Here is a 126,602-nt window from a genome sequence, read left to right on the forward strand (position 1 = left end):
GGAAAGAGGAAAACGTCATCCTGCTCCAACCCTCATTTATACACAGAAAACCTCTTATGTGAAATAAGCAAAAGCTGTTCTAATTTTGGCAAAAAATATTTGTGCCAAATTTCTGTATGAACAGAAATCCAACAATTCAGCACATTTCAAATTCCAAAAAAGAAAAAAAAGTATTAACTGTCACCTAATCTTGTAGTTGATGGATCCTCTTTTGAAAACCTTTAAAAATACTAGACATTCTGCAGACAGTCAACCTGTCATTGTTCAAACAGCTTCTTCTGTGGTTTGTAGCATCCAGATTGAGTCTCTGTGAGACACATCTGAGCCTGAACACCTCTGGCTAAACTCGAACTCATGTTCAGACTTCAATCCGCTGCTGACATTTTTCATTTTACTGGTGACAAAAATGTGATTTTGACCGCAGGGCCAAAATGCTCCACAGTCCAAATATGAAATGCTATCAATACACACTTTGTGCCGTTCTTCCAGAGCACGTCCCAGTAGTATTAAACACACATGCTCTCACACACACATTTATTCATTGCTGCATCTGCTACGGTGGCCTGAGGAGAGGCTGCTTACATTACCTACACTGGTGTTAGAGCGGGGACGGATGGAAGTCAAACTGAAGCTGGAGATAGAAGTGCTGGTGTATCTCTTGCCCTTTGCCTCCGATGTCCTAAATAACTGTGTTGAGGGTCACAAATTAATGTTCAAAACCATTTAAATACGTTGTGCAGTACAAAGAATTAATCACGGGCTGATGGCAGCATTAAAATAACCTTTATTTATTTAAGTTGGTTAAATGTGGTTAAAATGGGAGGGGGGGGGTTACTATCGCTGAGTGGATCTACAATGGCTATTGAGTCTAAAGAAGCTGTCACACAAGAGGCCTGAGAACTGAAGCATAAAGAATTCATTAAAAACAGGTGTTTCGACATTAGCTGGCAGGATGCTGCAATGCAGACTAACAGGAAGAACTAGTAAATAGTCTGCTCTGGACAATGTCGCACTTTTGGCACTCAAAGCACATTACACTGCTTCTTATTCACCCATTCGCACTCACAATCACACACACACACACACACGGAGTGTCTTGCTTTGACAGTGTCAGTCTTTGACAAGTGTCTACACTTTGACGTGTGACCGGAGGAGCCGGGGATTGAACTGTGAGATTTGGTGGACAACTGCTCTACCTTCCCGCGCCACAGTCGCCCCACATTTTGTCTCTGGTATTTTGTCTTTAGGTTTGACACAAGGATGAATGTGTAAATGTGTAGAATATTTCCGAGCAACTGCTTGTTAGATTGATAGAGAAGAACCATGTCAATTGCTTTCACAATTAATAGTTCAGTGTGTGTGTTCTAGCCGACATGAGTTTATCAACTGTTGTCAATTTTTCTCACGTATTAAATGAAAAGCCTGTAGTTTGAACACCAGATTAAAATACAAAGTCAAGAGAAATTCTGGTGTGTTTTCTGCATCAATTGAAGCACAATGAGCTTAAGCCAATAACACACAAATCTATTCTATATATTTACTGAACACACCAATGCAGTGGGTTTCACAGGATTGGATTCACATAAGAACTCGTCAAACCACCTTTGGCTCGGCTCTGCATAACATTCGGGAGGAATTTTGGACAAAACTTTGTTACAGAACTGCTTTGTGCCATATTCTTAGGCCTCTATTGGCCTGAGGTCTCAAAAGACACACTCTGTAGTGATTGGGGTCTTTGTCCTTCCTCTGAGCCTCAGCTGGCAGACAGTCACCCTGGCTTTATCCTCTAGAATACTGGGAGTTTTCCCACCTTTTCCCCTCGGTGGTGAAACTGTCCAGGTCCAGAGGCAGCAAAGCCCCAAATCATGATGCTCCCTCCTTTTGCGTCCTTTTGCATATGGTTGACTCATCAATGGAGGTGTTTCGAGCCTTTACCCTTCTTTTTTACCTCATTGAACATGCTGTGTTGCACCTTCGGAGTCAACTTGACTGGGCCCCCACTGCAACGGAGATTAACTACAGAACAAAGTCATCTCCACACACTTTCTTTGAGGACTTGGAATCTCTGAACAGTTTGACATTACTCTGTAACCCATTCCAACTTTATGCAAATCTGCAACTCTTACAATTAGTCATTTGGCAGACGTTTTTATCCAGCGTGACCTTTTGATCGCAGGTCTCCTGAGATCTGTTGTCTTGCGATACACGGTTCATATCAGCGTACACTTCCTGCGAACAGCTAATTCAAAATGTTGGAATGTTTTTATGAGTCAAAGTAGCTTTAACCCACACCCACACTAATCTTGTTTTTTCACTGGTTGCTCACCAGGTTTTTTACCTCCTGACTCCAATTAGCTTTTGTCGATGTCATTACCTGAGGGGTGCACGTCCTCGCCTGCTTAACCTTCAGATTAAAGTTGCTCTCAGCTTTTAAAAACCAGTGTGCCGAAGACGTGTTCAAGCTATTTCCTGCCTCATCTGTGAAGCTTTTACTGAGGTAAAATGCTCTTTGAAGAACCGGGATTTGACAAGCAACTTTCCATTTCCATGCATTTTCATGAAGCTTGAGATAAAAGTCACCTGGAAGAGAGGTTTCAGCTCTGATCAAACCTCTAATATGAGGAAGTATGTGTCGTTCATGCAGATTCAGGGGCCAGGAGTACATTTATATTTATTTTACTACACTATATTCTTTATTTCTTACAGCTACATATGCTGATTTGGCAGAAAACGTTTTTAAGAAAGGATTTTAAAAACGACAAATATATGTATAAATATATTAAATGTGGAGTCTAGTTTCGATATCTTCAGTGCGTCAAAGCCCCAGATCATCATCAACCAGTGCAGAGATAATGTAAACCTTTGTAGACTTTCAAAATGCTCAATTTGATTGGGACTTATTTTGCGTCAGTTTAAATGATCGATTACAGCATGAAAATCCCTGAGCTGTCGCTTACTGCCAGCCTTTGTATCAACTACTCATTAAATCTATTCAAAGGGAAACAGAGCAACTGTCGGTTCAATTTATCGAAACATAAAGAAACCTGCCACTGGGGCGACAGTGTTTCTACCAGGGGCGTCGCACAATGACAGATTTACATTAGGTTTTATATACCTTCATTAGTAAATAGAGGAGCTTTCCACTCATTAAAGAATTAGTGTTTTGGCAGCTGTACTTTTCATTCACTGTCGTGCTGCACTCACTAAGGCACAAAATGCAGAATTGTTTTTGCTTTTAATCCAGTTTTTTTTTTTTTGGTCCCGTGTTACATTTTTACCTTCAAGGTTTGTTTGTAAAAAATTTCCAAGTCAGAATCTTCAAACTGCCTCTGTAGCGGGAAAGTTTTATTCACAAAACATGTCATACAAGATAAAAAAATAAAAAATATCAGTGTGTTGCTTCAACAGCTCTGTCTGAAATCAGCAAACCAACACGTAACAAATTAAAAAGAATCAGTCATCACATAGGAGGAACCAAAATGATTAATGAGACACGTTTTGATGACATGGACTCAGAGGGAATGGTGCTAAAAAAAAAAAAAAATCTTTTTAAGTCAAAGTGCTGGGTGATAAATATGTGAGAAAGAGCAAAGAATATTCCAGCCTAGAGGAGGTGATGTTACTCTGTCAGGTGTTAGAACAGAGCATGATACAGGACATAGGCCTGAATAAAGAGCATAAGGAACATTTCTTACCTTTCCTTCATTTCTGAAACATACAAGCTGTTGAGATGAAATATAAAAAAATTCCGAAATATTTCTCAGTACACTAGCAGCCATGATGATGGTTTGGAGAACAGGATATTAATTCAGCATCAAGTTTTTTTTTTTTATGTACTCTATAAAAACAATTCCCTGAGGAGAAAGAGAGTCTGTCTGTTTGCAACTCATGTGACCGGTCTGAACTTATCAAATTCATTTCTAAATTTCTCTAACTATGAGACATTCGGTAACTGCCGTTAATTCTTCTAAATCTCTCAATTGTGCCACTACAGAACAAATCTGTTCGTTCTGGATGTTCCCTGAAATCATCTGTCATCAATCTGAAATACTATAAATACACTGTATAATGTCTTATATTTTGCAGGGACACTTCTATTACTTATTTATTTCATTTGTGTCTTGTAATAGGTCTCAAAAACATAACATTGATCAGCTTCCAAAGAAAAAAACTGCAGAAAAACAACTGAATGCTGACACTGTGGGTCTGCACCTGCAAAATCCTGTTTGTATTTGCAAAGGAAATAAAATCGGTTTGAGATGACAGTGCGTTCAAAATGAACTGTCAAATGAGTTTCAGTTTCAGCAAAAACAAAGTCATCGCAACTATTCACACATATATCCATGTTTTTTCGGCATTTAATATTGACTAGGCCCTGTTCTTTGTACGGCAATTTACAGGTTGTCTCTGTAACAGATCGACAATCCCAAACCTACTTACAGTAGGAGCAGGTCTGTTGTCAGGTTTAGTCGGTGTAAACACAATAATGATTCTACTCGATCCAACAGTATGTGGGTCCAAATAATTTAATAACCTGGTCTGATGACACGCACCATAAAAACCAATCAATCATCAATGTGTACGCGCACACACTTTCTCAGTGTGTGTTAGAGTGGTCAGATAACATCATTCATAAAATAATGTTTCATTTGAAATTAATTTAACTTCAATAGTCTCTTTCATCATTAGCACTAACCCAGTAGGAAATGTGCTGGACGTGGTTTATAGCGGTGCTAAATGTGGTCTAGTCAACAACTATGTGAATAGTTATTTCTGATGATAAAATCCAGCTTTTCTAATCCACTTCTCAAGTGGGTTTGAAAAACCATCATAACTGGATAACGTGATCCAGAATCATAACACCCATTACTCAAACGATCTGTTAGGCCACGTATGAAGAACAGGGCCCAGCTCCTTCAAATCATAATAAACACGGTGATAGTGATCAGCACCTGTACTGTCTCCATTACACTGTCTCTGTGTGTTTATGGTGCACGGTCTTGCAAAGCGATAGCAAACATAGTTTTCCGATCTGATTACAACCCTCCTCGGGCTATTTTATTTAATTCGTGCAATACATTTATCATTTTCAGCTTGATTTGTTTATTCATTATTGTCTACTACCATTATCTGCTGTTTGTATTTTTATATTAGATACTGGGTTGTGTTCAGGTACAAAATGGACAGCAGGGCAATTTCCCATTTTGATTCAATGTAACAAAAAAAAAAAAACTGTGTCTGAGGAGCAAACCCAGCCCCCTGCGATGACACCCATTCATTCATTTAAAATCAGAAATGACAAAGAAATAGCCTAAAGAAAGACGACCAGAAGACAAACAGTTTAAACTGTGTACTTGTCCTCCCCTTGTCTCTGAGCTTTGTGGTAATGGGTGTAGCTGCCATACAGCTCGTTGAACACCTCCCTGACTCCCATCGGCAGCGTGGCCATCAGAAATTTGATATCCCGCTCCATGCAAAGGTCCAGAATCCGAAAGATCCCCTCAGTTAGATGCAGCTTAATGTCTGGCCGCAGAGTAACCTGCAGAGGCAAATAAGATCAGATGAATTTGGGGTCAAACAAGGAACTGATTTACTGCCCGCATACACCCGCTGCCAGTCATCTCTGCTCACACATTCACCACACAGACTTTTACATTCCCTTCTTTCTTAATGGGAGTTTTAAACTATGTGGCAATTTGCTACCGTCTGAGGAGCAGAAGGCAAAACTTTGAAACAAAAAAATTATATGGCAGAATAGATGACTATTGATTTAAGGCTTACATTCAACTTCACTTTACTCACTGTAAAAACAAAATCTTATATTAATATGTGAAAATTGTGCATTATTGAAGTTTAACTGCTCAAAAAACAGATGGCTTCTGTTTTACCATAATGAGAAAGCAACTTTCGCTTTAGTGTCAAACAAAAATTTAGAGTTATCTTTTCCTCATCTTGTTTTTTAAACTGTTGCTCTGATATGAATGCTGAGGTTCAAGCATCAAACTAATTATAGACCCAGATATGATCAGGACTACGTGCACTCACACCGGTGCAGAAAACAGGGAGGTTCATAGACTTCCTTTCAGTCCATGTGACAGAAGGAGAGCAATGTATTATATTTAAGCAGTACAGTGCAACTCTACACACACACACACACACACACACACACACACAGTCAAACAACACCTTTTGATGAACCCTGCCTAACAAGCCAGGACAATTTTCACAATAGTGTTTGGTTTTACAACCCTGTTACATTACAACCCAGTTTACAGGTGTCACACCATCACATGACTGCGCTGTGCTGGAAACCGTACCTGTTAAATGATAAGATGAAACCATGAGATCATAATTACAGCTTTGCATTATGAAGGAAACTACCAATTATGGGTTTGTTTAAAGACATCACATGTCACATGGAGCAGCGGTGACAGTGGTACTAACACTGTCCTAATACCAGGATCTTTATTCAGGAGCTCAGTGGCTTTCCATCTTATTCAGTTTTTCTCTGGAGTACATAGCCAGTTTTGTAGTAGAGGTGCAACTAGCACTTTGTGGCCACTGGAAGGTGATGAATCACTTTAACCTTTAAAGCCTCAACTACAAACACTTACTTTATTTTAATACGTTTTGCTTTGAACAAACTGCATATATGCTACATGTATTCATTACTACACATGGTATAACTGCACCTTCAACGTTGTTAGAGAGAATGTGAAGTTACATTAGACAAAAGCAACTGTTGGGGGACGCAGGTGCAATCTTGTGATTAATGTGGTCTGTTTACCTGTGCCTGCTGCAGTGGTTATGTGCTTAGCTTTTGTTTGGCTAAATCATTCAAATTTGATGGAGATGGGAAATTATCAATAGGAAGAAAAGGGACCCTACTTGGAGAAAACAAACCACTATAGCAATCAGAAGTATTTGAAATAAATAAATAAATAAATACATGAACAGTTTGTTTTAGTTGCTCTAAGCAAGATCTGCTAATTCAAGTACAGGGTTTAACCATTTTAATTAGGCTTTAAATTGAATAGAAAGTCCGACTTGTTGAACCTCACCTACATCTGCTCGTTGCTTTTCGCCAAATTTCTTGCCTCACTACATCGCACCTTGTAGAAACAGATACATGTGGTATTGCTGAAATCTCTCCTGTTTACAGAAAACCTCAGTTCACTGTAGTCTAACACGTGCTTTTAGCTGCCTGGACATTGTAAAATCATCATATCAGATGTTCTCTTCATCAAACTCATAGCCATTTCATTTAAATCCTATAATGTTCTTTGTCTAAAAAGACAAACTTACAGGCAGTTAGACAGACAATGTCTTTAGGTGGATCACATGTTTACAGTCTATCCTGATTTAAAGCAGGACTGTATTTATTTAAATAGTGTGGTTTAGGAGTTATAGCTGCTTCAGTGTTTACAGGTGGTTTTGCTTTAACGTGGGGTGATGAGAAAGTTCTTAAATATTAAGACGTGTCTAATGTCACACATTGAATGGGCAGAAAAAAGAGGCTTTTCCAACTGCAGCTCTACTCGGGCATTGTAATAACCTGGCTGCTGCATGAAAAGCTAATTTCAGTCTATTTGAAACTGTTCCCACACACAGGCTGCTAAATTACCTAGGACTAAAAAGGAGGCCCATCTCTTTCAAAAGCCCCACAAGAGCACAATATTAGTCCAAGTTTCGTGTTATTAGACGATTCGGACAAAGAATCCAAAAGGCCTTTTCTGCACTCCCTCTGTCTGCCTGTCCATTCTCCTGTCTCTCTGTCTGTCTGTGCTTATGTCTGGGTGTATGAGTACATTTACGTCTTCCTCTCACTGTGCAGCTCTGTTGGAAAGTGCTGAGTCAGATTGGCAGCATCACGTTAAATACAGCTTGGTAGCAAAGTGGAGCAGTGTTCACAAGCCAGACGTGACTCACTGCTCTGTGGGAACATCCAGCGTGGAATTACAGTAATCCTGGGGTTTGTTCACATTTACAGTCCGGCCAATGAAAATACTTCCCCTTCTCTGCGTCTGAGCATCAGCGCCTCGGTCGCTCTGCTCGGATGAATCTCACCAGCTCAACATGCACCACCAGACAAACTGGGCTGGATCAAAGGATCAGCCGAGCTCCTGCCGCCTCATTCATACATGTACAGGCGTGTGTTCATCTCTTTCTTTTATTCACCTCCACTGTCCTCACAGCTTCAAAACACAATCTGAATCCGCATTACAAATTACAGTGTGTTAAGAATGTTACACGTACTTACAGAAGACCACAGGGGAAGACAGATGGGTTTAGATGAGGAACTGTGTTAACTTTGTATGATACTTTGTGACTGTGTGTGTTGCCGACTGGCATTTTTACCAGACTGTCACCCAACTGTAAAACCACCAGAATGAATAAATTTCTAATGCTAATATTGGCAAAATGAGGCCAGAGCGAAGGTTCAAAGCGTGTGTGAGTGTGTACCTTCTGCAGCTCTGTGACGTACTGCGCCACCATCAAGGTTGACTGTGTAGTGAAGCTGTCAGCTGTGGCAGCAATGTGAGAGTACATCCTCTCTATCAGCCTGGAGCACTGGAGATACGCATCACTCTCCATACCTTAGAAACAGCAGTAAAAAACAGACACTGATCAGACATTAACCTGTTTGTAAGTGGCAAATGAAGTTCCTCCTCATAAACTTGCATCAAAATCAGTCCACCCCTCTTTTCCTGGCCCGGTTTCCTGTCTCTCGACACTGTCCATTATCAAACAAAAGCACAAACGCCCAAAAATCCATTATACACTTGCCGCCCACTTTATTAGGCACATCTGTATAATCTAATGGAATCTAACACAGCAGCTCTGCCATGAATTCTACTTTGACAAGGTTACAATTTCTCGTTTTTTACGTCAGAAAGGTGACAATTCTACTCTCCGTTTATTGTTGGTAAATGCTAAATTTCCACTTATAGCGCTTTGCTCATGCTTTTCTTTCAAAACACTTGGTAACTTTTGATTTTGGAAAAATAACAGATAATAGATGGTAATTTATCAATAAGCTTGATTAGAGCACAGAACAGAACTAATCTAAAGCTAAATATAGGTGTATAACAACATATACCTGTTTCTACTACACAGGGACCAAGTAGAGGTTTCAGTTTGCAATGGATCCAGACTGAAAAATGAGTCAAGACTGAAAACACTCTGTGTCTTAACATTTCAGAGACGCTGCTACCATTGAGTAAATATCCGAAACTGGCAGCAGTGTTGAAATACGACTGAGCATTACACCCACTCAGTCAGTTCCAGTCATTTCCAGCAGCAGTTGCAAGTAGACATCTCTTTAAAAATGAATGCAGCAATAAACTAAATCTCAGGTTAACTTGACTGAGTTTAGATGATGCCATTAGTTACTAAACTGCTCTAATTCATTGTTACACTGCAAAGAACTTCAAGGGCACCAAATCCCAATGCAGACCTGGACTTAAAAGTACAGTATGAAGAATTTACTTACAGGAGAATAAGGTTTATTAAGTTAACTTTCCTACTCCAGTCCATCAACTACCTGCTTGTCCAATGATGTAAAACTTAGCATTACTCACAAAGAGACATTTTGAATATTTTCTCCCAAACCAATACCCTTTGCTCCACTTTAACCAACAAGTCTTCTTGTGTGAGCCTGAGAGTGTTACCTGTGTCACTGTGTGCTCTCTGTCGACCCTCCTGCATGACGGATGCCACCAGACGATAGAAGACGTTTAGGAATGACGGAGCTGCGTTCAGCGTCACCTGGACAGACAAAATGAACGTCATGTAATATTTGGTACTAATCAAAACAGCATCTCTATATTCAGCTATTTAATGCGTAGATTTGGCACATGTACTTGTCAGGATATGCAACTGATTTCACAGTATATTTCTGCCTATTCACAGCTCTGACACAGAAGATTTTTTTTGTATGTTGATCAACTATATTCTATCAAAAGAGAACAATAGTTTTATTTCAATTCTGGTGGCGATTTTATCATTTGTGTAGGTTAAATTACAGGGACATATGTGGAAAATGAGGCACACGACATACTTTACTTCTTATATTCAACATTTTTCAACTGTGTCTTAAAGCGTCCTATAAACAAATCCTCCTGTTAATACAGGTCTTAAAAGATCCTGGTATCATGGTCCTTTTTTGACTAATTTTGTATTTTAAAAATATCCACCATATTTTATGCAGTCAGAGTTGTTCAGATTTCCCTAAATCCATGTTTACACAAAGCCCAGATTGCCATCTGTCTTCCATCAGTTCCTTTGGATGCTGTGAACATAAAATTAGCACTTTTCACGAGTCCTCCGCTCAGATTGTCAGTGGGGCCTTCACGTTCAAACCCCGCCAAAGGGAACGCGGCCTAATGAATTGAAGATTGAACTAACTAAATACATGAGATGGAGAACAGTATATTTTAGAATGATAGTTTTATGTCTTATGTTTTTTTTTTAAACCTATTAGGACCTAAGGTGCATGCAAATTATATTTCAGTGGTTAGAATTTAAATTAAGTTGATGTTTTAAATTAAAACATCACATAATTGGAGCTTCTGGAAGCACAAACTTAAAAGTTCGCTGAATAAGTGGTGTAAAACTTGGATTCCCACACTGTGCACACTGCTCCCTCCACTCGAGGCCAACAGTCGACAGAAAGAGAATACAAATGAGAGGAGGATGATGTCACCACCTCTGGTAATGGTTTCCATTGGCTTGAACTCACTCCATGCCAAACTCTTGGCATCCTCGGTCCTATCACACCTCCTCTCCCCTGTTCACTCCTTTCCTACATGGTCCTGAGACTCACGTATCACACATCGTTGTCCTCCATCTCCTGCTTCTTCCCCCTGCTCTTTTGTCACTTACGTCTTATTACTTTCTCTTCTCCTATAAATTTAAGTCTTTGTTCCATTATCCACACCCGTCTCAGCTTTACCTCCCTCCTCCTCCTCTCTGTGCTGGTCTCCTTTCTCCTGTCTTTTGTCCTCACTAACATCTGATATCACTTAGCTGGTTCCTGCCCTGTTTAATTCAGTGCAGCTGTGCCGTTTCTGTCACTGCCTCTGAACCAAAAACTGTCAACATTCTCCTGAGTGTGAAACTGAAAAATTATCACGTTAAGACAAAACACAAGGCCATGTGTAGGCTGGGAGGTGGATTGCCATTCAGTAGTTTACAATTTCTAGTAATTTGTCTTGCTGGTATAGGAAAAAAAAATAAATTCTGCACTTTGGGCAAACGTTCAGTTACAGCTAACAAATTGAAGGTTTTGTGGTTTTCGTGCCGCTGCTGCACGACTGCTGAGTTGCAATATCCTTCGGTTTAAAGTAACATCTTGTACGTTTAAGACACACACTGCTTTTTCTTTACATCATGCCACCAAACATGCTGCCTAGACATACAACAAGCAATGACCTTTAAACCAGGGCGAATGTTTGCTTTCACAGGAGGAGGGAAATCATGGAGTTAGAAATTCTTTGACAACGTAAATAAAAAAAGGTAAATAAAAGCAATTTCACTTTTGTCTCCTTTAGAAATGCATATCATCTAGAAACAAATAAATGATTAATCTAACGCTCATGGCTTTGATAATAATGTCATGTATGACAACACTGATTTACTGAGCAGTGAAAATTTCTTTTAAAAGACCTAATTCTTTTGCTAATAATTTTAGACAAAAACTAGCACATCCAGGGTCATCAAAGAATATTTATAATATTTCAACGGCTACTACTACTGCTCTTCCTTGTACTGCACTGCCATCAGTTGATGGTGTCTCAGCTCTGAGTAGCATCCCTGTTCAGCCAAACAATCCAAAAAAAATGCTCACTACTGCTTGTAAAGTCTTAAAGTGCACTGAAAATTAAACTGTATCTCACGTCATAAAGAAACATGCACTTGAGTCCAGTTAAAGGACTCTTTCACAGATATTAAACTTGCATCTTTTGGCTCTAGTTTGAGTAGAACATGTAACTGAATGGCATTAAACTTCCCTCTGTTTGCCCTATGTTCAAATCTCTCTCTGCTTCTAGCTGGAAAATGCCTCCACATGACATCACTTGGAATAATAACAGTTCAGTTATGTCATCTTGTTGCTCACACTATGGTCAACCTGCTTTTCCAGAGCTCCTCCAGATGATATCATCTCAACTCCTAATGATGAAAAGTTTTTCAGCTAGAGGCAGACACATATTCAAAAATAGGAAATTCAAAGGGAAGTTTAAAAGCATTAAAGTAGATTTACATTCAAAACTAAAGCCCATATGAAACAGATGTTAAAACTATGTAGTGGTTGTTGCTATCGTAGATATGTGATCTGGGGGTATTGATGATCCTCAGTAGCTCAGTGCCACCTCATAGCAGAAGCACCACAGATTCAAACCCGACTTTGTATCAGTATTTTCCCCCGTGTTTTCCCCTTGCTGTATTCCAACAACTGCAACATTGTAAAATAGCTTTAATTTTGTGTTTCCTGTCATAAAAGACATAAAATGTTCATTAGACGGCTCTGTGAAATCAACACGACTGCCTCAGATTGTTTGGCTGCCTACGTTCCTTATCTTGTGTGCTGCTTGCACTGCAGATAAAGAAGCTTAATCACAACTATGTTCTAATTTAATTGTTAGTCCAGTTCTAGATAAGACACAAGTTAATACAGTTTACACAATAAAAGTCTAATATTTTGTGCATGTGTGGCCTGCAAGAACATATCTGCATGTAATGTCATAATATATGCCGTCTAATACACTTGGGGGTTTTCACCTATTTCACTTACACCATTTTGCTATAATTGATGCGTTTATAATTTTTAACGTTTAAAAATATCACTTTATGTTACACACTTTTTAAAATATTTTTTTATTCGTCCTCATTAATTTACACATTTCCGCCTCGAGTCATTCTCCCTCTTGCTTCTTCCTACCTGAGGATGACACTGGATGATGGCAAACAGACCCTCATGAACAGCCAAAAATGCTGATTGGTAGACGAGTGGGGTCAAGTGGTCGAGGGGCACAGAGTGCAGTGCTCCGAGGGCCAAGATCACATGATGAGGGTTGGTGAGGAGGCCCTCCCCCTGGCGCAGCAGCGATGTCAGTGACATCACTGTCGGGATGGTAAAAGGACGGGTCAGAGAGGAGTCCTGACTAGATGATCTTACCAAGAACTGTAACACAAAGAGATGACACACACACACACACACACACACACACAGTCAGAGAGACAAATGCATTCAGACACAACGAGAGCAAATGTTCTCTATAAGTGTGATAACAACTCCGATTTACAGAAGTAATTTATGCCAAAAAATGCCACTGACAATGCCAACAGGACTTTATTCACCGTAGACATGAGGGTTTTATTATTAATTTTTACGCCTAATCGTAAAGCAATATTTCAAAAGCTTTTCAAGAACTGCATACTTGTAAAACCATCAAGGCCTTGCTTTTATAAATAATTCACAGCCATTACAGTTTGATCATTTAGGACTTAAGGAAAGATTAGACAGGTGACATATAGATACAGTGGGTGTGGGTAACAGGAAAGAACAGCATGTTTGCCATATTAAAATAAATGTGTGTGTGTCTGTGCACTATGGTTAAACACACTGCTGAGTTGCCTGTCTGCTCCACCCAGCGGGCCTGATGGAGAACACATTGACCAGAGACACCTCACTGGACATTTCAATGAACAGGCATTCCAGTGGAAATCAGCAGACTGCATGTCATCTGGCTGCCGAATCACGCAGGACATCTGTTACATGTACTGCAACGGACTCCCAGAGCATCACTACTGATGGCTTAAAACCCGCTGAGAAATAATCCCAGTATGGTACTGGGCCATTTTCCTTCACACCGCAGTGCAATGTTTAACTAAGCAAATATTTCAGTTACGGGATTAACACGATGTAATGATAGACATTTTAAAAAGAGTCATTCCTTTTCTTTGACTGAGACCTCAGAGGGGTGTGTTCTACAGACCCATGTCAATAATAATAATAACATTAATAATAATAATAATACCAGCACTGACTGCTGAGTTTGTTGTGTTGACACCCCTCCAATATCATTGCATATATGAAGCAAAAAAACTCCTTGTAATCCTTAATAATTTCCTGAGTTGGTTGCATGTGACTTTGTGCTTGAGTTTGTGAATGAGTTATGATAAGGTTTTTCCTCACCACCATAGCAGATATAATCTGTGGTGCACTGAACCACAGAGCTTTAGAGCAGGGATCAGGTAACCGACAAGAGGACAACAGTCTTATGATGGTTACAGTAGACAGCACCTCCTGGAGAACGGACAAAGAATAAGTTTGCCATTTATTTAATGTCATCCACAAAAATTTAAAATACATTTACAGCCTTTCCACAGCTTGTGAAGTCTCAAACACAAAAAAGGATTAATCTGGGCCTCACCCTGAAGTTTCCAGCCCTCAGCTTGCACACATCTAGTCCTTCTTTGACCATTAGGAGCAGCAGGTTAAACCGGCCTGTAGTACTTTTCTCCACAAGGTGGCATAGCAGCTCCTGCAATGGTGACTCCAGCTCACTGACGTCATTTGAGGACAGCCAGGAAGCTGAAGGTAAAATAGGAGTGTTACATTCAGCATAACAAGGAGTAATTTAAACATATAATGACAATAACTTCAATAAGCATTAAGTGTGAACACAACATAATATGTAATAATATATCTTATTAATATTTAATCACTATACATTCACATGAAGTTGCCCTTAGGTGCTATGTGATGAGAGTAAGGTTTTAATTCTTACAATCCAAAGTATCAAAAAAAGTTTTTAAACAAATTACAAAATCTATTAACAAATAGCGTGGCATAAACAAAGAGTATTACACTTATTCATGTATGTGCAAGAAGCACGAATTGCACAAATAAAGGTTTGTTCTCAGTAAATGCTCCTGTACCTGTCAGTAGTCTGTTCACACTCTGCAGTATCTGAACGTACAGCTCATCCAGCTCATTTCCTACTTTCTCGTCCTTGTCTCCTCTTGTCTTCTCCGCCGCTTCGTAGAAAGCCGACAGGAAATTGAGAGAGGACACCAGGAAGTCCATGGGCCTGGGCGCAGAGCTCATTTCTCTAAGAATCTGCTTGCAGTAGACCTGATACAGAACCATGTGGCTCAGGACAAGCTTGTTCTCATTCTCCACAGATAGTGAAGACAGTTCACAGTGCAGCATGACTGTAACAACTTCCACCATAAAAGCTTGTCCGAGGATGCTGGCTGGCTGGACAACCAGCTCATTGACAGTCTGCGGCCTTAAGACAAGCTCAACAGTTGGTCCCAGTGATTCAGTAGTTCTTCGGAGCATTTGGGTCAAGGTTTGATCTATTTGTTTACTCTTTCCCAGATTAGAGGTCATTGCCTGGGAGAACGAAGTCAGGGATGCCAGCAGAAGATGAATAGACCGAATGGAGGCCCCTGAATCTGGTTTCCCTGTAACAGCTGCTGAACTGGCTGCAATAATTTGCCTGCTTGTTATTTCCTTACTGGTGAGAAAGGAGGCAAACTGGTCCAGGTTGAGTCGCACGCTGCTGTTTCTGTTTATAATCAACTGCACCAACGACCCGATGAAGCCACGAACTGCTTTGATCAAATCCAACCAATCAGGGCTGCACATGGTTCGAAATCTTCCACTGTTGTTATGCCAGAGGAGAGAAGACGTGACAGCCTGCAGCAGAGTACCACCATGGATGAGTTTCAACACACTTTGGAAGTTTTTACTCTCCAGCAGACAAGTCAGAATCCCGAGCAGCTTGTTCTGGAAAACAGCACCGGCTCCAGAGTAAGAACGATCTTCAGCCTCCGGGTTTGACTGACTGGAGGTGGAGGTGAGCATGAATAGAAGAAGCAGAAAAATGGAGGACAGTTGTTCAGAGGTCATTGCATCTGGGTTTAAGTCTGTTAGGATTTGGAGTAAATTCACAAGTTCATTGGTCTGAGCACTACTCAACAACACAAACACTTTTCCAGTCTTAGAGGATTCCAATATATCCTCAACTATGGCCTCTTTATCCCCTAGTGTGGACAGGGGCAGATTGTCATCAAGGTCTTTCTCTTGAGACTTCAAAAGCACAGGGAAACTCTTGGTTGCGTGTGCTTCCACAAGAACCCCATTAATCCTTCGGGTGAGTGAACAAACTGTGGCAGAGAAAAGCGAAGTCAGCTCATCAAAGATTCGGCTTTGGAGAAGCTGGGTAGATATAAGGGAGACTGTCAGACAGAGGGGCCTGTCCTTTTCTTTCTCTGTCTGCCTTGTGAGGAGTGAACTGACGAGAAGGTCTGAGATGCAGCGCGTGTCTTCCTTGCTCAGGTAGGGAGCAATCAAAGGCAAATTGATTGTGACAAGATGCCAGTGGGCAACACGGTAGGAGTTGGCATTCACGCTGCATATCTGCCCATCCCACACCTGCTCTCCATACAGACTTCCCTCAAGCGCTGATTGAGCTACAATAGACTGTGCTGCCTTGTTTAGCCACGCTGCAGTGCTGGATTCACTGAGTAAGGTGCCATCTAGCAAAACCTTCTTCATCTGTTGTAAAGTCAGGCATTTGAGCAGCAAAGAGCTCATGGGGCTGCAGGAGGGCGACGGATGGAGATTTACTGGTAAAATGTCAGCGGATACAAGACTGTGAATGTAGGACAGGGCTTGAGCATTCAGAAGAGCCTGGTCTTTATACTGACTTTCAGGTGGAATCTGGGATGTATCCAGAGATGTGTATTTACTGCAATGAATAGCAAAACATGTATCCACTTCCACGCAGGTGTACCTGAGGAGAAGAGCAGCGTCCTGGGTTTTTTGTTGCCAGAGTACTCTTATTTTAGACTTCTCTGGTTCTCTGAGGGACAAATTCCTTCTGCCCTTCTTTGGGGTCTTTTGAAATGAGCTTATGTTTGTTTTAATGGACTCCTTCGCTATTGACAACACCTGTAGTAAATCCTTCACTAACTGCTGCATCTCCTCCATCAGACTTTGAGTCCGTCTCACTAAAGGAAGAGGAGAAGCATTGTCTAGGGTCTTCAGACTAAATAAAACAGCATGAAGGAGCTGGCTAAGGGAGAAGAGCTTCAGAGACGAATCTTGGTCCACTTTAACACCTCCCTTCTCATCTTCTCCTCCTCCAGCAATTGCCACTAGGTCTGGGAGTATATATTTCCTGACACTCTCCAACACTAATGAGCAGATCTCTAGGCCCTGAAATGGTGGTGTGTCGAGAAGACAAGTTCTAAGGCAGGTGGAGACCCCCTCAGACAGTAGAGGAGGTCGGAGTTCCTCCAGAGCTGGCTGACAGATCACAGACAGGAGCTCAGAGAGTAGGCGCGGGAGTTGCCGGAGCTTAGTATAGGTCTGGAACAGACTGCACACCATGAGCTGTTGGGATAAAACATTTTCTCTGAGTCAACACATATCTCCTTTAAACATTTATTTGCAATAAACAACAATTTATTTCTGTATTTGATCCCCAATTTTAACTTTACTATTCATTTTTCCAGTGACAAAATCAGGACCTGTCTGGCTTTCTGCACTCGTGCTTCCATGCATTCAGAATTAACCCAGGCTGAAGATAATAGCTGGTCCAGGTCCGGTTCCAGAATCAGATGGTTGAGACTCAATAGCACCTTCAAACAGCGGTACCACGCTGGAATACTGAAAGGCAAGATACAACTCCATTTTTACATCGTATGATTAGATGACACTTTAAGCACAGGTGTGGAATGTTACCTTGGCTGAGCCTCGTTGAACAGCATTTGTGCCAGAGCTCTGTAAAAGCTCAGCTGGACCTCTCCGTGTCGTATCCTGTCTGCTGCTACGTTATATATATCAGCTGCGAGAGCCTGACTTAGCAGGGCCTCCAGAGACAACAGGGCCAGGCTCCAGCTCTGTGGGAAACAGTGCTGCCCAGGTGACACAGAGACCGACTGGTCTGCTTTGGCAGGTGAAACTGAGTGTTCATTGATATTGAGATCTAAGGCAGGGACCAATCTGATGAGAAAATAGAAACACAGAATCCTCTGCTCTTCCTCCCTTTCCCCGGTTCCTTTTCCATAACTTTCCAGAAAAAATTTGAACAGCAACGACAACGTGTTGGACTTTACAGGGTATTTTAAGGGCACCTCGCAATAGCCCTCAGCACTCAGTTTAGAAAGTATGGCACTGACTGGCTTCAACTGGCCCTTTGTCCCTCCAGAATTACGCTTCCCAGAATCCTCTTTGGATGGAAGGAGCTCCTCCTTGTAGGAGGTCAAGTGCTCAGGTGGGAAGAAAGCTAACTGAAGGATGGAGTCTATCTTAACACGAATGTCTTTGCACAGTTGCTGACGCAGATGTGTTTGAGATGGTCCAAATTCCCCAGAGGTCAGCAGGTGTCTAAGTAGCACCAACGGCTGAATCAGCTGGTTGGTAACCACAGTAATGACTCTATTTGGGTTGGCTTGTTGTCGCTGAACTGACAAATAACATGACAAGACCTGAAGCAACACCTCAAACAAATTAGATGACTTATGTTTTTCCACTGGTTTTGAAGAGGATTGATAAGGATCCAACACTGGATGATCTGGGGAAGTGTCTAAGTTAAACACAGGTTCAGGTTGAAGACACTCAGTCATCATCTCATCTTGACATCTGACAGACTCAGTCATTACTGGCCCTGTGAGTGATGGCCGCTGTAGCACAGAGCTTGACAGAGAACAGATCTTGGCCAGCAGATCCACCATGAGCTCATACTTGGTGGTGAATACAGATGAAAGCACAGGGGAAAACAGAACCCCCTGACACACACTCAAGATGGTGGACAAACACACGGATGACTTAGAGTCAACTTGTGCATTTTCCTGGAGACGGTCAAGCAGCAGCTAGAGGCAAACAGAGAAAAAGGGTGTCGATCAATATAAAAACACTCTCTAGATTATGCAGAAATTATAGGGCTGTGCCATATCCATGTCATATTATACATGATATACCAATAAAGTTCCTTTCAATAGAAAGAATTATTCATATTCTGATAATGATGTGTTTCCAAATGTACAGCAGTGTGTCCCCCACTGCTCCACCAAACAGAGCAAACATGGTGAAAGAACAAGCTTGCAGTTAGTAAGAGTGTAAGAAGGAGTTCTGAAAAAACTGCTTCCTCTGTTGTTTAAAAAATGGTTTGGCAACATATCAGATGCTAAACACACACCGTAATTTGCGAGCTGTGTCAGAAACTCGTAATTAACCACGGGTTAAGTGCCGGTCCAAGCCCGGTAGAAATTGGGGAGGGTTGTGTCAGGAAGGGCACCCGGTGTAAAAACTGTGCCAAATCAACATGCGGACCATGATCCGCTGTGGCAACCCTGAACTCACGGGATAAGCCGAAAGGACAAAAAAATAAAAAAAAGGTAATCAAATTGTTTTGACGCTAAAAAGCAAAAACACCAAAATATGAGTGTGACACGCTCGTGGCATATGTTGGACCAACAGCAAGTAGGATATTTAGACTCCCTTTACCCTATGACAAAGGACACAAACACTGACACTACCAGAGATAGGGATATTTCATTATTGTTATATTTTCTCTACCTACTTTTGCCCAAAAAGTCTTTTACATTCACAAACTTTGCTTTCCGGTCACAAATTTGAAATGTTCGGAAGCTTGAGCATAATATCTTAGATTAGGGCTGGGTTGGGGAAGACAAAGTAAATTGATATGTTCCGATCGACTGAACACAGCTGATCCAGGTAATCAGCAGTGGGTAGGGATAGTTGAAAAAGAAGGAGGGCAGGGGGACCCTAAGGACCAGGGTTAGGCGACCACTGCTGTACTAAGTCTACATCGCCCACCCCTGGTGGACAAACAGAGGAAGAACATGCCAAATCATGGTTGTCACATTAGAGTATACCACTTTTTTGCAGTCTAATCCTCGTGTTTTTTATGCACCTGTGCCATGCTTAGCCTCAGGCTGATGCTCTTTCCCTGCCTAAGAAGTGAGTGGAGCCTCCGGCTGTGAAGCAGGTCATCAAGGTAACACCACAGTCCTTCCAAAACATCATGAGAAAACTCCACCTTCTGATTATACCAGCCCGTCAAAGCATGGGTACACCAGTCTAACAGCACCTAAAGTGGGTAAGATGCCAAGGATAGAGGTATAAATAGATGGTACACTTCAATACTGTTTTAACATGATGCTCATTAACTATTTTTTTCAATTATACCTTGCCTGACATTTGGTGAAATTTTCATTAAGTGAAATTATTAGCAGAATGCATTAAACAAGTGAAAAGCCTCTTGTAACACAACTTTAGATGTTACCTGTTCCTTATTGGGCAGCAGGCACTGGGAGGAGATCCAGGCAAAACGTGCCAGCTTCAGCTTGTCCTCCCATGGGGTCTGAGGACTCTTCAGTTTTAGATGAATACCGGAGTAGATGGCAGCCATTGCTGCAGCTGGGACTACAGCTGCACAGTCCTGAGGAGACAAGAAGAGAACAAATATGGTCCATAATAACATGAAACCTAAACATTATCTAAAGAGTGAAAACACATGTATTTTTGTATGCTCAGTTTGGAAAATGCAATTTATGCTGCTGTTGAACTTTACAGCTTTATACAGAGAAGGGGTTTCTGCATTAGCCTAACCTACAACGGCTGTGTGTTTGACATGAGTTAATTTAGAGCTTTTTCCATTATACCTCAACTGTGTAGCCCTCATGTATCAGCATGCATTTATGCCAAACTTTTGGTTTCTTTAAAATTTACTAAATTATCCTGGGTGATTTTTTTTAAAGCCCAGAAGACAGTTTCATTGCACAAATCATTGTCTCTCTTGGCTCTCTCTAGAAACCCCAAAGTAACGTAAAAAAATGATAATAGTAATAATTAGTTTCCCAGGATGCGTTCAAAACAAAGATGGATGCCTGCTGATTAACGTTACCTGGATAAAACGATGATCAAATGTCGCAAATGCTGCCTTAGCGTTAAATATTCGTCAGCTCGGTGTCACTCACCACTGACAATGTAGCAAAGCATATTTTGAGACGTTTAAATGCCTATAAATGTGATTAATTGAAAAATTCCGAGACTGATTTCGAAATTAAATAAAATTTAGCGGACTCTATTGTTTTCATTCAGATGGTCTGGAGATTCTTTATTCTGAAAAAAAAAAAAAAAAACAATTACCGGGCTTGGGGTAAAAGATTTAAACGTAACGTTACTCTTGCTTCTTTGACCCAAATCTATGCTAATGCACGAGGGATACTGAATATAATTGCACAAACTTACTGCTAAGCCTCATTCATGGTATGAGAACATTCACAATTTTATGCGTTTGTAATGTTCAGAGTTGTTCATGCTCATGTGTAAATATCTGTCTTATCTGTCTATCTTAATAGACAGTTAAACTTTAAAGCTAACGAGAACTAACCTCATAGCATGTTGTGCTACCGTCAATAGAAGCTAATACATGCGATGTCACTTGTCTGCATGCAAGAAAATGGTCAATAAATCGACCGTTTACTTGTTTAATAAAAAAACAACCAACCTGTGCAAAATTAGCTCAAACTCACGACTTTTCAAACTACACGTGTCTCCTGTTTTCAGAATTTTGAGTGAACTTTCAACTTTCACCCTGTTGGTCAAGACCAAAGCAATCAAGAGTCAAGTTAAACAAACGGATACCGAGTGAATGAATAAATGACGTACTCTTTAGCTGACTTAGCGTAAAATGTTTGCTTCTCCCACCGACAATGTGGCAAATCCTATTTTAAGAAGTTTGTTTGAGCTGCGTATAAATCTGATTAATTAGGAAATATATATCAAAATAACAAAAACGTCATATTTCGAGACAAAAATTAAGCTGATACACAATCCTCGTACATTTGTTTATATTCATTCATTTAAAACAACATTAGTCTTTGATTTTTAATTTCCAGGTTTACTGTTGCATTTTGCGTTTAAGCAACGAAAGTCGTACATAAACTGGTAGGGTCTTAACGATCTGGGTTTGCTTGGTTATGCCTGGGAAAGTTTCGGTGAAACGTTCTATGACCAAGCGTTTGACATCTGTGTGTCGAGCCGCGGAGCAAACAGTCGTTCAGTGTTAACCAGGGTCACCTTTCCCCTTTTTACAAGTTTAGCCTCTTCACACAACCATCTATTTTATTTCTTAGGGCAGTTTTGGTGTTATTCGGTCTTCGGCAGCTTGTGTGTCCACTTCCACTCGCCTACCTGCGATTTTCCGCGGCAGATGTCTGTGACAGGCGGGCTGGGTGTTGGTAGCTGCTCGGTTAGATAAACTGGGTGACACGGCGTCTGTGGGGCGCAGATAAAACCGACAATAACGGTCTGAATTCGACAATGAAGCAACAGCAGGCTCCACAATTGCACCGCTGTGAAGACGGTGTGTTGACATAATGGCAGCGGGACTGAATGTGACTCCCCGCTGAGTGGAAGGCGTTTTCACTTTTTGTGGATTTTAGCTCGTGTCGGGTCAATAGGCACAAAGTTGGGACAATGCGGCTTTTAATTAGCTCGTCAATGTGCACGCGTTTATTCAAGGGGAATCTAACACAGCACAGGATGCTGTGGCTACGCCACCGTCTGCCCCTCTCAGCTGCCCTCCGGAGGAAACCCGGGCTCAACTCATCAGTCTATCCGGCACCCAGGCCCTTTGTGTCGGTCTTCCCCTGCAGCCCACTTAAGGTTTTCCCTGTTTCACACACGTCCACCTCCACAGGCAGCTCACGGACACTCACACACACACCTGTTGCCTTTGCCAGCTCTTCAGCTGCCTCTACATCTACACCAGCCGGATCAGTGAAGACCCAGACTGGCACGGAGGGAAGCCAAACGCCGACCACAGTCCCCCTGGATGATGTTAAAAGGATTTTGCGACTTGCTCACCCGGAAAGATGGAGACTGGCAGGTAAATAGAGGGTTTGTGTGTCTGTGAGCTTCCCTTTGCATGTACCTGTCTTCTGGATCAACATGTTTCTTTGATCCATACCAAAAGACCCATTGAACATTCACTGACATTCCTATTTTTGGCTTTACTCTTTATTTACTGACAGTTGCTTACTGAAAGAATAAAAACCTGTCAAACTGTTAAAATACTTTCCATTTCACTGGTAATAAAATGGTTGTCACTTTGTTATGTTATGATGTTTCCCAGTTTTCCAATTTAAATTAACAGTAGTCTCTGGATATACACACAACTATGTATTATAGTGATTTCCGCTGGCCTTTCTCTGAGGTTCTTTGGTATTTGTGATTTGCACCGTAACCTTTCTTTGTGTTCTGAGACTGGTTCTGCCAGATTGGAAAGTCCTACATTTAGTCATATTGGGTTAATTACCTGGAAATGGCTACTTACGGATCTTTTTAACATTTATGTTAGTACTTTTCAACTAATTACATTAGGGGCTGCTGGGTCACCTTCCTAATTTAGTTTTTATAAAGTTAAGACTTACTTTTGTAAATGATAGATCTGGGTTTTGCTTTTTACCATTTATTCAGGTGATTTCTTTGTTTTGTGATCTTTGTCTTGTTTATCTGTTTTTTTACGCCCCAGCTGCTGTAGGCTTCCTAACTGTCTCCAGTGCAGTAACCATGTCAGCTCCATTCCTCCTGGGCAAAGTGATTGACACCATTTACACCACTGGAGCAGACTTGGAAACGATGACTGCCTCCCTGACATCGTTATGTATCTTGCTGACGGGGGTGTTTCTGTGTGGTGGGGCAGCTAACGCTGCCAGAGTCTACCTCATGCAGACCTCAGGTGGAATGGAGATTAATGCTGTACACATGATGTGATACTTGTCAGTGAATGTTTCTAAGCACCAGTCTTTCACCCCGTTGTTCCCCACTAATGTCTCCTGTCCTCTCTGTTCAGGCCAGCAGATTGTCCGTAATCTCCGTGCCTCCATCTTTGCCTCCATTCTCAGACAGGAATTGGCATTTTTTGATAAGAACAAGACCGGTGAGCTCATCAACCGCCTCTCGGCCGACACAGCTGTTGTCGGCCGCTCAATCACAGACAACTTGTCGGACGGCCTGAGAGCTATTGCACAGGCAGTTGCAGGTGTCAGTATGATGGTGAGTGTGTCCCTCAAAGCAGACCAATTTTGATGGTCACAACAGGTTTTAATGTGGAATCTTTGCAGTTAAACTGGCCTCTATCAGTCGTTTCCCCTTTTAACATTATTAGATTAAAATAACAAGAGATAAGAGCTAATACATTAATTTCCATTGGATTTTGCCTTTTGCAAAGCAGAAAAACCTACAATACAAATCATGTTCATAGAAAATTAGTTTTCCTTACAAGGAAGTAATTTATGGCTTAAGGAAAAAAATGGAAATAAATACTGTAACTACTAATTAAAGCTGTTTGGCACAAGTTTCTTCTCTTCTTGTCTCTCTACATTGTTTTCATTCTTTTCTACCTTTTCATTTCCATGAACTGATTTGTTTTTTGCTTTTCTCTCTTTCCCTCTCTCTGGTCTTCTAGTTCTATGTCTCCCCCAGTCTGGCGAGTTTTGTGTTGCTGATTGTTCCTCCTGTTGCTGTTCTTGCCGTAGTCTATGGCAGATACCTACGCTCCATCTCCAAACGCACACAGGATGCACTTGCACAAGCCACACAGGTACCGTGCACAGGAACGCACAGATCCGACAGCTGAAAAGTAGTAAAATGGCTTGAAAATAGTGTGTTAGATTTGCTTTTGTATATTTTTGTTTATGGTCACATGTTGGTGCAGGGATTTTTAAGACATTGTTTGACTGCTGGAGCTGATTGCAAACACGTCAGTAAATCTAGTGTTTCAATTATGTATGACTTTAATTAAGCTCTGAAAACAGCTGTTCACAGTGTAGTAAAACAGTGTTTTATATTGTCTTCTTCTCGCTGTGTGTATTTAATATAAAGTCTCTTTCACCCATGGGGAATAAAGAGTACATTTATCATCTAGTTTAGATTAGATAAAGTACTAATAAAACTGTGTGTTTAGTTGGCAGAAGAGCGTATCAGCAACCTGCGGACAGTCAGGGCTTTTGGGAAAGAGCTGTCAGAGGTCAGCACATACACACACAAGACAGACCAGGTTCTCAGCCTGGCCAGGAAGGAAGCTGTGCTACGGGCCGGTTTCTTTGGCGTGGTAAGTTATGTGTGTGTGTTCTGTCAGTGCCGCAAAACAAATCCACAGTTGGCAAAGGAGCTATTGCACCCAGGCTTCTGCTTTTTTGCCTCTGCAGTTTGGGTTTGTCACAATACTGCAGTACCTGACATCTGTGGTGTTTCACCATTTTAGTCTTCCATACATGGTCAGAGAATAAAGAACTCCGCTGGTGCACTTTGTACAGAACTGCATTGAGGTCAAAATATATGTATGACACAGTTCAGCATGCCTTACACTTTTTCATACATTTTTCTTCCTTGAATTCTTGATCGTTTGGACATTCGTGTCTATTTTTCATTTGTATGTGAAAATATCAGAAATGCTTTTCAATATACAATGTATCAAGAAAACCAGCTGCAGCCTTCAAAGTGACCCTAAAATGTAATCATGACCACTATGACACAGGGTAAAGAAAAAACATTCACTGTGTGATAAGGCAACATTTACCGTGGGGCTAATAAATTGCATTAGATTGGGTTGAAAAATGTGAAAAAAATTAAAATACTATCCTCAGTCCAGCCAAAAGCTTTACCGATTTGTATCATTGTGTAAATGTGTGTAATCCATCCTGCATTTACTCCCCCAGGCTGTTTCTGTGTTTCAAACAATATTCAAGGAGAGATTTTAAGTCTGGGAGAAATGTTCAACAATAAGCTTATCCAGCAAGTGTTCAGACTGTATTCAGTGCTGTGTTGGGGAGTAGCAGTGATGCCAGATGTTGTGTTAATCAAATAACCGCGTGTGTGTGTGTGTTTTTATAGACTGGGCTCAGTGGAAACATTATGATTCTGGCAGTGCTTTACAAAGGAGGCCTTCTGATGGCCAGCCAGCACATGACAGTGGGAGAGCTCTCATCATTCCTCATGTACACCTTCTGGGTGGGCATCAGTGTTGCAGGTACCTCACACATCCAGTAAATCCATGTACCATTTGTTACTTCATGAAGCTCCTGTTTACAATCTGTACTGTATATCTTTGTGCAATGTCCGTGTGATTTCTTACAGCGTGGTGTTTTATTTTGTGTGTGTTGTGTAGGGATGAGTACTTTCTACTCTGAGCTAATGAAAGGTTTTGGGGCGGGAGCAAGACTGTGGGAGCTGCTGGACAGAAAACCAGAGTTTGGTTTAAATGGTCAGTGCAGCCATACACTTGCATTACTACATCAGTGACTACACTTTATGTCCTGTAAACTCACATGTGGATGATTGGAATTATGCATGTGTCTGAAATACAATCATATTTTTAATGTTTGTGTAAATGTATGTATGTATATATATGTCATGGAAGAGAAGGGACACCATGGTGACTCGGAGGAGTCTGCAGCTATAAAGCCCTATACGTAACAAAATGGGATACACTGTGTGTACAAGTACAAAAACTTAGTACTCAAACTTAAAAATAAAAATGTTCTCCTCTACTAGTACGACTTCGGATCTTTTCACTCAAGTAAAATGTCTAAAAGTAAAAGTCATCCTCTAAGAAAACAATTTATTTTCAACAATACTGCAGCAACAGCTAATGTGTGACGCTGCGCTGTTGATGCCTTCAGGGACGGTAAAGAGTGTGGGTCGTAAGCGTTCACAGCAAAATATGCAAATACTCTGGTTAGGACTTACTTTCTCGTTATTGTTGCACAGCTGTTCCTTTATTATGTTTACATAATGTAAACGTATAGCAGGCTTGCTAGTGATGTTAGCATATCATATTTGGTAGATTTAATACGGCTGAACGATTTAAGTGTTTATTCGATCACAATTTAGCAACACTAACTGTAATGTCGCAAACCCTGATGTCGAAAAAGCAAGAGACCAAACTATTGTCTGAGTGAAATAGAGAAGTCACATCAATTGTTTGGATATACAAATACAGTATGCACCCTTCACACGACACAGTATTGCTCATCTAATACACCAGCAAGTAAATAGTGGCCTACAACTATTAGAATATCTTTGTTGACTTGTTCAACTTTTTCATTTGACTTAATTTATTTCATGTATTAATCCAGTTAATTAAGCAAACCAACATCTTTTGGTTGTTCCCTTTGCTCTTCTCCCCCCACAGAAGGCCTAGTGCTTCATCCAGATCAGCTGAAGGGTCGGCTAGAGTTCTGTGATGTTTCTTTTGCCTACCCAACCCGAAACGAGGCTCCTATTTTTCAGAACCTCAGTCTTCTGGTCCCCGCTGGTACAGTCATGGCTGTGGTGGGACCCAGTGGATCTGGAAAATCTACCCTGGTCTCACTGCTGCTGAGGCTGTATGACACTGATGCTGGTGAGTTAATGTGTCTTCTCCCTCACACTGATACATTAACCACTCAGTCACTAAGTACTTAAAAATCAGTTAATGACAAAGTAAAAGATTATATAAAATTGTCTTTTGAACTTCGAAGAATTTCCTCTGTTCTCCAGGTATCATCACCATAGATGGTCATGACATCAGAGACCTTAACCCGTATTGGCTCAGGAGCCAGATTGGAACTGTGAGCCAGGTATTCGCTAAACTTGTTTGTTTTTCTTCAGCACACTAAAAACTAGGCACACACGCATCACGTGATTTTTTATTTTCATTTATCGAGTTAGTCCAAAAATACGTTTAGATAAGTGAGTAAAGTTCACCTCTTTCTTTCTCCTTCTGCTCTTCCCATCTCTCTCCCAGGAGCCCGTGCTGTTTTCCTGCTCTATTAGGGATAACATAGCCTACGGTGCAGTGGATCCAGACACTGTGACCACAGAGGACATCTACAGGGCTGCCCAAGTGGCCAACGCATATAATTTCATCCAGGCTTTTCCTAAGGGCTTTGATACTGTTGTTGGGGAGAAGGGAGTGTTGCTGTCAGGTGAGGAATAAGGGCCAAACCACCTCATAATATCTGCTCCACTTTCCGTAAAGTGTTTATCTGAATTGTTTTAATCAAAACCAATATGTTTTTAGAACGTTAGCTTTCTTTTTTTTTTTTTTTTCTTAAATTGCTAAATTAAATCCTGTTGCAGCTTTCCTGTCTCTACCCTGGCGTACGGTGCAGATACAGTACACACACATACATTAGCTGCGTTGTGTAGTGTGTACATAACCTGTTGGATTGTTTCTCAGGTGGTCAGAAGCAGAGGATAGCCATAGCTCGAGCTCTGCTGAAGGTAAGTACAACAGCACGGTTACTTAATTGGTGATGCACGTAATGTTTGGCACCCAAACAGCTTCAAAATTACAAGGGGAACCTGGGTCTATACTCAATGCTCCTAGATTTGCTTTTTGTGTGAAACATTTAATTCATTTTAAAAAATATTTATAAAAATCAAGTTGTTTTTTTCCCTTCACAGAATCCTAAGATCCTGCTTTTAGATGAAGCTACCAGGTGAGAAAAACACCACTAATTATAGGACTGTAGTAGAATGATTTAAGAAAAGTGTTTTTCTTTCTGTGCTATCTTGATCTTTTTCTTTTTTTTTCTTTTTTTTTTTTTTACTCTGCACACCATTCAATTAAACATTTTTATAGGACTGTGCTTGTTCATGTTTAAAATTTTTGTTGCTTTCTATATGTGCTGTAAATAAGACCTAATGTAAAAGCAAAGGGATTTACAGTGCATCCAGAGAGTATTCTGAGCACTTAACCTTTTCCACATTTTGTTATGTTACAGCCTCATTTCAAATTCATTATTTCCCTCACAATTCTACAAACAACACCCCATAATGACAACATGGACAAAGTTTGTTTGAAATCTTTGTAAATTTATTAAAAAATAAAAAAATGAACAAAATTACTTGTACATAAGTATTCACCGCCTTTGCTCAATACTTTGTTGAAGCACATTTAGCACCAATTACAGCCTCAAGTCTTTTTGGGTGTGATGCTACAAGCTTGGCACAACTATTTTTGGGGAGTTTCCAGTCGTCTTTGCAGTACCTGTCAAACTCAATCATTGTATTAAATATAACAAATGGGGTAAAAAGTCACACGTACATGTACCCAAAAGATTTCAACCAAGCTTCTTTCATGTAGTCATTATGGGGTAATGTTTGTAGATTTTGGAGGAAAATTAATGCATTTGATCCATTTTGAAATAAGGGTGTAACACAACAGTGGACAAAGTTAAGTGCTGTAAATACTCCGGATGCACTGTAGAACAAGTGAGATTTACAGGGCCTTGCAAAGCTATTCATACCCCCTTGAAATGTTTCACATTTTGTCATGTTACAACCTCAGATGTAAATGTATTTCATTGGGTTTTGTGTGATAGACCAACACAAAAAGATCAAAGGCTTTCGGCGTGTGAAACGTGTCCGCACGTTGATTTGGAATGAGTTTTTGTTTTTTTGTTTTTTTTATGCTGGATGCCCTTGTTGCCGCAACCCTCCCATTTTATCCAGGCTCGGGACCTGTGTTATGCTGCGTTTTGCAGCTCTTAACCTAAACCTAAACCTAAGTGTGACTTTGCCCTGACCCTAAAGACCCAGGGGGAGGGTGCTACATGAAGCAAAACATAAGTCGATAGAAACATATATGCACGCTACTCTCAGCAGGCATACAAAACTTGGCATAACACCAGCACCAAAGTGGCCCTTAGTGGCTGAGCAGGGGCATGTCTGCTGGGGTGACATTTGATCCCACTGCCTTTTACATCCCAAACCAATGCTCTACCCATTGAGCCACCAGGCGACCGTGTGGTAGACCAACACAAAGTGGTACATAATTGTAGTTGTAGGAAATGATAAAAGGTTTTCAAATTTGAATTTCTTATAAATAAATATCTGAAGTGTGGCAGGCATTTGTTTTTTAGCCCCGTGAGTCAGTACTTTGTAGAACCACCTTTCGCTGCAATTACAGCGGCAAGTCTTTTGGGGTTTGTCTCTACCTACTTTGCACTGATTGAGTGTGAACTTTTTGCTCATTCTTCTTTGCAAAATATCTCATGTTCAGTCCGATTGCATGGAGAGCATCTTTGAACAGCAATTTTCCAACTGTTCCCATTTGCATTTAGGTCTGGACTTTGACTGTACCACTCTAACACCTGAATATGCTTTAAACCGTTCCACTGTAGCTGTGGCCGTATGTTAAAGGCTGTTGTCCTGCTGGAAGGTGAACCTCCACCCCAGTCTATTTTGCACACTCTTATCAGGTTTTCTTCTAAGGTTGCCATGTATTTGGCTCCGTCCATCTTCCCATCAATTCTGACGAGCTGTGCCAAAGAAAATCATCCCCACAACATGATGCGGCCATGGCCATGTTTCTCAGGATGGTGTTTTCAGGGTGATGTGCAGTGTTAGGTTTCAGCCACACATTGCAGCGTTTTGCATTTGGGCTAAACAGTTAAATGTCGGTTTCATCTGACCAGAGCACCTTCCATATGTTTGCTGCATCCCCCGACTTGTTGCAAACTTCTTTCTGAATTTTATGTTGTAAAAAATAAATTTGTGGTTGTAACATGACAAAATGTGGAAAAGTTCAAAGGATATGAATACTTTTGCAATAATAATAATTTGATTAATACTGTTTGGTTTTTCATGTCTGCTCACACCATTAGAACTTGTTTTGCCAATGCTTTGTTAGATAAGGCTACATGTTTCTATTGTGCTGCTTTGAAACATCTTCTTTTTTTTATTGTTATCAACTGTCTTTCCTCAGTGCTCTAGATGCTGAGAATGAGTTCTTGGTCCAAGAGGCCTTGGAGCGGCTGATGGAAGGTATCTCTGTCTGTCTTTGCTTCTCCTATTGCCTCCACTTGCAGTTTCATACAGTGTGACACTTTGTTACAAATCATGACCTGCTCGCTTTACCCCATCAACAGGGAGGACTGTCGTGATCATTGCTCACCGTCTGTCCACCATCCAAAATGCAAACGCCGTGGCTGTTCTGGACCAGCGCTGCATAGCAGAGTGCGGGCCGCACACAGAGCTGCTAGGCAACAGACGAGGACTGTTCAGAAAACTGATGGAGAAACAGGCGTTTCTGCAGGAAGAACAGAAACAAGCGCTACGCTAAGAGGACAGCGAACATAGATGAGTGGACAAGAAAGGGAGAAAGCTGGAGGTGAGGTGGCTGGAGAAAAACTAGTTTTGCTACGGAATGGGTTGAATCTCCCCCTGTATTAGGAGAAAGAAGAGGGAAAGAGGAACAAAGATGACTTTACCTGGAGTGTGTAGAGGTAGATAGAAGGAGCAAACAGATTTTGCAGAGAAGAACATTACAGAGTGACAGAAGTTCAAAAACCCACGAGAAAGGTTTAATTTTATTACTGAAGCAGCTACAAAACATAACATGAAGAGCTGCTGTAAAGACAATTTGAAACAGGTATTAATACACATCAAATACTTCAAAATATCTAATCCTCCAGTAAAAAATGAAGGCAGAATGACAGGACTGACACTACTCAATCGGGGGGGCTCACTTTTTCTACTAATCTCTGTGACAGTATAGTCATAAAAGTTAAGACTTTATGATGTTAATAACTAAACCAGCCATGTATGATTTTTACAGCACTGCTTAATGTGTTTTTATGTCTATGTATTATTTTCTACAGGTTTTTTACATTTAAGCCAAATGAAACAGCTGTTCATTGAGTTTCCAATGCTGTAAAACAGGACTGCTCTGATATCTTGATTAAAGTGATAGTCCTGTAGGTGAAAGCCATGGTGCTACAAAAGGGAAAAAAGATAAATTATCTTCTCACTCTTTAGTTTTTTCTGTTTTTTTGTTTTGTTTTGTTTTGTTTTGTTTTTTTTGGCGGGGGGTACTTTTCTTTTTAAACAAAGAGAAAAGTAGACATCATTTAAAGGCAGTTGATTCAGGTCTCAACTCGACCTTTTTGCTCTGAAGCTTGTAGAGAAACATAAACTCACATTAGACATGAAACGTGGGTGAATTATTGACTCTACTGTTTTTTTTTTTTTTTACCACCATTCTGCCAATATCATGTTCTCCCTGAATGCTCTGTTCACTGGCAGGTTTTATGGGATGTCCACTTGGCCAATTCTGTAAACCGCTCTAAAACCCCACACACATAGGCCACAGCCTTCTTGAACCAGCTAAAATACTGGACTGGAGAGCCTGAGTAATAAGCAGTGATTCTCCACAGTAAATCATTTGCTTCTAAATACTCACGTCACTGCTCAGGGTTTCACAGGACTTATTGTTTTCTGTTGTTATAACAGACATTCAAATGCCTTCACTCTGACTTCATAATAACCCTTTAATGATTTTAGGAATTTTACGACATCTGCACATTATCTGTAACCATTTGACTAAAACAATGACTGCAGACATGGGCAAACTGTTCTGAAGGTTTGGGGTTTGGTGATATTTTCCCTGTGAATAGAAACTTGAATCATTGTGTTTGTAACTTTTCACTCATGAGTTGAAAGCAGAGATGTTTGGAGACTTAAGACAGAATTGTGGCTCATGGAGAGAGACGGAATAAATGAGCACAAACTAACAATTTTACTAGCCTCTTAAAAATATAATATTGTCTGTATAACATCAACACCAGTGTCTTTATTGATTGATTGCAGAGTATAGATAGTACCAGTTAGCACTGAACACTCTAGCCTGACCATGCAGCTGAACGTGGTTAATGTTTATTTGATTAATGTCTGATTTTAGTAAATCATAAACATCTGTGTTTTTAAGTTGATAAAAGTAATAATAAGTAATATAATCTATAAAACATGATAGATTTGTATTTATTTTTGTGTTTGTTTATTATAGGTCTATGTAAAGGTAAATAAAGTGGAAGTGAAATTGAAATATGAATAAATAGTATGATGAATTGCTCTAAGCACATACACTGTACATTTGTATTAAATTAATCTTTTCAAATCACGTTAAAAGCTTGAATTTTCTGGGGGTTGTAATAAATGTTAACATCAAAAAATGCAAAGACCCTAACCATAAACCAATGAATAAAACTGGCAGCTTCATTAGTATTTCTAATATATGTTCACGCTAACACTTTTTACTGCTTAATTCAACCACTAACATCAACAGTGTATTTCTGTGCAGTGCCTCGTGACGTCAGCAGGTGGCGCTGTTGCTTCATACTTAAAACTCGAAGCTCATTAGTGAGACTCACCAGTGCAGGTTGAAAGTGTCTGACCTGATTTCAGTCCATGACACCAACATAAAACTTGACGGTAAATGAGACGTGTATCCAGCTGTTCATAGGTTTTATTGACAGTGGACCCCGAAAGCAAGGAATCAATGCAGGCAATTGATTTGACTTTCCTCATGATAGCTCTGTATACTTGAGGGACAGACTGTGTCTACATTAATCTCTTAGGAGACCTTACATTATGTCCAAGAGGAGAAGACCACAGAATAAAATTATTAATCTGAGTTTAAGTATTTGTTATATTAAATATGAGCCTTGTAGCTGAGATTCTTTTCAATTTATTCCTCTGTGACCATATGGTCTTTAACTAATGTCATTTTATTCTATATTTGGGTGGCTGAGTGAAAATTCTGTAAAGCAGACCAAAGGGGTGTAGGACATGTCCAACCACAGAAATGCTCCCAGCACTTCCACACTTGGTCCATCCCTAGAGGAAGATCTGCAGCTCAGAGTATGTTCTTCAGCCTTTTTTTCTGCCTTGGATCTCGCTTTAGACTCTAGGCTCTTTCTCCTCTGGAATTTTAGGGGAAACATATCAGACAAAGAAAAAAAAAAAAAAACACCTAGAAATCCCAATTTAGTGTCTGGGCAGTAGAAGAACCATGTTTGAGTTTAAGTCCCTAAGGGTTCCTGCCATCCATCAAGCATTACACAAGCAAGAGGCCACTATTTGACTTTGAGTTGCATTTAGCTTTTGTTTTACCAGTTGAATTCCAACATTTGTATTTTACACGTTTCAGACAACCCAACATGAAGCAGGCATCCTTATTAAAAACGCACCTGCTAAGCAAGGACCTAGTTTGTGCACCACGTTGGTGACAAAATGGTCAAATAGGAAAATGAGTCTGTCCCCAAACGTCCTCAAAGGGAACAAATCACAAAATGTGCACCTCTCAGTAAAGCACATGTTCACAGATGTACAGTTTTGCCTTAAAAACTCCTCAGTTGACATATAGCAGAGTGAAAAAGTTGAACCTACCCCTTTTAGCATCTTTACCTGTTCTGTCCTGTTTTTGGTTTCTGGATTTTTAACAAATTTCCCAGTATCCTCAGACTTTCTTCACTGTAACACCTGCAACAGAAACAAGCTTGCTGCCTGCTCTCTCTGCATTGAATGGCAACAATTGTGCTATTCTTACACTTTCCCCGAACTCTCACCCTCTGTGCTGCTCTCATGAAAATCCAGGCTGAAAGTTTTGCCTGAAAAATGACTGAATACGTAGCAAATTATTAACCACTGAGCGTAATCAACCCTCCATTTGTCTCCATCCTCTTCTCTCTCTCTCTCTCTTACGTTTACTGACTAATATGATCACAGCACATTTCTAATCTCTGCCATTCTACCTACAACGTCTACATTGCAGAACTCCTGCTCTGTCTCTCCTTCAGCTGGCTTCGTGAAACTGCTTTCTGCCACCTGCTACACCTCCCTATTTCTCCTCCCCCTTCCCCAAGTAGATGCTCTGAATTCTCCGACCCCCTTGGCCCCTCCGACCTCTCCTCTCATTCCCCCTCCCTCTTTCAGTTCCCAACAACTGCCAGCCCATTTACATTTTAGGCTTTCACAGGCCTACGGATCCAAAATGGTTCACTACAAGTGCATAAAAGTAGCTCAACCTTGCTTTGCCGCCCCTCCATTCCCTGCCCCCCTTTTCTACAATCATGCACACACTTACTACTTTCAGAGCCCACCCAATGAGGCCTTACCCATGGCCCCATTGCTCATGTCCTCTAAGTTTTTGATGATTTCCTTATCTCTCCTTGTCCTGTTTTTGTTTTTTGGACATATACGATTCCTCATGACAAGTCAATGAAACTAAACACTAACAGGATGGGAGTAAAAAAATTGAGTTATTTTTTTTCTTTTTGAATATGTTCCATCCAACCACCTGAAGTTTGTCGGTGCTGCTATGAGAATCCAGGCCTCACGAAGTTACAAATGAATTGTTTTAATGAACATGGTTTTATTATTTTATGGATTTGTCTTTGCAGTAAACATCTCTCTGTAAACACAAGCATATCCTATCAACGATGTTTTCAGCCCTGAGTGAACATTTCTGATCACATGCTTCATGAAGTGGGTTCACACCGATTTGTGACTCAGCTTGGCTTTGCAGCTTAATTTCCGTTCAACACACGCTGATTCCCCAGGTTCTTCCAGGTGTCATCAGAGACTTTCCCTCTTATTCTCTGATCCTCTGCCTTTTCTAAATGTATTACAAACCCCTTTGCACCTCCTCTTCCACCCGCCTGTCGTGCACACTAACATACAGTACATGTACGTGCCCCTCTCTCTGCATCTGACTCACTTGTGCACATACAGCAGCTCCCCTCCTCCATAAGAGTTATAATTAATCCAACTGCTCCAGTGACGGAGCAGAGTGGCCCCTGCAGATACGGTTTCAGCTGTTGGCTGTTTCTGTGGATCTCTCCTTATTTAATCAATAAGGCTCAGGAAGATCTGTGTAAATGTTGGACCATGTGGCCTGCAGAATGTGGCCTCCCTCTTTAATTTAACTAAGCAAAAATGTGTGACCATCATTCTGAAAAGTGACTCGCTGTCTGTGATAATTTATTATTGAAGATTAAAATGAATAATTTGTGCAGTCATTGATACATTTGTAAAATAAAGTGTTTATCATCATATGTTGAACATTCATTTAAGGCTGAAGATGACAACAAATACTTTTTGAATGCACAGATGCAATATTGCCTCCAGGTTACCTTTCGTGATCCACATTAGGCAGAACTTTATGCAAACTAGTCAATCACTCAGCTTAAAGCATTTAATTTATTCGATTACAAATGTTCTACTTATGGCTTTAATATAGGAAATGAGTTTGTATTATCTTTCATTGTTCACCACTGCTCCTGTTTGAGCTGTCAGTCATTCGTTCAGTTCCTGGCTTTACTCTGTGGCCTAAATCTGTTCAGTTGAGAGCAGCATTTTCCCATTTTAAGGCTGGATGAGGCCTACTAGCAGCAAATCTATAACCCTGCTTGGTAGCAACTGGTGTCTCCCTTAGAAGCCCCCCAGTGGCCGGCGCGCTCCTTATACGGCCGTCGAGGTGGGACCGCGGGGCTCGATGGGAGGTCAAAGCGACAGCTCCATATATGGCGCGCGCTCTCTCCTCATCGGGGGCGCGCACAGCAACTTCTGATCCCCTCCGCCCCCCTTTCCTGAAATTTGATGGATGGACCTCCTTTCTTCACTCCGTGAGGCGCGCTTCTTTGCTGGACCCCCTACCCACCCACCCCCTCCTCGTCCTCGGCCGGTCAGCATCCTAATATGGCAGAGGGCCGGGATGGGGGCCAGTGCTGAGGTTTGTGAATGGTGGACGTTTTGTATATAAGGTGGACCGGCAGAAGGGAGGACCGTAGCTGGTTCAGCAGCAGCACTGGTTGGGTCGTTCTCTCCGAGCCGCAGACACACTCCTAAGGTAAGAACCTCGAAGGACCTGCCACTAAAGAAACTCACCCAGGTTGGGGCACCAGACTAGGCCAGACGAAATTACGCAGAGAGGCCAGGGGCAGGACACTAGAACCGCATAGTCTACTTACTACTACTGAAGGAAGCATGAGAACTCCACCAGAGAATAGGCCAGACCGCAGGAGAGGCCTGGAGGAGACGGGGAAATTGTTGGTAGCTGAGGCCTGAGAGAAGCAAGTAGATTGACGGGTGTCATAGCAACCAGAGCTGGACAGGACGAGCTCTTATCTTTACTATCGAGTCAGGATCGATTGATACACTGATAAAGTGAACCAACCGATTCAGCATCTTCACAGATGAAGCATTAAATCCTGAGAAGATGCTGAAACACCTTTACACCGACTAAAACATGATAGTTTACCTGAGAAAGGTGCTGATGAGGCAAACAGAACGCTTGTAGATTTCGTTTCTAAAATTCCACAGGGACCAAAATAGAATGATGTAAACAACATTTTTGTTGTCATTTGCATTTTACTCCCATATTGTCCACTTCCAGCGTATTTTTTATGCGTTTACACTCTTTAATCTTTCGTGCCATGGATACATTTAGCACATAATATTCATTCTCTAGTAGACTTATTATACTTATTATCATCACACTTAGTGTGAGTTTGCAACGAACAGATTGGCTAAATTAAGTGTTAGTTTGGATGTAATTTTTGTCACATTCAGTGTGTTTAATTTACTGAACTGAACTCCCTTTTCCCTCCTCTTCTCTCACAGAAGCCAACATGTGTGACGACGATGAGACTACCGCCCTTGTGTGCGACAACGGCTCCGGCCTGGTGAAGGCTGGCTTCGCCGGAGACGATGCCCCCAGGGCCGTGTTCCCCTCCATCGTCGGCCGCCCCCGTCACCAGGTAAAAAGCGAAGAATAACTAATAGGTTGTGAGGGAAACAATAACTTTCACCATTACACTTTTAGCCAATGAACTTTGCAAATGATAGAAATACAATTTGAATCATTATAACTCAATAAACATTTTGGACACTATTCTGGCAGATAATTAAAATTATAAGATGTTACTATTTTAGCGCGAGCATTCCCTTCTGGTACAACTACCTATGTGGAATTATGTGTCATCAGTCATGTAATTTTGGCTCCTTTTGCCCCCAGCAATGTGGCATTTGCCTCTCGGAGACTAAATTAGTCACTGATGACACGCAGTGGATCTCTTTCCGCGTCTGTGGCGCACGCTGCAATTTGGCACATTTACGCAATGGTCACTATGCCTGTCCAAAGACTTTAATCTGGCCAAAAGAAGGGCATACTTCTAAATGCATTGTTTGACGTGTCCGACTAACATTTTTAGTGTTTTGCCCCCTCTGTCCTCTTCAGGGCGTCATGGTCGGTATGGGTCAGAAGGATTCCTACGTCGGCGACGAGGCTCAGAGCAAGAGGGGTATCCTGACTCTGAAATACCCCATTGAGCACGGCATCATCACCAACTGGGACGACATGGAGAAGATCTGGCACCACACCTTCTACAACGAGCTGAGAGTTGCCCCCGAGGAGCACCCCACCCTGCTCACTGAGGCCCCCCTGAACCCCAAAGCCAACAGAGAGAAGATGACCCAGATCATGTTTGAGACCTTCAACGTGCCCGCCATGTATGTGGCCATCCAGGCTGTGCTGTCCCTGTACGCTTCCGGCCGTACCACCGGTAAGATGGACAAGAACAAACAGCCGCTAATCATGACACAGACGCAGCTTCCGAAGCAGACATAACACATAACCTCAGTCTCCTTTATATCATAACAGCGATATGAATAACAGATAAAAAGACACATAGTGAAACACATAGATCTAACTGAGCCGTTTTCACGATGAAGTTACTTTACGCACAATTTTTACGCACGGTCAGCCAGCTTTTCTGGGGCTCTTTATTTATAGTCCTTGTCATATACAGTTCATCAGGGTGTATCTGTAAATTCTTCCTCAAACATTCACAACCTTTTACGCACAATTCTGCCCACGATGACTGCGTGAGTTGACTGTCAACTGTCGAATTTTACTAAACTCACTCCTTGCATCTCTCCAGGTATTGTGCTGGATGCTGGTGATGGTGTGACCCACAACGTCCCAGTCTATGAGGGTTACGCTCTGCCCCACGCCATCATGCGTCTGGACCTGGCTGGTCGCGATCTGACCGACTACCTGATGAAGATCCTGACTGAGCGTGGCTACTCCTTCGTGACCACCGGTGAGGAATTCAACACACTCCAACGGCGAAAGACCTGAAGAAAGAACGCACATGCCTAACACTTTTTAAGCAGACATTACAAAAGTATAATCGAAATTAGGCATCTTTGTTCACTAGTGTTTGACACTCTTAATAATAACTGATCAATTTGTCCCCCCACAGCCGAGCGTGAGATCGTGCGCGACATTAAGGAGAAGCTGTGCTATGTGGCTCTGGATTTCGAGAACGAGATGGCCACCGCTGCCTCCTCCTCCTCCCTGGAGAAGAGCTACGAGCTTCCCGACGGTCAGGTCATCACCATCGGTAACGAGAGGTTCCGTTGCCCCGAGACCCTCTTCCAGCCTTCCTTCATCGGTACTTTTATTTGTCTTAAAATTACAAGTCTCAGAAATATGGAGCCTTCTTCCAACACCTACCAGTCGTTTAACACTTGCCCCTTTCACCTGACCAGGTATGGAGTCTGCTGGCATCCACGAGACTGCCTACAACAGCATCATGAAGTGCGACATTGACATCCGTAAGGATCTGTACGCCAACAATGTGCTCTCCGGTGGTACCACCATGTACCCTGGTATTGCTGACCGTATGCAGAAGGAGATCACTGCCCTGGCCCCCAGCACCATGAAGATCAAGGTATTCAAAATTTACTCAAACATGAGGAAAAAAAACAAGCCTATACACACATTCAAATGTTTTACGCACAAAGACCTGCTTTAAAGTCACATAATCAATTATGGTATTAGGGTTAGACACCAGTTTTCACCTCCACCTCCCCTTCTTCCTCCAGATCATTGCTCCTCCCGAGAGGAAGTACTCCGTCTGGATCGGTGGCTCCATCCTGGCTTCCCTGTCCACCTTCCAGCAGATGTGGATCTCCAAGCAGGAGTACGACGAGGCCGGCCCCAGCATTGTCCACAGGAAGTGTTTCTAAATCCTCCATTTCCTTCTACAGCGTCTCCATCATCTCCGACACTTTCACCACCAGCTATCTGGGGCTCGAGCGAGGACGGGGATCAACCTCTGCGGCACAGCAACAATTTGCTATCACTAGACTACCAGTCTGCGCTGTTGACATTAATGTGCATTTTTTGTATATCTTTTTAAAATGTGCATATTTTATAGCTGATTGTTGTCTGTGTTTTGCACGGAGAAAGGCTGTGGAAAAGCAACCACTGAACCATGCATCCACCAAAAAAACTTTAATAAAAAATAACATGTTGCCCAACGCATGTGAATTTAAGTGTATATACATATTGATAATTTATTAAAGTCCATTATTTGGTATTTTTGACCCTGGTGTTTTTTTTTTATGAAACGAGGGATGGTGCTTTAATAAGGATTTCAATGAAAAGTGGATGGTTTCGGGGAATTAAAAAGATGCTATTCAAGCACAGATTGCGCTTCACCGTCATCAGTCAGATCATCAGTCAAGATGTTATCGGAAAAATCAATTAAAATGAAAAAAAAATGAACTGGAATTACAAAACCAAGAGAGGTTTAATAGACTCATTAATCCCATTACGCGATTGGGTGCGAGCGGAAGTTCGCGGTCGGGGTGTTGGCGAGGCTCCCTGCATCATGGTTGGATGGGTGAGGGAGAGGGTGTCTCTTTCTGTACCGTCAGCTGCTGCTAGCTGGGTGGAATGGGAAGCCAAATGAGAGAGGCACTAGCCCACTACTGAAGGGCGACGCCTCCGAGCTCAGACAGTGCTGTTTGACTTGCCAGGAATGCACCTAGGCAGCAGCAGCAGGAGCAGCTCCGCATTAGACCGAGGTATCATTAGCTCGGGACACCCGACACCCGGCTCTGATTCCTGGTAAGCTGACTGCCCTGCACGACCATACGCACAACCCCAGTGCCCAGACCATCTATAGACAAAACCAGACCCCGCCTACAGTGGGGCATCTCCCCAGCCATACCTTATATGCATAGAAGCGCACCAGGTTGTCTGGGTGTGGATTAGGATCTGGACTAAAGCACAAAGGAGCGTGCAGGGCGCGTCCTCTACACCTCATAAGTAAAACTCCACGTGGGGCTACAAAAGGCAAATTCACTGTAATACAATACTACAACAATAGCTGTAAGTCGCCAATTAAAGCACCGTCACCGCCTGATTAATAATCAAGTTACTCATTTATCTGATCTGTTCAATCTGTGCACAGCGTTCACATAGAATCAAAAAATGTTTTTTGGTTTTTTTTTTTGTTTTTTTTATCCTTTGAAAACGATCTGATGAGCCCAATAGTCCATGGCCACAATGCTTCCATCTCGGCCCGGGCCACCTGTTGCGGGTGTGTTTGGCTTTTTAAAAATGTCCTCAGGCGGGCGGAGCTAAACTCAGAGACGCAGCTTGTGCGATTACAGCAGCCTTGCCAACGCCATCTGTTCTACTCTGCTTCCGTGAAATGCGAACCCAGTGTAAGTATATATACTGTACACAAAATTAGACTCTTGCTGCTGCGAATTTCTCCTGTGAAGTCCCGCACAGCCGTAGACGAGAGAGGGATTGTATGGTCAGTGAGGTTGTTGTATGTTTACTGGGCTGCAGCCTTTCTTCAAACGCTGACAGGCAGGCGATTATCGGTGATTACCTTATGAATAACCGATATCTATAAATAACAAGGACCTTCTTTTGTCATGCGGGGGTAATGTTAAGTAGCCTATTTGCAAATCTAATAACCAATATCTACACTCTGATGCAATGTAGCAAATGGCTTGCAGGATTCCGTTTGGCAATTTGATATATGCCTGTTAGTGTTAGGCTATAATATCACCGTTTTTTTTACAAGAAAACTGCAGCAATGGTTTGTTCCTGCGCACGTCATAATAAGAAAGGTGTTTTTAAAACGGTGACCTTTAATTTGGAGTTCACAGTCGCTTTAGCCAATCAGACGAGGGGTTGGCAGTTACGTCATGACGTTTAGGGCGTGTCGGCAGCTAGCGTTTTAACGGTCGCGTTCATTTCCCAATGAGAACAGTTTTTGCAGGAAAACAAACGACGGAGTTTTGAGATTAATTTTCTCTAACTAAAGTTATAGTCTCTTTTTTTTGATCCACAACCCCAAAAGGTTTGAAGGAACCCCGGGTTACAGGAAGAGGAGGTGGGCGTGTTCCGTACCCCGGATGCGTCCGGCTACTCTGCCATTGGCTTATCCGGTTCCACGATATGGTTTAAATCTCTGGCGGTGGCGTTAGTTTTTTAGCTCAAACCGCAAACAGCTGCGATGGAGGAAACGTCATAGCGTTTGTTTAAGGGAGCTGTTTTAGTCTGATAACATGTAGTAGACATTAAACGTCATAGGCAAACTATGGGTGTGTAACTTCAGCTTTACAGTTCTTTGTCGGACTGCAGTTTACAGACTTTCCAAAGGGACACGATGGTGACCAAGAGGATCCGCTCGGAGTACATGAAGAAATTCAAAGACCCCAAATGGGAGACGTACAGCAAGTGCTACGAGGAGATGCTGAAGTATAGGCTGACACGGAGGCTGCTGGAGTATACGCATAATCCCTGGTTCTGGAGCGGCTCGGACAGTGATTCCGACTCAGGAGGAAGAAGTCCCCCTCCTCCTCCCACTAAGAACCAGGTAGGATCTGAGACCAGCAGAGACAGGACTCAGGCTAAGCTGGAGTGTGAGAGGGTAGGGGAGGACAGACCGAAGGAGCAGCAGACCAGACCCGCGGGGTCCGTACCCAGGATTCCGCTTGAGGAGGAGGAAGAGGAGGAAGAGGTGGTGCCTGCAGCGCATGGTCAACGTGAGTCATAAATAGGATTGAAAAATGTGTGCAATATACTAGGTTATGTGCATGTTAGTGGTAGCCGAAATACCCTCATGTAAAATTACTTTCATTAAAAGTACTTCCCTACAAGAAGTACTACTTTAACACTATGTACATTCTTTATTAATTTAGGTGTATGTAAACATGTGTCTACTAAATGTATTTTAAAGAATGTAGAATTCTAATGCAGATCTGACATGTGCCTACTCAGTAATTTCTGATAAAATGTACAAGCCATATTAAGTTTTATTGCTGTACAGATTCAGCATGAGAATGGCTTTGAATCTTTGTTTGACAATTTCATTTGAATAGTAAAATTGTGTAAAAACATTTAATTTGATCTAAATGCACCCTGTATATTTAGACACATTTTAGGCAAACCTTGAGTGTCACACACACCAGTGAAGCAAAGGATTCCAAAGCAGTCAACCTGTGACTGTGATATGATCGTATTCCCTCCTCAGGCTCACAGCTGGATGGTGCCAGTGAGACAAGAGTACCAGCGAAGGATGAAGAGGAGCACAGAGGCAGTAAAGAAAGAGGTAATTCAAAAAAGGAAAGAAACTGTCCATAGTTTTTGTGTGTTCCTCATTGCTTTAAAGAAAATTTTGGAATAGGCCAAGATCCTTATCTTTTGTTAGTTTTATTTAATAAAAGCATGTTTGAGTGCAGAATAATGGTCAAAACAAGTTTGTGTGTTAAAATTTACTTTCATCAGAAACATTACCCTTTGAAGCGAGAGCTGCCTGGCAAATCTGTGGCATTCTACAAAACCTTTTTTTGGAAAAAATAAATAAATCAAGTGTGGATGCTCTTAAATTCATCATGCAGGTGTTAAAACCTCTTAAAAGTCAAGTAAACCAATAATAGGAGTTTGTATTTGGGTCTTCCGTTTATAGGGAGAGTAGCCTGTCATTTTCAGTGTAAATTAAAAATGGCCGAACAAAAACCGCTTTTCTTTAAACAAAATCTTGGCCTACTTGTCTTCAGAAAGGAAGGTTATTCTGTATAATCTATAGCCAAGAAATTAAAGATTTCATCCAACGATTGTGACAAGCTGGACCGAAGAGCTCGGCATCACTTCCCAACAAGCCCAGTAGACCTTTGGGAAGTGCTGCAGAAGAAGGCCTGGGAGGAAATCACACCTACCTATCTATAAAAATTGATAGGTAGAATCCCACAGATTTATCTGGCAGTTATTGTTGCAAGTTCAATATGCAAATTCAATTCTGTGCTCAACTTTGCCACAAGCGAATTGTTGTTAATTTTATTATTTAATTAAATAAAACCAATAAAAGAGTAAAAATACCAAAGTATGTCTGTGTTTCCAAACATTATTTACAAATGGCATATAACTGTAAAGTTTCTGATAATGGCTTTACTGACTGAAGGTGTAAGTATTATGGTATATACACATCCCAACATATCTATAGTGCATTCATGTGATTGACTGACTCAGTTATGTTGGACGTTAACTGAAGGAGACAGTCAAATTGAATTTGCATTCAGTAAATCAGTTATTCTCGGTTCTTGACTGTGTTTTTTAAAAAAAAAAGGGTCTTCTTGACACAGCTACTTTAAATATGCCGAATATAAATTGACATCTAAAAATGAATGAGTTTAGTGTTTTTACCAGTAAAAGGCTGAATTAGTTCTTTAAGCTACAACAGACTCGCAGTTTCGGCATTTTTCTGCTTGTGATTAGTTGCTCTGCTCTTCCTTTTTGTAGAGGCCAACACTGGAGGACCCCAACCGCAGCAGAGTAAACCCACCAAATCTTCACAACAACCTCGGCACTCCCAGAAGGTTAGGGTTGCACCATCACGGCAGTCCAGGAAGGACATTAAGGAACGTAGACATCCTTTTGCACTGTACGCTGCTGGAGAGAAGGACGCAGATATTGCAGCCAGAAAGACCCACAACGTAGGCGCTGCAGCTTCCACTACTGAGGTAATCGTTCTGTGGGTTCTATAATATGACAACTGAACCCCAGCATCAACAGGAGCTGACAGGTGTTTGTTTTCCTGGTAGATCCATGAGTCTGCCTTGCGTGCTAAGACCAGGCGGGAGGTGGAGCGTCAGATCCAGACCCAGAGAACCGAGCGCCGGAGAGCAAAGTCTGCTGATCTGGGCAAGGCCAGAAAGTTGGTTCAACCGGAGTTCAACCCCTGGCTTACTGAGTATATGCGCTGCTTCTCGGATCGCTCCCGATAGGTCACACACACACACACACTCACTCAGCATAATTCCACACAAGAATAAAAAAAAGCCAAATATTGACTATTACCACAGAGGTTTAAATACACAAAGGTAAAACGGTGGCATTGATGGAGTCATTTAAAAGGCTCCTAAATGTGTATTACCCTCACATTCAGGGTTTCAACTGATATTCAAAATGTGGCTTTTCCCCCTAAGTGTTTACAATCTCATTGTTTTTATAAAAATCAATTTTACAGGGCAATGGATAAGAGGTCAAATTTATTTTAAAGTAAACGTATATTTAATGTGTTGTATACATCTGCCGTGTACAGATTTAGACAAGAATGAGTCAAAAATGGATTCTTCAGCCATAATTTAATACTTTAAAAACATTATACTCTGTCCATATTTTTATACATGGACTCATTCAGGGGTTATGGCAGTAGTTCTGCCTTAAAATGTGAAGAATGTACAGTGTGAAGAGACTGCGGATCTGGAAGTAGAGCAGTTTTGGGGTCAGCTGTTCAATTCCCAGCTCCTTCTCATGTCCATATGTAAGTGTTCTTGGGCAACACACTAAACCTAAAGTTTAGTTGCTCCCAGTGGAGAGAAGCAACAGTAAAAGTAAAGTGCTTTGTCCAATAAGGTAAAAAAATCACAATGTAAATGCAGAACATTTTACAATGCTTATTGTATAAACATAGACACATTCCAAGTGTTTGTGCTAAACTGCACAGTTTAATTAAATAAAGGTCTTTATTTAATTTACGCAGCTTTTGATGGAAAAAATGTTCCACTGCTTTTGATTTTCACTTGACATGAAATGATGCTTGTTTGAGACATTGGACCACAACCACTTGCGGGAAGTGATGTTACATTTTCTCTTGACCTCATTAATGCTTTTATGTGTTTTTACTACAGTTGTGTTGAGGTGTGTGTACAGTAATCAACCAACCAGGTGCTAACAGTCTGATAATAGATGGGGGTGAAAGCTAATAGGATGTTTTTGTGGCACTTTGACACTGCAGTGTTTCTTTTATACATTGTTGGCTGTAATTCTTTTTGACCAGAAACGTATATTAAAAATGAGTCATTTACAGCCTTGAACTCATAATGAGCAGTTTTAAAAGTGAATTTCTTAATCGTACGTAGAACTTTAATAGAGGTGGACAGAAATCAAAGTCTAAAGAACCTCTAATAATAACAGCTGTTAATATAATAGAAGTACATGGGTACAAAGTTGATATACCCTTTGTAAATATTTGTAATGATTATCTTTCTAATTTTAATTTTCATGTAATTCATATTTTGAATCTTTGTTTATAAGTTGATGTGTTGAGATCAATTTCAATTGTTTTTGCATTTTATGTAATAGGTCTCATGGTTTTATGAATGTTTGAATCATCTGAAATCAGATCCCATGTACAGCAAACAGCTCTTTGCCATAGACTTGTTAAAAAAAGATTTCTGTGTATAACTTTAATTTCAGTATTACATTGCATGCTGTGCTGTAATGATTAAGTTTTGTTTAGTGTTTAAGTTATAATACATACATAGTTCAGACAATTGATGTGAAACCTATATTCAAAGTGTGACAAAACAAGGTTTATGTTTAAGGTCCTGTATAGTAGAGATCAAGTCTCACGTTATGCTGCTTCAGACCAGGATATTTTCATTTTAAAATGTTCATCCTGCTCCAGAAAATGTAATCAGTTAAATGAACAAAATTGTTTTCACTGCAGTCAAAACGGGAATGGAGACATTTTAAATGAGTTTCATAAAAATCTTAAGTCTCCTATTTAAAAACTAATAAGGTCTTTGATTTACTGATGACAACTACACAATAATTTGCATAATTTCATGTATTTTTGTGTTTACAAGATAGGTTTAACATGTTTAAGTAAAATGATGAGAGCTGTTACGGTTAAATTGTGTTGTGCAAGGGTTTTAATAAATCACTTTCCTTATGATGCTATTAAAATACACACATTCTAAAAACTTTTGACTCAGATCTCAGTTAATGCAATAGTTTGTTTAAACTCAGCTCTTGCTCCAACAATGCTATTTTGTTTTTATTGGCTCACTGATCAAAATCACGTCTTTCCTCTATAAAGCAATGAGCTGGTGATTGATGGTCTAGAAAAGAAGACTGCTAGAATTGTGGAACTTTTTTTATTTTAAAAACATATGCTTTTATCATACAATAAATTAAAAATCGATGACAATAACGAGAAAAACCGACATAAATAAATATGAACAAAGGATTTGATAAACACAATATATCAAATTGAAGTCCATCAGATAAAATGCTTGAGGATATATGTGAAGCCTTCAGTTTGATTTGTCGTTAATTTAAAGTTTCTGATCGGCAAAAAGAGTTTTACTGCCACTACTACCACTAAATCAAAATCTTTCTGACATCTGTTGACAAAAAAGAAAAGAAAATTAAACTTTTCTGGAAACAAAACTCAAGCTCAGATCAGATGGTGACAGTTCATAACTTTGCTAAAATTGGAAATGCATTCAGTTAGTATTAGCCCACAGCTGGCAGCAATCAGTCAGGTATTCATGTAAACAGGCAACATTTTGGGTATAAATGTAAGAAATCAGTCATCAGAAACTAAGCGTTAAAATGATGAATGTGCCATTGCGGATTCCAATCGACTTCAAACCGGAAAGTCTGAACAATTACAAAAAAGCGTTTTCTACATAAATGTTAGTTTGGTCATTTTATCAACATCAACTTGTCCCATTTCAAGTTGCCAGTGTATCGTAGCTTAAGATGACAATACAGTGTACCATGAAACAGATGCCGGATATGATATCTATTTTAATATACATATAATATCTCTTTATAATGAAATACTCTGATATTCTGTTCAAGAAAACATGCGTCAGTCTCTATGTACAGAAACACTGTACAGTGTGTAAGCTGCTGTGGAGTAGGACTTTAGACTAGCTACAGCTGTGCAAAGACACGGGCAAGCAAAGAATAGTTGTGTAGGAGAGAGGATGATTCGAGAAAAACGGTGCAGAAGGTTTAGGGTAATTTGTCTGCTGCATGCTCTTCTACAGTGCGCTACGTTCCACGATGCCCTGCACAACCCTATAGGCATAAGCCATTATCGTATTAAAATAAATAAAAATGCTGCAAATCTGAATATCAAGCGGGAATCATTTTAATTCTCCGGGTTAGAAGGGTGAGCATTGCTCCTAGTGTTATTCTGTGAGCCTGATTTCACAGAGGTGTTGACAATTTTAAGATGAAAAAAATATATATATATATTTTAAATGTAACCTGTTTCTTTACGTAGCTAAGAAAGAAACAAATGATACAGGTGTGAACAAACATTAGTTTAGGGAAATAGGTGTGAGGTAAGAGTAAAGGTAAATAGGAGTAATTCACATCCTGATTGTAGGGTTGGGAGGAGTTTGGTACAGTAGTGGGGGCAGGCTAATGGGTGTGTGTGTGTGTGTGTGTGTGTGTGTGTGTGTTGGAGGCTTTTGATTACCTTGAAAATAGACAGTGTTCTGGGGGGGGAGGGGGGCATATCTAGGAAGTATTTTCTGCTCTCTGCAAGTACAACCATGACAACAAAGGGTCTTAAGGTTCTGTATGTAATTTGAACATTAAAGGTCAGGGAGGAGTCACCACCATAGCAACCTGGACCGGAAACCTTTTCTGTCCCCTGTGGTTGTTCTTCTTCAGGTCTTCTCAAACCGGTCTGAAACACACTATTGAATACATACAAAGAGATATAATTTAGAGTATGTTCACGTTACAGGCCTTCACCCTCCATTTGGATTTTCTTTTTGTTTTTTTCCGAACCAAATGTTTTTTTCCGTGGTTCACATGTGTGAACACTGCTGTAGTTCTAAATTGACATGCATGCACAGTTTTAACAACAAAAATTTCTTAAAAAGTTCATCTGACTGTTCTGCATGAAATCCCATACAAATCCGGTCTAGGACAATGTGTCTGACATGAAACATTTGTTTGAATTGGTTAGTTCATACGTTGGGAAAAACATTTCTTTGAGCTGCATATTACAGGCAAACTTAATGCAAAGGACTTTTTTTAAAAGTTAAAACAACTGCTGCTTTTCTGCAAAGGTTTATATAATGAACATAAAAATAGAAACATTAAACATTTACTGTAGCATTTGCAAAAGTCTGTACTCAGTAGTCTCTCCCTCTGCTAGCAGTTTGGCATAAGGGTGGAAATATTCTGCTTCGGTTTGTGTGGCACAGATAGAAAGGCGAATGGATTTCAGCAAATAACGGCAAATTCTTAATGAAACATCACAATAATCCAAAGCAAACCTCGAATCCCCCTATTTTAAGACTTTAAGAAACAAGCTGAAAAGCCTTCCCAATGCCTCGAGTTCAGTCTGTGGGGAAGATAATAAACATGCTGCATGTGATCCACAGTCTAAAATTATCTTGTGAACTGTTCGGCACAGTAGAGTAGCTGAACATTACTCAATCAAAAATCGAAGTGTTCTTGTTCTTTGGCTTTTATTGGTGGGTATAAATGCGGTTGATAAAATACATGTACAGCTGTGCAGGAATAGGTTTATGGACAAACCTTTAAGGGAGGACAAATTACAGCGCTATGAACTACTGGTTACAAACCTGACGGAATAAAAACCCACTTTAACCTGTTAAGTCCTGACACATAATCCTCTCTGCCATAGATCTTCACTGTCCTCACCAGGGAGCCACAGTTTACTTTTATTACTGTATTGCTCTATTAATAGAGTGTTATTTTTACTGTTTTGCAATTACAGGAAACAGCTGTTCAAGTACATTATGTATACTTTGAAAAATATGATTTATTATATCTTATATGATATTATTCTTATATTATTATCATCATTATATTACTGTTTATATTGGTATTAACAAGGTAGAGGACAACAAATGATTCCAAATTTCTAAATATATTTTTACTGTGATTAGTTTGAGTTGTTTTGTGCAGATCACAACTCAGTTAAGTGCACAAAGAAAGGAGGGAATGAATAATTCCCAAAGCAACTGCATATTAATTCTCACTCCCTTGGAAACCACCGAGGCACCAGTAAATATCTACAAATGTAATGATGACAATTCTTAAAAATATCCTCAAAAGACTTCTACTTCTTCTACTTCTACTGTTCAACCAAATTCAGACCGCAGAGCTTTGTAAATCATGAGTTGAGTGACAGGACTATAGAGACTGAGTGCAGCAGAGGCACAGAGCTGTGAAGTCTGACTCTGACTCTCTGTATTTCAGACGGGCCTGTCCAATCTTAGAAATATTATTTTAAAATATCATGTTATATTGCACACGCAGACTGAACACACTTGCACTCACCTTGTCTGTGTGTGCTACAGGGCATGTCCACTAGCAGCCACACTCCTGAGTGCCCTGAGGCTGAGCGTGGCGAGGAGAACGAAGCTGTCGTAAAGCAGCATCGCCATACTGGATACCCGATCCCATCCTCTCTGGATCCAGCTCACCTACAAAAAAAAAAAAAAAAAAGAGAGAGAAAGGGAAGATCAGTGACAAGATGCAAAAGGAGAGTATGGGATTCAGGATGTGATCTCTGAGGGGACCGAGCTTTTGCAGTGGCTGCTCCAAAACTATGGAACAAGTTGCCCTTCACATCACATTGCCGCACATCAGACAGGTTTTTAATTCCCTTCTTAAAACCCACTTGTTTTCATTGGCCTTTGACACAGTTGACATAATTTTATTTTATCTATTTGTAATTTTATTCTGCCTGTTATTTATTGTTATGCCTTTACTGCACACGTTCCATGCTATTGTATAGGTCTTATTTTATGGCTTTAACCTGTACAGCACTTTGGACAACCTAGTTGTTTCAAAGCGCTCAACAAATAAAGTTGCAACATGTTTTCTCTTAGCTAATTCCCTTTGTAACAACAACTTAATCAACAACTCTCCTGGAGGATCAGGCAGGTCCTACCTGACTCTATCTTGTTGAGGATTTTCCGAGCGCACTGGACAAAAGCCTCCTCAACGTTCTCCCCGGTTAGAGCGCTGGTCTCCAGGAACATGAGCTCTGAGACAAACACAGTGGCATCATCATATCACATAGGTCTTCACACCATGCAGAGATAAGGGTCACAGTGCTGATACCCTTATACCTAAATAAAACAATGCTCAGTTCTTCCTTAAAAAATAGCTGATAAATGTAGGTTTTGGAGACAGGGTCCCTCAGACACTTCCACTTGCTCCCCGAATGTTGACCCTACCGTTCTCTTGAGCGAAGCGCGAAGCCTCCAGGAATGTGACCTCTCTGTCAGAGTCCAAGTCCTTCTTGTTCCCGCAGAGGATGATCACAATGTTCTGACTGGCCAGCATCCTGGCATCACTCAACCATGTGGTCAGAGCATTGTATGTCTCTCGACTACAAAGTGCACAGACAGAATAAGAAAGAAGAGAAACTGAAACTTAGTGGAGTGCGATAATTCAAAGGGGGCTGTCAAATAGTTTCTCTGACACCTAGTTTACCTGGTGATATCATAGACTAGCAGGGCTCCTGCTGCTCCTCTATAGTAACTTCTGGTCACAGACCTGACACACACACACAAATAAAACAAGATTTTGGATTCTGGATTAAACATGTGGTTCTTGTCATAACAGAAAAAGCACAGGTGAAACTAATAAACAATGGCTCTGCTAGTGCAAAGTAATGCAGCATATGAATGTAATTCATTCATATCTATGTGACATAGAGCAAGATATCTGCTACAGAAAAATTCCAGATCACTATACATTGTGTCCTGGCCACGTGGTTCAGTGGGAACATCCCACATAGAGACCCTCACCTCAGTTTTGGAAGCACTAGAATAACCATTATACCAACAAACAATAAATCTTCATGTGCCTATGACATGTATTATATACGTAATGTGTTTAACTAAAGGCAGCCACAAACTTTGATGTCTTTAAAACAACAAGTTGTCTCGATACAGAGACTGATTTGGTTTCCATTCCGTGATAATGACACGAATCGAAGGATTAATTCAGTTCATTTTTTAAGCTGATCAACAACTGTTGCTATTTTCCACAGTGGTAATTCCACAGGGTAAAAGGGTAAAAAACAAAGTTCCCGCTTTTTGTTTCTCTATAGAGAAGTTCCTCGCTGAGTAGGTGGAGGAGAAAATAAAGAAGAAGATGAAAGCTAGTCTCAAATAAACTGTAACGTACAAATATATTGCAGCAACATAGCTTAGCAAGGACTGCTGAAGTTTCGTAAGAGTCATTTTGCATAAAACAAGGGATGTCGGTTTGGAAACCTGTTTTTTTTTACAGCGTAGTGTAGAAACAGTTACAGCGACCAGAACCGATTGTTACATGCATATATGAACCTCAATTTAGTTTTAAGACCCACTTAAAAAAAATAAAAGCCCTTTACAGACTAAATTGGTCACCTGGATATCAAATGTGTTTTTATGTTGCCTGTTTTATTTACCTGAACCTTTCTTGTCCTGCAGTGTCCCAAATCTGCAATTTGACCATTTTGTTGACCACACTGATGATTTTAGAGCCAAACTCTACTCCAATAGTATGGTTGGATTCATCCTTAACTGGAAAACAAAAATGATCAAGGAATCATACATTAAAAAAACTGCACAGAAATGTCCAACAGACTTTTAATTAATTCTGTAAAAGAAAAAAGAAAAAACACGATAAATATTAATATCTGGATTAAATACATCCCTAGTGACACATTCATTTTATCCCATTTACAGTGTGTTAGGCTATGGTGCAGTGGGATTTATTTCTTAACACAGCATTTGTCCGAAGCATTAAAATTAGTGCAGACTAGTGTTTAATCTTGGACATAAGGACAACACTGCAGCATTGCACTGACATCAAAGGCCACAATAACTTTGTTACCTGTAACTCACGAGCGCTTTTTTTTTTGACTTACATCTCTTTTCTATGAACTGGTGCAGCAGACAGGATTTGCCTGTTCCAGCATTTCCAATCACCAGGAATTTAAACAGGAAATCTGTGGAGGGAACACAGAGATAATGGTGATTACCCCAAACACAAGAAATGATTTATCCCCCTTTACAGCAGTCACAGTCACAGTCAACTAGAGCGAGAGCAACTCAGGAGCTTTGACGATATTACTGAACAACCCTATCTTATCACGGTTATATTAACCGTTATACATACAAGCTAATGTTCATCGAGTTAGTGCAGGACAGAAATGTTATAATGTTAAGAATTTAATTCTCTATTGTAAAAATATGCTTAAATTATACCTGGGGCAATATTTAAATTAGGTGCATACACACTACAATGTTGTTACTATGTCTATGTTCTTATTTTTTACTAGTCACCTCTATCGTTTATAATGCTTACATTTTATTTACATTTGACAACATCCTGATGGTTTGTTAAAGGTGTTTTGATTTTTTTGTTAAAGCTGCTTGAACCCAGATTTTGTATTCGCACTGCTGCTGCCGAAGTAAATTTTCCAAACATGTACAATGATGTTACTGCATTTTATAATTGTGGTTACATAAAAAAAAAAAAGAAGGTTGGATTCTGACACAGGCAAACAAACTGTAAATCTGTAATACTAATCAGCTGTGACTGTGTAAACATGAGCCATAAACTCTATGGAAGGGAGGAATGTTTACCCACGAATAAACACTCATATTTATGGATGGTGACGGGAACCTGAAGTCGTTAAGATAAGACGACGATTCATCAAAAACCATTTCGTCACCTACATCCATCAGCTGTATTGTGTCTTGCTTATAGTACGAGGCACCTCCGTCAAATATTCACAGCAGCTGTTTCAAACAACCCCCAGGTCTCAGCTTCCACTCCGCTAACGACCATGGGAATGCTTAACCTCGTAAAGCGGAGACCTTTAATCTGCACAGCCCCAATAAACCTGACATGATTTAAAGCCAGCAGCCTTCGGTAGCTGCTCTGTTAACGTTAGCCCATCGCTCGTATATTTACGATGGGAAGGGGCTCTCTAGGCACACCTGCCTCATCCCATCCCGCTTACTACAGCAAGATCCTAACGGCGGACACTTTTCAAAAAACAGCCTTCTTACCGTAGGACTCCGACATCGCCCGTGTGGCGTTTGTACAGCAAAGATGAGCGGCGAAATAGAAGTTGTCAGACGGATAGCTAGCTAAGTAAAGCAAAATAGTCCTGTTTCCGCGGAATCCAGGTGATTGTCCCCTCCGACTTCCCGTACGAGGCTTGTCGTTTCAAAATAAAAGTCTCTTTAATGGCAAAACATAACTTCCGCAGACGACTCTTTTCCACACACTGGGGCAACCGTTTATTAAATCAGCCTGATTAAAGGCATTTGCATTAACTAAAATAATATTTAATTGTCAGGTTTCATAGTGCCCATGCCTGCAGTCTGAAAGTTTTTGCGTCTGAAGTTCTACGAGACATTTACAGCAGTTGTCTTCTGTCCCCGCTTGTTCTGGAGACGCGTATAAACCTGCTCCTTTGCATCCAGGACAGGGGACTGACTGGCAATGTTATACAATGTTATTCCACTTTTTTAGCTTAAAAATAAAATATTGTTTTGTTTTTAGAATCAGTAATAGCTTTGTTGTCAAATAATTGGGTTTTCACATGTAATTATTTTTGTCTCGGTGAGTGTCGATATACTCCGAGCAGCAAAATTTGATTTTGTGTTTCTTGACTGTGAAGTATTGTCCTGATAGTTTCCAAACATTTGCTTCAAATGTGTGCAGAGAGCGTAGCCTTAAACACGCGTTTCTCCGGCGTCCGTACCTGCTCTCCGTGCGCTACGGATCGTGCTGTGCGCGTTCTTTCCCGTGTTTTGCTGCACAGAAGGTGGCGGTAACGTCCCCCAACGTTCGCAACGCGCCCCAAACCCTTCAGAGAAGGAGACGGAGAGGCGGCTAGTGAGGTCGCCCGACGGCAGGCTGTATTTAGTGAGATATGGCTGCTGTACTCCCCGTCAGACCGCCCTGCGATAGTAACCCCGCTACCCCTGGAGCTCAATCAATAAAGGTGCCATTTTTACTCTACTACAAAATCGGGTTGTTATTTCATCTGTTCCCGAAGCTGTAGGCGGTTGTTTGCTAAGCTAGCTGGCTAACAGCGCTAACGTGACAGTTAGCCACTTTAGCATTGCGTCTTTGTTTTCAGCTGTGAGGTGGATGACTAGTGGGTCTAAAAGGGCTTGTTTGTTATTCCCAAGTGTGCTATAAGCTGCTACCGCAAGTCATCAACGTGAAATATTATGACTAGTTGTGTGTCCTTTTTCTTGTCCCTGCTTTGCTATCTGTGCACGTTTTTTCTGTTCTGGTTTGATCCAACGTCAAACCTTAATGTTAGCAAATAATCTTAGGCTCATGTGATCTGCCCCACATCATGGAGAATCAAATATAACAGGAAACCCTTCTGGATTAATTGTAACACAGTCGTATAGATCTGTATTTATTTTCCTGTTGCCTTTTCATTCAAAGAGTGAATCATGTCAAAAATACACAGGTGTAAATCCTTGTTCCTTATACCTCCACCCTGCGTTCAGTTGTCCACTGCTGCTGGCTGTTGGTCAGAAACATGGTCAGATTGTTGTACAGTAAAAGTTTTATTAGAGATTGCATAAATATTCTCCACACCACCAAAGGGAAAAACTGGAAATACCAGTGGGTTGTGCTGTTTATGAATACATGTCACAGATGTCACAGAATCTTTATATAAGAATAATATTATTTAAAATGTATTGTGTTCTTCTTTTTCCTGCAGGAGGATGTAATAGAAGAGGAGTCCAATGATGGCAGCCAACCCCCTAAACGGCGAAGAATGGGTTCAGGAGACAGCTCTCGAAGTTGTGACACCTCCATCCAAGAGATTGGGTAGGTTGTTGGGATGCTTAATGTGAAACAATGGGTGTTTTTATTTCCCCTCTTTCTTCCCTAGTTAATTACCAAAGGATTCACAAGGTTTTGGTGTTGTGCTGTTAGCTCATTGTGCTCTCCAAAATGTGACTTTTGTCAGGTACTGCAATAAGGTTTTGTTGTATTTAAGGCTGAAATACTTATCTTTTCTGGATGATATTAAAATAGGCTTGTATTTTATTAAAACCAAGCTGGTTTCCCCCCCCTGCTCCGTTTCCAGCTCCACATATTTTCCAGCAGAGAACTTGACAGAGTACAAGTGGCCTCCAGACGACACAGGAGAATACTACATGCTGCAGGAGCAGGTCAGCGAGTATCTGGGAGTCACATCCTTCAAGAGGAAATACCCTGGTAAGAACTGAACACAAATATTAACAGTGTCCTATCAATTGTTTATTGTGTTGTAATGACATTGTTTTCTTCACATATACTCTGACACTTAATTTAATCTATGATTAGTGATTTTTACTGTCCCATTATAGATATGGAGAGGAGAGACTTGTCCCACAAAGAGAAGCTTTACTTGCGTGAACAGAATGTCATCACTGAGACACAGTGCACTCTGGGTAGGAACAAATCCTAAATTTTCACCTCACTAGTTTAAGTAGTCAGTATTGTTTCACTACCGTATATACAACATCCTAGCATTTTGTGAGAAACATTGTTCTTGTGAGTTGCGATGAGTGGTATTTGATCGTGTACCATTTTTTTCAGGTCTGACAGCTCTGCGGAGTGATGAGGTGATAGATCTGATGATAAAAGAGTATCCCACCAAACACTCAGAATATTCAGTCATACTGCAGGAGAGGGAACGACAGAGAATAGCTAAAGAGTACTCTGTAAGTACCCAAACAGCAGAAACATCCCTTATGATTATTGTGGCACTGTTGTGAAGTCATTGCACTGTATCTTTTCCATACTTGTTAAAAAGAGTTTTTATTCAACGATAAACTACCACTTGTATCCTCTTTTGTTGTCTTTTCATAGCAAATGCAGCAGCAAAACCCTCAGAAGGTGGAGGCCAGTAAAGTTCCTGAGTACATTAAGAAGGCGGCAAAAAAAGCTGCGGAGTTCAACAGTAACTTTAATAGGGAACGTATGGAAGAGAGGAGAGCTTATTTTGACCTTCAGACACATGTAAGTCCAACCTGAAAAACAGATAATCAATGAGTTTTTTTGTTTTGTTTTTTCTTTATTGAATCCCTGGGGGGGGAAAGAGCCCATTTTGTAACAGTGATGGATGCATAGTTGGTGTTTATTGTGGTCTCTCAGATTATCCAGGTGCCTCAGGGCAGGTTCAAGGTGCTGGCTCCAGAGTTGACCAGGACGGGTCCGTACCCTGTGGCTCTTATACCAGGACAGTTCCAGGACTATTACAAAAGGTGTACTATGGCTTTAGACGCATGCTTTTGCCTGCAATTGTATTCTATATAAGATTTTGGGATGTATTATCCATTGCTATACTGATGTTTCTCCCTGATGTGTCATTTTGTTGTGTCTAACAGGTACTCACCCAATGAGCTACGATACCTGCCACTGAACACAGCTCTGTTTGAGCCTCCACTGGATCCAGAGCTTCCAGCTCTGGACTCAGAACCTGACTCAGATGATGGAGAGGATGGCAAGGGTGACAAAAAGAACAAGAACTCATCTGTAAGACATTAGTGTATTAGTGGTACTAAGTTTATTTCTATGTGTCTTTATTGACATACAGAAGTGCACCATGATTAGAAATCTGTTGCTTTCCCACTCTTCATCGTCCCTTTTATGCTCCTCTACAGGACAGCTCTTCAGGCAACACATCAGATGTGGAGAGCCAGGAGGGAGGAGGTGGACAGGGCCACAAGTCCAAGGCCAAAGACAGGACATCCACATTGAGCAAAGATGGCAGTCAGCGCCATTCCTCCTCCCACAAAGCCACTCCAGGGTACAAGGTAGAGGACAAAACCACCTGAACTCTTCTCCAACAACAGCAGCAGCACTTTTCTGCCCCCTCCTCTTTCTACTACTACCACTCCCTTACTTCATCCATCCCACCACCTCTCCGTTTCTTAACTTGGTTACAGTTTGTCAGCTGAGACAACTTGGTACACAGACACACACACACACACACACACACACACACACACACACACACACACACAGTGTCACTCACTGAGAGACCTATCTTCAGTTTTGGTTTTTAGGATGCCACTTTTTTTCCCCTCTTCATACCAGACTGTGAGCAATAAGAACATTTTAAAAGAACAGTGCATGTTTTACTTTTTTACAGCACTTTCACTTTTGTTTTTTTAAGCAAAGACAAAGGTGAACTTTTAAAAGTTCTTCTTTTTAAGTATTTTCAATATACCTCTTGTCTCTCCTCACTTGTCAAAAAAAAAAAAAAGCTACTTCCAAGACAAGTAAGTGGATGTTTTGGCTGCTAGTTCTCTTTTTCATTTATGAAAAGAAGTTTTTGTTACTCTAGAAAATATAAACCACATACATTTTGTGGTTGCTTTTAAAGTAGTTGATATTAACACTAGAGAATTTTAACCTTTATATCTGAAGTGTAGAATGCTCTTAACCCTGATGTTTATAGTCTGTATTGGAATAATAATATGCTTTGTTTATGCCACAATGCAATGTACTGTTTATGTGTTAATAAGAATCAGACAGCTGTTGACAGGGGTGTTACTTGCCCCTATGTAAGGACTTACAGACCCTATTCACACCGTTGCTGAGCTGAGCAAGAGGTGGTCTACATGCTGTCTGTCTTGATTTGGACACCACTGGACAAGCACCACAAGAGCAGTCATGTGTTGAATTTTATTTGTACATCGGCGAACTGTATTCTTTGTCTCTACAGTGTACTGTGGAATACAATTTGATTCTTGTTTTTTCCAATCCTAAACGTGCACAGGAAACCCTAAAATATGCAGGTATATTATCACTAATGGGAATATGTAAGTCCAGTTGAACTCAGCTCAGCTCTGTGGTGTGGACATGGTCCTTTTTCTAGTGACTGTTAACTGGTTTCAGTGTGTTAAAGTTTGATTGAACTAAGCTTTGACTTTGACCTTTTATAAATCCAAATATTTTGCATATGCTGTTCATGTTACAGATATGGCATGTTGGTAGCCAGAATTCACTAGAATGCGACAGTAAAAGAATTATACAAAATGGCCTCTCTTCAGCTTTGGCAAATTGGCCACAGTAAAATGCCTGTAGATTTCAAATATGCCAGTTTGAATTTCCGTGGTAGATATTTCATAGATTTTCCGCTTTTCAGAAAACCCAAGTAGATGACAGGTCTACTGATTTGTAATGACCCATATATCTCCACATAAGACAACGTGTGACAGCAGGCTGCTAGCTGATCAACATTACTTTGCTCTGGTCTGGCTACCATCTACAGTATGTGCAGTTGTCAGTGGTGAAAACCCACGAAAGTATTTCACAAACAGCTCATGAATAAAAAGCAATTATGAACAACAAAGGTTGAATTAGGTTGAGTGATTGAGTGTGTTGTTCAGATGTGATACAAGTTGCATGTTAAATACATGTTAAATCTGTATTGCACCATTAACTTAACGTGTCCAGATTATTGATGAAAGCTGAGGCTCCATAGTCTTTTGGTGGCTGTACATATATGAAGATTAATAGAGATCTAAATGTTTTTTTCACTGTTTAATTCAGTTGCCCACACCAATATGACATTCATTATATTAACATCAGCAGATTGTATTATAATAAATATTTTATTATATTCTTATTCTACCAGTTTTTTTTCCCCCATTGAATCTAGACAAGAATGTGAGGTACTAGTCAGGTCTTCAGAGGTTTTATTGATTTGTCTATCAGACATTTAGAATTTAAAGGTCACAATTATTCAAACAAATCTCTGTGTTTTAGTTGTTTTTCTACAAGACGTTACAAGGTATCACGAACAGATTAGCATTGGTATTTGCGTTTGTCCCACATGAATAACACTGGAAGCCTCTTTTAGACGGACCTCTTAAATGCCAGTGTGAACAACAGTAATAATTACAGCAGGCAAAGCATATTTTCATGTAATCAATGTATCCAGGTGACTGTGTCTGGTTCTTTCTTGTTTTTACTTTCCTTTCCTGCTGCTGTTTTTCACTCAGTTTAGTTTTCTGCTTTATTTCTAGTATTGAACATTTCAAACCATGTCCTTTTTGACCCTTAGTTTTTTTTCCCCCTTGTGTGTTTAGTTTAATTCCCCTCCTCCTCTCATGGGCATTTTTAATGAAGGATGTCTCACAGTATTTATGCATTAAAAGTAACACGTCCGAAGTAGATTTAGGGGCATTTCAGTGATACTTTAGTTTTTAGTGTGTTGATAATTTATGCTACACACTTCAGAAAAATATGGTTGCACTGATCTTATTGACAGATTTATGTGAAGTTGTGCATAAAGACTGTTGCAACTTTAACTTCTTCCAAAGTCTTTTGTGTGTTTTTTTTCCCCTTCTTATATTCATCTAGCTGTAATCACATAATCATATTTTCATTTTATGACCTAATAGTGTTTTCTTTAATACTTTGGCAATGAATAGTGGCTTTATATTTTAAATAGACCTCTGTTGACATGTGTGACATCCTGATTTAAATGTCCCTGAGGCTGCTTATCTGGTTCTGTCCTCTCCTAAACCCAGCGGTACAATACGTTCACAATACAATACAGTAGACGGAAGGGGTGCTTGTGGTTGATATATTGATTAAAGTAGAAATATATATATTTGTCAAATAGTGTTTAACATTCTTATATGATAAATAATGGAAGGGTTATGTCTTATTTGAAAAGGACTATATAATCCTTCAAATTAGTCTGCTATCAAGTTATCCACCACTAAATCTGCTTTATATTCCAGATGCCACATGCTAGTAAGAGGGTCTGTTAGGTCCGTTAGACCCTCTTACCATATGTCTTTCTCTCGGTTATCAAACTTAGGCAGCTTTTGGCATTAGACACCAGTAATTTATTTAACATGCCAAAAAAGTAGAAAGAAAGAGAGAGAGTGCTGTTTTTCCCCCCAATTTCTCAACATTTGTTGTTGAACTACTATATTGTCCATGACTTCAGGATACCCATGTACTGTATGATTGGTTTTTATAGCATTATTCTGCCCTTGCAGCCTAAGGTCATTCCCAATGCTATATGTGGCATTTGCCAGAAGGGTAAAGAGGCCAACAAGAAAGGCAAACCAGAGGCTCTCATTCACTGCTCCCAATGTGATAACAGTGGTAAGTTTACACCCTTCATTTTAAAGGACAATTCTTTCCTGACTTTTTATTGTATGGCTTTCTCCATATTATTTTCATATTGTGATTTGATTAGAATCATATGTAGTGTTTTAAACTGTTTCACCTAATTCCACCTTTGAAATATTTGATAAATATATCTTATGTGAAGTCTTGTTGTGATAGCAATTAGTTAACTGTACAGCTGCTAACATATTTGTGGTTCAAACTAATCTGAGTATAGTTTAGTTCTATGTATATATTTTTAAAATATACTGTATTTGGTAAAATTTTGTTTTGTTTTGTTTTAAATCAGACAGGCCTAAAACACAGCAAATGTTTGTCAGTCAAAAAGTTCCAACTTATCTTAATATCTTTGTTTTTGTCTGCTTGTGTGTGCTTGCTGTGAACTTATTCCTGAAACACACACTCACACTTGTGTCTATGAACTTTAGGCCACCCATCCTGCTTGGACATGAGCAACGAGCTAGTGTGTGTGATCCAGACGTATCGTTGGCAGTGTATGGAGTGCAAGACCTGCACTGTGTGCCAGCAGCCCCACCATGAGGACGAGATGATGTTCTGTGACAAATGCGACAGAGGATACCACACGTTCTGTGTGGGCATGAATGCCATACCTACTGGTAAGTAGATGGACATAAATCCCCTCTTTTAATTCTATTTTTTATTTAGTTTAGTTTTTTATGTAAAAATATAATAAGAATCTTCTAATCCTGGGTCTTAATATTAAGTAAATACAACCTCAGATGAACAACAAATTTTTTTTCTCTGTGCCATTATTAATTTAAAGTGCAGAACTACTTTGGCTCAGTCATCTTTGCAACCAGAGGTCTAAGGCAGAGCAGAGGACAAAGTGGTGGAAGTTGAAAAAGGAAGAATGTAGTTTTCAGGGAGGAGCTGAGACAGGCTTTGGGAGGTCAGGAGGTCTTTCCAGGTACCTGGACCACTACAGCTAATGTGATCAGGGAGACAGGTAGGCAGGTACTCGGTGTGTCATCGGGAAAGAGGAAACTGGACAACGAGACTTAGTGGTGGAATGAGGACATTCAGGAGTGTTTACAGGGAAAGAGGTTAGTTAAGAAGTGGGAGAAACAGATGGACACTGAGGGGACTGAAGAAAGTAGACAGGAGTACAGGGAGATGCAGCGTAAGGTGAAGGTAGAGGTGGCAAAGGCCAAACAAAGAGCATATAAAGAAGTTCACAATTATGAAACATGCTACTTTTAGATTTAAAACTACAATCAGAACTTAGAATTTTCACTACAGATCTGAAATAATGGCTGAAACAACAATGGTGATATGAGCACTGAACAGCTTTGGTTGGTTTGCCGGATTCACACTGGCTAAGTTTATACTCTTTTAGCGGATTTGTACAAAGACAAGTTCCATTAGCTAATTCTGTCTCTCTGTCTCCACAGGGCTTTGGGTGTGTGAAGTGTGCGACAAAGATTTCACCACACCCAAGAAGAAAGGAGGGACCAAAACACCTAAGAAGTCCAAGTCAGCTCAAAAATGATCCTCTTTATCTAGCTGCAATAATTTGATCAAATTCTCCAACATTTGTTCAATCATTTGCAAAATAATTGTAAAATTTCAATTTAGTTTATTTAATCTACTTTGTCTCTAAAGCTATCCTGGAGAATGACTTGTATCTGAAGCTCTCTATCATATATGGGAATTTGTTTTTATGAAATAGTTTTGTGAAGGCGTAAGCTCCAACCGTATGTCCACAGCTGAGCACAGCTGCAACGCCTGGCTATGTAACACTGTGGCTGTGAATATAGTGTCTATATGTCCGTATTATTTCACCATCATAAACTAATGTGTCACAGCCAGTTTTACATTTGAATCACAGGAGCAACTATGGCTAACGCAGGAATTGAATCATCCATGCATCCATTATCTATACCGCTTATGCTGTTCAGGGTCGCAAGGGGTCTGGAGCCTATCTCGGCTGTCATTGGGCAAGAGGCGGGATACACCCTGGACAGGTCTCCAGTCTATCTAAGGGCCAACACAGAGAGGCAGACAGCCTTAATCACAGCTACAGCCGACCTCAGCTTCAGAAGTGACCGGTCATAGGGCAGAGAGTTGATTTAACTCAGAGAGTTAGCAGAGAGTCGACTAACTCTGCAATAGATTTAGCTACAGTGATACAGACTTTCTGCTGATGAGGGGGAACTCACTCAGTCAAAAGCCGCAAACATCAGCGGACTTCCTGGATAATACAAACTGTACCATAAAGCACGTCATCCGTCCACTGTAAACATAAGGCAATGTAAAGTAACACACGAGTATTTCCTTTAAAGATTCCCACAGTAACTCCTGGGAGGTTTCACAATGAAAATCGCATTATGTAACGTTTTTAAGCGGAAATATCTCCCAAAACTTCATGTGGAATGGTGCTCTCGAAGTATCCTGTGATCTACTCCCACTGAACAGTACTGGCAGCTGTACGAAGACATTTGCTTCAGAGAATGTCACCTATTTCTGCTTGACAGGAAAGTTTTATTGTATTACTGTAATATTGTGAGGATGAATACCTGAAGGTCTGTGCAGGGAGGGAGAGGGCCAGACAGGGCAGAGTGGGTTGATTTTGTGTCCCATTCTTCTCAAGTTACACAGTTTGCCCAGCTTTAAACGGAGGTCTACCGCCAAAGGCCAGCAATTACACTGAAGATCTCAACGCACTGTTAGTCATTGTTGACTGACAGGTAGAAAACAAACTTGTCAGTATTTTCTGTGAAAGCTTTGATGGAATCAGTTAGTCTTATACATTTCATTGAAACCAGCTGGGAAACGCTGAATTGTTGTTTTCAATTTAAGTCAAATTTAAATCATGTATACGAAAAAAAAAAGGATTTCCCACTAAGTTAAGCCAAACAACACTGTTCTGTATCTTCAGACACCATGAATAAATAATGTTAAAAGCTAAAGTATAAATTAAAATTATCGAAATCCACTGAACAAAATCCTGTGGCCTGTTAACCACTAACAATTTCAGTGCCTTCTTATTTCATTAAACTCGTGAATCTTGTTGTTTCATGACGTTTGTGCAGTGATGAGCTGTTGGCTGGGAAATTGTTTCAGTTGAACAAATGGTGCTTTTAAATCTGTGCTACTGAAACAATCAGGGTTAACAATGGCTTGCTGGTGTAATTCTTTCAAGACAGATTTTTGTCGTTTAAATTTTGGTTTCTATTTTTACTACACTTTATTTAATGAGGCAGCCCAGTAGAGATCTTAATTAATCAAAGTCTAAATAAAGGCATGGTGCCTTTGATCCTGTGGAATAAAATGTGATAGACAGTAGCTGTGGAAGACCTCATAGAGTAAGAGTTTTGGTCAAAAAAGCCACTGATTATTGTACACTGAATTGAATGGGCATCTGTTAACTAAGTTTTATTTTTTTTTATTGTTATTATTTGACCATTTTGTATTTTCTTTGTCAGTCACTGAATTATAAGGGTTTTTTTTACAAATAAAAACTACTTTAAATAACTAATTTGTTCATAACTTGTCATGTGACATCATAAAAGAAATCCTGGGCAATCTCAGTGAATTCTGTGTGACTTTGCAATTTAAAACTATAAATCATTATAATATAACAATATAACAAATGTTTCACGATGTTTTTTTTTTTTTTAGAAAAGCTGTTTCAAACTCAGGCACTTGTGAGGGCCAAGGATGGATGAAAAGGGGCAACTGTTGAGGGGCCCAAATAAGAAAAGATATAGGTTGCTAAAGATCATTTGAGTACACGATAATTTGATCTCAAATTGGGTTCTATGTAGAATATTGACTCTGCCTTGTCCTTCATAATCTACCTATTTACTGTGGGAGAGGATAAACTATTACTTTTTTTACATATATATAGCCCAAGACCCGAGGTATAAAATTAACCAAAGCTGCTTTTTTGTTGTTTCTATCGAGGTATAAATAAAATGAGCCTAGATAGGTTGTGTCAGTAGTGTGAATTGTGAATATGAAACACTGCCTGTTAACAATGTTAGGTTAAAGATGATTTAAATATGGTTTATATTTATGTATATATTTTCTTAATATTACAAAATAATCCATGCTGATGTATATTATACGCGTCCTTTTTGTAAATAAGAGTCTTCCGCTGAGAAACTTTGAACGTCCTTGTTTATGTAGTGGGGTTCCGGCCGCTACAGGGGGCGCTCTCTCGTGGAGAGCAGCTGGACAAACGGGGTAGGATGACAGTAGAAGAAGAGACTGCCATATTGCAGTGATACAGCGAGTTTACTCTTTGGGTTACTGAACTAAATCTTCGACAGTTAGCGTTCTCTAGTTAAGATGCTTTCAGCGCAGACTTTTGGAGATAATGGGAAGATGAAAGAATATCATTACACTGGTCCAGTAGAGCACCGGTTCTCACCCTATGCTTTTAACGGAGGGTGAGTGTAATTTATGTCCATCCTGTGTTAGCCTCCTAGCTAACATTTACACCATATCGCACTGGACCGTGTTAACAAGCTAATGTGCTTAACGTTAGCAAACTGAAACAAAACAAACCTTAACTTAATCCCTGCTCCATGAAGAGGGCAACGTTTCTTTGTCCAAGGTGTATAGACACCTTATTTTATCTCACTGCACTAATTAACGTTGTAAACTATATCTCAAATTAGGTAAAAACAGAAAATGTGTGAATTCCACAGTTTCAGTTTCGAATCTATAACGTTAGCTTAGCTTTCTAGCTTCTGTCCGGGACAATAGTAAAATGAACATTTTTCCTTTTTGGGGTGTTTGTTTATGAAATGAACAAGCCAAGTTTGTTTCTCCTTAGGACTGTACTAGCGGTTGCCGGAGAAGACTTCGCGATCGTTGCCTCAGATACAAGGCTGAGTGAAGGCTACTCAATCCACAGCCGGGACTCACCGAAATGCTACAAGCTGTAAGTGTGCACAGTCATTCACCTGTCCTGTCAAGGAAGGGCATGTCTTTGTTTTAAACATTGGGTTGAAAACCATTTATATATATTTTTTATTTAAGTAGCAAAACGTATTACTATTTGTAAGACAGGAAAATGTTGCAACACCCTGCTTCCAGTTTTGTTTACGGTGATTTCTTGGACCAGTGTCTTGTTTAATAATGGTAAATTGTCTTTATCCAAAGCGCTTTACATTGTTGCTTAATAGTCACCTATTCACACACAAACGTCAGTGATGGGTAGATATGAAACTGAGGTTCATGGACGACTAATTTTTAATACTGAGCTATAGCCGCCACATTGATATCTTAAATTAACCAAGTCTTTTTGAAGTTTTCCATCTGCCATGGCTTATCATTGAGCAGGCAAGAGGGATTGTCACAAATGGCACTGTTCACAAATCTCTTCTCTGTCCTGGGCTCAAGACTGTCTAGTTACACTCTTATGATAGATTTTGCCTTCCTGACCAGCTGGTTCATTTGGCTGCACTCGCTACTAAAGACCAATGAGGCACATAATTACCTCACAAATCTGGATTAACTGAATAATACTGTGCTGTAAATGTCACTTATTTATTTATTTATTCATTTATTTTTAACAGGACAGACACAACCGTCATCGGATGCAGTGGTTTCCATGGCGACTGCCTAACTCTGACAAAAATCATTGATGCTAGGTTAAAGGTGGGTTTGCGCAGCCATGCTGTTGTTTGTTATGTTTTGACAGTGGAATCCAAGAATCCAAGATGTAATGTGTCTTCTAGTCTTGTAATGATGAAATTTGTCAAGTTTGAATTATTCTATAAATCAATCAGCTTTGCATTATGGCTGTTTGATCTGAGGGATAATTGCATAAGGATCAACTTTCTTATTGCAGTTAAGGGTCTATGTGGTTACAGACACTTTAACTTCTTCATTCATATTTATGTAATGCATCATATGTTTTGTAATGTCATGATTAGAAGATATTAATTACATTACCGTATAACCTTCATAGCTTACATCTCTTTTTGCAGGTGTAAGTTTTCATTTATGATGTTGTCTTTCTAGTACCTAAATTTTCTCAGTTATTTTCTCTTTATATCACACTATCATGTTGGTCATATATTTTATCAGACCGAAGCACCAGTGGTAAATCTTAAGCCATCTGAGTGAAACAGGTTTCTGAGGTATGGTATCATCTGCTGCTGCTTCTCTGACATGAACTAGTGTTTCTTCTTCACTCTCAGATGTACAAACACTCGAACAATAAGATAATGACCAGTGGAGCCATTGCAGCCATGTTGTCCACCATCCTGTACAGCAGGCGGTTCTTCCCTTACTATGTGTACAACATCATCGGAGGCCTGGATGAGGAGGGTAGGTACATCTACAGTGTCATGGTTGTCAAAAGAAACAGAGCTTAACTACAGCAAGTCAAACATGTAAATGCACAAAATCCCATACAGACTTTGGCAGTCGTCAACATTTACATCACGGATACTGTAGTGGAAATAAATGTTAGGATGTTATGACATGAACTGCTGGTCGGAAGAAGTTTCCTGGTAAAATCTAAGTTAAAATTTGGGTAGTATTCATTTTGATAGATGGAAGATGTAAAGCTTTTTTACAAATTTTCTTTAACAGTTTGTAATATCTGTATTATAGGCAAGGGTGCAGTGTACAGCTTTGATCCAGTGGGTTCCTATCAGCGGGACACCTACAAGGCTGGAGGATCAGCAAGTGCCATGCTACAGCCACTACTTGACAACCAGGTAGATACGTGCACATGCTTACTAACCTCTTGTAGCCATAATCCCGCTATTTATTAGCGTAACGTATGCAGTCAAACAGACATACAGTTCTCGTGCTAGGTTTCCTTACTTTGGCAGAACACTGACTGGTTCTTTCTGATGTTCCTTTTTTTTAAGATTGGTTTTAAGAACATGGAGGGTGTGCAGCATCTCCCTCTGACTCAGGACAAGGCAGTACAGCTGGTCAAAGATGTCTTCATCTCAGCTGCAGAAAGAGATGTGTATACCGGAGATGCCCTTAGGATCTGCATCATCACTAAGGACGGCGTTAAAGAGGAGACTATACCGCTGAGGAAAGACTAAGGAAGTCTGCCTCTGCTATTCTCCTTTGTTCAGTTCGGTCCATATTCAACCTGTTGTTTTGCTCCTTACGTGCTAAAAGAGGGGTGTTGATCCAAAAGTCGCTTCCAGTCCGATTTGTACCGAAGAGCTGATTTGTCTTTCAGTTCATTTTCCATTTTATTATCTCCTCCTGCTTTCCACAACTATTCTCCTCCCATTTTCATTATTAAATAGCTCTTGTGGAGAAGAAACCTGATTCTCGATCAGCACTCCTGTTCTGAGAAGCAGGTTTTCACATACCTACACTCTGCCTGCCTTTTGGAAAGACACATGCTCTGCTTTTGATTTTTACATTCTTAATAAATGTAAAGAACTGAAAACCCAGATTCTCTTCTCTTATTTATTGCACATGCTCACGTGACTTACTGCTTTGTTTTTTTTTCATCCCAAATTAGCAAAATGAGTATTATTTCATACATGAGATTCAGGAGATTAAACAATATATTTTTTTTCCACATTCATGATTGCATAAAAATTTTTTACTACAGCTGTATCAGCATCTTAGTATTAAATATACATACGGTGATGAAAGTGAGAATAAGGTATTAAAATGTAGGGAAAAACCAGACGTAACTAAGTACATTTACTGAAATGCTGTACTACGGTTTTGATGTCCTTGTCCTTCCATCTTAATTCAGAATGAAAGGTTCTCACCTTTAATCTACATAAATTAAACTTGAACTCGACATTTAGCTTTTTGCAGAAACCTTGGGGATACAGTTTAAGATTAGAATTGCACATTCATGTTATCAACGAAGTTCCATTAAATACACGTTTCATCATGTTTGCACTTTGATTACTCTTTTCCCTTGAACTGTATGTGCTTAGAGGAGTGAAGATGGTGCACAACTGGCAAAGTTCTTCACCAGAGGCATGCATGAAATAGTTTGAGGCCATGCTGTGAAAATTTACTGTATCTTTGAATAGCCAGCAGGCAGTTTTGCATGTTGGATTTAGTAGGTGTTTTTTGTTTAAATTTTGTTTATTTGATCACAAACATGAAGCAGCTTAAAGCAATCACGTTCAGATGTTTTAATTGTTTTAGCGGTTCGTATTTAAGGACTTCACCTTTGAATTACCAATACAAAGCCAGACTCGTGCCAAAATGAAAATGAAAAATTAACCTGTAACTTTGACAGAACAAGTCCTTAAACCCAAACTTGCAAAAGTGCAGGGAGAGCTGGAATAAAAGGTAGCAAGACACCTTAATCTGAATACTTCCTTGTCTAGCAGTGGCTCTCAATCCTGCTCTTCAAGGACCCCTGCCCCACCTGTTTTCTAATGAACCCTGCACTACCCTCTGCTGATCTCCTCGATCCCGTTTGTTTAGTCAACGCATTCATTTTATTTTTCACCATGCCATGATCTGAGATGATGTCTTCCAGCTTCTAATTGACCAAAAACATGGAGGTAATCAGCAAAACAAGCAGAGCAGGGGTCTTTGAGGACAGGTGTGAAGGGCCTGGTACCTAAAGATGTGGTGGTCTCTTGGTGCTGCAGGGCTGTGCTGTCGCCTCTCCAGCAGGGGGCGATGTGAGCCCTACCGGACACACAGATGACCCGGGGAGGAAGAAGCCGCTCAGCCAGGAGCTGATTACAGCATTCAGTAGACACGAGTGGTGGTGGACGGTAGTATGTGACTGAACTGGAGACCGGAAACAGAAAGAACCATGAAGAATGAAGGTATAGATGGGACGGAAAGGTTCCAGAGCCCGGGCAGAGGCAGGGGGCTGCGGGCGGTGCGGCAGTTCGCGGTGGGGGAGCTGGTGTTCGCCTGCCCTGCCTACTCCTTCGTGCTGACGGTGAATGAGAGGGGAGCGCACTGTGAGCACTGCTTCACCAGGTAAAACTCCCCCTAAGACGGCTGAAAAACACTCGTCGGTTGCAGGCAGCTTATCAGCGTAGTTTAAAACAAACCAGCGTCAATAACGTGTCCAGCTAGCAGCGTTACCCAGCTGGGTTAGCTCGGAAGCCCCCGGACATCCACCAGCTGCTGTAGACCGAAATGGGTCAGTGCGGACAAGCCGCTCACCTGACTGACTCTGCAGCATCTGTTTGTGGCAGAAAAGTCTAAAAAAAAAAAAAAAAATACAAGAAGCTTAAGTTGCATCCCTACAGTCCAGAGAAAAATACTTTATTAACTTAACCTTTTAGACGTTGAGCTAGCATTCAAGCATATAAACTACCTAAAAATAAGTTTTATTGTGATTATATTTTGCATGGCAGCTATCTTCAGCAGCAGCAGGTGATAATAGACAGTCTAGAATAATGCAATAATGACTATAGACCGAATATGTACATATAAACATTTTCATATATATGCATAAAGGTGGCGATTACTTAAGTACGAACATTGCAAAATAATGCATTTGCATATGAAGGATAACGTGCTGACGTGTTTTAGCGGCTTGTGCGATGTGTGTAAAAATGCAAATGCAGTAATCATTTAGTGATCATTGGAAGAGTAACGTGAATTGCAGTTAGTTCTTTTCCAGTCTGTACTTGCACCGGTAACATTGTAGGATGTGGAGTGGTTAGAAAGACCAGCCTACATGACTCAGAGAGTTCTGACATGTGTCAGTGTGTGTAGGCACGTTGGGTCGAAAACATTACCGAATGTTAAAATGCAGTGCACTGTTGTCCTACTATGACACTCTTTGCTCCGGTCTTTAGTGTTCAATTAACTCTGTTTTACACTTCCACCCACGCACTTTTATACACACACGTGTCAGACCCAAGCTGCTGTTCAGGTTTGCAGAGCAGTAAAAGGTTAGAGTGCTAAATATAGGTTTCCATGTGTCCCAAAGGGGGATTCAACAGATGAGAAGGCCAAGAATGCACATGTGCATTGGTGGGCTGCTTATATACAGTCATAAACACTGAGTCTGTATGTGTGAATGCACTTTTTTTTAAAAACTATGAATCCATGGGTTTGTGGGAAGACTGCGTCACTTACACAGGACAACCAGTATTAACCCTGGAAAACACAGTTCTGCTCGCAGGAGAGAAACCTTAAATCCACTGGGAGCTGAGTAGGTGAAGGTGGGGATGCAGAGCTAGAGTGAAGCGTGGAGAAAACCGAGATGTTACAGACCTTGCTTGCCTCCCATCATTACGGGGAATGTAAGATCAGTCAGCACTGATGATAATTCATGCTTTTAAGAAAACATGACTGAATGAACCCAGTCCTTACACACTTGTAAGTTTAGATGATTTTCTGCTGGTAAGAGGTAAACATTGGCTGTTCCACCCATGAAGTGAGGAGGAATGCTGCCATTGGAGTTCTTAGTCTCTACAGCTTCCAGGAAATGTAAGTGACCCAGATAATTACACAACCTAAAGGCACCTATCAATTTTGTGTGGTTCTTTGGCTCTGTCTGTATTTGTATTGCATTTATTCGTACCTAATTGTTTCTGTTGTGGTCACTTTCACTGTAAGTTCTTCTCTGATGCTGTGGCACCTTCATTTTTTTCCCTCCTGGGATAAATAATATGTTATCCAACCAAATTGATCGAAAAGGTTGAATTTGGAATCAGGTAAAACAGTCTCATCGGATGAGGGTGCACTCTGTCTTATTTCACACAGCTGGACGAATGTTTTGTACCTTCATGTCATTACAGGAGAGAAGATCTTTTTAAATGTGGCAAATGTAAGCAGGCCTACTACTGCAATGTTGACTGTCAGGTAAGCTTTCTGCTTTGGTTTCCCTGTGTCAGTGTTCACAATAAACAGATCGAACTGCCCATGAATATATTCTACTGCCAACAGTGCTATATTTTTAATATGGCTGTATCTCTCTTTAATTGTTTTGGTCTATTTCTTGTCATTTACAAAGAACAGAGAAGGACAAAGGACAAAATGAATGAGAAAAGGAAACTACCTAAACAGTTTCCTCAAATTTGTCATTTGCTTTGCCAAAGATCAAATTAAAGATATTTGTTTCAGTTGGACCTTGACCAGACATTGAGAACACCTTCGGCACGTGTTCGGGCTGCTGTTGCTATGACGATCAAGTCCATCCTTGCGCTGCCTCTGTCTAGATTTAGGTTTATGGCACAAAATACACTTGGTGCACTCCAGTGAAAAAGAGAGGGATGAAGTATTAAGATTGTTTACTTAAGTAAAACTATAAATAGCTCATTGTATAAATAGAAAACTACTAGTAAAGGTCCTGCATTAAAAATTGTATTTAAGAAAAAGTGCCAGACATAATTAATGTGCATATGTACAAATTTTTTTTAATATTATGTTTTATATTATTGGATTATGATTTGTAAAGCATACGTAATGCATTATTTTGCTTTTAAAATATTTTAATTTTGCAGCTGGTGCTGGCTAAAGCTAATTTTAATTACTTTTATCTTTACTAGTTACTTTATATAGTAGATGTGTAGATGAGAGAATTTCTTTTGGGATCAGTCTCCTCCCAACATGTAATAATATGTCCAAATTCATCAGATTTGTATTATTCATCAAAATCTGCAATGCAACTACAAGCTACAGCTGCTATATCTCCCTGTGACATGAATTTTCTTTCCTCCTTTGTTTGTTGGGATATGTGTGCAGAGAGGTGACTGGCCCATGCACAAGGTGGAGTGTGTAGCCATGTGTGCTTATGGGGAAAACTGGTGTCCATCAGAAACTGTCAGACTGGTGGCCAGGATTATCATGAAACAGGTAAAGGTGTTCTTTTTTCTTTTCTTCATGGGGAACAATGTAGTGTGTAAAGGAAGTGATTAACATGAAGAAGGAGAATAATGTTGTATCACAAAATAAGTCAAATAAATGGTGCAAGCAAATGCATAAAACAACAGAGGCTTAAATTGAATTGTTGGTCTGAACGTTTTTCTGCTGACATGCAGTCATGCTCAGTTGTGCTGCTTGATTAATAAATATCGTTTTAGTGACTTTCTAAAAAGAACATTAAGTCTTTAAAAAACCATTAGTTTATGTATAGTAAAAAAAAATAGTAGCGCTAAAAGGGAAATGTTATGTTCTTTTATATTTTGTACTTATTTGGAGATCATATCTATCATATTTATCTCGTGTGTCCTTTTTGATGCAGAGAGTCACAGCAGAGCGCACTCCTTCAGAAAGGCTGCTACTCCTCACAGAGTTTGAATCCCGTAAGTACGTGTATGAACAAGTGAGTGTGTTTAGGTACATGTGTGCACTTCTAGATACGTGGTGTGTGCATGCACGTCTGTGTGTGTGTGTAAGATCTTCCTCCCTCTGCAGTTATATGTACAGCAGTGTCTATTAATATGCTCCGCCGTAGCCTCGAGTCCTCGTTCTGTCTCCTTAATTCAATCCAAATCTGCTCAACACTGGGACTCAAATCCCCAGCTTCTGGGTGCTGTAATTTTATGTTCTTCTCCATCCTTTAATAACTTCTGCCACATTGCCCTTTAGCAAAGTACGCATCCCTTTTCTCTGTGACCGTGCTGAGGCACACATGTCCCATATTGAACATTATTTGCAAGCAGAGAAGCAAGAAAATTAGGTGTTGAAGACAAACGCCAGGCAGCTCCCAGTGGCCTAATGATAAAGTCGATGTGTGTTTGCCAAAATTAAAACACAAGGCAGCGTTCACTCTCAGCGCCCGCAAACTGTTTTCTCCGCTCCACTGGTTGTCATCATTAAGTGTGAGCTTCTGTTGTCAAATGGTCACATGTGTCATCAAAGGATTGTCACAGAATTAGCTTTCACACCTGTCTCAAAGTGTTCACAAAGCAAATCTGTGGCCAGTTGCTGCCTGTTGGCCACCAGTCTGTGTCAGTTTGTGTGAGTGACGTTGACATGTGTGCTATAGTAGTCGTATATTCTACACTTGTGAAAATGTATTACTTCTCCCCTGAAGTTGTGTGATGATAGTGATGACAAACAGCAACAAAACATACTGAAAACTTTCCGATGAACTAGTCAAATCCAAACTTTTTCTCTGAACTCTATTGTTTTTTTGCCCTTTCTACCACATTTGTATTGTTTATGTGTTTTATTCCCTCTTATCAGATTTAGATAAGATGGACAGTGAGAAAGAGGAGATGAATCAGGCAGACATGGCAGCGCTGCATCACTTCTACTCCAGATACATTCGAGACCTCCCCAGCAAGCAGGCTCTCACTGAGCTTTTTGCACAGGTGAAATTGTTTAACACTTTAATTGCAACCACTAATTACACCTACAGGCAGTTGCCTTTCTTTACTGTAGAGCTTTGAAGACAGCAGTGGTCTGTGGCTGTTACATTATCAGCCATTTCTTTCCAGCTCCCACGCAGCAATCGTAGTGTGCTTAAAGTTACAACATGCAACTTAAGCTAACACTAGCATGACACCTGAAATCAATACATTCTGCTCCACTTTGTGTCTGGGTCACAGGAGGCTGTGGCTGCCCTTCTCAAGATTACGATACGTTTTGGAGCGTATTTCTGCAAAAGAATATTCAAACAAGTTGCACACTGTCGCCTCAACATAACCTAAATCTAGTCATGAGACAATAGGGGACAATAAAGTATATTCTGTTCTATTTTATGTCCTGTACTACTGAGTTATTGAATCGTGATCTGTGGAGTTCGGTTAGAGTGAACAAGCAGTTGTTTTGAAAAGCGTATTAGCTGCCAGAAGACAGGAGCGTGTTTGCGATACTCACGTATAGATTGTATAACTCAGGGAATTAATTAAGGCAGTAACTGTTTCCTGTCTGGCTGTGAAAGCTTTAAGGAAAAAAATGTGAACCAGATTCAACTTTGCCTCCACTTCAGACCATGTCATCTTTACTGGGTCTGCCTTGCATTTTTTCACACAGAGTGAAACTGTAGTCAGTATAAGGCCGAAACAGGTGCTTGTGTCACCGATGCCATCTCCTGTGACTGCAGAGAGAGTTTTTTTTATGGAAGCAAAACATTCTGAAAGTGACTGTGACTCTATTGGTATTTTAATTTTTATTTTATACACTGAGCACTTTGTTCACTGTAAAACATAATTATGTTTATAAAATGTTTCAATCTTCCAGCAGGAATCTGCAGATTCTCCTTAAATATAGTTTTGCTATAACTTCTACTAACACGAACAGTCGTTGGTTTTCCTTGTTCGATGACAGGCTGCAACTGTAGACATACATACAAAGTATTTAGACTCGCGTTGTGCAAATATAGCACGTTTGAATGTAGACTCTGCCTCACAACTTAATGCTTGTGTTCACACATCTTTGCATCTTCTTTCCTATTCTGCACTTGTTGGTAAATCACTAGAGCACACCAGGATATGTATTACACAGGAAAAGACACACAGACACACACAAAGATCCTGTCCAACTCTATTGCATTAAGCTGTTTAATTTGATCTGTCTGTCACTGTTCCCTTTCTCTCTATGTTACACCAGTGGAAACGAGCCTCTTTGGCTTCCTTTATCTATTCTCAAGGCTATATTTGATTTCCACTACTGGATTTCTTCCTCCTCTGTGGAGGTGGTGTTACAGCACAGTCGAGGGTGATGCAAGATGTATTTCAATATTACTCAGACTATTGCTGTGTCTCTGTTTGTGTCTTCCAGGTTAACTGTAATGGTTTTACCATAGAGGATGAGGAACTCTCCCATCTGGGATCAGCTCTTTTTCCCGAGTAAGTTGCCCATGTCTGTCCCTGTAGTTCACTTCTTGCATTGATTAAACTGGGAAATGCAGTGCGATGTGTTAAAGGGCAGAATTGGTGGCTTTTTAGTTTGTTTTTTTTCTAAATTCTGCCTTCCTGAAAGCTAAAACTAACAATGAACTACATCTGCTCACTCTACGGTTTGTGAATCCAAAGCCTTGCTTGACTTATTCTACTCTTGTCCAAAGCATTATAAAAGGCACCTCAGTATTGATTTGTCTTTTTTTGAAAAATGAGTTTGATATGCTAGTGAAGGGGCAGTGACGCATCAGCTGTTGCTCTAATGTCTCCTGCTTTCAGCATCAGAAAAGATCAGAACAATCCTATAAACAACTGTAATGCAAAATCGATGTTATCAAATGTGGTGTGACAAATTAGTGGAGTTGTGAAAGTGACACACGTGCACTTGAATGTTTCTTCTCAGCCCTCTGAGCCCTTTTTTCTTTGTTCCTTTTTTTTTTTTTAAATAGACTGGCCACACATTTCTCAAAATGAATTAAAATGTCATGCAGTACAGCAGTGAGGTTTACTGATATATCTTTAATAGTTTTCCACAACCAATGGAGCTTTACAACAGAAAAGCTAAACCAGGCTGTGGATTCAAAGAGTAAATGCAACTCATGGTTAGTTTTAGTTTCTGTGTGTAAGAATGTAAAAATAACAACTTTATGTACTATGAAGTTTTAATAAAAATGCAATTGTTCCCTTCCCCCTCTCTGCCTCCTTATATCCACATTCAGCCTTCTGCTCAGTTTCTCACTGTTTTGGGAAAAGCGTAATTTCATATAATTATGGAACAGTTTGTACCGTTTGTTCTTTCTTTTTATAGTCAGGGTAGCATACACATAAGCCCTCAAAGCTGCTAAATATAATGCATTTATTACAATTTTCAGATTATTACCACTGTTTTTTTTTTTAAGCTTCTGTCTTCTTCTCCTCCTTGCAGTGTAGCACTGATGAACCACAGCTGTAGCCCTAATGTCATTGTGACCTATAAAGGCACATTGGCTGAGGTCAGAGCTGTGAAAGAGATAAATCCTGGAGAGGAGGTAAGAAAACATGGGACTCATTTTGCAACAGATGCTTCTGGGTGACAGGGATGTTTATCACACAATTTTCTTTTAAATTACACTCAATTAAGTTTTTTTTTTTTTTTTTTTTTTTTTTTTAAACAATACCCCCCCTCAGATCTTTAATAGCTACATAGACCTGCTCTATCCAACGGAGGACAGGAAAGAGAGGTTGTTAGATTCCTACTTCTTCACATGCCAGTGTACTGAGTGCACCACTAAATCTAAGGTAACATTCACTTCTCTCTGAAACTCATGCTGTTTACCATTTATAGCAGAGTTTGTTTTTTTTTTCTGGTTAAAGGTCAAGTTGTTTACATTACCAATGTACAAAAAACTTTTTAAAGGTACTGCATTTTTTTTTTACATTTCAACTTACATTCTCCCAACCCTATACTACCTAATAATATTTTTGGTCCTTTTGGCTTATCAGTTCAGGGTCACCACTGCGGATCATTGTCCGCATGTTGATTCTGCACAGTTTTTGCCCCAGATGCCCTTCCTGACGCAACCCTCCCTAATTTCTACCGGGCTTGGACCGGCACTGCACAGCTGGGGGTGGGAATGGGCTATTGGGGGTTTAGTGTCTTGCCCGGAGACACTTATAGCCGGGACCGGGGATCGAACTACTGACCCTGTGGTCCGTGGACGACTACCTTACCAACTTAGCAGTTTGCTGAAAGGACAAGACAAAAAACCCACACATTTTGGTGCTTATTCAATGTAAATTGTGGCTAAATTCATCGCGACACTGTTCTAGGCTCTGTAAGGCTGTAATTCTTTTTACACCTAGAAGCTGTAAAGGATCTTATGTGCATCACTGTATGACTGTTTCTTATGTTGTGTCAATCCATCTCTCTCTAGGACAAAGCAAAAATGGAAATCAGGAAGCTGAATTCTCCACCGGAGCCTGAAGAAATCCAGTCCATGGTCTGTTACGCCAAGAATGTCATTGAGGAGTTTAGGAAAGCCAAACACTACAAGAATATCCTCTTCTTCTGTTTATAATTGAAGTTCCCCGAACTCCATCCCTGTGGTTTTTGTCTTACTCTTGTGCCCCCGTTTACTCTGAGACAATATCTGTCTTTCAATTTGACTTGTTTCTTTCTTTATCATTAACAACCATCACTTGCGTCACTTCTCAACCTCCTCCCGTTTTTTTCACATCATGTATCATTATTTCTTGACTCTGGCACCTCCCAGTGAACTGCTGGAGATGTGTGAGCTGAGCCTGGAGAAGATGGGGGCTATATTTGCAGACACCAATGTCTACATGTTGCACATGATGTATCAGGCCATGGGTGTCTGTCTCTACATGCAGGACTGGGACGGAGCTATGAGCTATGGGGAGAAGATAGTTCAGCCTTATAGGTAAATTATTCTGTGTCTGTTGTTCAGCAGCAGAGACGGTCACAGGCGAATCATAAAGCTGTGTAAACAGGTTCAATGAGCAAGTGGGCTCGTGGCTCCTCAGTAAAGAGAAACGTTGATCTTACTTTTTCAGAGCTGTGGTCTGGAATAATGTAAAGGCATCAACACAGTGGTCTGTCTTTAAACTTCAGTTGAGGGGAAACCCAAATCGTTGCTAATCAATTTTCATGCTAATAAAAGTACAAAACTAAAATCTTTCATTTGCAAATCAATTCAGCTTCAGTACTTTATAGTAAATCAGTACTTTATAGAAACCCATTTGCCAGCAGTTACAGCTTTGATTCTTTTTGGGTAAGTCTTTGGCTCACTTCGTGCACCAACATGGAGCTTGTATGTAGCTTGTTCAACTATGCAGAGTCAATTAAGTTTGCCATAGCTTGACTTAAGTCACGACTACATATACAATGTGGAGAGATTTCCGCTGATAGTTGAGTTGGTTGGTTCGTGCCACGTGTCCTGGGTTCAAGTCCAGCAGTGCACCTTTGCTGTATGTCAAAAACCTACATTTTCTGTCTCCTCTGCACTGTTGTCTATCATTTAAAGGCAAAAAGCAAGTTGTAGTACTAAGTACATGGCAAAAAAAGTTATAGTAGCTGATAATGTTTAGTTTAAATAGTATACATCTGCACAAGTAACTAAGAACTATAGCTGTCAAATAAATGTAATGGAGTAAAAAGTACAATGTTAGTGGAGTAAAAGTAATATAAAATAAAAATACCCCATTAAAGTACAAGCATCTCAAAATACAATACTTAAATGTAGTACGTTGCGCGACACCTCTGCAACACCTTACATCGTGTTCTTTCTCTGTGCTCTCAAATGTTATGCTGTTAAACACATTTTACCTCTGAGACATAAAAGTCATATCTTCTGCAGTATTATAAACTTACAGCTTCATATGTTTTGAGCTTTAATAGCACTACAAATAAACCTCATGTAACCTCTTTGTTCCTCTCATGTTCAGTGCTTATCTTGATATAGAAATTCTGTTCTTTCTACAGTGTTCATTACCCAGCCTACTCTCTGAATGTGGCGTCTATGTATCTGAAACTGGGACGTCTTTATTTGGGGTTGGAAAAGAAGACTCAAGGAGTAAAAGCTCTAAAGAAGGTACATTTAAAGACATACGGTCTGTATTCATATGCTTATGAAGGCATCTATGTTATAAAAGTTGATTGACTGTCATAGTAAGGGTGTCTTTTTTCCTTCTTCTAGGCGTTAGCCATCATGGAGGTGGCTCATGGCAAAGATCACCATTATGTAGCAGAAGTCAAACGAGAAATTGAGGAGCAGAAGTAAAGGAGGTGAAGCAGGAGCAGCCAAAATATTAGAGAGAAACCTCTAAAAGCAACAACAACACACATCGCAACTGCATGGCATGCATCTTATACCTCTCTGACTTTTACTGTTTTGTTTGCCTGTTGTTTTTCCTGCCTATCTTTAGGCAAATATTCATTCATTTCCGACAGTGGCCGCCTTTTATACCTGCAGACACATTAGCATTACGCTGTATGGTATGAACAATTTTGAAACGCACACAGTTGTAACCTTGAACTTCATTTGAACAGGATGGTTTCTTGGAGCTGATGCTCATTACAAACATTTAACACCCTTATTCAAAACAGCACTGCCTTTAAAGCTGCCTTTTGGAAGAAACAAAGCAGTCAATTGGTCTGTGCTGTGGAACTGTTAAACAAAGGACATGGCTGCAGTTTTGGCTGAACACCTAATAATATAAATTCTGTGCAAAAAAAAATGGTGCGTTCAGAATGGTGATTCAGAGGGCATTGCTATTTATTTCCAGCCAGCACATTTAAATTGTAATCAAATATTCAAGAGCTTTTCTAGTTTCATAAATTTTTGTTTAAACTGTGAAAAGATGGATTTACCGTGCAGCAGGTACGCCGTAGCAACAGAGAGGACAATGCAAAGAACTATTCCTGAAGGTATAACCAGTGGTTTGATTGGCATGTCTTAAAGAACAAGAAAGAGGATTGCATATTTTATTAAGTTGTGTGGGTTTTTTTGTTTTGTTTTGTTTTTCATATGGGGCTTGTTGACCAAAAGGGCCACAGGTTTAACTGATAAGGAACCAGCTATAATCTGTATTCACAGTGTATCCTTAAATGGGGTGCTGATCTGAGACCAGCTAAGTTAAGCTGATGTTGATGTTGCCATGCCCTGACCAATGATCCTGGATCAAAGCCTAAAAGAATAATAATAATAATAATAAAAAAAAAAAAAAAAAAAAAAAAAAAAAAAAAAAAAGGCACAACGCTGTAACTTTTGTTGCATATCGTCAAGAGATACATTATTGTACCTTTTTTACAGAAGCACCAAGGATCCAGATCATCATTACCCTGGGCATGAAATCAACTTAGCAGCAGTAGGCAGAATATTGTCGTGCAGCATGACTGAGAAGAATTACTTGTCTATTTATAAGATAATGTGATCATCCTCACTATACACTTAAACTTTTCTAATAATTATAAATGGATGAAATATTCTCGGAAAAGATAGGTCTGCAATTTTCCAAGTCTGTCTTAAAACAATTGTCAAATGTCTAGAAACACTAAAATATCTTTGTGGGATCCAAACGTTCCCCCTGTTAATACAGGCTTTTAAGAGATCTTTAGAGAAATGCGTCTCGTGTTGACTGATGGACAAGAGAAAATCCACAGTCCTCTCTCAAAGAGATTGAAATGTTTTCAACTGAAGAAATAAAATTAGACACAGGAAGTGAACATCTTGCCTCTTTGCGAGACGAGATCCCCTCTTTTTACGGTTATTCTATACAGGGAAGCACACAGAGAGAACTTTCTACTCAAAGATCTCCTGCTCCCTCACATTAATTAGCTTTAGATACACATTTGATGGTGTTTGTTCACAGATGACTGTGGATTTTGTCCCCCATCACCTCCACTGTAAGGGCTTTAGAAGAACATCATAGACCAGTATGTGCAGGATGACTGGTTACAACAAGCACAGTCTGTTCCAGCGTTCACATAGACACCTCAGTTATTTTAAGACAAGTGTGAAAAATGCCAAACCTATTCTTTAATCTCTGCTTCAGCATTTAGTGTATTATTTGAACTCTTGTAAGGTACATAGCAGATTAGTTGATATACAGAAACTATTCTACCAACATGGTGACTTTTTAATGTAACTTTATGCTTAGGAGGAGTGGGTACTTGCAGCTCATAAAATCAGTGTCAGTGGTACGTTAGGCTAAAGAATATTGCATCAACATAATTTAAATGTTCCTGATTCTGAAATCATATGTAGAAGGTAAGAGCAGTTACAGCTTGTTAAACTGAAGTGTACTCTCTGAATATGATGCTATACCGAAATACCAATCTAAAGGCAACTGAACTTACTATTTTGCTATTGCTGTTTAAAAGACTTAGCATGCAGTGTGTGAATGTGTCGTTGAAAAGGTTTTTCAGATCAACACCTGGGCCTTATTTGAGGTTTATTATTGCACTTAAATTTTGTACATTTTCTGTCACTTAATGATGTCAAAAGGGCAAACATAAGCACATTTGTTCCATTTCTCTTAGTTTCAGTTGTGGCCTGCCTGCAGTCTTCACACAGTGCACTTCCAGAGGATCTAAATCCTTTTTACTTCTTAATGCACGTAGCTTTTCCCTCTTGTTTACTATGGATGCAGTCCTTTGCATCATATTAATGTGGGTTACAGACGGTTAGATATGGCTCATTGTTATGAGTTTCAAGTGGTCATACTTGTAGCAACTACCACACAGGGGACTCTTTTTGACACCTGCAAAGATGCACCTCTAAGAAATCCATTTCAGCAACTGTTCCACATCTTTATTTTTGTGAAAGTTTTTACTAAGTACCGACAGAAGAGGTTTTACAAGTCTCACAAGCCAAAAAAACATCTGAATCCTGTGTATGTGAGAACATGAACATTTCATTTCTGGTCAGACAGTAAGAAAACGCATCATCGTTTTCCAACTTTGTGATGTCATAAAAGATAAAAGCTGTGGCACAAGGATTAAAACCGTAACATCCATACTCATGCTGCACGATGAAAACCAAATGAAGACTTCTTCAGAAAGGCCACTCGACATTTTCTGCTGTTTCTGTAATAAACTGTTACTTTATCAGGCATGAATGTTATTCTATTGGAATGCATAACTGAAGTCTGAGCATATGATTCTTTCTGTACCATATCAGTGGAATTCAATAAATGATAGTAGGACACCTCTATTGCTATACTTGTTTTTCCAGAAATATTCAGCAAAAATCCTTCATGTGAAGCTGTATTTCCTGATCTCATTGAAAGACAGACGAACTTAATTCGAGACTTTTCCTCAACTTCACAGAAGCTGAGAAGGTCCCAACAGGAGCTAGTGCCACTGTGAATATGCATGTTCACTCCTAATACAAAATATATTATAGGTATTATTATTGATTAACCACCTGGTAGTACTCTCAACTCTGCCATCTGCAACATATATTATTAAGATCAACAGCAAGTTTAGTAAAATATGTACATATATGATCTGTAATGTCCAAATAGTTGAATTTCTTAGTGTAATGTTACTCTGTTTTTTTACTTTAAAGTAAAAAAAATAATTAAATAGTACTTTTACATGTAGTAGAGCAATTATGTAAACCTTTACTTGGGTGTTATGTGCGTGTCCTTCATCCAAGTCCTCTTATGCTTTTATGACTATGAATGTTCTCAGGTCTCTCATGAAAAGATATTTAGATCTCTACTATACTACCTAAATAAAGACATTTATTAATATTAACTTAGTTACAACAAATAAAAATGATGTCATCAAATGTCTTAGTATTGTAACTGTTCAGTGTGAAATATCCACAAAGTCACACCACGTGGCGGCACTGTTGAGCTTAAACCATCGGTAAACCAATCGTGTGCGTCTTATGACCGACGTCACAGTAACTAGCCAATGGGAACGGAGCTGAGTCTGTCGCGGTTTCCTCTGCTGCGATTTGAATTTTCTAACGCCGAGAAACAGTTTGTGTCTGAAGAAGAAGAAGCAGCGCGCCCAAAGTAAGTGCAGATATCTCTAGTGTTTACTCGCGACAATTTAGGTAACGTTAGCACATGGGCCATTTCACAACAGACCATATAATATCCAATGTTTAAATGGCTGCGTATAGATTGAGAAAAAAAATCACATAAAAATCACTTTTTCGCTAACTAGCGTTACTTGTCATTTCGTTGGAGCCATAATCAACACAGACAAGCAGCAAGTCTTCGCGCTAGCGTCACCGTAACTCTACTGTTCAAAAAAAGCCCGACATGAAATTGACTTTCTATGTTGCACTTTGGCAGCGCATTAACATCTACATTACGAAGTGTGTCAACACTAATACAACAATCGTTGGATAAATTAACGGTAATTAACTAGCTGGCTAACCGTAACGTTGCTAGCTAATGCAGCGTTATTAAACTGCGCTTACAACGTCTACGCTACAGGTGTATTACACCGCTACTGTTTCCAGAAACGTTTCTGTCTCTTGATCGGAAAAACGATCCGCAAAGCGTTTCACGTCAGGACACCTTACGTTACCGTCTAAACATTTTTTTTTTTAATCAGCGTTACTGCCACTTTTTTTGCACATTGGTGCCAAAAAACAAAAAAGTAAAACATTATGATCAATAGGTAAGAAAGCTTGAGGAGTAAACATAAATGAAATAAAAACAATACTTTTTGTCCATTTTGACCATTCAGTCCCCCTCCTTTTTAGAGAAGGGGGATTAGTTGAACAGTTTAATGGCCACTGTGTTGTTCTGTGGACCACTTGCCTGTGATCAGTCTCTGGCTGAAAGTGCTCCTCTGTGCAGCCAGCACACAGTGAAGTGGGTGGGGGGCATTGTCCAGGATTGAGAGGAGTTTGGACAACATTCTCCTCTCCGCCACAGCACGCAGAGGGTCCAGCTTCTCCCCCAGAACAGAACTACCCCTCCTTTTTAGTTTGTCCAGTCTATTACTGTCTGCCACTTTTATATTGCTTCCCCAGCAAACCACAGCACAGACGATGGAGCTGGCTATCACAGACTTATAATACGTCCGCAGATGTTGAAGGACCTCAATGTACTGCGAAACTACTTCCACCTCCTCTCCCCGTATGGAGAGAGGATGAACAGGAGTCCCGGAGTTTTACTGATGTTGAGCTGGAGATGATTGTGCTCACACCAGTTAACAAACCTGTCCACCACTTATTGATACTCCAAGATATCCCCACCCTGGATACATCCCAAAACTGCAGAGTCATCAGAAAACTTCTGAAAGTGGCAGGACTCTGACGTTGTACCTGAAGTCAGAGGTATACAGGGTGAAGAGAAATGGAGATCACCGTGTCAGACAGTTCTGCAGATGGACATACTGGGGTCAGTCAGTGAGGTATAGTCCAAAACAGGCTGAATTGTGTTAAAAGCACTGGAGAAGTCAAAGAACGTAATTCTTACAGACCCCCCAGCCTTCTCTAGGTGGGTGTAGATGTGGTGTAACAGGTCGATGAGAGCATCCTCCACCATCAGCTGAGGATGAAAAGCCAACTGTATTAGGTTTTTCATAAAAACAAATTACTGTTAAAAAAAGAAAGAAAAAAGATAAAACCCTCACTGAACCCTCAACAGCCAAGTGCCGGTCACAAGCCTGTTAGAAAGTGGGGAGGGTTGTCTCAGGAAGGACAAAACATGCGGACACTGGCGACCCTGAACTCACAGGATAAGCCGAAAGGACAAAAAAAAAAATGTCTTTATATCACAGGGACATAACTAGAGAACTTTGGAACTAGCCACTTGCTTCAGCAGTACTTGATTCTCTTGTTGGATTTCATTCAGTTAGCAGAGAAATGTGGCCTTTAAATACGTTGATGTCGGTTGGTTAGGTTCGAAGCCATGAGCTGGGCGGTGGAGGAGTGGAAGGATGGACTTCCTGGGAGAGCTCTGCAGAAGATCCAGGAGATGGAAGTCCAGCTGGATAAACTGAAGAAGGAAAGATCTCAGAAACAGTTTCAGCTGGACTCCTTGGAAGCTGCTCTTCAAAAGCAGAAACAAAAGGTCAGTGCCCAAAAGGGAAAATGAACTGAAAGTGTATTGACTTGGTAAATTAATCTTTAATGAATCCATTGAAGAAATTACTGATAGTAGACATCTATTAATTATGTGTCTTTTTTTTTCTTCAGGTGGACAGTGAACGTACTGAGATCTCTGCTTTGAAAAGAGAGAACCAGGCTTTAGTTGAGTCATGTGACTCTCTGGAGAAAGCCCGTCAAAAGGCCACCCATGACCTCAGTGTCAAAGAGCAGCAGGTCAGTTACCGACGGAGAAAGAAAGAAAAGTCTGGTGCAAGTTAATGATAATTTAATAAAGAATATACAGTATCTGAGCTAACGCATTTCTGTGAGAAAGTTTTCCCTGTGTTGTAAAGATCTGATCCAACGCTATCGAACATGCTTGTTTGTTTATTTCTGCTTATCTAAGGGTTCACCTGTTATTTCCATCTGCAATATGAAGGTTTAATGGGTTTGTTCTGCAAGGAACGATTAGTTTGGGCACATTGTGTTTGTCTAGAATTGGATAAAAATCAGATGAATTTTTATGACCCATAAATATAGAAAACCCCACAAGCGGGTTTGTTTCCTACCACTAAATCTAAATGCCACGTTTTTAAGATCAAATGTATAGAAATTAAGCACAATTTTGTAAATGCATAGTCACAGTAACTTGTTTCCTGGTGATTAGTTTGTACACTCAACAGCTAGGAAACATACAGTAGCACACAACACTGTGTTACACTCCAGCATTAGTTGCGGTGGCACAAAGAGAAGGTGAGGTTGTCAGTGTCAACCTGCAAAAAATGTATGAGTTTTGAACTTCCAGTGATCCTAACTTAACACTGTTCCTGATTCTAGGTGAGCTACCTGGAGGGTCAGCTTAACGCCAGCAGAAAGACCATAGAGCGTCTGGAGCAGGAGCTGAAGAAGTGAGTTCACTTATGTATCATATTTATTATGTGTAATATTATTGCAGATTGGGGTGGTACAAATGTTTCAGCGTGAGACATTTATAAAAGGTAATTTATAATAATTTATCAATGGGGGTGCAAACTTTGGTTTCTGTTTCACTATAACTTCTTTAGTAACTTAGTTTTAAGCTTTAATGTGCATCCCCTTACAATGAAACGGCATATAGGGTGAGACTTTTGCACCCAACTGTAAGTTGCATAAAATTAAGCAGTTTGACCAAGTTTGTATACCGTTTCTTAAACAGACACTTTTCTTATTCTTATTCTTAACTGCTCAGATACAAAAATGAATTGGATCGCTCTCAGCCTGCTGGCTCTTCCTCCTTGTCATCCTCCTCCTCTGATCTTCATCCCTACACTACTCCACAGAAAAGTTTCGCTACCCCAGCTTCGGTCCCAGCCCACAGGCAGCATGGTATTTGAATTTGTTAATGATCACAAAGGTCATGAGATTAGTTGTTTTTGTTTTCAATCTGCATTACTGTCAGCCTGTCCTCTGTAATTGCAAATGTAAGCAATGCTGCTTTTATTTTGGGAGCTGTGTGGGACTGTGTATCTGTTGGTGTAGTTTTCAGTTTTCCCTATTATGTAAATTCTGTATATGTCCCATAGATAATAGACTAGAGGAGCTTCAGGAGAAATACAGCCAGGAGGTAGAAGAAAGAAAAAGGTTGGAGAGTGAACTTAAGGTCTTGCAAGTCAAAGTGAGTACATTATTTACACTGTATTTATGTTTTGTTTGTTTCATTGTAGACGCTGATAGTAATTTCTCACTTCTCTATTAGCTTTTAAATCAGTCATCAGTCAGTATAAGCCACAAGGACATTGCTGCCCGACAAGCTGGATCTTCCATATTCCCATGGCAACAACATGATCAGGCCCACAACCGCCAGTCTCAGGATGCAATGGAGACCCCCTTGAAAAGGCGGGGGACATCCCTGTGGGATGCCCATGAAGAGACCCCTATCAAACCCAGCCAGAGAATGAGCTGTTCCAGACCAGTGCAAAGTCCGAGTGGATCCTCCCATCAAATGGAGCAGCTGAAGACTCTCAACCAAGGTGAACTACTTTTAAACTTAATATTGTTCCTAGTGTTTTGCATCCTTTCCACTTATTTTTTTGTGTCAGTTCTTTTTCCTTTAAAAACAGTATTTAGCATCCTTTGAGCTTTTAGAACTAACTCCCCCCCCCCACCCACCCACCCTTTTTTTTCCTTTTCAGAGCTGCGTGGCCGTGTGTCTGAGCTGGAGAGGAGCCTAGGGAACCAGGAGAAGGAAATCCGTTGCCAGGCCTCCAAGTTGCAGGAACTACAAACCCAACTGAACCAGGCACGCAAAGACTTGACTGAACGAGACGGAAACCTGGCCAAGACTAGCCATGAGCTGAGTCAGGCCACAGACAAACACCAGCAGATCGAGGCCAAGGTAGTCTTCCATGGGTGGGATAGATTATTTTTCTTTATGTCTGCTTGCTTATATAATTGACAGTAGAAGACCTGTAAAAGCAACGAATATGTGTAATAATTGTAAACGATAAGTAAAATGCTGCTGTGGATTGTCCTTAGTGTTCATCAGTTGAGCAGAAGCTGAAACAAGTCACAGAGGAGATGAGCTGTCAGAGACACAATGCTGAGAGCTGCAGACGAGCCCTGGAGCAGAAACTTAAGGACCAAGAGAGAGACAGTCAGAAGGTGCAAAAAAGTGGAGTTATTCCGTCATCTAGCTTTTTTTTTTTTTTTTTTTTTTTTTTTTTACGTCTATGAAACATTACATCATTTAATGTGTTACAAATCCTTTAATCTCAACTTTTTTAACCTGCTCTGTGTAGGAGCTGGCCCAGCTTCAGAGTTCTCATCAGGCTCTGGAGCAGCAGCTGAACCAGACCAGAACCAAGCTAACACAAGAGCTCCAACAGTCCAAAAAAGACTTCAATGTACTGCAGGCTGACATGGAGAAGGTAACGTTGTAATGTTTGTAAAAATAGGGAAGCAATGTATTACTGTACACTTCTCTGCTTTCAAAATACATTTATACTTAAAATAACAATCAGCTTGTATGAAAGTCAAAGAAACCTCCTTTTGGAATTTTGTCAGCAGCTGGAGAATGTTGCTATACGTTTTTTGCGGAATAAACACATTTTTAAAAGTTTAAGACATAGGTGATATTTGTGTCACACTCTCTACCTGTTTTCTTTATTTTTTATGAGTTTTTTTTATTTATTTATTTTATTTTTTTGCTTGACTTGTCTCTGCATTTGCTGCTTTTTAAGATGTGCTTCCAGAGGGCTCAGATGGAGAAAGAGGTGGAGGAGCAGAAACAGAAGTTGCTGAGGTCAGAGCAGAGCCTTCAGGCCAGTCAGACCAAAGAGCAGGACCTCCGCAAGAAAATGGAAGTGAGTTGCTTTTAGTAGAGAACACTACTCACTAGCAAATCTGCAGAATAACCATAATGTGTGTCACCAGCTCAAAATGACCCAGAACGACACCCAGTATCTTTATATTTTAATAAAATTACAAAAATGTTACGAACAAAGTCTAAAGTTCCACAATACCATCACATTACCACCCTTTTCTTCCTAGTCCCCATTTCTTCTCCCCATCTCTGACTTCATCTAACGCTGTCTTTAAGTTCTATTCACATTTCTTTCTCCCTGTAGGAGTTGCAGAAAGAGAAGAACAGTGTGGTTCTCCAATTGGACCAGAGCAGCAGGCTTTTGTCGCAGCTGGAGGAAGAGAAAAAGAGTAAAGACCAGACCCTCAAGCGCACACAGGGTCAACTAGATGACCTCAAAGGTAATTATGTTGTTAAAAGTTGGTCAGTGTTAGAGGTCAGCCATTAACTTTAGGATGTTAACTGAGGATATCTCAGTTTATACATTTTTTTTCTCTTTTATGCTCTTTAGCAAAATCAGAGGGACAGGCAGATGAGGTGAAGAGACTTCAGTCAAAACTTGAGGAGCAGACTCAGTCTTCAGCCCGAGAGCTAGAAAACTTAAAGAAGACACTTTCTGATGCAGAGACCAAACATGACCGGTAAACATAGTTTAACTGCAAAGAAGAAAAGAGAGTCAATTGCACTTTGTTAATGCGAAAAGATGTTTATTTCATCTGATATTCAACATGTGTTTTGATTGTTGTGTATATCAAACTTTTTAAACCGTAGATGCCAGAATGACCTGCAGAAACACAAAGAGGACACAGAGAGGCTGACTAACAGGCTGACAGTAATAGAGAAGGAGAGCCAAGAGCTGAAGTCCAATCTCACTGCGAGTCAAAATGAGTCTAAGGAACTAATACAGAAGCATCAAGCTTTGCTGGATTGGAAGAAAGAGAAGGAGAGCTTGATTAATGAAACTGAAGCTGTGCAAAGGGAGCTCAGTGACAAAATTAGCAACTTGGAGAAAAGTCTCAGCTCACTTCATGAGGATAATGATGAGCTTAAGGTAAATGATCATAAGGTAATAGTTTCCAAATAAAAATGTCCTGTAGCAAATATGATAAATACAAGATAAGTATAACCTATGGTGTATGCATGCTGAACACATGTTTTGTCACATTTAGCACGCAGACAAAGACTGGTTTTTTGTGGTGCATAGACCCTAAAGATTCTAAAAAGTTTAGGTTGGCTTAGGTTTGAATTCACAAAAAAGAAAGAAATCTGACTTCAACATCTGAGTTTTGCATACTTTCATTACTGTAGAAGCAGCTTCTTAGTATGGAGGGACACAAGGCCAGTCTGTCTGCTCACATTGATTCCTTGAAGGGAGAACTCCTCAACAAGAGCACTGAGCTGGAGGAGAGAGAGCACCAGTACCAGGGGCTCCAGTCTCAGTTCTTAGAGGCTGGAGAGAAGCATGCCAAAAACCTGGAGAATGTGGGCGTGCAAGTGGCACAGCTTCAAGCTCAGGTGATTTACTGTGTTTGTTTGGTTTTTTCTTCACACTTTGCAGAGAATTTTGTGTTTCCAAAGAACAGGACATTTTTGTAAATTGCTTAAGCAAAGACAAGGAGTTTGGTGTTAGTGCTTGTAAGTGCTTGTCTTTGCTTTTTTTATCCAAACAGATCAAAGATTTGGAGTTGCAATTGCAAAAGGAAACTGCACGAGCAGAGCAGGCAGAGAGGACAAACGCAGAGCTGCAGGAGGAGTACCAGGCAGCATGCGACCTGGCCTGTTCCAAGGAACGCCTCGTAGAGCTGGGCCAGGCTGAGATCCGCCAGCTGAGGGAGAGTCTCACACAGGCCACTGCACAACAAGAGGAGCAACATGTCAGGTGGGAGTTTTATCTTTTAAATGTAATTTAATTGTTGTTATATTCCCTATTAAAGGATAGAAATTACTCGACACTAAACATTGCTTCAGTATTACTGCAACAAATGTAGCTTCTTTTCAACATGGATATTTTCTCTCTTTTGTGTCCAATCCTACCAGGTTGGCAGAAGAGAAGGCAGCCCTGCTGAAGCAGTGTGAGGAGAGCGTTTCAGCAAAGGCTGAAGAGGTGGAGCAGATCAAGCTGCAGTTTGAGGAGGCTCAGCAAGAGCTGCTGCTCACGAAAAATCAGGTGCGTGCTGCACCTGGAGGTCCATGAAGACATTGCAGGTGGTACCTGGCCATACACTGAGTAAAGCAGCATCACTGTGGGAATCACGTTCAGCCTTTTCCTCACAAGTTACAACAGTGACACTTATGTTGCCTTCTTACTGACATTAGTGTTCCCTGGGTCACAATGAGTTGAAAACCCCTGTTTTATTCATTAATTTCTTTTGGAGTTGATTAAACTTTTTGTACAATTTAAAGCAGTTTGTTTCATGTCGTAATGCATTAATGTGCTACAATTTACCCCAGATTTATGTCCTATATATAAAGAAGAGCATAATGACTGAGTACAATGAGCATTTTGAATTTCAGTGTCAGTACATCTGTTGTACTGCACTTAAAATGCTGGGTTTTTTATGTTAGGTGTTCTTTATTTTTCTCATAATAAAAGCCTGATTATGTTCTTGTACCCATGAATTAGGCCAGTTCTATGGAGCAATTCCTGAAGATCCAGGAGCAACTGGGAGCGGAGCTGCAGCATCAAATAAAGACATTGTCAGACAGTCAAGAAGAATACAAAAAGATGTCTGAGAAAAAGTCTGAAGAACTCATTAAGTTACAAGAGGAACTGAAGGATCAGCAGTGGCAGAGGGAAGAGAAGGAGAAGCAGTACAGAGAGGCTGAAGCTCAGATAGCATCTGCAGAGAAACAAAAGTCTCAGCTGGAAAATGTTTTGCAAGAGATGAAGAAGGAAGCAGAGGTTAGGAAAAAAAGATTCTATTTTTTATATTATGTTGTCTATGTGTTTCCCAATTTTTATTGTACTCACCTTGCATGGTTTATTTAACATAAATCAATTTTCATATACATATCAGGATTCATTACATCTTTTCTTTCCCCTTTTTTTCAAGATACTCCAGCAGGCTCACACTGAGAAGACCAACAGTCTTCTGGATCAGATATCTAATTTGGAAGAAAAGGTAGCTGCAAACAAAGATGCAGCAGAGAGGTTTCCAGCCTTAACAAATGAACTTGATGTGGTCAAACAGTCCAACACTGACCTCAAAAACTCTTTAGAAGCTCTTGAAAAGAGTCACGCCACCACTATCGAAATCAAGTCTAACCTGGAGAACACCGTGATCGAGAAAAGCAACCACATTGCTGCATTAGAGGAAAAGGTGAAAGATCTTACAGAGGACAAAAGAAAAGAGGCAGAGAGCCACAGTTTGGAGACTCAAAGTCTCCTCAACAACGAGAAATACCTTAAGGAGCAGCTTGAAGCCACTAAGCAGTCAGTCACTGCTGCCAAAGCAGAGTTACGTTCTCGTCGAGAAGAGATCAAAACCATGAAGACAACTCTGTGTGCTGCTTCCCGTGGTTTAGAGGAAAGAGACAACACCATAAAGACTCTGAAGGAGAAGCTCAATAAGGCAGAAGCAGAGCATGTCAAAACCTCAGACCTCCTCAAGGAGAAGATGATCGCCATGAACAAAATCAAGGTTAGTTTCTTAGATATTCTTAGTTTATGTATTATTATAATGTTTTTACTGTAAAAATAACACCAATATGTCAAGATTGTGTAACAATCCACACAAGTCAGTCACACTTTTAAAAATTATATTCATTGAATTATTCAAATTAAGGTACAGCTGGAGATGCTGCAAATGGACCTGGAGGACAACGAGACAGCCATGAACTCCTTTGACAGCCAGGTGGAGGAGCTGAAGACAACCATAGAGTCACTGGAGGCTCAGCTTGCTCAGAACCAAACCCAAATGTCTGATATGGAGGCCAAGCTGGAAGACAGCCAAGCCCAGGTAGAACCGCTGTCTGCGAAAAAGAATTGTCGTTCGCTTTTAACCAGAATTAAAAGTGAATTTAAGAGCTTAATTTTCTTATTTTTATTACATTTCCATGATGTATTCAGTTTGAGTGTTTCTACCTTCTGCCTGATTTATTCAGTCGTCTAAAATGAATTCTTTGTGAAATTGTAATCACCTTCATCAGCTCCTGTCCTCCTTCTGTGATGTGGAATTCAGTCTAAATCCTGTACCCTTCCAGGTCTCTGTCTTGGAAGCCCGCTTAGAGGAAGTCCAGTCCCAAACCTCTGTGCTGGAGTCACAGTATCTCACAGCCAAGGAGGAGCTATTCGAGAGGAGCTGTGAAAAAACTCGTCTGGAAGAGGACGCGGTCAGAAGAGACCAGCTGGAGGAGAGCGTTACTGCATTAGGGTTCAAACTCAGTCAGATTACAGAGGAAAGGGACAACTTGGAGACAACAGTCAGGCAGATAAATGAAGACAAGGACCAGTTAGTCCAGGAGAAAAACAACCTTGAATATACTTTAAGACAGCTAACAAATGACAAAGAGCGAGTAGAATCTGAAATGATTCAAGCTAATGCAGAGAAGAAACAGCTGGAATGCAGTCTAGGAAAACTGTCTGAGGAGAACAAACAACTACAGACTAATATTAAGCTCTTAAATGATGAAAAGCAGGAAATAAAAGTAAAGCTCAATCAAATAACTGTAGATAAAGACAAAGGTGAATCAACTCTTTGTCAGGTCACTGAGGAGAAAACCCGGCTTGACGCTACCCTCAACCTAATAAATGAGGAAAAGGTACAACTTGAGGCTAAAATCAGGGGCTTAACCTCTGAAAAAAATGACCTGGTTACTAACTTACATCAAGTAGTTGAGGAAAAGCATCAACTGGAAATGAACTGCAAACAGCTGACAGATGAGAACATGAAGCTACGGTCTAGTGTCAATCAAGTCATTCAGGAGAAGCTGCAGTTACAAGAAACCATAGAGAACCATAAAAGTGAGGTGGCTTCACTCAAAGAGGAGAACGAGTGCATCCAGTACACACTCCAGTCCTCAGAGCAGGAGCACCAGAGGCTGCAGGAGCAGCTCGAGATGAGGAACAAGATGACTGAGGAACAGAACCGAGATAGGTAAAGTGCATCTTTATAAGCGTGACATTTTTGACATTCGTACCAAATCATCTTAGTCTTAAAAAGGGCGATTTGTGGTAATAAATGCTAAAATGAAACGTTGTAACACAGGAGCCACCAGTTTGAGGCTGAACAGGCTGACCTGAGGCAGAAGGTGGCAGGCTTACAGAATGAGCTGACTTTATTTAAGCAGCAGTATGATTCACTGCTTGAGCAAGTGGGCCAGCAACACAGCTTGATAGAGCAGCTCTCAGCATCGCAGGAAACCCAGAAGCCAGGAGAGATAGTCTGCCACATTGATGCTGAGGAGACAAAGACTGGTGGTGAGTGTATCATCTGCAGCGGTTTGTTCAGAACAAGTTGATGTGGAGCCTACAATTGATTCAAGCATCAGTGTTGTGTTCATTCCAGAGAAGGAACATCAGAGCCCTATGGAGTCTGAACTGGACGAGCTGCTCCACCCGTCTGACAAGGCTCTCGGGTACGAGTTTTTAAAATTATTTTTTTGTTTATTTTTTTAAACTACAGATAAATACACAATACAATATTGGCTGTAAAATAAGAGCGATTTTGTTCTTTATGTAAAGAATTTGGCAATTGTTCACAATTTCAGTGATTCTTTTTGAATGAAGAGAGTAGCAGTGTAAGATTAAAGTGCTTTCCAATTCATTTATTATAAATCCTTCAGAGTTCAATAGCCCTGATGATGTTAGTCTAGTTTAACACGGAGGATTTTCTGTAGAATGTAACATATTTTGGTGCCAAGAAGAAAATTAATTCCACAAAATAATGAATAATTTCAGCTCAAAAGATAATGAGCTGAAAAGCAAACAAGCAAATAGTCTGCTTAGCATGTTTAAGCCTAAATCTGATAGATATCATATCACACATAATATATTCATTCATGTATAGTTTTTCAGTTGTCCTTGGATTATTGATATCTTTTGAGAGTTTTTCAACGAGATGAGTGTTAGTGTTTTGTTTTTTAATGGGGAATCTACTATTTAATCAGTGTCTTACAGTGTATCAGCTTGTGTGTTATATGTATTTCATTAAGCCATTACTAAATATAATGTCCTTCAGCACCAGTAGTGAGACAGAGCTCGTCTTCATGGAGAACCTCACTGAGGCAGAGATTTTCCAGGAACAGCTAGTGGGGGAGAGGGAGGTGTGCTTGGCCAATGTGGAGAAAACAAGGAGCAGTGAGGAGGAGCAACTACACCATCAACAGCAGCCCTTAGATCAGGTAAAAAACTAGGGAGTGGGGAGGGGGACCGAGATCATAGACTTATTATTACCTGCTCATATTTCTCCTGAATAAATTCTTCAGCAAACAATTGGTGTGAGCATTTACTTCACAATAGAATATAGGGTTTCAATTCTTGCAGTTTGAACCTCGAGTTGTTCACAAGTCTACACAAGTGGTAATTGTGGTGTTTGTTTGACATTTTGTCATCGTTCTTGCAGCTTTGTGCAGAAGGCAACAGTCCCAGAGATGAGGTTAAAATTGAACCTGAAGCCTGTGAGATGTCTTTACCCACATTCTCAAAGAGTGAGACCAAAGCCTCTGGTGAGCAATAAAAGGCCTATAGTTGCAGTTGCGATAATTATATATCTTTAGTTTATGTACTATTTAACATTTAATGTTTGACCGAATACCTGCAGAACAGCATCCTCTGACAAATGACTTCAAGATTTCAAACAAAAGCATCTTAATAGCATCAACTCTTGTAGCTATAGTTAAATATTAGCGTTAATATCGCTACGTTTTTAGTGGAAACCAATTTGTGAAGCCATTTTTCTCCAAAACATGACTTTTATGATTCAGATGATCAGATAATGTCAATTATTTTGAAATACATATAAATGAATGTTCAATCTGTATATTAGCATCAGAAACCTGCCCGCTACAAGATGACCTCAACCACTACAAGGAAATGCTGACAAAGAAAGAATATGAACTGCAGACCCTCTGCTCGGATTTTGACCTACTGAGCTCCGACCTCACTCTCAGAAAAGAGCTGACATCTGAACTGGAAGTTCAAGTTCAAAACTTGGAGAAGAAAGTTCATGCAACAGAGGAGATGGCGCAGAGTGCAACAGATAAACTAAATCTTGCCCTGGCAGAGAAGAAGGTCCTTGCTAAAGAAGTAGGTGGAAGAAATTCCGCAGTAACAAATGTCACATACGTTGTAGTGCAACAATGGCCACAAAAGTATAACTGATGTCAACACTGTGTGCTCATATTTAGTTGGCTCGGCTGTCTGAGGAGAGGGAAACATTAACCCTGAACTTGCAAACGGCTAAATCTCAGCTGACCGATGTTATGGAAATGCTGGAAGGACTGGAAATGGCCAAAGGTATCCAACTTTCTAGTTGAATTCAAATGACTGCAGACTTGTTCGTAAATTTGATTAAAACTTAGTCTAAAACAATCATACCACCCAACAGCACCTTGGATTTGATGGTACAAAATTTGATTTACAAGGAATACACATCCTGCCCGATTTGTAGTCCTCTTCAATATTGATCCCATGCTTTTGTTGGTTATGTAGGTGGATGGGATGAGAAGTTCCTTCAGCAGGAGAGTGAGTTGAGGCGGGTTCGCTCTGAGAAAGCTAATCTAGAGCAACACATCCTGGGCATGGAGTCTGAGCTGGAGACCCTGCAGGAGGCGCAGACCAGACTTAAAAATGAGATGGACACTCAGAGGAGGACATGCTCAGGCATGGAGCAGCAGATAGAGAAGCTCATGACAGAGGTAAGCTAACACATCAGGTAAATGTGGGCTGTCTATACTGTGTTTGTATTGGAAAAGTCAGTTAAAGATCAATTAGTTCTAAATTCTGTTATTTCTACAGACAACTCAGCTGAGATCTGAACTTGTGTCTTGCACTGAGGAGCGAGATGACCTGAATCAATCTTTGGGCCAGTGGAGAGAGAAAGTTCACAGTTTGGAGAAGACTAACCTTGACACCAGAAACCTTATTTCCATCCTGGAGGATGATCTCAAAGCAGGACGGAAGGAGTATGAAGCTTTGCAAAGCAACGTGGAGAAACTAAAGACAGAAAGGCAACAGGTACATGTACACAAAGAGTTCAAAAGGTGAAAGAAAAAGGTTAAGAGCCCGAGCACCTGGTTACATCCCAGAAAACAAGCACCTTAGCATCATAGGTTTACTATGGGCTACTCCAGTCTAAAAGTTTAGTGTCGACATTAATTCTGGTAGAAATGAATTTTTGATTTAATTATTTAAAGAGAACACAACTCAGAACATGTCTGTTCATTCATGTCTTGTTTTTCTTTTTTGTACCTAGACCCATACATGTACTATAGAACTAAAAATACAGAGATACATATAAAAAACATGTTCCCCTCACTCCCCTGAGGAGTGTTTATGCTTAGTGTTACAGCCCAAGGCTATGGAGTAAACTGAGTTTTTGATATTTTTCTCATCAATTAATAATGTAGGTGTTTCCCCTCACCTTTCCCTCAACCTGTCTGCCTGCCCCCTTTGGTTTAAGCTCGGTGTGTATAAAATGTAATTTCCTGCTTGTTAATGTCTCAGTTTATTCCTTTTCTTTCACTCTAGCTGTTGGAGCAGATTAAGATGCTGGAGCAGGCAGTTTCTCGGCAGAGTGGAGAGAAAGAGGAGCTTATTGGGCATCTTAACCAGATCAAAGAAGACCACAACTCCGCCAATCAAAACACTGAGTCCATGGTCAGCAAAATACAGGTGAGAGGGCATTTAAATACAATGCATTTTGAGTCGGGGTATCAGTACATATCTTGATAATTATCTTATTACCTAAATTGATGTTTAGATTTTTGTTTCATTTGACACTTTGCGTTTTACAACTGTTTAGCACATTAGTAAAATCCTTGAGTCTCAGATGGTCCATTTGCAGTTTTCTCAAATCGTAGCAATAAGAGTTGCATACAAATATTGCATTTAAACAGGGCCTAACATTTCAACTAATCAGCTGATAAAAGTAATGATAATAATCCACGTTGAAAAAGAGACATAAAGGCCATGTGAAACTAAGACCTACTACATTTTTCAGTAAAAATGGGTTAACTCTCTCCTTCCTGTTTTTTTTCCCCCAAGACTTTAGAGGGAGAGGTGAGTCGTCTTTCTCAGTCTCTAGAGTCATCTCTGCTTGAAAAGGGAGAGATTGCCTCCCGTCTGAACTCGACACAAGATGAGGTCCAGCAAATGAGGACTGGCATCGAAAAGCTTCAGGTTCGCATTGAGTCGGACGAAAGAAAGAAAAAGAAAATGGGAGAGCTGCTTAAAGGTGACACTGAACTTGCTTTGAATTTTAAAAGGCCTCGACAAATTCACTGTAGTTAAGTTTTGTAGTAGGTTGGCTTAAACTTGACTCTGCATCTCTGTAGCTGCCCAGAGAAAGTCAGCCTTCTTGCAAGATCGCATTGATGCCCTAGAGCGAGAGAAGGAAGATGTGGAGCAAAGTCTAGAGGAAGCTGTTCTGCAGGTATTCTGGCAAACATCACAGTTCGTCCCACAACTGTGTGTCTTAAGTGTTTCACTGTTGGCTCTCATTTTAGACAGAAGGGAAATCACATATGACATGTATTAATCAGATTTAAAATTACCAGTTGTTCACGTTATATTAAGTGTGGATGTTTTATCCTTTACAGGCTGAGACAGCCAAAGGTGAGCTGGAGGAGGAAAAGAGAAAGGTACTTTGTCTATCATGTTTTTATTTTATGCCTTAATAGTGCTTTGCAGCCCATTATGTCAACTTATAAATGTATTAAGCAGACTTCTCCCCATCTTTTTCTTTCTTTCATGCTCTCACTTTGTTTTCCACTCTGATTTTCTCCTTTCATAAACTCTCTGCTGTCTGTTTGTCTTCAACCCCCATCACCTTTTTACTTAGGTGGAGGAGGAGAAGAGAGACCTCTGTGGGAAACTATCAGCGCTGTCTGCAGAGTTGGACATCCTGCGATCTGACAAAGAACGCCTGGAGAGAGAGCTAGAAACAAAAAAGAGAGAGATTGAGGCACTGAAGGCTGTTAAGTTGGAGCTGGAGAGAGGATTGGAGAAGGCAGAAGTAGAAAAAAGGGAGGAGGAGGAGAAACAGAAATACCGGGTGGAAGAGCTGGAGAAGGGAATGAGAGAGGAAGCCGAGAGAAAAATCAGACAAGTGGATGACCTCCAGACTCAGCTTGCAGCCTCTCATCAGAGACAGCTCTCACTTGAACAAGAAAGTGCAGAAACTAACGGGGAGAAAGAAAGACTGCAGTCTCTGCTGGCAGAGTTGGAGAAAGAGAAACTGTGCCTACAGAACTCTCTGCATGAGAGGCAGACTGAAGGAGCGAGGCTCCGGTCTCTGGGAGAGGAGTGGGAGAATGAGAGAAACAACCTGAAGACCCATATTAAGTCTTTGGAAGACAAAATAAGGGAGGCTGATCAGAGACAAACCTCCATAAAATCTGTTATAGCAGAGAAAGAAAAGATACAAGGAGAAAAACAAGACCTGATGGACCAGAAAGAGAAACTGCACTCGACCTTATTGTCTGTAGAACAAGAGAGAAATAACCTGTACAGCACTCTCACGTCTATAGAAGAAGAGAAAGAAAGACTAAAGCAAGAGAGAGAGCAGCTTCAATCTGGCCTTTCTCTGATAGAAAAGGAGAAACATGACATGCAGCAAATTCTTTCTTCACTCCAGCAAGAGAAAGAAAGAACGGAGGAGGAGAAGCAGGAATTGCAGTCCTCCCTTTCTGTGGTTGAAGTAGAGAAGGAGAACTTGCTTTCAGCTCTTTCTGCCCTGGAACAAGAGAGGCAAAGAGCAGAAGATGGGAAGCAGACCCTCAGAGAGGAACTGGAGAGTCTGCAGACAACAGTTGCGTCTTTGGAGAAAGAGTTAGAAACACACAAATTGTCTGCTGTGCAGCTTAATGAGCAGGTACATTTAACAGAACTGCTGAGTCCAACCTCATTAACTTTACATGTTTTCTTTAATTCCTTTATGAAAATCAGACGCTACCATAACACATCCTTTCAGAATCACCCAATCATGACATAATAGTGGTACAACAATGATAATCTTTTCTTAAACACCACATCTTTCAGTCTAACCACTCGACTTTCTTTTGCCACCAGGTTTCAGAGCTAAAGTCTCAGGCTGCTGGTTTATCTAAAGAAAGGGATTCTGCTCTGAGCAAGATGAAGCTTTGTATGAAAATCTGCAAACAGCTGGAGCAGGAGAAGCAAACTATATTAGACAGCTCAGGTACAGACATTGATGAAAAGTTAGACATTTCCTTTTTAATTAATGTTTATTCCATAATAAAAGAACCTTTTGCATAAGAAGATGCACTGTATTGAAAAGTTTTAGTTTTAGTTTTTGGCACTTTAATTGTAAATAAATGAATGAATTTGTTCACTTAAGCCCCAGTTCTGTTTCAGGTGATGCAAAGAGCAGCGTGGAGCTGCAGACTGAGTTACAGCAACTCAAGATAGAAGCAGATAAGAGACAAAAAGAAGTGGAAGACCTCCAGACAGCTCTTGAGCAGAAGAGGGCAGAAGTTGAAGAAAAACTGAAGGAGACACAAGAGAAAAGCAAACAGCTGGAAGAACTCAAGGCTGCCCTCGATGAAAAGAAGAAGATAATGGATGAAAGGGATAAAGAGCTGGAGGAGGTGAAGAGTGAGTTAGAGGAACTAAACAAATGTCGGGAGGAGAAAATTAGTGAGGCTGATGAGAGCATGGTTAAATACTGCAACCTGATGGTTCAAGTCCACAAACTGGAAGAAGCCAACGCTGCGTTGACAACACGCTTGGAGCACATTGCTAGTAGCCAACGTGCTGATGATGTTACCACGCACTCCAACACCAGTGATGGTACTCACCGCCGACGTTCAGGGAGAAAGTCTACCTGCAAACATCAGGAAGAAAAGATGGATGAAAACATGGCTCCTCAGTCTCCTCCAAAGTCTCCCCGGGGGTCGTCTTCAGGGAAACGCGGCCACCGTGACATCAGTGATAAAGACAGCGCCCAGCAGGCTTTGCACAACCTGACAAAGAAGATCAGAGCCAACACAGTGACTACGCCGAAACCGAAGAGTGAACAGGAGGATGAGGAGTTTAAGCCTGAGGGACTTCCTGAACTTGTACAGAAAGGTTAGTGTTCGGTGGTAACGCAAACGAGACAACTGTGGTTGGTTTTCTTTGCTCCTGTGTGTGACTTTAAACTCCCATATTTAGTTTACCCCATAACTTCTGCAGACCTCCATGAGCTTGAAAAGCAGCACTGTGCTAGACATAACTGCAAGGATGCAGGGTGTAATACCAGTTGGAAGATCATGACACAAAATTCTCATAATTTTCATTTACTGTAGTAAAAGAAATTTGTCATATTTTTGTACTCCTCAGGGTTTAGTGACATTCCTCAAGGAGAAGCAAGTCCGTTCATCATCAGGAGAACCACACGCTGCAGTCCTCGGCTGGCTGCTAGAAAGTCTGCTACATCTGCAGCCGACGGCAAGGTGAGCAACACAAATGGCACCGGGTCAGACTTGGTCTGACTTACCGTTTGTGTCTTTATGCAAAAGGAACCAGGATCATTTAGACTCATGAAGACATGGGTCTGACACGTTCAGATGTCTTCTAATTAATGATATAGATTAAAGAAAACCCATGAGAGACCAATTAACTGCTGCACATATCTAAATGTTCTCCCATTTTCTGATTCTATTTTAATGTGTTTTGCAGCACATTTGTACTGTTCGTTTTAAGTATCAATGCACCAAAGTTAGAGATACTGTTTTCTGTACTGTATACTATACTTTTTGTGCAGAAACTTGAAAACTGTGAACTTTTCAACTCTCAGTCAGTTTTTCTAGGTTTAATTTAGATAGCTGGGCCCCTGGTTTGCTCACAGGATATCCGGACCCCTCACATTTTTAAGCCAGTCTAGGTCAGCTGCTTACAGCGTCAGGTCAACTGAACCAGTGGATTTAAAGGATGTGGAGGTTTCAGGTCAAACAGGTCAAGAGGAAACATCATCTCAAAGTTACTTCATGTGTCATGACATGTGTCCACTTAAACTGAAATGCTGGACCTTATTTCTTTAATTTACATATGTCCCACTTTCTGTTTAGTTACGTTTGTTGCTTAATCACTCACTGTCCTTATCGTTAGCTTGCTGTTTCTCTACAGGTTTTGGGGCCCATGACCCTCCAGAGTCCCTGTGTGGACGGCTCCAACAGGAAGTGCCTGTCCCCAAGCAGCGAGGGGAAATCGATGCGTCGCTCGCTGAGGAAAACGCCTGAGAGGAACGAGAGACAAACACAACAGGGAGAAAACTGTCAAGTTCAGTAGATTGATATGGAAACACACACATAAACACACTTGCAGTTTAATCTTAGAACTATAAGCTTGCACATGCATGGATACACAAAAGGGTAATACACACTATTTTAGCAGTATCGTTTATCTTAGAAGTAGCCTAAAAACACTCACAATGCACCTTTTTGTTGTTTTTGGTGTGTGGGGATGGTACCTGTCATTTGGTGTTGGGCTGCAGAAGTAGAACAGTTGTTCTCTCTTGTCTCTTTCACTTGGTTAAATTTATGACATCAAAAATAAATTACTTGATCTAAATTTGCTGAAGAAAAGGTAAAGATTAGATGATTTCTGTCAAAGCACTAGTTTTCATTATATTGACAGGGTTTTTTAATGGAACTTTCTACATACTTCAAATGTCAGATATAGATTTTTAATAATGATCCTGCAACTGGATCATTATTAAACTGGACCTGCAACCGATTCTTCCCCAGACTCACTGCTTGTCCTTTATTTTCTATTCTACTGTCTCTTTATATGTGTAGTAATTGTTTTGAACGTTGTACATATATAATGTACAGAGTAATAATAACTACACTTCATTCATCTGTAAGTCCTGTAACATATCCCATGATGCTACTGGCAGCTAAATTTGTGTAGTTTTTATTCATAGTTTCTAGATATTTTTTATAGTTTTCTATCTTGCTTGTCTGTTTTTTTTTTGTTTTTGTTTTTTTTCATTAGCTTTAGATCAATGTTACCGATCTGTAAATAGTTAATGATGCCTAAAAATTTTACTAAACCTTTTTAACAGCTTCAAAGCTTTTGTGTTTGTTTTATTGTTGTTTGCTTTGATCATAACTTTTGAAACATTACAGGAAGCATGTCCGAATATGAACAGGCGAGGATAAAACACACACTCTCACTCACTCTTGCACTCACAGACCAGTCACCACAGGGTGGAGGTCCTGAGCTATATGGAGGAAAGATGCTGTATGTGGGTGTATAGAACAACCAGGACCAGCTGTGACCTAAGCTGCATACAAGTAGAAAGTAGAAAATTATTATAAATTGAACTTAACATATAGTCAAAAAAAATATCTCATGGCACCAGAAGCTCCTTCCAGTCCAGTGCACATCTGGTTTTCTTTCACTAATTCAACAGGAGGTGGCTTTGACACCAGAGGCTTTTTTAATATTGCTGAGCCCGAGTCAGACGGCAAATTTAACAAAATGACCCTATGTATGTAGATTTGTCCTGCACTGGACCTTTTGTTGCAGCTGCCACATTCGAAACATTTTGCATCAAACTTAAGTTGTAAGTTAATTCTAATATAATTCCTGTCATAACTGTCTATTCTAGAAGCTCTGCATGTTTACTCACTGAACAGACGGGTTAAGGTTACAAACTTTAACGTGGGAATTTCTATTTGATTCTGTTTTACATTGTTTTGCTGTAAATGAAGAAAAACGAACTAACTAAACCCGATATTCGCTTTACATTTATATAATCAATTTTTAACTGGAAGCAGGAAATTGCAGATTAATTCCTACATACAGTACTGTGCAAAAGGCTCGGGCTGCCATTAGATGTGCTGTTTTAGCAGTGCTATGATGGCCACATATTTATTGCAGTATACATCTGGAAAACAAAATATGTACAATATTAAAAAGCACAAATGTTGGAAATCTGGTTGTGACCACCCATTGTGTTTAGCATGTCTGGACCAGTTGAGCTCAGATTCAGTGGAAAATAATAGTGAAAGATCAAGAAGACTCTAAATCTGTTGAAGTTGCTTTGAGAGACCACAAAATGTCCAGCTAGAACCTTGGTCAGTAACGGGCAGCTTCATTTGGATGCCAAGTTGGCCCTTCCATAGTCTGAAGAAGCTGGATCTTCCACTTTTATTTTTGTGCATAAAGGTAAGACGTCCACTCTAAGAATGTCCAGATTATCTTCATTAGTTTTTATGTGTTCATTTAATTTACCAGCAGCAGATCTTAGACTGCTGCTTGCTTAGTGCATGGTTCTTTTTAATAGGCCAAAACAGCTTAATCTACCTCCAGCTGGATTCTGACAAAAAGGAGAATTGTGCATCGACTCCTGTTAATGCACAATGATAAGTAACTTGTACGTACAGAGAAAATATTGATGTGTTTTTTAAAAATGTTTTTATTTTATGATAAAATGTGTCAAATTCTGAACTTCCTTAATTGTATGTTTGACTGCTGTGTTATAATATCTGTCTTATAATGACTTCTGCTCTCAGGTTAGATAAGACACTCTGTGGAAGTTATCTGTCCTTTGTCAGCATAGGGTCTAATGATGGCATTGTCTAATCGCGTCTTTATTCTCAGTTTGTTTATTTATTTATTTGGGTATAATGTTTGGCTAAGCCCACATGGAAATGATGTGTGTTCTAATGTTAACAATGTGCACAATCATGACACTTAATGTGCGCATGTGTTGAAAGCTTGGGGCTGAATATTAATCAATATCCTACAATTTAGACCATTAAGTGTCTACAAACATCTGTGCCAAATGTGCTGATGTGAAACGTCCAAAATATTTGGGAGGTTTTATGATGTGTCTAATTTGGGCCATAACGAACGTAGACAATAACTATTGATTTATTGGTTTTCTTCTGTTGTGTATAGTGTAGCTGTGTGCTGACCTCTTGACCTTTTGTTACTTTAAGGCCCTGTGAGGATGCGTTAAGATCACACACAGTGGATAACATCTGTTTCCCGTTGGAGCATCAAAGAAAGCCTGTAATGACAGGTTCCATAACTCAGCTGGTCTGTTGGTTCAATCTTGTACATCTCTGTGTCTCTCCGCCTGGCGGTGGGCGAGGAGGCACCGGGACATGCTGGGTTATGGGAACAGAGAGAGAATGGTACAGTCACACAGCTCAGAGCGGATGCAGTTCTGCTCTGATGTCTCTGGCCGGAGCTGTTAGCGGAAGCTGCAGTGCCAGAACCAACTCTGGACGAAGACATGGGAAATGAGGAGATGGGTCCACTGAGCTATGTTATCACTGGCACTCAGGCTGGAGAGTGTGTGTTTGTGCATGAATGAGTGTGTGTGTGTCCCTCTGTGTAACTGACAGACCGACTGACTGCCGATCGCCCCCGCTGTATGCATGATTTGTCCCATTCTTTGCCCGTTCACACTATGAAAGCAGCAGTTCCCGGGCCTAAAGGAGAGTCACTGACAGGAAGTGCAGACTTGTTTGTATGAACAGGATTTTAGTGCATGATATTTGCTTGGAAAACTGATTTATGTAATGATGATAAATTTGAACCTTTTTTTTTTTGCTGCCACTGGTTATACAGGTGTGAAAGCACCAAAATGTCTTCTTATGTTTCTCTAATATTAAGACTACTACAGTAAGATTATTGCAGTCGATTTCCAGGTTATGCTAAATATTAAGGATCATAATTAACTTGCATGGATGGATTACTGAACAGGCTTACCACACCTTCAGGCAGCCCATAGACACCAATACTAATTCAAAACAGACATTTATTGAAAAAAGAAACACAGAATGACTATAAAGGGAAAAAAAACTTAAAAGAGACACAACACTACTAAAAGGAGTCTCCTCTAAAAGCGGCAGGTGTTTTACCTGCCCAGAGGCCTAGTTTCTGACAGCCCAGCGATGTTTACATGTGTTATAGTTTTAACTATGAGTCATAGTTTCACATGGATGGATTATTGAACCCTGGGTCTAAGCCTTGGTACAAAGGGACTGTTCATACTATACTTTGTTTGGAACTAAATACATTAAAAAAATGCCAAAAACTTGTTCAAATGAACAAAACCACAACAACTACAAAGCATCCGAAGTGCTAAAAAGAGGTGCAAAAGGATCAAAAATAGACAGAAGATGGCAAAGCATGAGTGTAGTCTTTCGAGTCTTTGTGGTTTTATTAGGTGTAGTAGACATGATTAAAGCCAGAAATGAAGCACATACCGTGTTTAAGTGCTGCGGTTCAGTTTGCACTCACCTCCTCCACTCGGATGAAGGTATATTGTTCGATAAGGGACAGGGAGTGTTATTTTTAACACCCAGTGTCCCCAAGCTTTCTTACTGCGCCTTTGTCACACAGAGTTGTCTCCCTGTGCACACAACTCAAATTAGAAACCTTTACAATCGAATTCACATAAAAGCCACTGGAGGCTTTGGTTCAACCCAGCACATTACTTTTAAAGAATTGTTGAACATGTGCTGGAGAATCTCATTGGCAAGAGGAAGTAATGCATCTCTTCTCTGCTCTCTTCTCCACAGAGCTGCTTGATTCTTTTTTTTTTTTTTTGCAACAGAAGAGAATTTGCTATCTATTGTTTTAAAGATGTTTTCCAATGTTATTGCTAAAACAGAGATGCTTTCTCTGTCCGTTGAATAAATGATCTTGTATCAGATGTTGTAAACGCTCTGCTTTTTGAGTACTTAAAAAAAAAAAAATGCTTTGCAAGGTTGCCACAAACACATTCAGATGATGAAACCGGAACCCATCTTCCAGCCATTCCAGTCACCTGACCTGTGCCCTGCATAATGCATAATTTTTTAGGCACTACCTGTGAGTTTTTGTCAACCTCTTACTAGCTTTTTCTTGATTGACACTTTTGGGAATCACGCTAGTGGCCACTCCACTAAAAAATGATCCAACATTACTGAAAAACCTGCAAAATGTAAAAGTGTTGCTGTTGACCGGAGTATTTATATGAATGAGGAGGTTAAATGTTTGGTGTGGTAGAGCTGGATGTTGTGCATCTGTCTCAGTGGTTCAACAGCAGCTCCAACTTCTGTGCCCAACGAAAAGGGAAAAAAAACCTTTGCGAAATACATGCAACTTTTTCACCTTTTGTTTTTTTTTTTTTTTACAGCATTGAATTGCTGTCAATTCAGAGTAATAGTATCCTCCATGTCAAAGTGAAAACAATTTCCTGTTTCAGCTCATGAGGTTTGTACCTTCTTCAGACGCGTCATAGGTGTCTTGGTGGCCACCTTCACTAGTCTCCTTGCCAGATTTATGCCTGCGCTGCCTACATAAGCGAGGTGATTTTTATTTTCTCAACCTACTGTATTATTTACACTGTTTCCAACCTTGTGGTTCCAGGCCAGACCGGAGTTCTCCTGGTCCTCCAGGCCTTGACTGGCTGACAGGGGCTTTTTAAATGGAGAAAATATCACGGTGAAATGAGCCGGGATCCGTCCGACTGTGTGCTGTTGATTCTGGTCTTTACTTCCTGTTTTGATAACTTTACCTCACGCATCATAAGACCTGCTGCCACTGGCCAGTCACACTCATCAGACCACTCTGTCATGCAGGAAGTTTAAACACTAATAATTAGTGGTTCAGCGGCTGTGAACTGTGTGAGAGAAAAGAACAAACCGATTAATGTGCTTCCAAATAGTAAAGCAGAGCTGCTGCACTGTGTGTCTAACAGAGGTGAAAGTGAGATGGTCCGTGCATGGTTGGTGTTGTGGGATATTTGCCAGAATGTTTAAGAATTCTGAATAAAAAAGCCGTTAAAGTTTGGATAAAATCATCATCAGTCATTATTTATTAACAATTATGTCACCAAATAACACAACTCCGCTTAGATTTGAATCCAAGTGTCACTAGATCCTGATTGATGCATAGAAGTGAGAAGCGATATCGCATTTTCCAGCTATTCCCACTTCAAACCAGTGAGAAGACTTAAGAGGAAAACAGAAATACATTCGCTCACATGAAATAACCAAACCTGAGGAGGGTTTTGTGTGTTCCAAACATTAAACTCACAATAAACCTGGGTGCCAATTTGAACTTAACAAGGCCTGAATATTTAAAACATCTGCAGAAAGCTTATTTATGAGGCACATCTGGACTTGTACATTCGTAGTTTCAACAGCATTTGAAGTGGTTCTTTTATTAGTAGTGAAGTCTTTTTGAATGCAATACTTGCACTTTTACTTGAGCACTGTGTTTGGGTACATTTACCACCTTCACAGCGAAGTGGAGGAATAGAACAAAATGCTTTCACACATTTGATCATACAGCTCAGATATGGCTTTCACCGTGAATGATAGCAGCTTTGCCGAGTTTGTGTGTATTGCAGTGACAAAATGTATCCAAGACTAAAAACATGCAGCGTAGAATCATAAATGGTTTCAAATAAAGTGACTGTTACAGTTTTCCGGGCTTGGTTTAACACGTCCCCTCCAAAAACCGCACAGTCAAAACTAATATTTACTGGCCACAATGGGCTTATCAAACACCTCGTTTGTTCAGCTGAAGTAACACAAGCGTAAATATCATTTTGTAGCTTTGAAACTGCAAATGATCAATGTGTTAAATCAGCTGCTCAACCTCACAGTGTGCTGGACCCGACCATGTAGGCAAAATGAAAGCTTTAAGGCACTGAAAACATTTAATCAGGTCTCACAGCTCTTTGAAATCTACACCCACAATCGGACAGAGACACTTTAAACCATGTGCACGTTCAGCCTCTTCTCCACTGCTGAGAAGGATTGGTGGCAAAATATCATTTGAAGTGATGATTTATTGACGTTTTAAACCGCAGTTGGTGATAGTATTGGAAAAAGGGTTTTAGCTTATACTTTGTAACAAAACTAAGAAAATTTCATGTAAATACAAAAAAAGTACAGCAAAGTAAACACATTAAAGTACTGCTTTTCAGTATAGGTTTGCAGTAGTGGTGTGAGTAGTTCCACTGTATCTAAAACAAGGTGAATTAGTAAAACGTCATGTAGATCAGCTAATATAAAATAGACATAGTGACAATTAGAAAAACTATGTTGATTTTCAGCCGAGTACAGTTGTAACTCCACGTTTCCATGTTTCTACTTTTAAAAGATCATTTTGGTCGCGTTCTAAATTCATCGTATTGTTCACAATCAGCATATACACACTGACACCAGCACTGAATCTTCTCTACTTGTGTTTGGTTAGTTGTAAGTCTGCAGCCTGGATTAGCTTGTAAGTCTGTGCCATTGGCCTCCATTGTTGTTCGAAAACTATTAGCCAGACACACTGCTGCACTGTGGGACGTGTCTCCAAGCCGGAAACTGAGACCCTTGTCTCTGTAACTGCACCATAAATGTTGTGCGTGTGCAGGTGCCCGGCCGGGGTACAACTAGAAGCAATGTTTGGTTAAAATATCAGAGTATTGGATTTTAGAGCGAAGATACATGTCACCTTGTGGGGCTGATGTGTCTTTAATAGATTATGGAAAACAATGGAGGTCTGTGGAACAGAGGAACAAGCTCATCCAGACGGCAGACTGACGGGCACTAAACACAAGCAGAGAAGAATCAGTGTTGGTCTTAGTGTCTGTACAGTGAATGAGGACATTATGATTCATTTGTGATTTGTGTTTTTCCCACATGGCAAATCAGATACACATGCTCAGTCTTTGTTTCAGAACATTCTGCTCCATCTCGTCTGCAGTTCAAACGACGTCACATCAAGCCACTGTCACAGTCATTTAGCAGAAAATCTTCATACATCATCTACTCCCAAATCAGCAAAATCTTAAACATTACATGCATTTTTGTTGTTCCCATTAAAAGTCGACTTAGTCTTCTTTCAGATCCCTCCTCAAGTCAGGGTTGAGTGCTAAAACTACATGCCATAACCACCTGGTTTATGCTTTGGCTCCAGCCAAGGGTCTTTGTTGCATCTTCCCCCATGTCCCCAACCTGTCTCCAATAAAAAAAACCTAAAACTAAATAGTTTTAAAGTTGTGAAGCTGCAAACACAGCCAGGCACCTTGAACATTCTTGTTACTTCTTAATAAAAGGCCACTGTAAAAGTGTGTTTACACAGTGTATTAAAAATGGAAATGTCCATTGTTGATCCCAACTCCTCATAAATAGGCAACTTTGCTGTATTCCAACATCTGCTGGGGACCTGACACAGGGCGGTGGAAACAAGGGGGTGTCCACTGAAGTGTCCTCTGACATCCCTGTCACATTCTCATTGTTTGCCACCAGTTATCGCAATTGGGAAGAGGCCTCGCAAGGATCTCGCCATGTTCCTATTTGAGTTGTTCAATGATTGAGATGTCGCCTCTTTCTGGGTCCAAACCGTTCATGAGCAAGCCCCCGTTTCGGGCCAGAGGTGTCATAAAGCCCTGCAGCCCGGCCTCCTTCTCGCCCTTGTCCCGTTCGTCGTTGAAGTTGACCGACACCGTCCTCTTGGGCAGCATGAGCTCAGGAGCAGGGCTGAATCCCAGCTCTGAGGACAGCTTGCGCTTAATGGACGCCGCACGCTGGAACTTGTCGTAGATCTCAACGCTAACACGTCGCCGAGTTTCTTTGAACTCGGCTGAGACATTGGCCGTCCACTCTGCAGCATGAGCACGGATTTCTCCCACCTGCAGGGACAGAAATAAGGTGAAAACACAACATACATGGACAAAATGCATTCACTTTGCAAGTCTTAGTACAGTTTTAGAAAATGGTTTTCAAAACGTCATTCATTACATTACAATTAAGAGGGAAATAGGTACTTTAACTCCAACATGTGTATCTGACAGCTTTAGTTACTTTGTGTACATCACCTTGCAGTACATGAAGTGGTTACAACTAGCTCCATCCAGTTGCAGCATTAGTGGTGTTTACACATCAATGTCGGCTCTGTAATGGCTCTGTCTGCATAATTAGTACTTTTGCATTTTGCTACTTATACTGTTACTTAACTTACGTTTTCAGTGCAGGGGTTTCACACGTAATGGAGTATTTCTACACCTGATGATGAATGTACAATGTTATTGTACTTGGTTTAGGGTTAATCTTCCATCCCCCATTGCAGTTTTCAGTGTAAGAGGACGCAAACATAACTCTAAACAAAAATGGTCACGAGTGTGTAAAAAAAATTTATAGAAAAGTGCAAAAATTTGCATCCCATTGATAAATACATACTTTAATTATTTGCTAATGAGGAAATGTTTGTAATGGCTAAATGTGCATCAAACATTATCTCTTCTAATTAACTGGTGAAAGACCCTGATGAATATGGGATGGTAACAATAAAGTTGTTTGGCAGTCTGCAAGCGTTGCCAGCGGTTTGATCCCCATGTCCGAACCCATAATGATAAATCGGCGTTTATCGGTTTCTAATATTGTTAGAAAAGCACGTAATAATCTTTTTATGTTAAAAGCACCAGGTGGTGGACCTAAAGGCCGGTAATGGTATGTGGCTTTACAGCAGGACTTCAGCATGAGAAAGCACGGGCAGCATTAGGAAACACACTCAGTGTCTCATGCATCACAACATAACAGCTGCAGTTGTAAACCAACTAATTACGTTTCGTCACTGGATCCGCCGTTTCCAGTTAATGTCATCATGTTGTCCCCAAAGGTACATCTTGTCCACTGAAACTCTTTTGATGACTTGAGTTGAGAAATGTATTAAAAAAAAAACTCTTTATTCACAGTGAATCAAACCCCAGTGAAATCTGATCTGATCAGAGAGGGAAACTCTTAGATGTCCAGTTTTTTTTTTGTATATTTGACAAATGATCAGAAAGTTTTAGATACATTTCATCAACATCCTTCAGCTGCTCTCTCTCTTTCTCTGGAGAAGGCCTGAGACTGTGTTTATGTGTTTGGATGTCAGACAGTCAATTAGATTAGAAAACAGTCTTATCATTGAAATGAAGTTAAACAGCACAGGCAGGAGGTGGAGGTGGGGACACGGCTTTGAAACCGAGTAGCTTGAACAACTTGTGTGTCACTGGCAGAAAGAAAAGAGGGGATGGGAAGAGATGAAGAAAATCAAAGCTACAAGTTGCAAAAGAAAATGAGACCAAGCCACTCTCGTACCTCTTCTTTCGTCCTCTTGGAGATGACTCTTAGCCAGTCTCCTATCATACTGAGGATAGCAGCAAAGTAGGCCAGTCCCACCAGAATCCAGAACCATACAACTGGTTTATAATAATCTAAGTACTCTATTTCTGACCCACCTAGACACAGAAATGAGAAAAAAAGAGTTTTTTAGCACCTGATGAAACAGGTCGGTATGATGCAAAGAGGTCTGTGTCCGTACCTGCTACAAAGTCCCCAAATCCGATGGTAGTCAGGGTGATGACCACAAAGTAAAGAGACTCGAGTGCAGACCAACCCTCGATGTGTTTAAAGATGGCTGCTGGGAGCGCCACAAACAGCAGGCAGCCAAACAACACAAACAGCAGCGTGGAGATGACCCGGATCTTTGTCTGACTGATGTTCCACTGCTGCGTGGACAGAGAGACAGACAGAGACAGACACAGAGACCGACAGTTTGAAATCTGCAGCAGCTGCCTTTACGGCTACCAGAGATCGGACGTTTAGAGTCTGTGGGCAGTACATGACACGACGTCTTTATCGAATTCCTGTCCAGATGCTGAGTTAGTTGGAGGAGAGATTACATCCAAATCCAAACGAACAATCTAAATCTAGAATCATTTTTAACATTTAGACTTTTCTTCCCAATAAAATCAATGGATGGAATATTTCAGAATCTAGAGAAATGATAACAACGCCCAGATATTCATTTCACTAAATGCTAGATACATTTGTCCTTTTTCAAAATAAAGGTGGCTGTTTTTCTCCGTGAGCCTCAGTGTGACAGTAAGACCTCCCGCCTGCTCCAGTGGGACAGAGGGGCTTCTTCTGGTGACGGCTTACGAAAAAGGGCTTCTCTAACCCGTTTCCACACTTTTGACCTGAACAACACAAATTCCACATCACTGGTTCCGGAAGGTTTTCTCTCCTACAATATTTAGGTGATACGCATTACATTTTTGATATAGTAAAAACCAAAAAACCCAAAAACCGACTGACAGACAAGGCATCAAGGTTTATGGCAATTCATTAAATGTTTCAAAGGTCACGCTCATAGTGAGAAGACTGACAAACCCATTAAAACTCATCATCTGGGAATTCTGAACATTTGGACAAAAGTTAGTGGCGTTTCAAACCACACTCTATTTGTTGAGATATTTCCAGTCTGCTCCAAAGCAGAAGACAGGCTGACAGTATCAAACAGCGCACACTGCTGAAGAGAAATCTGTTCCACAGCCAGATGCTGTTAGCAGTAATAGCATTATTCGCCAGATGGGTCCTTTGGGTGCAGTAGAAAAGAAAGGAGATTCAAAGTATCCTCTGAGGATGAAGCTGCAGTTTGACACAGTCTGCACACAGCAATAGTGCTTACACACACACAATGAACCTTTGTCCTCTGTCCTCAGCCTTAATCACTATATTCATTAGTGAGTCCCTCGAGTGTCCCGAAAGCAGCCGAGGGAGCAAATCATTCTAAATGACATTTCATACAAGACTGCGGAACAAATGATGATACAAGTGCAATTTCAACTTATAAAGCCTGAGCACAAACTGTCTGAGCTTCGTTTAACAGCTATTACGAGAAGAACTGCTTCTCATTCACCATTTCAACAGAGTTTTTGAGTAATCAGCTGCTACAAAACTGACCTTCAGCAACTTTACACCTGAATTCAGCTTTTCCACCCAAGTGTTTATCGCTCAGTCGGAGTATCGTGTTGACACATTTCTGAGTTTTTAGTTTACTTTTAGTAGACAATCTGAGTTCTTCTTCCACCACTGACAATAATTAAACAAATATAAGTCTTTGGAAAAATGAATTTAATGACCAGGTGTTACTGAAATAAAGTTCTCTAGCAGGTGTGTGTGTGTGTGTGAGGAAGTAGGCCCACCTGCAACTGAATCAACTCGGCTTTCCAGACTCACCACAAACATTTTCTCCACTCTCGCGATGCCCTTGCCGAATATAGTGCCGAGCTGATCTCCTACACCAGCCAAAAGGAAACCGAACAGAGGTATCCCTAGCAACGCGTAGACAATGCAGAATATCCTGCCCCCTTCTGTGTGGGGAGAGATGTTCCCAAAACCTGCGGAGAGGACGGAAAGTGTGTGTGACAGTGAGACATTTTGTTTGCTTGTCCGTCACCCGCTGCTTGGCCTAATGTGGTGTCACAATGTGTGTTTCACATTCTGTACATCACACATATACACATGATCTGGGATCCTGCTGACTGGATTTTCACAAAAGTGTGAAACTAGTGTGCCTCTTGCAGATGGACCCAACATTGTCTTTAATGTCTTACAAATGTCAATCTTTTTTAGATGTTATAGGTAGTGTGATAAGTTTTCAGTGTCAGTTCATTTAAATTAAAGCCAAACCCAGTGAAATAACTAAATAACTAATGATATTTGTTATTGGTTTTTTTCTTTGTTTCTTGTAAGCATTGAAAAATATACATATTGCATTTAAAATTACATATTATATTACATATTTCATATAACCCTGTATAGTTTTTTCTTTTTACATGGTTTATTCACCAAGACTGGGTTTGTCTTTGCATGTAGGTTTGCAGTAATTTAGCTTGTTGCAGAGATGCATGAGACGAAACACGTACTTTAGAGATACACTGCCATCAACTGTGTAGAGAGTGTGACGAATGCACACACACACACACACACACACATACAGTAAATGTGTAGCCATGACAGTGGTGACATGCAAAAGCTTTGCTATATCCAGGAAGTACATTTCCCTCTATTCTCTACAGCAGTAAGTCAAAGAGTGGGCACAAAAATACACACATAAAATATCACGGTAATTTCATTGCACACATACAAAGTTGGTGTGTGTGTATGTCTGTCCTACCGATGGTTGTGATCACAGTCCCTGCAAAGAAGAAGGCGGAGCTCAGGTCCCACAGGCTGCTGTGGTTGGTCAGTGTCCCTGCAGGGTTCACTCCTGAGCGAATAGCAGACACAACTTGCTGCAGACAGAAAGAGTCACATTTATGGACTTTTACATTCTGGTTAGAAACATTTACCGAGTTGCTTCTGTAAGAAAGATTGTCGTGAAACATTTTTTACACAGTCTATATTTTGCTTTTAAGCAACTAGAACCAGTGGAACCAGCTTTTTAAAAATATATCCCTGTTTATAGACATTATTTTTACGGTTTTGGCTCTTTATCTGGTATTGTTTAGCTTGTTAACCTTCTTCAACTTTCAATCATATGTAATGCACTTTGAATTGCATTACCTGTACAAAAGGTTCAATATAATTACATTTTTGATTGGTTGATTGACAAAAAGGAAGAAACTGTGGCTCACAATTGTTTGGTTTGCTGATAGCAACCATGTGAATGTTATCAGTGGGAAGGAAAAGAGGCATCAGATGATTTTGGTGTGTTGTTAAAGTCATTATAATTGTAGCTGTTAAAATTTTCCAAGAACTGAGTGGAACTGAGGAGTTTAACCCAGTTGTTAGTTTAGAAACGTTTTTTACAGTTTTAATTCAACCAGATTTCATGCTAAGTTAGTCCTACTTAATATAGTCAAGAGCTAACTTGCATTACAGATAAATATAGACATTTATGTAAAAGTTTGTCTATTGGTAAATTTGAGTCATTATCAGTGTTTATCTCTGACAGTGACCCCCGGTCAACAAGACAAGTGGGACCCTGGAAAGATACCGGGGAGTCAAACCTTTTAAGCTTAAGAGAAGTCAAACTTTTTTGTGATCTCTCTAACTTGCATTAGACTGTCCAACATTATAAACTAGTCAAAAATGTCTGTGCAACTGCAGCCAGGTGCAGGTAGATGTAAGGACAACCAGGAAGGCGTCATAGTTCAGTTTGAGGGATTGAACTGAACTAACAATCTCAGAATCGCACTTTTCCTGTGAAGCTGTAGGAGCTGTCCGTGGTGCTGAATACACAGCCGTCTTGCTGACTGGCACAATGTAAGGTACATTAAAAAAAACGCATCAGTGGAAATGTGAGGCGAGTGTCACCTTGACCAGCTCCTCCAGCTGGCTCTGGTTCACACAGGAGTGTCTGGAAAGGAACTCCAGCTTCTGGGACAGGATGGCCAAACGCTGTGCACTGAGAGAGAGAAATATTTATGATTGGTCGCCCACAGAGTGAAGACTCAGCCATTCCTCAAAGAGGATTCCTGAAGTGCAATCTTAAAGTTATAACAATGACAGAATTACAAATGTGTTTAAAGTGCAGGCTGGTGACTGGTTAAGAGTTTTTTGGTTTTTCTTTGCAGTTCACTAACAAAGTTTGCTGGTTGTTGCCTCTTTACTCAGATGTATTTGTATTGTACTAATAGCAGACATTTACTTGTGTTGAACTGTGTTACAGCCAGTTGTTTTGGGTTTGGGTTTGGGTCTTTATGGCTCTTTTTAGAGAGGACTTATTAAGACAATTTCAATCACTAGAGGCTTTGGAATGTGGACTAGGTTGTCAGTCCAGAATCCTGACTGATGTTGGGTTTTGTTACTTTAGTTTGTTAGGGAGGTGTTTTCATTTAAGTTGTATTCGGGAATATTCTGCCAGAACAAAACGGTCCATTCACTCATAGTTGTTGTGTAAGCTTCAACTGAACCGGCTGAGCCGCAGGACCCAGTGAGACTGACAGGTAGATGTGCTACATTTTGAACCTGCCTACCTCTCGTGAGGCTGCTCCAGGGCTTTGAAAACAGCTGCTCCCATCACCAGGTACAGAACCACCAAAAGGAAGATGGCTGTCACTGTCTTCCATTTCATTACTGTAGCAACCACCTGCAACACTTCAACTGATCAATCAATCAATCAATCCATCCACATACAATAACTACTACTTCTAATGCCCAAAGCCCATTTGACAGAGTCCTTTTTTCCACTGTGAAATGAGCTCTTTCCACTTTTGGACCGACTATTTTTGTTTGTCTCTCACCTCACTCTCCTCCCGGGGAGTCAGCGTGATTGGCTTTGTGGAGAAGGAGAGGCGAGGCTTGGTGTTGTGAGTGGCATTTTTAGGGTCCAATAGGTCTGGAGCTGCCACTGTCAGGAGAAATGAGATAAAATGCCACTGATTTTTTTTTTCCTCACACTTTTCTCCCTTTCTCCCTTCACAGTCTCTGCTCACATGCTTCGGTCAACACATTAAGCTGTTAATTTTAGAAGTCCTTATAAATAAATCACCAACACGTTCTTTAAGTGGGCTTTGAATCCCAACGTGCACTAGTGTGTGCAGATGCCCACAGATGTTTCTCTCTGATGAATGCTGCAATGATCAGGCGTGTCGTGCGTGTCTGATTACAGATTAAATGTTACATTCAGGTGTGTTGAAATGACCGTAAGAAGACAAAAAGGAAAAGACGTGTGCATCTTGAATGAAATCAAAAAGCAAGTGTAAATATGGAAGACCAGTGAATTGATGTGCCAAGCGAGACAGAGTGAGAAAACAGTTGCTCTTAGCTAAGATTCTCCTGCAGAAGATCACAGAAAGGAAGCGCTGGTAACGTAGTGTATATCAGCACCTGTGTGGGCCTCTGCTGAGGCATTACTTTGTCCCCGTCTCTCCTAGAAACCACATCTCCAGGCTTTGGCCTGTTCCCTGGCTTTGCCTGGAATCCTGGATGATTCCCCACTTGTCAGAAACCATCTCAAAGTTTGTAACAAAAGAGGGGAAATGCAACAGCGTTGAACACCATATGTGGTTTATTTGAAAAAGGAGAAAAGATAACAACCATGGAGCATGTGGTATGGTTTTCTCCGAGGGTTTGTAGAAAAGAGAGAGACAAAATGAATAGAAGCTCATAAACCCTCAGCAGACGCCTACTGCACATAGGTGTACAGACTTGTGTGCAAATCGTGATGTTTGCACATCCATGCATCCATAATTGTACTGCAGAAATGCATCCAAAGCCACTTACAAGTGAGATAAAGAGCAAGAAAGCCATCAAAGTTGAGGAGCAAACATTCAGGCACAGAAAATGTTCAGTTTCATGAGCTGTGAGTGCAAGAGAGGACAAGGGCAAATTTTAAAAAAACAACATTCCATAATAACCTATACTAAATATATATTGTGTGGCTGAGACTTTTCTATAAGCTGTGTTTATTGCATAAATTATTATTAGTATTTAAAGACTGTGGGTGCAGTATCTGGATGTTGTCCTTCTCATGTATTTACATTACGTAGAGTTTAGAGGAAGTACACCATACTGTACTGTGAACTGTCTGGTGAGTTCAGCTGTGCAGAGTAAAAGAAAAAACGTTTCTCTCACACACACTCACACACTCACACACACATTCATGGCATATGTTAAATGTTTTATCCAGTGACGTTGCCAAGTTTTAGGGCAGTTTCACTCTTTTCCTTCTCCCACAAACACTAGTAATTCTCTACTTACTCCTTCTTTCTGCTATCCGATGCCCTCCGCTCTCCTCTTCTTCTCATCCGCCGCTCTCACTGCGTTTGGGGGAATCTTTCCTCCTCTGCGCGCCTCCTCCCTGCGGTGCTGAAGCGGGGGGACGGACGGACGCTCCGTTGTTCTTCTGCTGCTCTCCTCCTACCAATTTAACCACCTATAAGACACGGATGCTGCGCTGAGGGAGCTTCAGAGTCTCCACATGTCGCGCTGAAAAGTTTCTTATCTTTTCTCTCTCTCTTTCTCCTGCTCCTCATGCAGCTTCCTAGCACCGGCTCCTACTTCGCTTTGCGCTCCTGCCTTTTGAGCGCGTCGGTGCAGCGGTGGGACAACACCGAGAGGAAGGAGGAGGAGGAGGAGGAGGAGGAGGGGGTGGAGATGTGGGAGGGAAGGGGTGTGGAGGTGCAGGAGCACATGAAGGTGGTTCTCAAACCAGAACGGGGACAGAACTTTGTCAGAGTTGGAGCAGGAAACTCCTCAACGTGTTGTTTTAGTTCCAATCAGTCACAGACACAAAAATGACCAATGGATGATATTTGCATTACATGGTGGTTTTGTGTTGAAAGAAAGAAAGAATTCTAATTTTAATGACAAAAATAAGGCAGTTTTAACTGGATTTATATTATATACTGTGATTTGAAAGTTACACAACATAAGTCACTGAAGGCCTTGGACCAGGTAAAGAGTGTCCGTATTTTTGATAAGCCAAATGACCCACCTGTTCAGAATGGAACATTTCATTAGAAGTCAGGTAAAGTGACTGGAGTTATATATTTTTTTTAACCCACTAGCTCAAATAAAGCAAGATCAACCTGCTTTTTTTACGTTTGTAGTATCCGTGCATGTGTTTGTGGTCCTTTAGTGATTTATTGCAGCTCTTTCTAACAAGTACAGCAAACAGTAACTTCAAAAGGGTCTTGCACATGTGCCCCCTGACCTCTTGGGCCCCTGAGTCGAGAAGGCTCATCAGTCAACCATCCATAGATTCATAAAAATGTCCGTAAATGTACCACTCATACCTGTATGTAGTGCCGTGAAATCTCCATAAACACACCCAAAATACTTATACGAGCAATGAAATTTTTAAAAATTAATATGATCAGCTATTTATTAAAAACTTCTTGGCTTGTTGTAAACACTTTTTACCTCTTTTCACATGTTGTATGATGTGTGAAACAGCTCTACCAAAGATATCGGAGGCACATATTTCCTTGCTATATGCAGGAAATTTTCTTTGAATATAACTTTGTTAAGGTTGTGCACAGTGTTATAGTAAATGTTCCTCTGTTTTGTGTGGACGTCAGGTCAGTTTACAGTATAGTATCTTGTGCACAGCCAACCACCCAGTGGGTTAATGCATTTGTAGTTTAGGACTTATGCAGTGGCAGTATTCTCCCCAGTATATAGTACAGCTGGTTTATTATCACAGTTATTTTATGCAATCAAGTACATTAATTTGCCCAACGATATTAAATTATACTACCACAGTCAGGTTCAATTCAAGCTTTGTATTTTGTGTGTTTTTCTAGGAAGAGAAGATAGTGACCAACTCAGTCGTTGGTTGATCTGCAACAACCTGTGATTGAAACCAAAGTTAGAAACATCCTGCGGTAAAAAGTATAGACCGTCGTGTGCTGGGGATTCAAACAGATGAATCAAAGATTAATACAAGATGGGTTTTTCTTGGAGAAGAAATATGTTCCACACCATGATTTAGCGTGGATGGATGGGATTCGACCGCTTTTTGACTCTCATGCCACCGCTCGCTTCCCAAAATTGCATATTGTGGCTTTTAGTAGTTTAGTGCCTACAATTGTATGTTAAGTTTTTAAATGAACACCAATGGATGTGCCCATACTGGAATTTCCTGCTAAAAGATAGAGAAAATACTTTTGTCTTTATTTCACAGTATGAAGAGACAGATCATGTAATTAACAGGTGATGGCAGCCACTGGCATCAGCAAAGAAACCCGGTCTAGTATCATCCAGTTCTGCTGCTCCGTTGGTCTTTCTCTGTCTTTTCCATTCCTCCCACACTCCGGTCGTCCCTCGCTCTCGTCTCTTAGCTGCTGATGAGAAATTAATAGCAGTTTAAATGTTCGTGCTTCCACCTCTTGACTCCAACATCAGAAGATTAATTACAGGCCTGATTGTGCGGCCAAAGATAGAAGCTGGCTGACTGTGTCTGACTGTGAGTGTGGGTAGTTGATGTGTATTTTTGTATCACCGTGTGTTGCATGTTTGCTAACATGCTCATGTAGTTTGTCTCTGGGTGCGTGTGTCACATGATGAGCAGGGGCGCACACTCTTTTTTATGTTTGCACTTCTGCAGGTCTGTGTGTGTTATGTGTGTTAGAGTGAGCACACACACACTCAGAGTCTCGCTTCACCTGAATGAATTTGTTCACACACCTGCTGCTCAGAGTAGGAGGACACACACAGACAAGTCGTCTAAATCAGATTAGTCGCCCTCGTAATACATTGTGCAGTAAATGCTGATCAGTGTTGCCTAAATCAAAAGGTTGTTCTATTGCATTAAGTTATTCTCTACAGTATGTGCGTGAGCATCTTTAAACCGACCTGACTACACTGGATTATCACTGTCACTGACTGAAACAGGAGCTTTTAGCAGTGGAGCTCCCCTCGCTGGTGGCCGAGAGCATCGTTTTCAGCTCAGCTGTGTTAAAATTTCATCAAAATAACCACATTTTAATAAAAAGCCACAGAAACAAGCGCAATTCAATACCTCTGTTGTAAATAAAGCCAATAACTAACCTTATTGCCAGTACTTGTACCGACTTTATTACTGAAGCGAATTCAAACAGTGGTGCAGTGAACAGATGTCCACGCGGGGTCCGCATCTCACCCAGAATGCATTGCGAGCGACATGATTTCTTGTCAGATCTGTCAGTGTTGAATTTGATGGTTTAAGGACTTTATTGTGATTAACTTTAAGTGCAACTTGGTCACCAAAGCCCTAAAATGCTATTTAAGGAAAAGATTCTGAAGAACAGAAAACATTTATCAGAGGAGAAAGGATCTTTTCAAAGCCTTTATTTAAGCACATATGTTAGTTTGAATGCTAATTTTCACTGGGTCTAAAATGTAAACTGTCCTATGGCATCATACATGCAACAAGTGCCGGTTTAGTGTTTCCCCCTAATAACACGCAGTGAGGTTGAAATCAGCATTTTAACTAAAGTGCTCAATCGAGTAAAGGCTTTAAAAACAACCGAATGTGCCTGGAGAATGTTTCTATGTCACTGGAAATGAACATAAAGAGTCATAAAGTTACTTCTCCGACACCTCGCCGGTCTGAATTTGTCTCTATTAGTTTTAAAGCTTCAGCTGAAAATAGTTCCTCACTCTTTGCCAATTCAAATCGCATGATCACATTTCCATATGTCTCAGTCCACTCCGCTGGGTGGTCTTCTGAAAAATCCTCATCAGATTGAAACTGAGGAACAATAGAAGTATTATTTCTGTCTGTTTAATGTGCCTGTGAGTCTGTGGGTTGTGACTGGTGCCGGAGCAGCAAATTTAGAAATCGATTGCTTAATGATAGCAGCCAGTCTGTTGTATGATAATCAGCGGTGCCGATACTTAGTCACAGTCAATTTATGCAGCAGTGAGCGAATATAGCAACTCTCATTTCAGCTTATTTTCCCGTCATTTTTTATTTTTGTTTTCGGTATCATGCAGTTTGTCTGCGGGGTAAAATGAATCCAAATGCAAATGTTCCCACCATCAAGGAATGAAAACCTCGTTTCACCAAAAACTCATCAAACAATTTGTGCTCTGCTGATTTGAAAACAGCACAGCTTTGAAGCATTATTTTATTAAGCGTAATTACTTTTACAATTCTGGGATCATAGGTATCGTGTAGACCTTTAATTATAAAATGGACAGAGCCGCACAGTGGTGATTTTTAAATTGTCTGCAGCTGTATTTATATTCATTTATCAACCGCTGTTGTCTCTCTCATACAGAAACACTCTGTCAGCTAATACCTTCCAGTTAATTTCCTGATTTGTAATAAAAAGATTATTTCTATAGACTGGAAACCCTATTTCTGCAGGATAAACTCAAAGAGAATTAAGAAAAATCCTGTTCTGTGCTCATAACATGTTGATGTTTGTAGGTTAAAGTTTGTTTTATACCTTTTTAGGGCAATATAAGGTTTTAATGAAGCAAAAAGCTGTAATCAGGCCTTAATTAACCAGCTACACCAGCTCGGCATCACTTTTATGACGAAAACAAGTGTGATCCCTCCTGACCTTTGCTGACATCGCCATGACAACCTGATCATTTTAATGACTGCAACGCTTAGTTTTGCATCGCTGTTCTTTGTTAGTGCGTCTGTACGTGACTTTGTGTCATGTGTTTTTATGTTTGCGCGATTAGATTTGAGGAAGTGTGTAAGTACAATCAGGAAAATGTATCTAAACGGTTAAAAATACTCAATGCTGTAAATGTCTCTTTTGGCTATTGAAACTAAGACGGTGCTTGTTTTGTTCAAACAGTCCAAACCTCAAAAGTGTCAAATAAATGGGGCAGCAGTAAAATCTTTCTGTTTCATAAGCTGGAACCATGTTTTCCCCAAAATCTACTCATCTTTGTGTGTGTGGAGGTTGAGCTTGTTTTTTTTTTTCAGGTTGTTGTATTTTAAACTTTTCATCCAAACACATTTTGGCATTAAACTGTAATCTGTTGGTAGTTTTGTGTTTTCCTTCGTCTTGATAATTGTTTTGTTCTGCAAGGACCCCTGAAGTCAAGTGAGCGTCTTGGTGGAAGCTAAATGGGGATAAACGATAAAAATTAAACAATAACAAATCCATTGGACTACCCAACAATAAAGTTATGAGGCTAAAGTTAGCCTCATAACTTTATTGCTGGGTAGTTCAATAAAGCCTCATATGTAATAAATTCCTACACCCCACCATGTTCACAGTGCACGGTGTGGTGCTGCTTGAGATGCCAGTGGAGAAATGACCCTGGTTCCTCAGGACATGATGACCTGACTGGACAGAATTAGATGTCCATGAAGTGTTTGTACGTGTGTGTGTGTGTGCTTCCTCTCTTTTTTCCAGCTGTGACGACCTGAACTTGTGGAATGTGACAGCAACTATTTCAAACAAACTCATGGTATAGAAGTGCAGTGGTGGAGGAAGTACTGTAAGTAAAAGTACCAATACAAACACAGTCAGCATGGAGTGTGGTTGAATTTATTTATTGAGTCACAGTAGTTTCTATTTTAAAGGACTTCTATCTAATATTTGAATTTGTTCTGAAATATTTGAAAGTTTGAATGTAACCATTGGAGATGTTATCAACTCAGTATTAACTCAGATAATTGTGACAATTTTTAAATAAACATTGTCTGCTTCCATGGGGCTTTTACGAGTGCCCCACTCAAGAAAGTTTTCAGAAACTTAACAAGTCAGACTGTGTAACAGCATGTTGTTATGGCTTTATGAGCTTATTACAGCATCATAAATCATACAAACCTTACTGTTAAAATCTTAATGGGAAAGTAGCTGTGATGTAAAACAAATGTAGAGGGGTTAAAAGTGCAACATCGTCTGTTGAAAGTAATCTGTCCATGTTCAGCTATAGGAATGGAACCATTACCATGTTACCACCCACTGATGCGGCACGACGTTTTCTGATACCTAGCAGTTCAAGCTGAGGGATAAAACAAATTACACAGTACAATGCCGTTTCACAATGGCAGCAAAAGCTCCCCACTTTTTAACATCTTATAATGTTCAGCCGCAGAGGACAACATATTGATTAAACATGGCTTAGCAACAAGCTGCAGCACCGAAACGTAAAAACACACTCTGTTGAGGGCTTATAGTGCAGCTTTAGAAGTAACAAAGCCTGTTGGTGTTGTTGTGGGAGGCCCACGCAGCGAATATCACTGTTATTTGACATGTCCACATGAGCAGCAGTGACCCTTAATGTCACTATTATCAGGGTAAGCGCCTGTTGATGTTATATTGGGGTCCAGGGTTAAAAATAGCTCCCGTAGTTTTCATTGTAGGGGCCATGAAATAGAGGGACGTAATCCTTGTTACATAACTGAATGAAGGAACTGTGTGTGTGTGTGTGTGTGTGTGTGTGTGTGTGTGTGTGTGTGTGTGTGTGTGTGTGATTGCATAACATTGTGTTGGAGCATTCATATGTGATTCACCACAATCAAGAACTCGCATGAAGGCGGCAGCAGCCAAACTTTGCCAAACTTCCTGGTTTCGTGTTTGACACAAAGCCTTTTCTCAGAAGGCTGCAAATATAATGCCAGAAGAGAGACATGAATTAAACCACACAGCAGGATATTTGTAACAGATAACAACATAATATTTTCTTGGGTTGTCGCAATGTCGACAGATTCCGATTTTGATTTAATTTGCGTCCAAAGCTTGAGTTGAATAAGCTGAGAATGTAAACTAGTAAACGAACATTATGAAGTGCATCTAAGAGCAAAAGATATAAAACCACACACTGCCAACATAGTGTGACCGTGGATCAGGCGTCCCTGAAGTCACCAGATGAGCCGAAAGGACAAAAAAAAGCACCACGAGTGCCATAAGGTTTCAAATGGGTGACTTTGTGTTTCCACCGCCCAAACACTTCTTTGCTTTAAGTACAACAGTCCAGCAGTGTCTGGCTCAAAGACTGCTCAGGAAGTCATGTGTTCAATTCTTGATGACATTTTGAAGTTATCCATACACAGTATCCCACTACAGGTTATGCAGGTCTATTTTTGGAAAACATTTTAAAAGAAAAAACTTTGCACTGATATATTGGTCTACGCTTGGTCAATGGGGTCCAGACAGTCTGCCGCAGTTAAAATCGGAATGTGCACGTGTGTCAGCCAGTGCATCTGCTTGTGCGAGTCTGCATGTGAGCGCACACTGAGATGTACTGAGGACAAACAGAGCCGTGCAGCTGCATAATACGATGCTGTAAAGTGGGAACAGCAGTCAGAAACTACAATTCGTAGTAAACGGGGCGATTTAGTCAGATCCTAAAAACACAGTTCAGTCACATTAACGTTACTGCAGAAACTTTGTTAAAGACTTTGCTAATGACCCCTCTTGTTAACTATGGGCTAGGAGCCCCATTAATATCAGCCGGATCCAGGATCCCCTGGAGACTGGATGGGGCTTTGATACTGGTGGTGGGTTAGTGAGGGTGCAATGAGAGCAGAGAGAGATTGACATTGGTAAGGAGGTTTAAATGTTCTTCCCCCACAAAAATGATGGGAGGATCATTTTCAGACATTGGTGCTTAAACTTGCTGCTTAATCTTACTCTAAAAGCTTCATAAAAACACAGTGAGCTTCTCAGATCGGAGCTAGTTAGGCCGGAGACTTTCAACAACAAATTTTTACATTTCTTTATTCCAGCTTTATTCTCGAAATGCTAAAGAGGCTATGAGTAGAATGATAGAATACGACAGGGAAAGAATAAATAGCTTTCATTGATCATTTCAAATACTTTGCTTGTTTGCTGTTAGCTTTTGAATCCGTTAAAGTAAAACATCCGCAGTTAAAGTACAAGTTGTCATTTTATCTTTATAAGGGTTTTCTTAAAGTGTCCGTAGCCTCTCCTAGTTTGAGGTGAAAGAAATACATGCATGTGACTGAGCCAGGTTTACTTGATGAAAGTAGACCCTAAAGTTATTATCGCCTAAGCAGTAAAAGTATCCTTACAGCTTAAAAATATTCCAGCAAACCACAAAAACAGTGGAAACCTCAGGCAGGCTGGTGGAGACCACCTTAATGTGAGGGCCGACCTGGACTCTTGTGACAGGGTAACAAATAATTGTAACATCAAAAGTCCAGCTTTGGCCATGTGGATTTACATCTTTTGAAACAAAAATCATATTGGATATTTATCAATTAGTAACTTTTATAACTTTGGGCCCCTTTTCCAGAACAATACACAGGCTGATCTGATGGAGCACTGTAAAGTAAATGAGCGTCAGAGCTCTGGAAAACCACTCGTCCACCGGACACTGAATGTTGGAGCATGGACGGATTATGACAAAATGGTTCCTAGTCATTTCATACCTAATTTTGAGTCTTTATTATATGTTTTTGGTCATT

The 126,602-nt window shown here is 40.4% G+C and overlaps 10 protein-coding genes across 17 annotated transcripts; 7 read left to right on the forward strand and 3 right to left on the reverse strand.

Moving 5' to 3' along the window:
• Nucleotides 1-3,328: 3,328 nt before the first annotated feature.
• urb2 (URB2 ribosome biogenesis homolog) lies at nucleotides 3,329-21,646 on the reverse strand. 2 transcript variants are annotated; one of them, XM_067488297.1, is made up of 12 exons: nucleotides 21,555-21,646; nucleotides 20,328-20,483; nucleotides 19,956-20,132; nucleotides 17,762-18,891; nucleotides 17,548-17,686; nucleotides 14,944-17,410; nucleotides 14,436-14,596; nucleotides 14,198-14,308; nucleotides 12,941-13,183; nucleotides 9,672-9,768; nucleotides 8,464-8,597; nucleotides 3,329-5,539 (listed from the first exon to the last, which is right to left on the reverse strand). In XM_067488297.1, the coding sequence occupies exons 2-12, from the start codon at nucleotides 20,451-20,453 to the stop codon at nucleotides 5,342-5,344; spliced, it is 4,983 nt and encodes a 1,660-aa protein (XP_067344398.1). In that variant the 5' UTR covers nucleotides 20,454-20,483; nucleotides 21,555-21,646; the 3' UTR covers nucleotides 3,329-5,341. The 2 variants fall into 2 exon arrangements, with proteins under 2 accessions (XP_067344398.1, XP_067344406.1); XM_067488305.1 differs by having other exon boundaries at nucleotides 21,438-21,562.
• A 389-nt stretch (nucleotides 21,647-22,035) lies between these two features.
• On the forward strand, nucleotides 22,036-32,999 carry abcb10 (ATP-binding cassette, sub-family B (MDR/TAP), member 10). The gene is made up of 14 exons (XM_067488317.1): nucleotides 22,036-22,937; nucleotides 23,583-23,789; nucleotides 23,904-24,106; nucleotides 24,519-24,653; nucleotides 25,017-25,163; nucleotides 25,946-26,081; nucleotides 26,220-26,315; nucleotides 27,246-27,455; nucleotides 27,593-27,672; nucleotides 27,840-28,020; nucleotides 28,275-28,318; nucleotides 28,502-28,536; nucleotides 30,807-30,865; nucleotides 30,970-32,999. The coding sequence occupies exons 1-14, from the start codon at nucleotides 22,526-22,528 to the stop codon at nucleotides 31,161-31,163; spliced, it is 2,139 nt and encodes a 712-aa protein (XP_067344418.1). The 5' UTR covers nucleotides 22,036-22,525; the 3' UTR covers nucleotides 31,164-32,999.
• Nucleotides 33,000-36,581: 3,582 nt separating this feature from the next.
• acta1b (actin alpha 1, skeletal muscle b) lies at nucleotides 36,582-40,266 on the forward strand. Its single transcript, XM_067488387.1, has 7 exons — nucleotides 36,582-36,728; nucleotides 37,502-37,638; nucleotides 38,118-38,442; nucleotides 38,821-38,982; nucleotides 39,145-39,336; nucleotides 39,434-39,615; nucleotides 39,770-40,266. The coding sequence occupies exons 2-7, from the start codon at nucleotides 37,510-37,512 to the stop codon at nucleotides 39,911-39,913; spliced, it is 1,134 nt and encodes a 377-aa protein (XP_067344488.1). The 5' UTR covers nucleotides 36,582-36,728; nucleotides 37,502-37,509; the 3' UTR covers nucleotides 39,914-40,266.
• Nucleotides 40,267-41,303: 1,037 nt separating this feature from the next.
• Nucleotides 41,304-46,974, forward strand: ccsapb (centriole, cilia and spindle-associated protein b). Of its 3 annotated transcripts, none has more exons than XM_067488374.1 (5): nucleotides 41,304-41,401; nucleotides 42,336-42,739; nucleotides 43,228-43,305; nucleotides 44,493-44,713; nucleotides 44,795-46,974. In XM_067488374.1, the coding sequence occupies exons 2-5, from the start codon at nucleotides 42,361-42,363 to the stop codon at nucleotides 44,975-44,977; spliced, it is 861 nt and encodes a 286-aa protein (XP_067344475.1). In that variant the 5' UTR covers nucleotides 41,304-41,401; nucleotides 42,336-42,360; the 3' UTR covers nucleotides 44,978-46,974. The 3 variants fall into 3 exon arrangements, with proteins under 3 accessions (XP_067344475.1, XP_067344456.1, XP_067344465.1); XM_067488355.1 differs by having other exon boundaries at nucleotides 41,401-41,496; XM_067488364.1 differs by lacking the exon at nucleotides 41,304-41,401 and having other exon boundaries at nucleotides 41,504-42,739.
• Nucleotides 46,975-47,120: 146 nt separating this feature from the next.
• On the reverse strand, nucleotides 47,121-54,214 carry rab4a (RAB4a, member RAS oncogene family). Its single transcript, XM_067488413.1, has 8 exons — nucleotides 54,059-54,214; nucleotides 52,909-52,989; nucleotides 52,447-52,561; nucleotides 51,483-51,545; nucleotides 51,224-51,378; nucleotides 50,935-51,030; nucleotides 50,319-50,464; nucleotides 47,121-48,697 (listed from the first exon to the last, which is right to left on the reverse strand). Exons 1-7 carry the CDS (start codon nucleotides 54,072-54,074, stop codon nucleotides 50,349-50,351), a joined length of 642 nt encoding a protein of 213 aa, XP_067344514.1. The 5' UTR covers nucleotides 54,075-54,214; the 3' UTR covers nucleotides 47,121-48,697; nucleotides 50,319-50,348.
• A 606-nt stretch (nucleotides 54,215-54,820) lies between these two features.
• phf10 (PHD finger protein 10) lies at nucleotides 54,821-64,029 on the forward strand. The gene is made up of 12 exons (XM_067488329.1): nucleotides 54,821-55,002; nucleotides 55,744-55,853; nucleotides 56,116-56,246; nucleotides 56,378-56,461; nucleotides 56,610-56,734; nucleotides 56,883-57,032; nucleotides 57,168-57,277; nucleotides 57,401-57,548; nucleotides 57,677-57,829; nucleotides 61,037-61,145; nucleotides 61,598-61,786; nucleotides 62,582-64,029. Exons 1-12 carry the CDS (start codon nucleotides 54,931-54,933, stop codon nucleotides 62,677-62,679), a joined length of 1,479 nt encoding a protein of 492 aa, XP_067344430.1. The 5' UTR covers nucleotides 54,821-54,930; the 3' UTR covers nucleotides 62,680-64,029.
• Nucleotides 64,030-65,383: 1,354 nt separating this feature from the next.
• psmb1 (proteasome 20S subunit beta 1) lies at nucleotides 65,384-68,575 on the forward strand. Its single transcript, XM_067488401.1, has 6 exons — nucleotides 65,384-65,584; nucleotides 65,974-66,081; nucleotides 66,719-66,800; nucleotides 67,346-67,475; nucleotides 67,764-67,870; nucleotides 68,027-68,575. The coding sequence occupies exons 1-6, from the start codon at nucleotides 65,484-65,486 to the stop codon at nucleotides 68,210-68,212; spliced, it is 714 nt and encodes a 237-aa protein (XP_067344502.1). The 5' UTR covers nucleotides 65,384-65,483; the 3' UTR covers nucleotides 68,213-68,575.
• A 1,229-nt stretch (nucleotides 68,576-69,804) lies between these two features.
• Nucleotides 69,805-82,633, forward strand: smyd2a (SET and MYND domain containing 2a). Its single transcript, XM_067488342.1, has 12 exons — nucleotides 69,805-70,094; nucleotides 71,873-71,936; nucleotides 72,819-72,929; nucleotides 73,318-73,378; nucleotides 74,265-74,392; nucleotides 75,804-75,871; nucleotides 76,848-76,950; nucleotides 77,090-77,200; nucleotides 77,836-77,956; nucleotides 78,168-78,342; nucleotides 79,404-79,512; nucleotides 79,618-82,633. Exons 1-12 carry the CDS (start codon nucleotides 69,922-69,924, stop codon nucleotides 79,699-79,701), a joined length of 1,308 nt encoding a protein of 435 aa, XP_067344443.1. The 5' UTR covers nucleotides 69,805-69,921; the 3' UTR covers nucleotides 79,702-82,633.
• Nucleotides 82,634-83,413: 780 nt separating this feature from the next.
• Nucleotides 83,414-103,054, forward strand: cenpf (centromere protein F). Of its 2 annotated transcripts, none has more exons than XM_067488425.1 (38): nucleotides 83,414-83,449; nucleotides 85,297-85,468; nucleotides 85,594-85,719; nucleotides 86,323-86,393; nucleotides 86,714-86,850; nucleotides 87,048-87,139; nucleotides 87,221-87,494; nucleotides 87,657-87,859; nucleotides 88,000-88,125; nucleotides 88,263-88,391; nucleotides 88,704-88,826; nucleotides 89,091-89,226; nucleotides 89,337-89,466; nucleotides 89,597-89,876; nucleotides 90,134-90,340; nucleotides 90,496-90,704; nucleotides 90,863-90,992; nucleotides 91,449-91,727; nucleotides 91,879-92,466; nucleotides 92,611-92,784; nucleotides 93,029-93,921; nucleotides 94,033-94,244; nucleotides 94,333-94,402; nucleotides 95,005-95,167; nucleotides 95,389-95,491; nucleotides 95,812-96,071; nucleotides 96,173-96,281; nucleotides 96,477-96,682; nucleotides 96,783-97,001; nucleotides 97,515-97,658; nucleotides 98,031-98,220; nucleotides 98,321-98,418; nucleotides 98,585-98,626; nucleotides 98,827-99,858; nucleotides 100,056-100,185; nucleotides 100,362-101,075; nucleotides 101,328-101,440; nucleotides 102,114-103,054. In XM_067488425.1, exons 2-38 carry the CDS (start codon nucleotides 85,307-85,309, stop codon nucleotides 102,273-102,275), a joined length of 8,436 nt encoding a protein of 2,811 aa, XP_067344526.1. In that variant the 5' UTR covers nucleotides 83,414-83,449; nucleotides 85,297-85,306; the 3' UTR covers nucleotides 102,276-103,054. The 2 variants fall into 2 exon arrangements, with proteins under 2 accessions (XP_067344526.1, XP_067344535.1); XM_067488434.1 differs by having other exon boundaries at nucleotides 95,011-95,167.
• A 4,734-nt stretch (nucleotides 103,055-107,788) lies between these two features.
• On the reverse strand, nucleotides 107,789-118,818 carry kcnk2a (potassium channel, subfamily K, member 2a). Of its 4 annotated transcripts, none has more exons than XM_067488455.1 (9): nucleotides 118,472-118,818; nucleotides 117,013-117,119; nucleotides 116,746-116,858; nucleotides 116,084-116,174; nucleotides 114,942-115,059; nucleotides 114,002-114,162; nucleotides 112,302-112,485; nucleotides 112,079-112,218; nucleotides 107,789-110,628 (listed from the first exon to the last, which is right to left on the reverse strand). In XM_067488455.1, coding segments are annotated over exons 1-9 (1,254 nt in total). In that variant the 5' UTR covers nucleotides 118,473-118,818; the 3' UTR covers nucleotides 107,789-110,289. The 4 variants fall into 4 exon arrangements, with proteins under 4 accessions (XP_067344556.1, XP_067344545.1, XP_067344565.1 ...); XM_067488444.1 differs by having other exon boundaries at nucleotides 112,302-112,488; nucleotides 118,472-118,817; XM_067488464.1 differs by lacking the exon at nucleotides 118,472-118,818 and having other exon boundaries at nucleotides 112,302-112,488; nucleotides 116,746-116,866.
• Nucleotides 118,819-126,602: the final 7,784 nt, after the last annotated feature.

This window comes from Channa argus, chromosome 2 (assembly GCF_033026475.1).
Source record: "Channa argus isolate prfri chromosome 2, Channa argus male v1.0, whole genome shotgun sequence".
Taxonomy (NCBI): Eukaryota; Metazoa; Chordata; class Actinopteri; order Anabantiformes; family Channidae; genus Channa; species Channa argus.

Bases quoted from the DNA above. Each gene is read 5' to 3' on its own strand.
- urb2 (XM_067488297.1), bottom strand. From the start codon at position 20,453: ATGGCTGCCATCTACTCCGGTATTCATCTAAAACTGAAGAGTCCTCAG. The intron at 18,892-19,955 runs GTGCATAAAAAA...GTTTGCCTCTAG, and splicing joins TGAGGCTAAGCATGGCACAG to CTGCTGCTTGACCGTCTCCA. The intron at 14,597-14,943 runs GTACAGGAGCAT...TTTTACCTTCAG, and splicing joins TGTGAACAGACTACTGACAG to CTTCCTGGCTGTCCTCAAAT.
- phf10 (XM_067488329.1), top strand. From the start codon at position 54,931: ATGGCTGCTGTACTCCCCGTCAGACCGCCCTGCGATAGTAACCCCGCT. The intron at 56,462-56,609 runs GTAGGAACAAAT...CATTTTTTTCAG, and splicing joins TGAGACACAGTGCACTCTGG to GTCTGACAGCTCTGCGGAGT. The intron at 61,787-62,581 runs GTAAGTAGATGG...CTGTCTCCACAG, and splicing joins CATGAATGCCATACCTACTG to GGCTTTGGGTGTGTGAAGTG.
- kcnk2a (XM_067488444.1), bottom strand. The intron at 115,060-116,083 runs GTGACACTCGCC...TTCTGTCTGCAG, and splicing joins AGCTGGAGGAGCTGGTCAAG to CAAGTTGTGTCTGCTATTCG. The intron at 114,163-114,941 runs GTAGGACAGACA...TCCTCTCCGCAG, and splicing joins GACTGTGATCACAACCATCG to GTTTTGGGAACATCTCTCCC.
- acta1b (XM_067488387.1), top strand. From the start codon at position 37,510: ATGTGTGACGACGATGAGACTACCGCCCTTGTGTGCGACAACGGCTCC. The intron at 38,983-39,144 runs GTGAGGAATTCA...GTCCCCCCACAG, and splicing joins CTACTCCTTCGTGACCACCG to CCGAGCGTGAGATCGTGCGC. The intron at 39,616-39,769 runs GTATTCAAAATT...TTCTTCCTCCAG, and splicing joins CCAGCACCATGAAGATCAAG to ATCATTGCTCCTCCCGAGAG.
- rab4a (XM_067488413.1), bottom strand. The intron at 52,562-52,908 runs GTAAGTCAAAAA...TTTGTTTTCCAG, and splicing joins CCAGTTCATAGAAAAGAGAT to TTAAGGATGAATCCAACCAT. The intron at 51,379-51,482 runs GTAAACTAGGTG...TGCACTTTGTAG, and splicing joins CTAGTCTATGATATCACCAG to TCGAGAGACATACAATGCTC.
- smyd2a (XM_067488342.1), top strand. From the start codon at position 69,922: ATGAAGAATGAAGGTATAGATGGGACGGAAAGGTTCCAGAGCCCGGGC. The intron at 74,393-75,803 runs GTGAAATTGTTT...TGTGTCTTCCAG, and splicing joins TCACTGAGCTTTTTGCACAG to GTTAACTGTAATGGTTTTAC. The intron at 76,951-77,089 runs GTAAGAAAACAT...ACCCCCCCTCAG, and splicing joins AGATAAATCCTGGAGAGGAG to ATCTTTAATAGCTACATAGA.
- cenpf (XM_067488425.1), top strand. From the start codon at position 85,307: ATGAGCTGGGCGGTGGAGGAGTGGAAGGATGGACTTCCTGGGAGAGCT. The intron at 90,341-90,495 runs GTGATTTACTGT...TTATCCAAACAG, and splicing joins TGGCACAGCTTCAAGCTCAG to ATCAAAGATTTGGAGTTGCA. The intron at 90,993-91,448 runs GTGCGTGCTGCA...CCCATGAATTAG, and splicing joins TGCTGCTCACGAAAAATCAG to GCCAGTTCTATGGAGCAATT.
- psmb1 (XM_067488401.1), top strand. From the start codon at position 65,484: ATGCTTTCAGCGCAGACTTTTGGAGATAATGGGAAGATGAAAGAATAT. The intron at 65,585-65,973 runs GTGAGTGTAATT...GTTTCTCCTTAG, and splicing joins CCCTATGCTTTTAACGGAGG to GACTGTACTAGCGGTTGCCG. The intron at 66,082-66,718 runs GTAAGTGTGCAC...TATTTTTAACAG, and splicing joins TCACCGAAATGCTACAAGCT to GACAGACACAACCGTCATCG.
- ccsapb (XM_067488374.1), top strand. From the start codon at position 42,361: ATGGTGACCAAGAGGATCCGCTCGGAGTACATGAAGAAATTCAAAGAC. The intron at 43,306-44,492 runs GTAATTCAAAAA...TCCTTTTTGTAG, and splicing joins CAGAGGCAGTAAAGAAAGAG to AGGCCAACACTGGAGGACCC. The intron at 44,714-44,794 runs GTAATCGTTCTG...TTTTCCTGGTAG, and splicing joins CTGCAGCTTCCACTACTGAG to ATCCATGAGTCTGCCTTGCG.
- abcb10 (XM_067488317.1), top strand. From the start codon at position 22,526: ATGCGGCTTTTAATTAGCTCGTCAATGTGCACGCGTTTATTCAAGGGG. The intron at 24,107-24,518 runs GTGAGTGTGTCC...CTGGTCTTCTAG, and splicing joins TTGCAGGTGTCAGTATGATG to TTCTATGTCTCCCCCAGTCT. The intron at 26,316-27,245 runs GTCAGTGCAGCC...CTCCCCCCACAG, and splicing joins ACCAGAGTTTGGTTTAAATG to AAGGCCTAGTGCTTCATCCA.